Source organism: Thamnophis sirtalis, unplaced genomic scaffold (assembly GCF_051295495.1).
Source record: "Thamnophis sirtalis isolate CommonGarterSnake01/CBP01778 unplaced genomic scaffold, rThaSir2_p1.2 scaffold_6, whole genome shotgun sequence".
NCBI lineage: Eukaryota > Metazoa > Chordata > Lepidosauria > Squamata > Natricidae > Thamnophis > Thamnophis sirtalis.
The window spans coordinates 130,803,375-130,947,553 of NW_028261386.1; the positions used below are offsets into that span (position 1 = coordinate 130,803,375).

Genomic DNA, 144,179 nt, shown 5'->3' on the forward strand with positions numbered 1-144,179 from the left:
GAAGTGGCCTGCAGTACTGCACCCTAACCACTGCGCCACCTCAGCTCTTAAATAAATAAGTATAAGTATCTCTTGTAAGCACCTATACAGGTCCACTACTGTCTACTGACCAAATGTTTGTTTTGCTCTAGCTGGTGACGGGAGTATGGGAAGGAGGATACAATTTCTTCTGTCAGGATACGCACAGTGGAGGTGAAGCCGATATGAAGGTAACGTTCTAAGCTGATCCTCCTCCTTTACTTTACCTCTTGAAGAAGACAGTGTTCCTACAGGTCTGAGCATGCTTCTTTTGGAAGGACCCTCTTCCCAACCTGGCGTTTTCCAAATCTGCGGAGAATCCACTCCTCCTCCAACTCCAGACTAGGCCTCCTTCGAATTCCATTTGCCGGCCAATATCGGCTGGCGACTCCTCGGGGGAGGGCCTTCTCGGTGGCTGCTCCGGCCCTCTGGAACGATCTCCCTGTGGAGATCCGGACCCTTACTACCCTTCCAGCCTTCCGCACACCAACTAAAACCTGGCTGTTCTGGCAGGCCTGGGGCTGTTGAACTATCCAGCCCCATTCGAGGTTACGACTGTTGTTGAATTTTAAATTGCTTTTTTTATTATTTTATTTTTGTATCCCCTCCCCTTTTTATTGTTAGCCGCCCTGAGTCTCTCGGGAATAGGGCGGCATACAAACCAAATAAAATCTAAATCTAAGTAAGTCTGCAATTAAACAAATAATCCTTTTTAAAAATGTGATGCCCCTTTTTAAAATTTTCCTTGGCTCATAATATACTGCCTGAACATAATACCATCCATGAAAACCTGCAGGAGTGCATTAGAAAGTCAGGTGTTACTCCTTCGTTTTCATCCTTTGTGTTTCATAATGCACTTCTGATAAAACACAGGTATTTGCATGTCACACTTCAAATGGAACAATACTTGGAACTAGTGGCAGGGAGTTAAATATCTCATATTCACCTTAAGGAAATGGTGCAGAAAATCTCTAGTGTACTGCTCATTACCTAATCAGATAAAATTAGGTGAAAGAGAAGAGAAACAATCCAATCTCTTCCCCTCCCCCAAATTGGGGAGTTCATAACAGTTGGGCTGCATTGCAGAAATGGGGAATAAATTCTAATTAAGATCTCCAAGTATTGTTGACATAATTTGAAAAATCCTTTTAACCCTCATTTGGCTCTCCTTTGGAATATGCACTTCTGATTTCCGCTTTTGTAGATTAATAGCTTAAGTTCAACTATGGAGAATGGGCATTGGTCTTACCTGATATGCCTGTTCTCAGGGAGGGGGAGGTAGCATCCAGCCCACCCTGTTAATAGTCCGGGCCTGGGGGGGGGGGTGAGGTGAGAGGAGGAGATATTTTTGGTCGTACATGTCAGTCTACAGTACCACCTTTGTCAAAAGCTGGGAGGAGTCACTAGAGGAGGTGTGACATCACAGATTGTAGACTCAGTCTGATTGGATACTAGATGGAGTTAACCCGTTCCTGGATGCTATCTCCACCGCCCTGAGAACGGGCGTCTTAGGTAAGACCAACGCCCAATTTCCGCTTTTGTAGATTAGTAGCTTGAAAGAAGACAGTCTTCCGTATATTTAAGGTTTTTTTTAAGGATGAAGAGATAGGTTAGAATAAGGTGACCAGACGTCCCGCTTTTGGCGGGACAGTCCCACTTTTGAACAATTTGTCCTGCGTCCCGCAGTGTATAAAAAAAGTCTCAATTTTTTTAACACCCACCCCCCCCAACCCGGTCAATGGTGTCCCTCTTTACCAATGTTAAAATCTGGTCACCTGAGGTTAGAAAGTTTGAGCAACCCTCATTGAGTTTTCCTTCAGGTCTGATGAACTTCCATCGGGAGGTCACGCATTCCATCCAGTTCTCACCCCTGAATCCATTCCGTTCTAAAGTTCAAACTTGGTTTTTTTGCTTTTCCATTATTGATTTCATGTTAAATTATATTCTGAGGCTGCTGTCTTGCTTGTAATTGCTATCATTAGTATTATCATTTTCTCTATGTGTCTCCTTGACAGGGCTCTATCCTAAAAGTCAGACTAAAAATAATTGTAATAAAATACATTTTTAGACTTTCAATTGTAATAGCAATTCCAGGAATCAATAGACCAAGCTCATCTATTTGAAATGTTTAGCTTTTATTTTTGTGAGGTTTTAAAGCCTCCTTTAATCTGATATGGCATTTAGAAGAATCATTGATATGCTCTTAATGGTTCTTACGAGGCTGCAGATAATCACTGAGGACTGCTATTTCTTTTTAACCTCATTTGAAAACGAGCACATCAAAACGAGCTAAGTTGGAACTTGAATATAAGCCATTAATTGTGCAATATTCAAATATGAGCTTCCCCAGTTGTAGGAAGCTCCCCACAGTCCGGGTCCTCATTTCACCCACCTCGGAAGGATGGAAGGCTGAGTCAACCTTGAGCCGGTGAGATTTGAACCGCTGAACTGCAGATCACAGTCAGCTAAAGTGGCCTGCAGTACTGCACCCTAACCACTGCGCCACCTCGGCTCTATTCTGAAACATTAAAATGAAGAGAGCTAATGGTTAATTTTCTACTTTTAAGTCATATGTGCTTCTTACGTAGTGATAGATTTGATAACCGACATAATATATTTATCTTAATTTTGTAATATTAGCAAGAAATGAGCCAGTAATACACATCACAACTTTACTGAAAGTTAATAACAATAATAAAGCAGATATCCCTTAAAATGCTAAAATGGCAAAATTCCCTGAACAATTGAGCCTAAAGCGTCCATAAGTCTGGATAACGCCAAGGAAAAGAAATCAGTCTTGAGGCTTTTCCTAAAAGCTGGTACTACATTTTTTTATTTTGGGGTTTCAGCCAAAAAGACCCCCTTCCCCTCAGATACCCATCATATTGTTGGAAAGGGGTCAATCTTCTCGCCTAATTCAGATTTGCATCTGTTTGCAAATTATTCAGCCTAATGATGCTTTGTCCTATAACTCAGTTTTAATTGAGTCAGATTTCAACATGGGCTACCCAAAACAGCTTGCTATTTCTTGCTATTTCATAAATATGCTTGCCTGTAGCTCGCTTAAAAACTAGTTCTCTCCCTTCATAATCAACCTTCCTCTGGATCTCAGCCTGGCGAAAGCTTAGGGAATATACAATAGCCTTAACTCCTGTTTGCTCAGATTGTTCAGGGATCTCTGCAGCAATGTGAGGATTAAAGCATTTCCCTTGTGAGTTTTGATGCACCTGAGCTGCAGTTTAATCGGCATAAAATTACAGTGTCTTTTGCGTTAGTCACAGCTCCGGCTTTATACCTATAATCAGGTAGCTACTTCAGACATGCCCAAAGTGTTTGGACTACACCTCTCTCCTTTCAGTGTAAGATTGAACACCTGGCTGTGAAGTAGTGCTGGGTTTGGAAGCCCAGAACACTATTGAATGAGGCCGCGTGGCACACAGTGTTTCTAACCTTGGCAACTTGAAGATTGGTGGACGTCAACCCCCAGAATTCTAGGGATTGAAGCAATAGCAATAGCAGTTAGACTTATATACCGCTTCATAGGGCTTTCAGCCCTCTCTAAGCGGTTTACAGAGTCAGCATATCGCCCCCAACAATCAGATAGATAGATAGATAGATAGATAGATAGATAGATAGATAGATAGATAGATAGATAGATAGATAGCAATAGCAGTTAGACTTATATACCGCTTCATAGGGCTTTCAGCCCTCTCTAAGCGGTTCACAGAGTCAGCATATTGCCCCCAACAACAATCCGGGTCCTCATTTTACCCACCTCGGAAGGATGGAAGGCTGAGTCAACCCTGAGCCGGTGAGATTAGAACCGCTGAACTGCTAATCTAGCAGTCAGCTGAAGTAGCCTGCAGTGCTGCATTTAACCACCACGCCACCTCGGCTCCCATTGAAGTCCACCGATCTTCTAGTTACCAAGGTTGAGAAACACTGATGTAACAGACAGTGGATCCAGAAGGAGCACTGATCCACTAGGATCTTGTCCAACTAGCATCTGCCTTTGAGGCAGAGAATATGACCCGGTTTTATTTTACATGTATTGTGGATCAAACATCTGAACTGTTTCTCCTCTTCCCAGATTATACGAGTCCTCTGGTGGTATTACTTCTCAAAGTTCATTGAATTTATGGATACTTTCTTCTTTATATTACGGAAAAATAACCACCAAATCACCGTTCTTCATGTCTTCCACCATACAACGATGTTGAATATTTGGTGGTTTGTTATGAACTGGGTGCCTTGTGGCCACTGTAAGTATTCTTGTGACTCAGGATGAGAGAGTGATTGTGTGTGTGTGTGTGTGTGTGTGTGATACTGTATATACCTGGGATGGCGAACCTATGGCACGCGTGCCAGAAGTAGCACACAGAGCCCTCTATCCGTGCACACCAGCCGCCACCCATTGCTCTTCTGGGTTCCAGCACACATACGCGCACCGGTTTTCATGCAGCACCGGAAACTGGAAGAGCGACTATCTGGCGCGCATCTATGCACCGGGCAAATTAGCTTCCGGTTTCCGGCATATATGGTCTGCATGCACACCAGAAACCAGTGCCGAAAAGATTCGCCAACACTGGTATATATCGATACACATGTATGATTCTAGAAGAGTTTCATTTTTTTTAAAAAGATTATATGTGCATACAGGTAGTCCTTGACCTATGACAAGAATTGAGGCCAAAATTTCCTTTGCTAAGCAAAGCAGCTATTGAGTTTTGCCCCATTTTACTTCTTTTTTCTTGCCAGAGTTGTTCAGTGAATCACGGCAATTGTTAAGTTAGTACAGTGGTGGGATTCAGCCAGTTCGCACCTATTCGGGAGAACCGGTTGGTAACTTTCTAAGCAGTTCGGAGAACCGGTTGTTGGAGGAAATCTCATTTTGTTTTTTTTCCCACTTTACAGGGCTGATCCTAATCTAGCCTAATCTTTATTGCCCTGCTTACAGAAGATGCCTCTCCGGTTAACCCTTATTCCATTGTAACAGCTAAGGCGAAGCGCCCATCGACTTGAGGAAGGTTGAGTTGGCCACGCCCACCCAGTCACATGACCACCGAACCCCCCATCTACCCAGCTGGTCATTAGGGCAGAGAACCGGTTGTTAAATTATTTGAATCCCACCACTGAGTTAGTAATACGGTTACGGGAATCTGGCTTCTCCATTGACTTTGCTTGTCAGAAGGTCAGAAAAGGTGATCACATGATCCCGGGACACTGCAACCATCATAAATACATGCCAGTTGTCCAGCGCCCACATTTTGTTCACATGACCACGGGGATGCTGCAAACAGTCATAAGTGTAAAAAAAACCGGTCATAAGTTACTTTTTTTAGTGCCCTTGTCATTTCAAACGGTCCCTATATGAATGGTTGAAGCTCAAGGTCTCCCTGTATATGTATTCTGTTCACTCACTCAATTGAAACGCTTTTACTTCTAATTTATTTATTTTGTTTGTCAACAAGTGCAAGGAAACAAGTATGAAAACACATGGAAAAAATGGCACAAATAAATGGATATAAATGAGGAAAACTTAGCCATAAACACATAAAAAGAGGAGATATAAATGGGACAGTAGGACAGGGATGTTAGGCACGCTGGTGCGCTTATGTACGCCCCCTTAGGGACCCCTTAAGAATTGCGTAAGTTCCACGGTAGACAGCTTAAGGTAAAAGATTTGTGGGTTAGAGGAACTAACAACAGGATCAGGTAGAGTGTTCCACACATTTACTACTCTACTGCTGGAATCGTTTTTCCTGCAATCAAGATCAGAACGGATTACATTTAGTTTGTATCTATTGATAGCCCTTGTGGGTTCACTGACAAATGCGCGATAGACATATGTGCGCCGACAAAACCGCGACGTCAAAATCGCTAATTGGTTTTCGACAAATGCGCGGCGACAAAACCGCACATACGTACGTTCTAACCCTTAACCCTGTGCTTGTCGTCGCGGTTTTGTCGGCACGATTTTGACGTCACGAATTTGTGGGCGTGATTTTGATGGCACGGTTTTGTCGGCGCGCATATGTCTATCGTGCAATTGTCGGGTCACGCCCTTGTGTTATTGCAGTTGAAGTAAAAGTAGTCACTAACAGGTAGCATGTTATGGCAGGTTATCTAAGCTCAGATTGGAGTGTAGACGGAGTAGTTCAAGGTTATTCCTAAAATTTCAATCCTGGTGGTGTACGGAATTTCATTACGAGCAGAGGAGTTGGGTACTCTTCTTGTAAAATGCCTCTGGACCTTCTCTAATGTTTTCATGTCCGAAATGCAGGGTGGGTTCCAGGCAGGTGAGCAGTATTTCAAGTCTGGCAAAAGGTTTTGTAGGTCCCAGTTATCACAGTGTTACCAGAAAGAAAACCACGTAAAGTAAGGTTGACAACTCTGAATGCCTTTTTGGCAATGTTGTTAACAGTGAGCAGTTGTAACTATAAACAATTACAATTGTTTATAAGGCTGATTGTGATTATCATCAAAGCAACGGTTAATTTGGTAAAACTGTTTTTATTCTCAGCCATCAAAGGTGAGGCCGACTGATAAAAGGTTAAACTCCTTCACAGTAGCTTTTTCCTTGTTTGCTACTACTTTGTCTTACTTGGTTTAGCTTCGCACTTTACCAGATGTTGATCCCCTGCCAACCTGCACTGTGCTTAAATGTTCTGAGTTACAACTGGAAGTAGGTATCCAGACTTATCAAAAACAATGCCAGGGAGAAGCTAGCAAAAAGCTTTTCCACGCGGTAGCATGTATACCTCGATGTCACACTTAGATGACACCGTGCTGCCTATAATTTAGATGTTCATGCAGTGTGGAGGCTTCCATGCTGCTAGCATCAGATGCATGCAGCGCTCGCATGAAATAACTGCATCTGTTTGCGCTAGGAAATGAGCGAGATGAGGAAAGAATCACTGTGTATTCGAAGTTCGCCTCTGGTAGATGCTTAGATGCAATGTATGATGTAAATAGATGTGTCTTCTATCTCCATTGTTATGTAGATTGAGTACTGGTTGTAATAAATGTTGATTATATGGCTGAATTATGGCTTGTAAACAAAGTCAGTGTTCTATTAAAATTTGTAGCCATTCCCTAGAAACTACAGACTTAAGTACCGTATATACTCAAGTATAAGCCGAGTTTTTCAGCCCACTTTTTGGGCTGAAAAAAGCCGCCTCGGCTTATACTCGAGTCAGTGAAAAATTTGCCCGAAATGGAGGAGAAAAAGGGGCGGGGCCATGCCGCTGGGTGACGCTCGTGAATGGCCCGGCGCCCCTGTGAGTTTCCCCTCCCTCTGTGTCAGTTTGCCGCGCAGCGCGCACCGCACCATCCCCCCTCCTCACGTTCTAATGTAATGCAGGGCTGTCTTACGATTCCCCTTCCTCCCCCTCCTGCCGCTCTGCAACGATGTCCCACCTCCTCCTTGTTATGGCAAGCAGCCACATAGCGATGTCCCACCTCCTCTGGTACAGTGATCCAATGATAGGAATCACTGTGCCGTGTGTCATAGGAGGCGGGACATCGCTCCCGCGGCTGCACGGGACATCATTACCGGTAGCTGCTGCATTTCCCACCCTAGGCTTATACTCGAGTCAATAACTTTTCCAGTTTTTTTGTGGTAAAATTAGGTGCCTCGGCTTATATTCGGGTCGGCCTATACTCGAGTATATACGGTAGCTTTGGGAGAAACTTATAATTAGCAAGTTATAATTACAGCCAGTTCAGATCCAAAGATGCATTAAATGGCTTTTCTTTATAGTGTTTCCAGGATTTAATTTTGTTCTCATCTTGGATTGAATTTTAGAGGGTTGTAAAATATTAATTTTATAATGGATGTAGAGCGACTTTTAAAATGATCGTTGCAATTTTCCTCTCTCTCTCTCTCCTTAAAACCTGTAGCATATTTTGGGGCCACTCTCAACAGCTTTATTCATATCCTCATGTATTCCTACTATGGGCTATCTGCTATCCCATCTATGCGTCCATATCTCTGGTGGAAGAAATACATCACTCAAGGGCAGTTGGTGAGTTGTGACTGAGGTTGCTTTTTTTTGAACGAATACGAGTTAAGTTTGTTTTGAGATGAGCCAGTTTGTATGACATTTTAACCCACGGATCTTATATGCTAATTAAAATTCCTGGTTTCTGATTGCAGCTAAAGCTGTTTGCCTTCACCTCAATCTTACCTGCAGACTGTATTTGCACATTGTATTACAGTAAATGTACAACGCACCCAAATTCATTGACCTGATAGTAACCTGCAGAGCTCCAGAAATGCTTGCCCAAGAGAGGAAAATAGCAATAGCAGTTAGACTTATATACCGCTTCATAGGGCTTTCAGCCCTCTCTAAGCGGTTTACAGAGTCAGCATATCGCCCCCAACAACAATCCGGGTCCTCATTTTACCCACCTCGGAAGGATGGAAGGCTGAGTCAACCTTGAGCCGGTGAGATTAGAACCGCTGAACTGCAAATAACAGTCAGCGGTTCTAATCTCACCGGCTCAAGGTTGACTCAGCCTTCCATCCTTCCGAGGTGGGTGAAATGAGGACCCAGACTGTGGGGGCGATAGGCTGACTCTGTAAACCGCTTAGAGAGGGCTGAAAGCCCTATGAAGCGGTATATAAGTCTAACTGCTATTGCTATTGCATAGGTTCACTCTTCAGTTTGACCAAATGTCAGAAGTATCTCTCTCCCAGTTAGCCTGAACTCTTTGTGGAATGAATGGAGTCCCATTTTCCTTACGGAATGACTGGAAGTTGTGGTGTGGATTTTAACAAGCGCACAGGAAGTCATCGATTGCGATTGTGGTTGATTCCTGCTCTGCTTGGCTGCCACAACGTTATTCTTTCCTTAAATATCCATTTTCTCCTCTTGCCCAACAGGTTCAATTTGTCCTGACAATCATCCAGACAAGCTGTGGGGTCGTTTGGCCCTGTCGGTTCCCTATGGGATGGTTATACTTCCAAATCGGTTACATGCTGATCTTGATTATCCTCTTCACAAATTTCTATGTCCAGGTAAGTTAAGTCGGGTATTTTCCAGAAGAATGGGAGCAGAATGGTCATTACCAATCTGTTTCTTCAGTGTGTGGACAGTTGGATTCTAATATGAGAGAGTCTTTCATTCTACCAGTACTGCATTTAACTATAGATCTTTAAGCCAAATATGTCCGTGACCCGTCAAAAGCGCGTTCCACAAAAGCGCGGTCGATGAAATCGCGTATGTGACGTCATCACAACGCGACGAAAAAGATCGAAAAATTGAAATAAAAATTAAATTACAGCAAGCCGATTCACATAAAGGTAAGGGTTAGGTTAAGGGTTAGGGTTAGGTTAAGGGTTAGGGTTAGAGCGTTAGCGTTACGTTTAGCGTTAGGTTAAGGGTTAGCGTTAGGTTTTTCGTTACGTTAAGGGTTAGGTTTAGGGTTAGGTTTAGGGTTACGTTAAGGGTTAGGGTTAGGTTTAGAGTTAGGTTTGGGGGGGTTAGGGGAAGGTTTTAGCTTTATTTTTACATTTTTCGATCTTTTTCGTCGCGCTGTGATGACATCACATATGCGCTTTCGTTGACCGCGATTTTGTCGTCCACGATTTTGTGGTAGAACCAATATGTCTTCTCCCAGTATCCCAGAATATATGTCTTCTCCCAGTATCCCAGAATATATGTCTTCTCCCAGTATCCCAGAATTTATAGGCAGGGCTACGTTTATGCCCCCATAGACTCAAAGCCCTTGTTGGCCTTCAAAACTGAAACATTGCGGCCCTCGTAGGCATCTGAAAAGGTAATATAGAACAGAGTTTCCCCAACCTTTCCAGCTCTGTGAACTGGTGAGGAGTGTGTGCGTGTGTGAAAGAAGGCATGGTTTCGCACGAGCAGTGGGCAAGCACATGTGAGCATAGCTCCGTTTACACAAGGGGGTGGGCACCACACAAATGGAGCGCTTGTGCACTTGTCAGCTGCTCGCACAAGTAGGAGTGCACTTGGGTGTTCACCCCGCTCCTTCTCGCCACCCGCTTCCAAACGCCTCACCTCCCAGGAGTTGGTGACCCCTGCCATAGAATGCACTGAATATTGTTCTAAAAGATTGTACAGCAATCTAATTAAATGGTGGTTTTTTTAAAGTAAATATTGCATGGTTTGTCTCTTCTCTCCTCCCCGCCCCTCCATTCGTTAGTTTTTTTTTGGGGGGGGGGGTCTTAAGTTGTTTTCAACTCGATCTGGTTCTGTGTCCCAAATCTAGGAGGATGAAATAATGTTCTTGAATATAGCGAGGAGCACCTTTGGATCTCCCTGAAATTAGGAGTATTTTAATAAATTTATTTAAGTATTTAATAAATTTATAGGCCGCCCAATCCCGAAGGACTCCGGGCGGCTTACGGAAAATACATTTAAAAAGAATTTAAAAAATTAAAAAGCAGAGAAAACAGATTAAAAACCACAACATGCCCTCAATCTGGTGGGGGCTGGACCGCAGTCATAAGGTCAACAGCCCCAGGCCTGCTGGAATAGCCAGGTTTTGGTAGCCTTTCGGAAGGCCATGAGAGTGGGAAGGGTCCGGATCTCTGCGGGTAGATCGTTCCATAGAGTCGGAGCGGCTACAGAGAAAGCCCTCCCCCAGGGACCGGCCAGCCGACATTGTCTGGTTGAGGAGAATTACATGAGCATCCCCCCCCCTACTCATAGGCTGTGTGAAGAAACAAGTTCTGTTCATGTTTTACAATAAACTGTAGTCTGTTTTTCATTGCTGCAAGGGAGAACCTGTAGTTTGAGCAAACTTTAATTCTGATCACAAATCAGACTCTGCCCCTTAACTTGTGTAATTTTTTTAAAAAATCCTGATCCCCCCCCTTTTCTTTTGTGGCAAAAGCTATTACTGACCTGTCTCTCTTTTTGTGTGTCTGTGTGTTTGTTTGTTTTTAAGACTTACAACAAAAAAGCAGCATCCAGAAGGAAAGAATATCAGAATGGGTCTGCAGCTGCTATGAATGGGCACACAAATAGCTTTTCTTCTTTTGGGAACAATGTGAAGCAAATAAAACAAAGGAAGGATTGAAGACCAAGCTGAGAGAAAAAAAACTATTCTGATATCCCAGGCAACAAACAACAACAACAACAAAATCTGATTGTAAGCACAATGCGTGTTGTGCACTGATAACTCTTTGACAGCTACCGTAACTATTCCTGCCTAGAATAGTGTTGATTTATGTAGGATTTAACCAGTGCAAAACATCCTAGAAACTATCCATAAGCTAAAAGTTGATTACGTTGATAATCCTGAATGATCATAGACTGAAGCATAAAATGCGGAAGGAAGTATTATTGTAGTATGACAGTCACTGCTGTTGCCTTACTTAGTTGATATAATAGGTGCTGAATTAGGATTCACAATTCCAAAAACGGTAATTCAGACTCATATTTTTAACTGTAGATCGTGCATGTTACTGTAATTTGTATGACAAAAATTCAGTTTCCCCCCAAATAGTTTAAAACACACATGCCTTAAATCAAAAATAAAAGCAGGGCCTAAAATCTTAATTTACCAGTTTGAAAAATGTATGGGACTGTTTCATTCTAAGAGGGCAGCTTCTCAAATGGCATTTTTATTGCCCTGGTACGGATACCAAATCTTGGAGAAACACAGGGTCGTCGATGAAAAATTCACGTACATGGGATACATGTGGGTCCCCCCCCCACGTGTTCAAGCGGACAGCCTCATTTCCTGTGGAGGGATTATATATTTCCAAATCGGTGATAGCATCCCCTTAATTGACGCTTTTCACAAATGACTATCTTCAGGTCTAGAATATCAAAATGTCTATTTACTATACGAGTGGTACCCCCGGAAAGGTAGGGTTAAACCCTTCACACATGCAGTATGCTGCACGTCTCCTTCAGCCCAGGTGGAACATTTAATTCCTTTAATTCACAAATTTTTAAAAAAATGCAGTGGGCTGTCTTATAATGTGCGATAACGGGCACGCTCAAAGGCACGCACGCTTTCTGTTGGAAATGACACCAGTGCTTTAAAAAAGATATATATATATAGCCCTTTAATTTTGTCAGGACTTGTTCTTTCTCTGCAGCAGTTTACCTTTTAAAAGTAATTGCCCCCCCCTTTCCATTAACTTTTAATAAGTCATGGAAATTGCGTCTTTGCTTTCACAGTGTCTAGAATGGGATGCTGACTCTAAAAATTGCAAGATGCTTGGGGGGGGGGGGCTAGCCTACTATCATTCACCCACCAAAACGTTTCCAGTGTTGCATCCCGAAAATGGTTGCTGGGGGAGGTAGCCTACTATCTTTCTCCCACCAAAACGTTTCCAGTGTTGCATCCCGAAAACGGTTGCTGTTTCCTTTCCAAACATCTGGCGACATCTGAGATGTCTCTTCCCCTTGAAGAAGGCGCATCTCCTCCTTCTTTTCCCGTGTCTTTCCCCTCCCTCGAAAAACCCTAGAATGAGTCTTCAGGTGAGGCCAAAGAAAAGGGATCGTGATTAAATCGCGAAGCAGATCTCTGAAAATGACAGGTGTTGAGCAGCATATTCTCATGACTGACAGCATTGTTTCAACCACACTTGAAAGCTATTTCTGGGCAAATTTGCCTTGCTTTTCCTAGATTTTTTTTGGCCAATTGGTTGTAATTGCAATTTTAAGAAAACTTTAGGATGAACCCTGGCTCTCTCCCTCCCTTCCTCTGCAGTATTGAAGCCGGAGTTTACTTGAGAATGAGTAGTGTAGAGAAGGGAAGGCTGCATCTGTTAAGGGAAACTTTTCTGCAAAGTAGGGGATCTGCCCCAACACAAATAGGAATCCTTCCATTCATGCAATCCAACTCATTGACTTTAGAAAATGTGCCTCTAGCAAAATGTTCTCCAGTTTTGGCCTTTTCAGAGTGTTGCGTTAGCTCATGTCAGGTTATATAGTTATATGACAAATTCTTGGAACAAAATGAGGTTTGTTTCCTTTTGTCCATTTCTTCTCCGGTTGCTTGTGTCATTGGACATATATTTGGGACATGCTTGTTGAAATCTCCATTGTAACTTGTTCCCTCCCACACACACAAACCACCCAGAGATCTAGAACAGTGTTGGTTGTTAAGCAGGTCGTCTGTAAAGAAATATACCGTGTAGAAATGGTGGCGTTTTAATCTGTTAACATGCTAATCTGTACTTTGCATCAAGCCATTCCCTCCCTCCTCGTCTCTCTCAAGTTTATATATTAAAGAGTTTTATGATTTTATATTTATACAGATATGAGTTTACCATGTTCTCGCTCAGCTAATGTTTGAGACTAATTATTTCTCTTTATTAGCTTTGCAGATTTGATTTGTTTCTTCGGTCAATCCCTCCCTCCCTGTTTCTGAATGAGACAGCACTGGTTTACTTTGTGTGTGTGTGTGTGTGTGTGCGCCCCTAAGTGTGTATGTGTGTGCGTGTTTAATGTTCTCAAAACTTATATGTACATGTCTTGGTTTCTAAGTATTGATTCGCAAAGTTTTCACATATTTCGTACAGCAGCTTTACCATCCAAACAAGTTACGCTGCCTAAATATGTGTGTGCTAAAAATTAAAAAAAAAAAACTTAGCTTGTCAGAAATACCTGCATTGTTATGTTTTGTGTTTAATCATTAAATCATTCTTGATACTTGTGCTTGTGTTTTAATATATTGACACTTTTGTAGACCCAATGCAGCTGTTGTTTAGTAACTCATCTGTTGTTTAGTAACTTGTATTTTTACATGAGATATGGTTTTATGGTTTGGTTTTATGGTTTTATTTGCATTTGTAGGCCGCCCTTTTCCCTGAGGGGACTCAGGGCGGCTCACAGAAAACCAGGGAAGGGGGAAATACAACATTGAGACAACGACACATAATAAAATAATGAACAACATGCATACAACATTCGGGCGGGGTAACAGTCCTTATCCCCAGGCCTGACGGGCGAGCCAGTTCTTCAAGGCTGTGCGGAAGGCTTGGACGGTGGAGAGGGTACGAATCTCTACGGGGAGCTCGTTCCAAAGGGTCGGGGCCACTGCTGAGAAGGCCCTCCTCCTTGTGGTTGCCAGCCGACACTGGCTGGCCGATGGAATGCGGAGGAGGCCTAATCTATGGGATCTTATAGGTCGTAGGGAGGTAATTGGCAGAAGGCGGTCTCTCAAGTATCCAGATCCACTGCCATGTAGGGCTTTATGGGTGATCAATAGCACCTTGAAGCGCATCCGGAGATCGACAGGTAGCCAGCGCAGCTCGCGGAGGATAGGTGTAATGCGGGTGAATCGGGGTGCACCCGCAATCACTCGCGCGGCTGCGTTCTGTACTAGCTGAAGTCGCCGGATGCTCCTCAAGGGCAGCCCCATGTAGAGCACGTTGCAGTATTCCAGCCTAGAGGTCACAAGGGCCCGAGTGACTGTTGTGAGGGCCTCCCGATTCAGGTAGGGTCGCAACTGGCGCACCAGGCGTACCTGGGCGAATGCCCCCCTGGTCACAGCCGCTATATGATGGTCGAATGACAGCTGTGGATCCAGGAGGACTCCCAAGTTGCGGACCCTCTCTGAGGGGTGTAAAATTTGACCCCCCAGCCTGAGTGTTGGATTATTGGCCAAATCTTTGGGAGGAAAACACAACAGCCACTCGGTCTTTTCTGGGTTGAGCACAAGCTATTCCTTGTGCTCAACCCAGAAAAGATATTCCTTTCCTTTTTTTTTTTCCCCCCCCTTACACACCACCAATTACCGACGAACATTTTTTTCTCTCCCTTTTTGGTAATCCCAGGAATAAAGAAGCCACAACTTAACTTTTGAAAGGAAAAATTAAGTAGCACTCGGCAGAATGTTCTTTAAATTGTCTCGATTTTAATTTTTCTCATGTGTTTTTCCCATGCTCCCCTGTTGCTTGCACAGAGAAGAAAGTTCCCACTGGCATTCATAAAAACATTACAATTATGACAAATGCAGGCAGACGGAAAGCTTTGGCAAGGCCCTTGTGCCGCCTTGCCCTGGTTTGAAGTAGTGATTCTGCACTGGGAGTTGTTCAGTATCAACAAGGAATGTCATCTGAGTCCGTGACCCGTCAAAACCGCGCTCGACTAAGCCGCGCCCGATTAAACCGCATCGCTGACGTCATCAACAGGGCGACAACAGCCAGCGCGGAGAAAGAAGGGCGCTTTAAATAGCGCTTTGAAAGCAAGCCGATTCAACTTAAGGTTAGGGTTAGCTTTAGGGTTAGGTTAAGGGTTAGGGTTAGGTTAAGGTTTAGGGTTAGGTTAAGGGTTAGGTTTAGGGGGGTTAGGTTTAGGTTTAGGGGTTAATTTTAGGTTTAGTTTTACAGCGTGCTTCTGTCTCCGCGCTGTTGTCGCCCTGTTGATGACGTCAGCGGCGCGGTTAAGTCGAGCGCAGTTTTGTGGTGGAACCATCTGAATCATCTGGGTCAAGTTCAAAGCCAAAAAGATTTGTAAACTGCAGCTCACAGAGGGACCTTTATTGATATCCAGACCTGAAACAAAAGTTAGGAGTCTTGTTTAGGCCTGTTTAGACTTCCCTTTCCACCCTCTCTCCCTCCCTCTCTCTCTTTCTCCTTCCCTCTCTTCCTCTCTCCCTCTCTCCTGATTCACATTTGAAAGACAAGCTATTTTATAACACCAAAAAACCTCACTGAACAGTTTTTAACCATCGGTACAGTGACAGATCATTGCCTACACTATATTTAACTGAAGTTTTACTAAAGTATTTTAATAAAAATATTTTTTTAAAAACCCTCATGTTGTTTTGTACCCTTTAAGCTGCAATTCCATATTTCCACTTAACTTGGAGAAGGTCCCACAGGTTTACACCTGAGTAGGCACTGGGAGAGGCTGCGTTCCTGGGCAGAGGGAGATCTTGCTCAGTGGAGATGCATACTTTAAAATAATTATCGTTTCCTTCCATTCAATTTGTTTCTAAACTGATAAATGGGGATATTTGTAGCTCAAGAGTCGAACTGGAGGATCCTTTGTTCTCTCTGAACTTGGTTGTTTTCTTGTAGATGTCTCATTACCAAATAAAGTAACATCATCAGTACTAGAGGTGGCAAGGCAAGCTACTGTACAGGTGAAACTCGAAAAATTAGAATATCATGCAAAAGTTCATTTATTTCAATAATGCAATTTAAAAGGTGAAACTAATATATGAGATAGACTTATTGCATGCAAAGCAAGATAGTTCAAGCCGTGATTTGTCATAATTGTGATCATTATGGCTTAACAGCTCATGAAAACCCCAAATCCACCACCTCAGAAAATTAGAATATTGTGAAAAGGTGCAATATCCTAGGCTCAAAGTGTCCCACTCTAATCAGCTAATTAATAACACCTGCAAAGGGTTCCTGGACCTTTAAATGGTCTCTCAGTCTGGTTCAGTAGGAATCACAATCATGGGGAAGACTGCTGACCTGACAGTTGTGCAGAAAACCATCATTGACACCCTCCATAAGGAGGGAAAGCCTCAAAAGGTAATTGCAAAAGAAGTTGGATGTTCCCAAAGTGCTGTATCAAAGCACATTAATGTGGAAGGGAAAAGTGTGGAAGAAAAAGGTGCACAAGCAGCAGGGATGACCGCAGCCTGGAGAGGATTGTCAGGAAAAGGCCATTCCAAAGTGTTGGGGACTTTCACAAGGAGTGGACTGAGGCTGGAGTCAGTGCATCAAGAGCCACCACCCACAGACAGATCCTGGACATGGGCTTCAAATGTCGTATTCCTCTTGTCGAGCCGCTCCTGAACAACAAACAACGTCAGAAGCGTCTTACCTGGGCTAAAGAAAAACAGACCTGGTCTGTTGCTCAGTGGTCCAAAATCCTCTTTTCTGATGAGAGCAACTTTTGCATCTCATTTGGAAACCAAGGACCCAGAGTATGGAGGAAGAATGGAGAGGCACACACTGCAAGATGCTTGAAGTCCAGTGTGAAGTTTCCACAGTCTGTGTTGATTTGGGGAGCCATGTCATCTGATGGTGTTGGTCCACTGTGCTTCACGAAGTCAAGGATCAACGCAGCCGTCTACCAGGAGATTATGGAGCACTTCAGGCTTCCTACCGCAGACGAGCTTTATGGGGATGCTGACTTCATTTTCCAGCAGGACTTGGCACCTGCCCACACTGCCAATAGCACCAAAACCTGATTCAATGACCGTGGGATTGCTGTGCTTGATTGGCCAGCAAACTCGCCTGACCTGAACCCCATAGAGAATCTATGGGGCATTGCCAAGAGAAAGATGAGAGACATGAGACCGAACAATGCAGAAGAGCTGAAGGCCACTATTGAAGCATCCTGGTCTTCCATAACACCTCAGCAGTGCCACAGGCTAATAGCTTCCATGCCACGCCGCATTGAGGCAGTAATTGCTGCAAAAGGGGCCCAAACCAAGTACTGAGTACAAATGCACGCTTATACTTTTCAGAGGTCCGATATTGTTCTATGTACAATCCTTGTTTTATTGATTGCATGTAATATTCTAATTTTCTGAGATTGTGGATTTGGGGTTTTCATGAGCTGTTAAGCCATAATCATCACAATTATGACAAATCACGGCTTGAACTATCTTCGTTTTGCATGTAATGAGTCTTATCTCATATATTAGTTTCACCATTTAAGTTGCATTACTGAAATAAATGAACTTTTGCACGATGTTCTAATTTCTTTCGAGTTTCACCTGTATATAATAGCAATATAGCAATAGCAGTAGACTTATATACCGCTTCATAGGGCTTTCAGCCCTCTCTAAGCGGTTTACAGAGAGTCAGCATATTGCCCCCAACAATCTGGGTCCTCATTTTACCCACCTCGGAAGGATGGAAGGCTGAGTCAACCCTGAGCCGGTGAGATTTGAACCGCTGACCTGCTGATCTAGCAGTAGCCTGCAGTGCTGCATTTAACCACTGCGCCACCTCGGCTCGCCACCTATAAACAGGCAGTAAACCCACACTCACTGATACTGATGATGTTACCCTAGTTTGGTAGTGAAACATCTGCAGGAAAAGCACCAAACAAGAGAATACCAAAGACACCCCCCCCCCTTTTTTCCCCCCTAAACTGCTCAGGAATTCCATTTACAGATGTGGAGAGGCTCTTAATTTTATAGTCTTAAAAGAAATCAAAAGTCCTTCTTTTGACCTCATCCCCAGGTGACACCTTCCCTAGGGGAAGAAACCCCCCCCCCCTTAGTTTAGCTAGCGATGGCAGAAGAATCCTTTCCCCCTTTAGAGCATACTCTCCCCCTCCCAGATATTCCTTTGCTTTGCCTGGCCCATTGAGAGAAAATACCAGTGTTCCTGTTCACTTCCTTGTCAGATTGCAAATAAATCACTGCCAGTTACTTTTCAGTTTATTCTATGGCAATTGGATAGAATGAAACTGCATTTATATCATGTAAAGTCTATTTGTGAAAACCTGCTGGGGCATTACTCATATCATTCATTTATTCATTCATTCATTTATTTCATTTGTATGCCGCCCTTTTCCCCGAAGGGGACTCAGGGCGGCTCACAAGTTGAGCAAGGGAAGGGGGATACAAACAGTTTGACAAACAACACAAAACAATACATAATTTAAAAGCACAACAATCATACCATTCGAGGTAGGGGCAACGGTTGTTTAGCCCCAGGCCTGTCGGAACAGCCAGGTTTTAAGGGCTTTGCGGAAGGCCTGGAGGGTGGTGAGGGTGCGAATCTCCACGGGGAGTTCGTTCCAGAGGGTCGGAGCAGCCACAGAGAAGGCCCTCCTCTGGGTAGTCGCCAGTCGACACTGGCCGGCGGATGGAATTCGGAGGAGGCCTACTCTGTGGGATCTAATCGGTCTGGTGGAGGTAATTGGCAGCAGGCGATCTCTCAAGTACCCAGGTCCAATACCATATCATGGATAAAGTATCCAATTACTGTTCCTGCACAATACCACAATGGGTGGATTAATTTATGATGAGGCATCTAAACAATATTGGGAAGGTGGCAGGACTGTTTCTAACAAAGTCGGCACGATAGCAGATAATTGCCACCTGACCAGCTGATGTTTTGCTGAAATAAATTATATATATATGGCTCTTGTGTGTATGTTCCAGTATAACTCTGGAACACCTCGAGCAATTTCAACTATTGGTACACAGATGCCTTACTCTCTGGAAACAAATACTGTGGGGGTAAGAGTTCTGTTAAGATACATCCTGTTGTGCCTTAAAATGGCTTCTTCCGCACTGCCATAAAATGGCTTCTACTGTACAGCGAAGTGAAGTTGCTGAAGTCACAGTACTCCACAGGTGTGCTCCCTCTAGTAAGGGGGAAAACGTAACATTAGAAAATTATGTTTGGTCCGGGATTATTTTTGGGGACAAATGTATGGATTAGGATAAATAAATACCCAGGCAATGCTAGGTTATTAGCTAGTGTTCAGTAAAATTTTAAAACTTTCCTGTTGATGCAATGGATGAGAAATTAGTAACGCTGGTGTGATCAACCCTGACTTCAGAACTCCAGGATTAGATGGCAGCAAAGATTTTTGAGAGGCTTTTAGTGTCCTTTGGAGATCTGGAATGTGGCAAAATCTCCTTTTTCCGTGTTCCCTTAGTGCAGTGTTTCTCAACCTTGGCAACTTGAAGATGTCCGGACTTCAACTCCCAGAATTCCCCAGCCAGCATAATGCTGGCTGGGGAATTCTGGGAGTTGAAGTCCGGACATCTTCAAGTTGCCAAGGTTGAGAAACACTGCCTTAGCGTACTTGTGGATGAATCAACAGACATCATGTGTGATTACAGGATGGATGCTTTGGATGGCTGGATGGATGCTTTGCATATCTTTCGGAGATTAAATACATTTTCACAAAGGAAAACACCAATTTGCATTTGATTTGCATACACTACATTTGATGTTAGTGCTCATTAGCCATCTCTCGCCAGTTTTCTCTAATCCGTTCTGTGATCTGCCGCTTACTGTTGAAGGACAGTGTCAAGGTCCCTGTTCCAGCTAAGGGTCTTTAATCGAATTTCAGTGGGGGGTTTAAAGATCTGGCATCCTTTCAAAGAAGACTCCTTCAAACAGGGCTGGCATCTCTATAGAATAGCAGGCACACCAGAGGTGACACTTGCATGTTTCCAATAGATAACTGGGTTTTCTTGGCTCCTACATTACATTAAAAACACATTTAGAAGGTTAAATGGATGAATTTGAGCTGATCATTGTGGCAATGACAATAAGTTTCTGTTCTTAGGAGGTCCCTCTTAATTTCACCTCCTGGACAGGTTTCATTTCTGAAGAGGAAATGAAGTCATGAAAATAGGCCCACTAAGATGACGCTGTTCAAGACAAGAGTATACTTGGTGGAGAACCATAATTGATAGCTTTAAATCCATGGCCATTTTCCTGCTGGGCACATTTCCATCAGCATAGCCCAAGTGCACAGCCGTTATTTATTGATACAAGAAGCATTAGTCTATTGCTAAAGCTTTCAAGAGAGTTTCAGTGGGCCGGAGGAGGTCACTGTGGTATTCAATACTATAGTATTCCATCAAACGGATTCATGATCAATCGTGATTGATTTTTTTTTTTAAAGTGTGCCCATTAGAAATGACTCTGGACAGAAAACAGTGGAGTTCATGAGTTCTGGCCCCTCCTTAGCTATGAAAGCCAGCCAGGGGTCCTTGGGCTAATCACTTTCTCTTAGCCCAACTCACCTCACACCAGAGGTGGGTTCCTACAGGGTCGCACCAGTTCGGTAGAACCGGTTCGTCAAATCTACCGAACCGGTTAGAAGAGGTTCCACCAGTGGACCCGGAAAGCAGGCCACACCTACAGAAGAGGTTCCAAAATTTTTTGAAACCCACCGCTGCTACACACAGACAGACAGACAGACAGACAGACAGACTGACTGACTGACACAGAGAGAGAGAAAAAGAGAAAAGAAGAAATAAATAAAAGAAAAAAGAAAGAAAAAGAGTGAGAGAGAGATGAAAGAAAAAAAGAAAAAAGGGACAGAGAGACAAAAGGAAGGAAAGAGAGAAAGAGAGAAAGAAAGAAAGAAAGAAAGAAAGAAAGAAAGAAAGAAAGAAAGAAAGAAAGAAAACACATGGCTGGCAAGCCACTCCCACAAAGGAGACCACACCCACAGAGTAGCTTCCAAAAAATTTTGAAATCCACCCCTGCCTCACAGGGTTGTTGTGGGAAAAATAGGGAGAGGAAGAAATATTAAATGTATTTGCTGCCTTGAATTATTTGTAAAAATAATAATAAAATGTAAAGGTTCCCCTCGCACATATGCCTTAGTCATTCCCGACTCTAGGGGGCGGCGTTCATCTCCATTTCAAAGCCGAAGAGCCAGCGCTGTCCGAAGACGTCTCCGTGGTCATGTGGCTGGCATGACTAAACGCCGAAGGTGCACGGAATGCCGTTAGCGTCCCACCAAAAGGAGGTTCCTATTTTGATACTTGCATTTTTACTGCTAGGTTGGCAGAAGCTGGGACGAGCAACAGGAGTTCACTCTGTTACGCGGCGCTAGGGATTTGAACCACCGAACTGCCGACCTTTCTGACCGAAAAGCTCAGCGTCTTAGCCACTGAGCCACCAAAATAATAACAGAATGCCAATATTTTTTTTAAAAAAAAGTAATTAAAAATCATAACCTGCCTGATAAGGACTGGGTTTCTATTGCCCTTGGACCAACCTAGTGAAGGGCTTCCTTGTCAGGCTTCAAAAACCAAGAAAGACACACAGTGATTCTTCCAAGCAGGTGTCTTTATTGTTCTCCACCTTTAGACAGAATCTTGCCAAAGTGAAACAAACATAGTATCTAGGGAAGCTATTCCTTGGGAACTATTAGGGAGGGGCTGTCTCCACCCACTTTCTGTCACACAAATTATCTAGACTGCATTGTTTCTTGCTCCTCTGGAATTCCCCCTCCCTCCTGGGAATCCAATCTGATGAAATGCCCCCTTGGAGCAAATCCCAAATCTCAAAACAGCTCCTTGCAAGAGTTCCTAATGCCTGCTGTTGCTTTCTTGTCTCTGATAAGCACAGGAGGCCAGGAGAGCAGAGCCTTGTGTGTCCTTCAGCCCCGTAACTACGTGCTTTATTTCATGTTGCTCGAGATATCCTGGTGTGATTGCTCCTCACAGTTGGCTGACTCCAAAACTAATGGAGTATCCACCTCAGTTGAGAAGGGACGTGTTCTTTCGTCTCGTGCTGGGAACAAAATTCATCTTTTTCCCAGCTCAGGGACACTCATGTTCTTCCAAAGCAATCAGCGTCACCGGAAATGGTCATTAAAAGGCTATTAGGCTAAAAAAAAAAATCCCTCTTTGCTAATTTTATGTTGTGGAAGGGCCTTTGATCTTGCAGAAAAAAACCCCACATGCTTAAAAGAGTTTTATTCTAAGGAAGGGAAGAAGGAAGGAAAGGAGGGGAGGAAGGAAGTAGAGAATAGAGGGACGGAGGAATGGAAAGGAGTGGAGGGTAGAAGAGAGAGGAAGAGAAGGAGAGATAGTAGGAGAGGAAGAAAAAGTGTGGAGGAGAGGTAAGGGAAGAAGAAAGAGGTAAGGAAAGGTGGGTGGAAGGGAGAGAAAAAGAAGAAGAGGAGGGAGGAAGAGAAAGAAAGAGAAGGAGAGAAGGTAGGAAGGAGAAGAAAAAGGGTAGGAGTAGGGATGAGGTAAGAGAAGGAAGAAGGGGACGGAGACGAGGAAGGAAGGAAGTAGAGAAGGAAGGGAGGGAGAAAAGAAAAGAAAGAGAAAATAAGATGGTGTCAGAACAGGTGTGAAGGATGGTAAACAAAGTATTTCAAACTATACCTTATAACCTTCCAAATGGGATAATAATAATATAAGAATGGCAAAGAAAAAGAATAACTATGTGAATGTATATCTATAATCTGTATGTAAGAGAATAAATGACAGTAAAAATATACAAAGCACAATATAGGTAAATAATATTTGGTCATAAGTAGCTAAGTATAAATAAATAAAGAAATGTACATAAAAATGGATAACAAACAAGGAGATTATGAATGCAAGATAGAAACGTATAGAAGGGAAAACACTAACTGCAAAGAAACCGATTCGGAACTGCGGTATGAGATACAATGGAACTTATTGTTCCTATGTTGTTTTTAAGTTATGTGTTTGTTTCTGTTGATGTGCTTATGTGTTTAAAATTAAAATATATTATAAAAAAAATAAAATAAAATATCTTTATTTTATATATATATATATATATATATATATATATATATATATATATATATATATATATATATATATATATATATATATATATATATATATATATATATATATCAAAAAAAGAGTTTTATTCTAAGTGTCAAGCTTTACAGATCGTCTGCTTTTGTGCTCTCCATGCTTCAGTAACCCAACTCTCCGTTATTTCTAGGTTTGCAATGCCATCTTTTTAAGGTACCTCAAAAGTAAGGAGATGAATTTTGTCACTCTAGTACGATCAGGTCTGGATTGCAAAGTCCCACTCGTTCCCATAACTAGTCAGGATTGGAAAGAGCCCCAGCGCCATCTCATGGCTACAAGGATTTGTGCAAAATATGAAAAACAACACCTACGCTTCCCCAGTTCATTAGTTTACCATACCTGAAATGTAAAAGCCAGGATGATCACTTACACCTATCCTCCGCGAGCTGCACTGGCTTCCCATCGGTCTCCGAATGCGCTTCAAGGTGCTGGTCGTTACCTTTAAAGCCCTACATGGCTTGGGACCTGGATACCTACGGGACCGCCTCCTGCCACATACCTCCCAACGACCCATAAGATCCCACAGGCTGGGCCTCCTCCGGGTACCATCGACCGGGCAATGCCGGTTGGCGACTACTCGGGGGAGGTCTTTCTCTGTAGCTGCCCCGGCCCTGTGGAATGATCTACCCGTGGAGATCCGGACCCTTCCCACTCTCTCGGCCTTCTGTAAGGCCACTAAAACCTGGCTGTTCCCACTTAGAGTTAGGATTAGGTCCCCATGGGAGCAAAATGGATGTTGCCAATGAATTCGCAGCGCATTGGTATGCTTAGGAGGGGTCTGAATTTTTCTATCTGTCCATGTTAAAGGCATGAAAAAATCCCACTGGAGGATAAACAGAATTAGAATTAGAATAACAGAGTTGGAAGGGACCTTGGAGGTCTTCTAATCCAGCCCCCTACTCCTGCTTAGGCAGGAAACCCTATACCACTTCAGACAAATGGCTATCCAACATCTTCTTAAAGACTTCCAGTGTTGGAGCATTCACAACTTCTGGAGGCAACTTCTGTTCCACTGATTAATTGTTCTAAGTGTCAGGAAATTCCTCCTGAGTTCTAGGTTGCTTCTCTCCTTGATTAGTTTCCACCCTTTGCTTCTTGTTCTTCCCTCAGGTGCCTCAGAGAATAGCTTGACTCCCTCTTCTTTGTGGCAGCCTCTATACTAGAACACTGCTGTCATGTCTCCCCTAGTCCTTCTTTTCATTAAACTAGACGTGCCCAGTTTCTGATGCCGTTCTTCATATGTTTTAGTCTCCAGTCCCCTAATCATCTTTGTTGCTCTTCTCTGCACTCTTTCTAGAGTCTCAACATCTTTTTTTACATTGTGGCAACCAAAACTGGGTGCAGTATTCCAAGTGTGGCCTTACCAAGGCATTATAAAGTGGTATTAACCCTTCACGTGATTTTGATTCTCTCCCTCTGTTTATGCAGCCTAGAACTGTGTTGGCTTTTTTGGCAGCTGCTGCACACGGCTGGCTCCTATTTCAATGCTTGTCCACTAGGACTCCAAGATCCCTCTCACAGTTACTACTGTTGAGCAAGGTACCACCTATACTGTACCTGTGCATTTCGTTTTTCTTGCCTAAATGTAGAACCTTGCTTTTTTCACCATTGAATTGATTGACATATGTGCTAGTCGTTCCTGACTCTAGGGGGCAGTGCTCATCTCCGTTTCAAAGCCGAAGAGCCAGCGCTGTCCGAAGGCATCTCCGGGGTCATGTGGCCGGCATGACTAAATGCCGAAGGTGCACGGAACACTGTTATCTTCCCACCAAAGGTGGTTCCTCTTTTTCTACTTGCATTTTTACGTGCTTTCGAACCGCTAGGTTGGCAGAAGCTGGGACAAGTAACGGGAGCTCACTCCGTTACGCGGCGCTAGGGATTCAAACTGCCGAACTGCAAGCTCAGCGCCTTAGCCACTGAGCCACGGCATCCCTTCTCTATCTCTACCCCATCCTTTTTTTAAAAAATTTAAATACATTGTTCTGGTTTTCACAGGTTTCTGCCTGTAAAAATCAATGCACCGTGCTCCTGTGTGGACTTTTTAAAGTGTACTCAGAATGAAGCAAAGATTAATTTTGAAAGCAACGATGAAGAAAGGTTGATAAGTGGAGCTGCAAATCTGTTTGAATTCATTCTTTTGGACGATGGAAGAACGCATTTATTAAGGCAGAATCCGAATATTATGCTTTGTTGTTGTTGTTTTTTCCAGACAAAGGAATCAACCCAGAAAACAAGAAGCGTTTGGCTGAAGGAAAGGAAATGTTAGACCTCACTTGATCCAGAAATAGAGATTCGTCCCTTGTTTTATTTGTCGATTCTTTATTTAGCTAGGAGAGAGAAAAAATGTTGTCCGTCTGTGCTTTAGAAACCTTGCAACAACAACAACAGCAGCCTATTGAAGAAAGCCTGAAACGGAAACCTCCCACCGGATCAGACTAAAGGCTCCTCTGTTTGAGCATCAGTTTCCCACAGAGACCGGCTGATGGCTGTGGGAAATCCACCAGCAGGAGATGAAGGCTGCAGAATTCTCCCCCTGAAGTTGCCCATCTCTCACCTTTTCTTTCTTTTTTCTTCATTTCTTTATTTCTTTCTTCCTTTCTTTCTCTTTCTCTTTCTCTCTCTGTGTGAGTAATCTGTGTGTGTGTGTGTTTGTGTGTGTGTGTCAGTGGTGGGTTTCAAAAAATGTTTGGAACCTCTTCTGTAGGTGTGGCCTGCTTTCTGGTGGAACCTCTTCTAACCAGTTCGGTAGATTTGACGAACCGGTTCTACCGAACTGGTGCAAACTGGTAGGAAGCTAACTCTGATTCAAACCCCACAAAACCTCATTTGAAACACAATCAAAAACAGCTTGCTTTATGCTACCTAATAATATGGAAATGCTTTTGAGAATGAGAAAATAAAATATAGGGATTTGCTGCCATCTATTGCTGTAAAAATACACTGCGGCAAAGTACAGTTAAAAGAACACCAAAGCTGTGTTTTTAGCACCAGAAACAACTTGCAATGAGATGTTGTAATCACAAAGAGCTCCTGGGATTATTGGTGCTCTGGGCAATGCAATAGCCAGTGGGTAGACTATGAAGGGGCTATTTATTTTTCAGTTTATTCACAAGGACTCCCTGATTGTTATTTCACTTAAGGAATGAATATACTAACACGGAAGTTATCAGAGAAGGAAAATCATTTCTATGTAACTTCTAAATTATCCTTAAAAGCCCTGTATGTGTCTGGCCCAGTGGTGGGTTTCAAAAATTGTTTGAACCTACTCTGTGGGTGTGGCCTCCTTTGTGGGAGTGGCTTGCCACCCATGTGACCGGATATGAAGATGCCAACGACACTTGTCAGAACCACTTTAAATTACCTCTCACACAGCACTGGCATGCATAGGAATAGGATGTAAGCTTGTTTCGTAAAAGGCATTATTAGTTTGCGTTAAAACAACTTCAACACACGCAACGTTCTGATTGCACCACAAACGCAGTAGTCATCCTTACCTTTCACAGAGGCACTGAGTTTTATAAATATGAGCATGATAGTGTAGAATAATCATATCCAAGGACCAGTGGTGGGTTTCAAAAAAGTTTGGAAGCTCTTCTGTAGGTGTGGCCTGCTTTCCGGGTCCACTGGTGGAACCTCTTCTAACCGGTTCGGTAGATTTGATGAACCGGTTCTACCGAATAGGTGCGAACTGGTAGGAACCCACCTCTGGTCTGGCCAGATATATCCCTCCTTCTTATTTTACGTAAGGAGTCCTGATGCAGCTAAAAAGAACATTGTTTTATTAGTTGTGTTAGAAGTTGTGTCCGACTCATCGCGACCCCTTGGACAACGTTCCTCCAGGCCTTCCTGTCCTCTAACATCCTCTGGAGTCCATTGAAGCTCACACCAATTGCTTCAGTGACTCCATCCAGCCATCTCATTCTCTGTTGTCCCCTTCTTCTTTTGCCCTCTATCTTTCCCAGCATCAGGCTCTTCTCCAGTGAGTCAGAGGTGGCATTCAGCAGGTTCTGACCAGTTCTGGAGAACCGGTAGCAGAAATTTTGAGTAGTTGGGAGAACCGGTAAATACCACCTCTGGCTGGCCCTGCCCCATCTATTCTCTGCCTCCCGAGTCCCAGCTGATCCGGAGGAAATTGAGATTTTGCGGTAACCTTCCCCAGGAGTGGGGAGGGAATGGAGATTTTAGAGTATCCTTCCTCTGCCACATTCACAAAGCCACATTCACAAAGCCACACCCACAAAGCCATGCCCACAAACCCATGCCCACAGAGCCGGTAGTAATTTTTTTAAAAAAATTTAAAAACAATTTCTAATTGTTTGAGCTTTTGACCTTAAAGATCAAATGCTCAAAGAAAAAAACAACAGTATTTCCAAGCCTCTAGGTGGCAGTGTTACTTCTTTTTCTCTAAGTCATAAATTACAGTCACATGAACGAGGAATGATGTCAATATCTGTAAATTTGGGCAGTATTATATCACTTCGCCGAGGTGGCGCAGTGGTTAAATGCAGCACTGCAGGCTACTTCAGCTGACTGCAGTTCTGCAGTTCGGCTGTTCAAATCTCACCGGCTCAAAGGTTGACTCAGCCTTCCATCCTTCCGAGGTGGGTAAAATGAGGACCCGGATTGTTGTTGGGGGCAATATGCTGACTCTCTAAACCGCTGAAAGCCCTATGAAGCGGTATATAAGTCTAACTGCTATTGCTATTGCTACTTTTGATATAATAATTTTGAGAGCCAGCTTTTTAAAAACAAGTTCTGACATGTCCATGAAAAAAAAAATGTTGGCTTAATTTCATTTTAAGATCATAAAAAAGACACTTAACATTCTTTAAAATCCATCAGTCTTGATGGGTTACCACGGGGTGGGGCATTGCAACTCTTTGTTGCAAAACTTTGCAAGTAAGTTTGAAAAATGCCTACATTTGTAAGCATGTTGCCTCGAAGGTCTTTTACATTCCAAAAGACAATTGAAGGCCTCATACTTTTCTAAAACCCTGTAAACTGCACACACAGATATGGGGGGGGGGCTGAAGGGAGGGAGGGAGAGAAGGAAGGAAGGGAGGGAGGGAGGGAGGGAGGGAGGGAGGAAAGAAGGAAAGGAAAGAAGGAAGGAAAGGAAGGAAGAGAGGAAGGAAGAAAGGAAGGAAGGGATGAAAGGAGGGAGGAAGGAAGGAAGGAAGGAAAGGAAAGGAGGGAGGGAGGGAGGAAAGAAGGAAAGGAAAGAAGGAAGGAAAGGAAGGAAGAGAGGAAGGAAGGAATGAAAGGAGGGAGGAAGGAAGGAAAGGAAAGGAGGGAGGGAGGAAAGGAAAGGAAAGAAAAGGAGGGAGGGAGGAAAGGAAGAGAGGAAGGAAGGAAAGGAAGGAAAGAAGGAAGGCAGGAAGGAAAGGAAAGGAGGGAGCGAGGAAAGGAAAGGGAAGAGAGGAAGGAAGGAAAGGAAGGAAGAGAGGAAGGAAGGAAGGAAGGAAAGAAGGAAGGAAGGCAGGAAGGAAAGGAAAGGAAAGGAAAGGAAAGGAGGGAGGGGGGAAGGAAAGGAAGGAAGAGAGGAAGGAAGGAGCAGGTTCCATCTCGCACTGCTACAACCTCAAGCCAATTAAGGAGTATCCATGACAAATGAAGTCAAATATACATGTTGCCGGATCCAATCTGGGTTCATCACTTTCGGATTCGTGCTGGAGCCCATCCTCAGGGAACTTCATTCTCTCTACCAGTATGTAGAGAGAACTATCTCTTATCCCACCTATCACTTTTACTTGTTTTACTCTTGGCTAAGATAGGTATGGGGTCCAAGAGAGGGAACAAGAGCTGCCATAATCCTTGTCATCGTTTTTTGTGTAACCAACAGTACAGCTACGTCTTAAGGCACATTAGCTGAGAGCGAATTGAAGGTAAAATAAGAGAGAGTTCTGATTCCTTAAATCCTAGAACCATGGAAAGGACTTCTGCGACAGACTAATGCCACCTCCCAAACACCCCACTCTTGTCTGGAAGCTACAGTTTCCAATGTCTCGGCTGCTTGCAAAACTTTAAATGGAACGGGTTTTTCTAGCAAAAAGAACACTGATTTTATCTTTAATGAGCAACCTATGATTTAGCTTCGGGAAATTGCTTCCTGGCCCTAAACTGCTTGCTGGCTGGGACTGCCGTACCACTTCAAAAACTGACGGTGGAGACCGTTCTTGTTACATCCAGGGGGACAAATCCTGACATGTTGAGGGTTGCTGCTGATTTTAGCATGGGAGAAAACCGGCCTTCTAAAAACGAGGACGTTCTCAGCTGGGATATTAATGACGTCAAACTTCCCAAGGTTGGTGGCTCTAACATAATGGCTTATTTTGCACAAACATAAATTATTATTTTCCCATATTAAGTTTCGCAGGAACCATGGTCTGTCTTTAGTCACGATTATTAAGTGCAGCATTTATTGGTATTAAGAGCCGAGGTGGCGCAGTGGTTAGAGTGCAGTACTGCAGCCACTTCAGCTGACTGTTAGCTGCAGTTCGGCGGTTCAAATCTCACCGGCTCAAGGTTGACTCAGCCTTCCATCCTTCCGAGGTGGGTAAAATGAGGACCCAGACTGTGGGGCAATATGCTGACTCTGTAAACCGCTTAGAGAGGGCTGAAAGCCCTATGAAGCAGTATATAAGTCTAACTGCTATTGCTATTATTCCATATACTACTTCACGCATCAGCAGGTGGCAGCATCAGGCTGACCTTACCTTACCTTGGAAGTTAAGAGGAGTTGGACTTACAGTATTTAGACAGGAGACTACCTGGTAGGTTAAAAGTTGAAAACTTCTTCAGAGAAAGGAATAGCAAACAGTTTCCATTCTCTTTTCAAGAAAATTACATGGACATTGTCCAGTAAATCACTAATTTGATTCAGAACACGCTGGAATGGAAAGGAAAGGGATGGGATGGGACTGAACTGAGGAAGATGGCTGTAAACTATTGAAACTAACATTGAGCCGAGGTGCAGTGGTTAAATGCAGCACTGCAGGCTACTTCAGCTGACTGCAGTTCTGCAGTTCGGCTGTTCGAATCTCACCGGCTCAAGGTTGACTCAGCTTTCCATCCTTCCCGAGGTGGGATAATGAGGACCCGGATTGTTGGGGGCAATATGCTAACTCTGTAAACCGCTTAGAGAGGGCTGAAAGCCCTATGAAGCGGTATATAAGTCTAACTGCTATTGCTATTGCTAACATTGTTGCTATGGATTCACATTATAGCAGTAGACTTATATACCACTTCATAGGCCTTTCAGGCCTCTCTAAGCGGTTTTACAGAGAGTCAGCATATTGCCCCCAACAATCTGGGTCCTCATTTTACCCACCTCGGAAGGATGGAAGGCTGAGTCAACCCTGAGCCGGTGAGATTTGAACCGCTGACCTGCTGATCTAGCAGTAGCCTGCAGTGCTGCATTTAACCACTGCGCCACCTTGGCTCTTGCATTAGACAAGGTTAAGGAAACCATGATATAATCTTATGCGTGATCCATTCAATATACTTTTTCTTGAACTAAGTGGAAAGATCTGTGGGTAGGGATGTAATATTTTATTTCAATCTGGATTGATCTATTTCAGTGTTTCCCAATGCCAGCAACATTAAAATATCTGGACTTCAACTCCCAGAATTCCCCAGCCAGCATGCACATCTCAAAGTTGCCAGTGTTGGGAAACACTAAACCAGTGTTTCTCAACCTTGGCAACTTGAAGATGTCTGGACTTCAACTCCCAGAATTCCCCAGCCAGCGAATGCTGGCTGGGGAATTCTAGGAGTTGAAGTCCGGACATCTTCAAGTTGCCAAGGTTGAGAAACACTGCACTAATCAATGAGATGAGTCAACAATCTATTCTATGGCCATCATTGTCATCCAAAGCTAACACGTAATTCAAACCTCCATTGAAACCTCTGAAATTCGCTGTTTGACCCTGATGTTACGGAGAGGTATAGAGATTTCACCAAATATTGGTGAGACCCTATTAAATTGGTCAAAATGGGCAGCTTTTATTCTCGTTCCAGCAATTGTTGCTGTATTATTGCAACATATTTTTTTTCTATCCTTTGACCAAACTAAATAGTCACAAATTAAGATGTCATTTTTCTGAGGAAAAATGCCGCATCGATTTGCATGTCCCCTGCGCACACATGAATTAAAACCACATCGTGCAAGAAGACAAGATGTATTTGGAATTCTTGAAGATGAGCATAATTAACATTTCCCCTCTTGGGGAATGTAATTAACCTACTTCTGTCATTCTTAGAAATCCTCATATTTAATGGCCTGAGGTCAGTAAGTAATAATGCATGAATTAAATATAGAAGTCAATAATGTATTTTAAAGAAGATAGCTGAAACCTGCTTTTGACCTTGTACCTCCATCTCTTGATATTAAAACAAGACAGATATTGTGGCTTGAACACAATTAATCAGTCTTGAAACAGAGTCACTGAAAACTGAAGAGATATTTGCTCAACACGCTTAACTAAATTTCCATTGGTTTCAGTGACATATCCAATCTTATTACTGTCTATATGACTGAAGGTTAAGGGCCATGGATGGGAAGTTAATGCCTAAATATGTTCTCTTCCACCTTTTGGGTGGGTTCCACCACAAAACCGCGGAGGACAAAATCGCGCTCGATGAAAGCGCGCATTTGACGTCATCACAGCGCGACGAAAACATCGCGCTGTGATTGAAAAATGTAAAAATAAAGCAAAAACCTTACCCTAACCCCCCCAAACCTAAACCTAAACCTAACCCTAAACCTAACCCTTAACCTAACCCTAAATCTAACCCTAAAGCTAACCGTTAACATAACGCTAAACCTAACGCTAACCCTTAACCTAACGCTAAACGTAACCCTAATGCTCTAAACCTAACCCTAACCCTTAACCTAACCCTAACCCTAACCCTAACCCTTACCTTTATGTGAATCGGCTTGCTTTAATTTTAATTTTATTTCAATTTTTAATTTTTTTCATCGCGCTGTGATGACGTCACATGCGCGCTTTCGTCGAGCGCGATTTTGTCCTCCGCGGTTTTGACGGGTCACGTTTGGGTGTTTTTCAGCAAGTCCTATTTCTGGCTGTATAGTCTAAACTTTTCAAAATCATCTCAGCCTGCATCGCCAACTCAGAAATCTGCAGATTGAAAAACAGCTGTATTACTTTTTTTGCTCTCTCTCTTTCCTTCATTTCAAATGTAAAAAATCTTCGGCTTCCTCACAGGATGTGAAACGGGTAGACTGGTTTCAGGCATGGCCTGATTCCTACGTAAAATACATCTACAGCGCAGAGGATAAAAACGCCCAGCGGCACCTGAGTAGCTGGGCCATGAGGAACACCAACAATCACAACGCGCGCATATTGAAAAAATCCTGCCTTGGCGTCGTGGTCTGTGACAGCAGTTGCTCCACTCCGGATGGAGGGAAGTTGTACCTGAGACCAGCCATATGTGACAAAGCCAGGCAGAAACAGCAAAGTAAGTAGGGACAAGATTCTTCATCAATAGCCTTGTTTGTTTGTTTATTTGTTTATTTGTTTATTTGTTTATTGGTTTATTGGTTTATTGGTTTATTGGTTTATTAGTTTATTGGTTTATTGGTTTATTGGTTTATTGGTTTATTGGTTTATTGGTTTATTCATTTATTCATTTATTCATTTATTCATTTGTTCATTTGTTCATTTGTTCATTTGTTCATTCGTTCATTCGTTCATTCGTTCATTCGTTTATTCATTTATTCATTTATTCATTTATTCATTTATTCATTTATTTGTTTTTGTTCATTCGTACATTCGTACATTCGTTTATTCGTTTATTCGTTTATTCGTTTATTCGTTTATTCGTTTATTCGTTTATTCGTTTATTCGTTTATTCGTTTATTCATTTTTATTCGTTTATTCATTTATTTAAAGCTTTTATATGCCGCCCAATCGCAAAGGACTCCGGGCGGCTTACAAGAAAATATAAAAAACATAACAACAATACAATTTAAAACAACAGTCATCCCTCATAAATTCATTCTAGTCGGGGCCGGACCTCAACAGTGAGGTCAACAGCCCCAGGCCTGCCGGAACAGCCAAGTTTTTACGGCTTTCCTGAAGGCCGTCAGAGTGGGTATGGTCTGGATTTCCGGGGGGAAGCTGGCTCCAAAGAGTCGGAGCAGCCACCGAGAAGGCTCTCCTCCAAGAGCCCGCCAGCCGACATTGTTTGGCCGACAGCACCCGAAGGATGCCCAATCTATGGGATCTTACTGGTCGCTGGGAGGTATATGTCAGCAGGTGGTCTCGAAGGTATCCTGGCCCTAAGCCATGTAGGGCTTTAAAGGTGATAACCAACACCTTGAATTGAGTCCGGAGACCAATAGGTAGCCAGTGCAGCTCACGGAGGATAGGTGTAACGTGGGTGTACCTCCTTGAGGTGGCTTCTTCTCAGGGATGGGCTGCTATAGCAATAGCAATAATAGCAATAGCAGTTAGACTTATGTACCGCTTCATAGGGCTTTCAGCCCTCTCTAAGCGGTTTACAGAGTCAGCATATCACCCCCACAGTCTGGGTTCTCATTTTACCCACCTCGGAAGGATGGAAGGCTGAGTCAACCTTGAGCCGGTGAGATTAGAACCGCTGAACTGCAGATAACAGTCAGCTGAAGTGGCCTGACTATGCTATGAGAACCTGTAGCTAACGTCATGACTGGTTCAGAGAACCTCCAAATCCCACCCCTGGCTGCCCCCCTCCCGCCTCCCAGGAGTTTCCACGCAGCCCATTTTGGATGTGAGCTAAGTGCAGGGAGGCTCAGGGAGGGGGAAAGTGGACCACCCAGAAGTTCTGGAAGGCCAGAGTTTTTGCCCTCGCAGAGGCTTGAGGAAAGTCTCCAAAGCCTGGGGAAGGCAAAAATTCCCCTCCCCCCATGGTGCAAGAGGCTGACTAGGCCAAGCCTTGGCTGCCCATGCCAACCAAGCAACCGAGCAGAGAACCTATTGCTGAATTTTTTTTCCTCAAATATGTTTTATTTTCATTTCATACGGTCACATATATACTATGCATAACCGGGGCCATATAACATTGAGCAATAAACACAGCCATCCTTGTCAAAAATACTCCCCAAAATACAAACCCAATATACCACTTCAACCCTCCATACACCCTTTCTTTCACCCCCCTCCAACTTTCCTTTCTCCCCTCCAACATTCCCCTCTACCCTACTTCCCCTCCCCCTCTATCACTCCTCTCTCCCAATACACTCCCTCCCTTCCATCTCACCCTCCCTCCGATCCTCTCTCCCACCCTCTCTACCCCTCTTTCTTCTTTCCTTCTGCTCCTCCCTTCGGTGTATTTCTACTATCTATCAATATATTCAGCTTCCTATTTTTACACTAGAATTAAAAAAGCAACAGTATACAAGTGCAATCATGTTACTTTAAAATCTGGCACATACTATATTTCCCTCCTCCCCCCTATGACCCCACCTCCCTTCCCCCCCCCCCGACTTCCCAGAGCCCGTACACGGTATAGCTTTTTATCAAACACAGTCTAAAATATATTAAAACCAAGGAAATTTAAAAAAAGAAAAAAGAAAAAAAAGTCAGTAAAATCTCTGCGTTGAACTCAGCTTCTTGCCGTTACACAAACTTTAAGCAGTTTACATTATTCCTAATCTTAGTTGTTTGATTACCTGCAGGATTTCCCCAGAGGTTATTTGTTGGTTCAACTTTTACCTATTGCTGAAATTTTTGAAGCCCACCTCTCCTTCTTCTTCATAGAAAATATTCTCAAGAATCATCTCTATGAGATCCTTTCTACTTGCAGTCCAGCTAACTTTAATCACAAAAACCAATCTAATCCCCCCCACTTTTTTTAAAAAAAAAATCTGCAGTCTAATGTGAAGCTCCTTCAAAAGTTCAATGGAGATTCCACTGAAATAAATTAATGCAAAATCTTCAAGATGATGCGCCAAGCAGAGGTGGGTTCCTACCAGTTTGCACCTTTTCGGTAGAACCGGTTCGTCAAATCTAACGAAGCAGTTAGAAGAGGTTCCACCAGTGGACCCGGAAAGCAGGCCACACCTACAGAAGAGGTTCCAAAAATTTTGGAAACCCACCACTGACACACACACGGACACACAGACAGACACAGAGAGAGAGTAAAAGAGAAAGAAAGAAAGAAAGGAAGGAAGGGAGGAAGGAAGAAATAAACAAAGAAAGAAAGAAAAAAGAAAGAAAAAGAGTGAGAGAAAGATGAAAGAAAAAAGAAAAAATGGACAGAGAGACAAAAGAAAGGAGAGAGAGAGAGAGAGAGAAAGAGAGAGAGAGAGAGAGAGAGAGAGAGAACACATGGCCGGCAAGCCACTCCCACCAGGTCACATGGCCAGCAAGCCACTCCCACCAGGTCACATGGCCGGCAAGCCACTCCCACAAAGGAGGCCACACCCACAGAGTAGGTTCAAAAAATTTTTGAAACCCACCACTGGCGCCAAGTAACAGTAAATCATTGTGCTGGTATGTGTGTGTGTGTGTGTGTGTGTTTGTGTGTCCGTGCGTGCGTGTGTTTGTGTGTTCAACCTCAACTGATTTCGGCAGTGGAAAATGAAGTATCCAAAATGTAGGTACAACCCATCACATCAAGAGACACCAAAGATTTTTGAGGAGTTTTATAAAGTTTCCTGATACGTACTGGAGGCAGGACTACATGAAGATATTCAAATATATGTCAGCGGTGAAAGATTTTTCCCTTTTTTTAAAAAAAATAGTTTTTATTAAACATTATTACCTTTAAAAACAGAAAGGAAAACACAACAACGTAAGAAAAGGCAAAACATACATAACAATATAAAGCAAATATACAGCCTTTTGTATCGGCATTCATTAGTTATACATTTTTTTTAAGCGTAAAACATACAGACACAAATACAATTTTAAACATACAACCCCCCCTCCCCTCCCCCACCGCAGTGACAGTCATTCACAGCCCAACTTTTTTCTTTCCTTCCTCATTGTTAGGTCTCTAAGCCACATCTTCTCATTGCAAAGTTCAGGGATCTATTACAATACCCATGTTCACTTTTAACTTTCCCCGTTTTAAGTCCCTGCTGTTCTCCTTGTCGCCCACATATACCATAAGTTCCAGCTAAGATAATGTTCTGTTTCTCCTTTGTCCCTCAGCCAACCCGTCATTCTGTCCATTTCTGCACATTCACAGATCTTTTTAATTATAGCATCTTCCGACGGTATGGTAGTGGATTTCCAAAATTGTGCACAAGTTATTCTTGCGGCCACAATTATATGTAGGCTCAAATGCCATATTGAGCTGCTTATGTTTTCTGGTTTAATGCTTAGTAGAAGGTTCTCAGGTCTCCATTCCATGTTTGCCCCGGTAACCTCTTTTAGCCATTTTTTAATCCTTTTCCAGTATTTCGTGGCCTCAGTACAGGACCACCAAATATGGTAGAATGTGCCATCCTTTCTTCCACATTTCCAACATAATGGAGATAACCCAGGGAACATCTTGGCTAACCTCGTTGGGGGGAAGTGCCACCTATAAACCATCTTGTATATATTTTCTTTGAATGCTGCAGATATTGTAAGTTTAATGGTCTTACTCCATAGATCCCACCATTTGCCCATTTCAATTTCATAGCCAAAGTTTCTCTCCCATGCTATTAGAAGGCTTTTGTCCATCTCTTCATTAGCATCATGGCAGGTCAAAAATTGGTAAATCTTCGATAACATTTTCTTGTCTCCCCCAAACAAAATCTTATCTAGCCCCTGAGGGTTTGGGTAGATCCCAAAACGTGCCTTATCACTTTTAAACCTGTTTCTAACCTGTAAATATTCCCACCATTCCAGATTCCTGCCCTGATGCTCTAATTGCATCTTTGTTTTCATGTTGCCCTCTTCTGTCATGATGTCTTTATAACTTATGTTTCTTGCCCAATTAAATACACTCGGATGCGTTAAGGCCTCTCATGGTGCCAACCAGCACGGAACCCTAAGATAGTATTTTTTCCTCATCTTTTCCCAGACCCCCATCAAAATCTTCCGAATATAATGTCCCATGAAGTACCTATGGGGGGGTGTCTCTTTCTTGCCAGAGGGAGGCATGCCATCCGATTTTTCCCTTATTGACATATTCCTCCCCAATTAACACATTCTATTAATATTATGGAATAGGACTAAGAGACTTTGTGAGTCATTTTTGTCTTCAAAGCCCCTTTGGGGAGCTATTGTTATACTTTCGATATTGGCTTTGATCTACCATGCGAAATGAGAAATATTTCCAAACTGTTGTGCTGATGATTCCATCAGATATCAACTGCCCAAGAGCTATTATCCAATGGAATGGAAACCTCCTTCTATTTAAACAATTAGCCCAAGGATAGGGAACTTTGGGGGATAAGTGTACTTAGTGGAAATTTAAGAGTTTGTTGGACCTGTTTTCACAGAGCAGCTGTCATGAGAGAAGCTTATACATATACAGAGTGATTGCATGTAATGTATACACACCAGAGGTGGGTTCCTACCAGTCCGCACGTATTCGGTAGAACCGGTTCGTCAAATCTACCGAACCGGTTAGAAGAGGTTCCACCAGTGGACCCGGAAAGGAGGCCACACCTACAGAAGAGGTTCCAAATTTTTTTGAAACCCACCACTGATACACACTGACCAAAAGATACACTGCCAAGATTCCTCCTGTTCCTCCTCTTGTTCTCCATCCCTCTCTTCTTCCTTCACCTTCATGTTTAGATCAGATGGACACACTTTCAAACAAAAAGACTGCCATTTTGTGTAGTTGCAGCCTCTCGTTTTATTTTATTTTTAAGGATCTCTGTCGGATAAACCTCGGTTCGAAAGGCATTTTTGTTAAGTAACAGGAGTTGCCATCCATATTCCATCTACTTATATTCCATATACCTGTTTTAAATATAAGAATCCTCATGGAGCAATGGAGGAGAACACGAATATTACTATAAAATTTACTAGCAAAACTTTAGAAAACTTTAGAAAATTAAATAGGATAGACCAGTGGTGGGTTTCAAAAATTGTTTGAACCTACTCTGTGGGTGTGGCCTCCTTTGGGGGAGTGGCTTTCTGCCCATGTGACCGGATGAGAGTGGCTTGCCGCCCATGTGACGGGATATGAAGATGCCGACGACACTTGTCAGAACCACCTTAAATTACCTCCCACACAGCACTGGCAAGCATAAGAATATGATGTAAACTTGTTTTTTAAAAGGCATTTTTGGTTTGCGTTAAAACAACTTCAACAAACGCAATGTTCTGATTGCACCACAAACGCAGTAGTCATCCTTACCTTCCACAGAGGCACTGAGTTTTATAAATAGGAGCATGATAGTGTAGAATAATCATATCCAAGGACCAGTGGTGGGTTTCAAAAAATTTTGGAACATCTTCTGTAGGTGTGGCCTGCTTTCCGGGTCCACTGGTGGAACCTCTTCTAACCGGTTCGGTAGATTTGATGAACCACTTCTACCGAATAGGTGCAAACTGGTAGGAACCCACCTCTGGGATAGACGGTGTTAGCAACATTTGCACTGAAGGACCAGAGGTGGTATTCAGCAGGTTTCATTTCATTTATTAAATTCTGACCAGTTCTGGAGAACCGGTAGCGGAAATTTTGAGTAGTCTGACTGGCCCCGCCCCCATTTATTCTCTGCCTCCCAAGTCCCAGCTGATCGGGAGGGAATGGAGATTTTACAGTATCCTTCTCCTGCCACTCCCACCAAGCCACGCCCACAGACCCGGCAGTAACAAAATTTGAATCCCACCACTATGAAGGGCCTACAGGTAGAATAGGAAATGCAGGTGAACCCATTCACCATTCTTAGCTTCTGCAAAAGAGAAGCTGAAAGAGGAAAAGATCCTATGAAAAACAATGCAGAACAATATCTCAAGGAGGAAAGGAGCAAAATGATTGTCAAAAGAAGTTATCATGACAGACAAGATGGAGGATGGAAGCCTTGGGCTGCAAGAGAGATGCTGATTGCAGACTCTCAATGTCAAGCAATCAAAGTCAAGAAAAAGATACCTCAACAAAGAGAATCAATAAATGAGAAAGGAATAACAGGGAAAAGAGTAATGAAAGCGATTTTTAAGATCACCCCAAAACCAGGGAAAAGTTTACAGTTAAGGTAGGGATACTTAAGAAAAATCTCAGTAGAGGTATAATCCAAGAAAATGAAGTTCCAGGAAATTGGAAAGATTATACTGAAACCCTTCACAAATTGGACTATAGAATGAATAAATATATAAAACTGGACAATTCATGACTGCTGTGCTTAAAAAGCAGCAGCCAATCACTTTCTTTCCATGTGGGTATTCCTACATGTATTAAAATAAATATGGTTTTATATGGGTATGCATATGAGGTGTATCAGAGGTGGTATTCAGCAGGTTCTGACCAGTTCTGGAGAACCAATAGCGGAAAGTTTGAGTAGTTCAGAGAATCGGCAAATACCACCACTGGCTGGCCATGCCCCCATCTATTCTCTGCCTCCCGAGTCCCAGCTGATCGGGAGGGAATGGGGATTTTACAGTATCCTTCCCCTCCCATGCCCACCAAGCCACATCTACAGAACCGATGTGTGTGTATGCACACCCTCATGCGTGTATATGTACATGTATGTATTATTGTATGTTTACAGTATATTTATTTTCAGTGTAACTGTATATTGCGACAGCGCAACACAGCCATTCGCCCATGATGCTGTGCCCGGCTCTTTGGCAGCCCGCTCGCAAGAGAGCAGCCACTCGGCAACCCCCCTCTTCAGCTGGGCACACCAACCGCTCACCAACCTAGCGGTATCCTGAAGGCGCTAAGCAACGTGATCACCTTTGCCTCCCCCTAGTTCCCGCGGCTTGGCACCTTCAGGATACCGCTAGGTTGGTGAGCAGTGCTCTACCTAGCTGGAGGTGGAAGTCCAGGGGGCTTATTTGCGGGAGGAGGGCTTATATTTTTGCGTGGCACGACAAAACCGCGGTCCACTAAAGCACGCCCGATTAAAGCGCGTACCTGACGTCATCAGCAGCGCGACAAATATGACTGCGGAGAAAAAAGGGCGCTTTAAAAAGTGCTTTTAAAGCAAGCCGATTCACGTAAAGGTAAGGGTTAGGTTTAGGGTTAGGGTTAGGGTTAGGTTAAGGGTTAGCGTTAGGTTAAGGGTTAGGTTTAGCGTTAGGTTTAGCGTTAGGTTTAGGGTTAGGTTTGAGGGGGTTAGGTTTAGGGTTAGGTTTGAGGGGGTTAGGGTAAGGTTTTCACGTTAATTTTAACTTTACCGCTCACAGCGTGATGTTTTCGTCGCGCTGTGATGACGTCAGGTACGCGCTTTCGTCGAGCGCGTTTTAGTCTACCGCGGTTTTGTGGTGGAACCATATTTTTGCCCACCAGAAAAATGTGGCATGGCTTTATTATCAGGACATGTCGTAATTTCGGGGAAACACGGCATATATGTCTACTATACTAATCCAGTTAAACTGAAAGTATATACAAAATAAAAGCATCAAGGTACAGCAACGGGTTTCAAAATAAAAAATTCGTTGTCACTGCTTTGCTGGTCTTTCATAGCTTCTATGAATGCTACGGCATATCACAATGGTTGCAGCACTTTCTTTGGAAGTTAGAAGATTCCTGGATGAAAACCTGGGGAAATTGTTTATACTTCTTCTTTTTTATTCCTTAAACTTTGTACGTTTCCCTTGGCTAACTCTGCAAACCACTTACAGAGGGCTGTAAAGCATGGTGAAGCCGTGTGTAAGTCTAAGTGCTATTTTATTGCTACTATGGACTGCAAGAAGAACCGATGAGTCCTGGACACGCTAAAACTAACTGACTGCTTCCTGGAGACTATGATCAGCAAACAGGAAATCAAACCTCTCGGGTATCTGACGCTAACAGATGAATGGCCCATGCTGGGCACGATTGAAGAACATAGAAGGCAGAAATTTCAACAGATGAAACAGATTTAAAGCCCTACATGGCTTAGGACCAGCATACCTGCGAGACCGCCTACTGCCACACTCCTCCCAATGGCCGGTAAGATCCCACAGATTGGGCCTCCTCCAGATGCCATCAGCCAGACAATGTTGGTTGGCAGCTCCCTGGAGGAGGAGAGCCTTCTCTGTGGCTGCCCCGATCCTTTGGAACAAACTACCCCCAGAAATCCGGACCTCACCCACTCTCATGGCCTTCAGAAAAGCTGTCAAGACCTGGCAGGCCTGGGGCTGTTGACTTCATTGTCGAAGTCCAGCCCCGACTGAAATGAATGTATCTGTGTTTTTAACTTGTTTATTTTCTTTTTATTTTATTTTATTTTATTTTATTTCCCCTCTCTGTAAGCCGCCCGGAGTCCTCCGGGATTGGGCGGCCTATAAATAAAATTAAACTTGAAACTGGAAACTTGAAACTTGAAGTGGATGGATGGGATAGAACCGATTATCAAAATCTTCTTGGAGGTGCACAGATTGCTGCTGGATCTACCTTTGTTCCTCCTCTCCAAGTCTCCAAGATTTGAGCCTGACTCAATGGCACCTACAGGTGATCCTTGACTTACAACCATTCCTTTAGTGAACACTCAAAATTACAACGGCACTGAAAAAGAATGACATGACCGTTTTTCACTTTTGGGACCATTGGAGCCATCCCCATGGTCATGTGATCAAAATGTGACTATTGGCAATTGGCATGTAGTTATGACATGTGATCACCATTCACAAACTTCCCGCCTGGATTCCCACAGGCAAAGTCAATGGGCAAAGCTAGGTTCCCTTAATGACCACCTGATTCACCTAACAATTGCAGGGATTTACTTAATTGTGACAAAACGGTCATAAAATGGAACAAAACTCACTTAACAGCTGCCCTGCCTAACAACATAAATTTTGGGCTCAACGGTGGCCATAGGTCAAGGACTACCTATAATTAAATAATCTCCTTCTCTCTCCCCACTTGCTTTATAGATGTGGCATATGCTTTGCTATTATATTTGAAAACTATTGTAAAAATGTTAAGTAATGTAAAGCATACTTTTACAAGCTGATGCTTATCGTTAATAGGGTTGTAAAAATACTGCAACGGTAGAGAAAGTCAGATAAAGTATAACTTCCAGCTACTATGTTCTTTTACAAAACAACTTGAGGCAATTTTGGAATGCTGTAAATAGATACTTGTTAAATATTATTGCTTGGAAAAATATGAACAGTGATATTTATTGAGGTTGTAATCATATGTCCATTTATTTCAAAGAGTTTTATTTCTGGGTAAACATAATTGGGTTTATGTTAGGAAATCATGGATCAATAGAGCAGAGTGGAGTGGAGCAGAATGAAACGGAATGGAACAGAACGGAGCGAAATGGAGCAAAGTGGTACAGAACAGAACAGAACACTTTATTTGGCTCAGTCTGATTATACACACAAGGATTTTGTCTCCAGTGCAGAACCTCACTGTGTACACGCAGAGCAGCAGAATAACAACAACAACAACAACAACAACAACAACAACAACAACAACAACAAGTATAGGCCAATCACCTGTTTGCCAACAACATACAAGATCCTTACTGGTATCATTGCAAACCAAATTTATGCATACTTGGAAAGAAATAACTTGCTTCCTGTAGAACAGAAAGGATGCTGCAAAAATTCAAGAGGAACAAAGGACCAACTGCTGATTGACAAACTAATCCTAAAGAATTCAAAGAAAAGACGAACCAACCTGTTCATGGCTTGGCTAGACTATAAGAAAGCATTTGATTCAGTTCCCCATAACTGGATCAAGAAATGCCTGAAAATCTTTGGCATCAGCAGCAACATACAAAAATTCATGGAAGCTTCAACGAACCTTTGGAAAAGGAAGCTTATAGGTAATGAAGAAGTACTGGGTGAAGTTGAAATGAAACGAGGCATTTTCCAAGGCGATTCCCTTTCACCCCTACTTTTTATACTCTCAAGGCTACCACTGACAATCGTTTTGAAGAAGATGAACTATGGATACGAACTTGGAACGAAAGGACTGAAAATTTCGCACTTGATGTACATGGATGATTTGAAGCTGTTTGGTAAAACAAAAGGTGAACTGAATTTATTAATTGAAAGCACAAAAGAATTTAGCCAAGACATTGGTATGCAGTTTGGAATTGACAAATGTGCAAAAATGGCCGCCAAAGCAGGCAAGGTCATAGAAGATGATGGAATAGAATTTGAGAATGAAGAAATGATAAAGGCAGTAAAACCAGAAGAAGGCTACAAGTACTTGGGGATTTTAGAGGCCTCTGACTTAATGCATAATAAAGTCAAGGAATTAACTTCAGCCAAGTACATTCGATGAATTCGCAAGATATTAAAGTCCAAATTGAGTGGAGGAAACATCATAAAAGCCATAAATACCTGGGCTATACATGTGATTCGATACTCTGCAGGAATAATTGACATGACCCAAATGGAGTTGGACAATTTGGACAGAAAAACAAGGAAGCTTATGACAATGAATCATGCTTTGCACCCTAAAAGTGATGTTGACCAATTATATCTACCAAGAGCAGAGGGTGATCGAGGACTCCTACAAGTAAAACAGACTGTGGAAGAAGAAAAACATAGCTTGAATGATTACATCCAGAAAAGCGAAGAACCAATGATTAAGGAAGTAAATAAAGGAGGCCTTTTAAAGACAACTAAATCAAAAGCTGAATATAAGAAAGAAGTAATTGAGAAGCGAGCTGAAAATTTGAAAAACAAAGCTATGTATAGCCAATACTTGAAAAGTACTGAAGGCAAAGCTGACCAAAAGCTAACTTGGGACTGGTTAAGATCAGGAGCACTGAAAAAAGAAACAGAAGGCTTTATTTTGGCAGCTCAAGAACAAGCCTTAGCCACAAACTGCATGAAGGCAAAAATTCAACATCTTACCACCAACAGCAAATGTCGCCTCTGTAATGAGAAAGACGAGACAGTTGACCACTTGATCAGTGGGTGCAGCAAAATTTCACAAACTGACTACGTACAACGCCATGACCGCGTTGCTAAAATCATTCACTGGAAATTGTGCCAAAAGTTTGGATTTGAGTACAGCAAAAACCACTGGGACCATCAGGTTCAGAAGGTTTTAGGGAATGAGAAAGTCAAGATCTTGTGGGACTTCAGAATTCAGACTGACAGGCACTTGGCCCACAACACACCTGACATAACAATAGTTGAAAAGAAAAAAGTATGGTTCATTGACATTGCAATACCTGGTGATGCACGAATTGAAGATAAACAGCAAGAAAAAAATCACAAAATACTGGGGCTTGCAAATTGAGGTTGAGCGACTGTGGAAAAAGAAACCAATTGTTGTCCTGATTGTAATTGGAGCCCTTGGAGCAATACCTAAAGAGCTACTTCATTATTTGAAAATTCTAAATTTACCTGACTTGAACATTCTGATTCTACAAAAAAACACCCTACTTGGAACATCTTATATCCTCCGACGTTACCTTAACAGTTTCTAGGTCCTTGATTAGGACTCGAGCTGTTGAGCTACTAACCAGCCCCAAAGGCTGTGAATCTCATCAAAGATTATCACCACCATCATCATCATCATCCAAATAAGTAGGGGAAATAAAGAAAATAAGAATAAGAATAAATGATAACCTACAGTCATATTACATGGGTAAACATACATAGACATTAGACACTGTAAGAATTAGGTGTTCAGCAGACTGATGGCATGAGGGGAAAAATTGTCCCTAGAGCTAGTTGTTTTGGCATGCAATGCCCAGTAGCGCCATCCTGAGGAGAGCAATAGCAATATAGCAATAGCAGTAGACTTATATACCGCTTCATAGGCCTTTCAGGCCTCTCTAAGCGGTTTACAGAGAGTCAGCATATTGCCCCCAACAATCTGGGTCCTCATTTTACCCACCTCGGAAGGATGGAAGGCTGAGTCAACCCTGAGCCGGTGAGATTTGAACCGCTGACCTGCTGATCTAGCAGTAGCCTGCAGTGCTGCATTTAACCACTGCGCCACCTTGAGAGGAGTTGAAATAGTTTATCCCCAGAAAGTGAGGAATCTGCCGATGTCTTTTCAGCCCTCCTTCTCACCTGCACAATATACAGGATTATTTTAAAAATGAATATCTATAATAGTGGCATAGCGAAAGTTGCAGTTTTATAGACTAGGGATGCTTTTTCAAAGGAACATCCTTCTCTAGTTAGGTAGGATATTCCCTGCTAAATGGGCGTGGTATTGAATTCTGGAAAACAAATTCTATAATTTGTATGACTGGAACATTATTTCTAGAATGAATGAAGTACCCGTGGTTCGCTCATGAGGCCAATGTTGAGAAAAGACACGGACACGAGCCTTCTCGGGATGAGGCGACCCAGATTGGACGTCTGGGAGCCCCTTTTATTGAGATAGGACAAAGGCAGGAGGAGCAATCAGCATGTGATTTAAGGCAGCCTGTCAAACTACAATTGCTAATCTACTGCTCAGGGAGGTTCTGTCTAAATATGGTCAAATCCTGGGCGTCGTTGGGTAAGGCACATCTAGAGTGAACTATCAGGATGTTATGTTTTTTAGGAGTTTGTTTTTTCCTGTGTGGTTCAGCGTGGCTCTGCATGCCCTGTTATGCACTGGGCCATGGATGACCACCACGCCTACACAAGGAGTTATATGACAACAAATGAATTTTTTGGATTTATAAGCAAGTAAAAGTGAACAGGTTTCAACACTATTTAGTGGACAGAACATTTGTTTCAGTGGGCTCTACACATTGTTAAAAATCCAAGGTCCACTTGTAGACTTATTTTAATCCAGTCCCTTGTATAAATGAAAAACTGCCATGGAGTTTAGGAGATGTTTTGAAATGTATCTTGTGCTATATGAAAATCAGTAAGCCCCCTGTCTATGTGAAAGCACTTTTATGCGTACAAGTCAAATATCATTGAAAAAGAATGTCATGGAAATAAATAGCACATACGAGGGCATTCCATTGGTCTATCGGTTAAGACACTGGGCAGTTGGTTGGAAGTTTGAGACCTGAGTGCTGTGACAGGGTGAGCCCCCATTGCTTGCCCCAGCTCCTGTTCAAAAGCATGCAAATCAGAGGTGGTATTGAGCAGGTTCTGACCAGTTCTGGAGAACAGGTAACAGAAATGTTGAGTAGTTTGGAGAACCGGTAAATGCCACCTCTGACTGGCCCTGTCCCCATCTATTCTCTGCCTCCCGGATCCCAGCTGATCGGGAGGAAATGGGGATTTTGCAGTCTCCTTCTCCTGGAGTGGAATGGAGATTTTACAGTATCCTTCTCCTGCCAGGCCCACCAAGCTATGCCACAGAACTGGTAGTAACATTTTTTGAATCCCACCACTGATGCAAATGTGAGTAAATACATAGGTACCAATTCAGTGGGAAGATAACATTGTACTATCAAGGTAACAACGTTCTGTGCTCCTTGGCATACATGACCATGGAAGCATCTTTAAAAGTGGAGGCTCCCTTGGCTAACCATGTTCTAGAGTCAGACACAACTGGACAGAGGAAACCTTTATCTTTTTTAAAAAAAAACAAATAAATATGATTCCATTCTGGATCATGAAAGCTTAAACTTTTGCACTGAATAATGACCATTTCTAACTATATCCACTTTTCTTCTTATAAAAACCATTTCCAGATTTGCAAGTTTCAATGGTCTGACTTTCTCATTTCGGGTGCAGCCACTGCTGAAATTTCTGGTACTGTAGTCCATATATCTGGTTTGGGAATTCAATATTAAACTATGATTGAGAGGCTCATAATGATTATTATTGCTATATGACAGAGGTGGGTTCCTACCAGTTCGCACCAGTTCGTCAAATCTACCGAACCGGTTAGAAGAGGTTCCTCCAGTGGACCCAGAAAGCAGGCCACACCTACAGAAGAGGTTCTAATTTTTTTTGAAACCCACCATTGCTATATGACCTGAAGACCAGATTAATCTTACATTATTTTTTGAATACCATTAAAGAATGGTCTATCTATCCTACAGGGAAACCATGTCCTAATTGTAATGGACCTTTGAAAGTGATTCCATGTCGAGGCCATGGTGGATATCCTGTAACAAATTTCTGGAGACATGAAGGACGGTTCATATTTTTTCAGGTAAGCAAGAGCAAAACAAATATTGAATTCATGTAGAGCAAGTGAACTTGTTTTATTTTGATGATGAGCAATGCATGATATTGAAAGGGTAGGAACAAAAACCTGGTAGGAATAATGATGGAATAGGACTACACCCTTTGTGTTCTCCTTGGAAGCTTCCAATATCCATCTCATTGGCCATAACGGAACCCAGGATGTAAAACTAATCAGGCTTTCCTCCATCAGAATGTTCTTAAACCAGGAGATGTTTGGTCTTATGCTCTGCTAGGGGGGTTCTGGGAAGTCTTTCTAACTTGGGGCCAATCTTATACAAGTTGGGTCATGCCAGTATTTTTTTTTTTGAAAGAAATGACACAAAACTCGGCCCAACACCCTCAACTAAATCCAGAAAAGCGTCTAAATTTTGGTCTTTGTTCCCTGATCTAGAGAGACATGACCATAGTGTGTCCCATTAAATCATTAGAGCCCAACCATGTCCTTAATTATTAAAGATTAAACCCCATTGGGTTATATGGTAGCCACAGAAAATTCCTTGGGTCAACATTTCCACCCAAACCTATGTTAAAATTTAACAGCACCAAACACCCTATGCCACTTAGCACTCTTTATTGAGTTTATCTCGATTTGCAGCCAATTCATGAAATCAGATTTCTTCCATAACATTTTCCCCATACTTTGAGACAGCAAGTCCTAGGAGGAACAAAATGATTGGGATTTTTAGGAATTGTGGTTCTAGAAAGTAGAAGGTGCTAAATTGGAACAGGTTGCTCGTAATCTAAACCTGATTCGATGTTTAAGCATATTTAATAGGAGACATCTTTCCAATTATGATCCCTGAATCTGAAATCATATAAACATATATATAGGCATATACTGGTACATACACATACATATACATTTTAGATGTACTGTTGGACTAAGCAGTAATAATTTCTAATTATTACTATTTTTATTATATTTCTAATTTCTAATTTTATTAATTAATTGCCAACAAATTGTAGCCTGGTCTAGATGAAAGCCATCAAGATATCTAATCATGTCTTTAAAAAATAATTCACAGTCTCTCTCAAATTTTAAAAACTCCATGCATTTTAATAGTCTTTTTTTTAAAAAAAAAACACCCATATAAACAAAAAAGCTAATAGAAGAATTTCTTCTTCCCCACATATGGTGAAGCTGATCCACATCAGGAAAAAAAAATACTTTCAATTAGGTAAATAAAATCAAGAATTGAAACAGGTTGACAAACAACTTGATGGGCATTTAGTTTAGGGGCCTCTAGGCCAGAGGTGGGTTCCTGCCAGTTCGCACCAGTTCGGTAGAACTGGTTCGTCAAATCTACCGAACTGGTTAGAAGAAGTTCCACCAATGGACCTGGAAAGCAGGCCACACCTACAGAAGAGGTTCCAAAAATGTTTGAAACCCACCACTGACACACACACACACAGACTCACCCAGAGAGTGAAAGAGAAATAATGGAAGAAAGAAAGAAAAAAGAAAGAAATGAAATGAAAGAAAAAAATGAAAAAGGGACAGAGAAACAAAAGGAAGGAGAGAGAGAGAGAGAGAGAGAGAGAGAGAGAGAGAGAGAGAGAGAGAGAGAGAGAGAGAGAACACATGGCCGGCAAGCCACTCCCACGAAGGAGGCCACACCCACAGAGTAGGTTCGAAAAAATTTTGAAACCCACCACTGCTCTAGGCCATTCTGGAGTTTACACCTCTTTCACTGATCTCAAATGATGCTATAAGTTGTTTCTTGTCTTTATATCATTAAGCCTCTCTTTGTTTATTTGTTAAGTCAAAGGGAGCCCATGATCACCCACGACCAGAAACCAAACTGGAAGCAGAAGCAAGGAGGTCAATACAAAAAGCGTATATTTCAATTTCTCCAAGACTGAAGAGGAACAGAGATATGGAGGTAAATTTTCATGGAATCCTGTTTTGACCCCCCCTCGTCCCACACCAACACACATTCTGAGCCAAAGATAAGTTACGGCATTCAATTAACAGACAGACAGGTCCTTGGCAGCAAACCGGCATAGACAAGCTTGGGCAGAAATCCAGCACAGATAAGGCTTGGCAGCAATCCAGCCTGCCAAGCTCACAATAATGTTCTCCGACATTAGTTCCTGCGTTGACTTCTGAAAAAGGGGTGTGTGCACAAGCAGTCCTTTTATAGTCTGGAGAGGAGCCTAATGACCACCAGCTGAGTGCAATTACCTCCTGTAATTGCGTAATTGTTCCTTACTCCTATTAGCTCTCCGGTGCCGGGCATCTAGGAACAACTCCCTTGGCTCCTCCCCACTGCTGACCTCCGGATCACTCTCCCTTGTCTCCTCCCCACTGGTCCAAGGCTCAGGCGCCTCCTGGTGGCCAACCAGCCTCTCTGCGCCCTGCTCGGAGTCGGAACCCTGTCCAGGGTCCTCCACATCCTCCAGAGCCAGCTCATAGGGGCCCTCGCTGTCGGAGTCTGGTGGCAGCTCCAACAGCTCCTGCTGGGCCACAACAGAATCCAATACCCAAATGGCCACGTTCTGTGGTCACAGATGGAGCTCCTGAAGCTGAGCATCCAGCGAGGACTCAACATGTAAGGAGAATTGATTGAAGGTTTGGTATTAGTATAGCCTGAGTACAATTTGCCCTTCCTGGAGTTACGTTCTTCAGTTGGGTAGGTTCCTTTGGTGGCAATGAAATGACAAGAAGTGGCAACCCATTTCTTTATAAGGTAATAATCCAAAGAGAAGTCAAGCTAAGAGGCAGCACTTAGTCAAATTGGACTGATCTAAAAATAAAAGCCTACAAAGTCACACTAGTTTACACTTGTATTGGAGACCACAAAAAAAAAAAAAACCCATCCAAACTGTCACCTGGGAACAGTGGTGGGTTTCAAAAATTTTTGGAACCTACTCTGTAGGTGTGGCCTCCTTTGTGGGAGTGGCTTGCCGGCCATGTGACCTGGTGGGAGTGGCTTGTTGGCCATGTGTTTTCTCTCTCTCTCTCTCCTTCCTTTTGTCTCTCTGTCCCTTTTTTCTTTCATCTCTCTCTCACTCTTTTTCTTTCTTTTTTCTTTCTTTCTTTCTTTCTTCCTTTCTTTCTCTTTCTCTCTCTCTGTGTCAGTCAGTCAGTCAGTCTGCCTGCCTGTCTGTCTGTGTGGCAGTGGTGGGTTTCAAAAAATTGTTGGAACCTCTTCTGTAGGTGTGGCCTGCTTTCCGGGTCCACTGGTGGAATTTCTTCTAACCGGTTCGGTAGATTTGACGAACCGGTTCTACCGAACTGGTGCGAACTGGTAGGAACCCACCTCTGCCTGGGAAGTCAACAAGTCAAATTCTGGGAGGAGGCAATGGCCAACCAATTCCATATTATTATGTTTGACTGATTTATATCTTTGTGGTACGCTGCCCGGAATCTCTTTTTTGGTGAGATGGGCGGCTGAATAAATTTGATGTGTAACTAAATAAATATTATTTCCAAGACACCCAAAAAGGATATTTACATGGAATCCCCAAGATTCAAGCTCAACGGAAAGGACACTTTCCCTGTAAATTTATTATTTTTAAATGTAAATGTATTATCTTGGTAATGTTATTTTTTTTTCCTTAAGTCCCTGACAGGAGAGATGCAAAGTGATGATACTTTATTGTTAATTGTTCCTAAACATGAAGAGCGAATATCACACGGTAGCTTCAGTGGATACTTCAGGGAGAACCCATCTCAAGAGCTGAATAATTGCTTGACTTTCAACAAAGGCTTCGGTTCCGGAAAGTTGCCCTATGTGTTGGAGAACACCCAAGACATGGGCTACAGCAAATACATGGACAAATACAAACCAGTTGGAAACAGTGACTACGATGGTGGAGACCCAGCGGAACTGTTAGCATACGATTGTTCTGAATACGGGGAACCGGAAATCTGGAATCAAAACTTTGACTTAGGAAGGCAACTTCCATCAATGAAATATGTCGGTGGCTCCTCTACAGTTCTGCCAGGTCTACCCAGCGAGGCACTATCTTCCTTTAACACAGTAGATTTAAGTCCCCAACATGTTCCTAGTAGGTGGGAATCCCCAATGAAGGTTGGTTACCACTCCTTCAGATCTCCTGGGAATATGCTTGGGGAAGATATATCTGAGATCAAAAGCCCCCTGTTTTGTAACAATAACCATTCCTTTTGCCAGCTGTCTCCAGAGGACCCTTACCTCGTTGGAAACACTGCCCATCACTATTACCAGAATCCCTTGCCCCTCAAAAGAAATGAGTGGGCCAGCGAGGAAGACCCAAAGTACACCAATCTTGACCACTGCAACAATGAAAAGTTTTCCAACTTCTTTCCTTTGCGGTGAAAGCTCTTTTAGCAGCTCCCCCCAAGTTGTGAAATAGGTTCTCAACAGAGGTGGGTTCCTACCAGTTCGCACCTATTCGGTAGAACCGGTTCGTCAAATCTACCGAACCGGTTAGAAGAGGTTCCACCAGTGGACCCGGAAAGCAGGCCACACCTACAGAAGAGGTTCCAAAAATTTTTGAAACCCACCACTGGTGCTTGGATATGATTATTCTACACTATTATGCTCCTATTTATAAAACTCAGTGCCTCTGTGAAAGGCAAGGATGACTACTGCGTTTGTGGTGCAATCAGAACATTGCGTGTGTTGAAGTTGTTTTAACGCAAACCAAAGATGCCTTTTAAAAAACAAGTTTACATCCTATTCTTACGCATACCAATGCTGTGTGTGAGGTAATTTAAGGTGGTTCTGACAAGTGTCGTCGGCATCTTCATATCCGGTCACATGGGAGGCAAGCCACTCCCATCCGGTCACATGGGTGGCAAGCCACTCCCCCAAAGGAGGCCACACCCACAGAGTAGGTTCGAACAATTTTTGAAACCCACCACTGGTTCTCAACTATTGTGTTGCCACTCGATTCTGAGTGTCAGTTAAGTTATATCCGATATGGCTATTTTACATTTTGTGGTTGAATTTCTTGATTTTTCTTTTTTTTTAAAAAAAAGTGGGCAGCAATTTGGGTGAAATATTTCACAGCGAAGAAGTTGGCTATATTATGCCTGCACTAGTAGATAAATCCTGAAAGTGGAAGACTGAGAGTTTCACTGGTTGGATGCATTCCTCTACACGCAGTGAGCTCGGGTGATTCACCTAGTTGTGTATCCATCACGTTTTAAAGCTATTTTTTTCTTTTTTTTTTCTCAGAGTGAGAAATAATTTTTAATAAAAAAATATAGAACTAATTTTATTCAGAATGATCATTTACAAGTAGACTCTCCTTAGTATGTATCAATCTGCCATGAGAAACGAGACCTACATGTATTGCGTTCAAACTACCTATGGTACAGGAATCTCCCCAGATCAGTGGTGGGTTTCAAAAATTGTTTGAACCTACTCTGTGGGTGTGGCCTCCTTTGTGGGAGTGGCTTGCCGCCCATGTGACCGGATGGGAGTGGCTTGCTCCCCTATTGACTGGATGGGAGTGGCTTGCCGCCCGTGACCGGATATGAAGATGCCGACCACACTTGTCAGAACCACCTTAAATTACCTCCCACACAGCACTGGCATGCATAAGAATAGGATGCAAACTTGTTTTTTAAAAGGCATCTTTGGTTTGCGTTAAAACAACTTCAACACCCGCAATGTTCTGATTGCACCACAAACGCAGTAGTCATCCTTACCTTTCACAGAGGCACTGAGTTTTATAAATAGGAGCATGATAGTGTAGAATAATCACATCCAAGGACCAGTGGTGGGTTTCAAAAAATTTTTGGAACCTCTTCTGTAGGTGTGGCCTGCTTTCCGGGTCCACTGGTGGAACCTCTTCTAACCGGTTCGGTAGATTTGACGAACCGGTTCTACCGAATAGGTGCGAACTGGTAGGAACCCACCTCTGCCCCAGATTGGCAGCTTTCATTTGATAAAGACCAGACCAGGCTCAGAGGCATTGGGGGGGGGGGGGGGTGTTGGTTGTCAGTCTTTGTCCTCTTGTATTTCTGTAGGGAAATTTCTTGCTTCAGCCCTCCTCCCACCCAGGATAGTTGCTCTCCAACAATACAACTAACTTGTCATATTTTCACCTTTTGCTTTGAGTAGCAAGATGTAATCTAATTTCACAAAGGTATTTTTATATTCTAGATATTCCAAACACTGGTATTCATTGCTGTTTTGGGGGGGGGGGTTGATTATGATTAAAAGGATATTTTTACACCTTAATTTATTGATTGTCCATGAAATTGTCATAATGACCTCTGAATATCTCACATTAAAAACCGTCTGAATGGCAACCCATAGCCATTTCCTGGTGAATAGAGAAGGTTATACAATCTTTTAAGAAAGACCACATTTAAAAAAATCTTATTTTAGAGAATTCTGAATCTAGAATTCCTATTTGGAAAGAAGAAAGGAGAGGGGAGAGAAATGGGAGAGAAGGGGAGGTGAGGGAGGGAGGGAAGGAAGGAAGGAAGGGATTCCAGACCTACCAATATCTCTTCTTTCTTTCTTTCTTTCTTTCTTTCTTTCTTTCTTTCTTTCTTTCTTTCTTTCTTTCTTTCTTTCTTCTTTCTTTCTTCTTTGTTTCTTCTTTCTTTCTTTCTTTCTTTTCAGCTCTTAGATATTGGTAGGGCTGGAGTCCCTTCCTTCCTACCCTCCCTCCCTCTTTCTTCTTTCTTTCTTTCTTTCTTTCTTTCTTTCTTTCTTTCTTTCCTCTCTTTAGTGGGAAGAAACCTGATCCAAGGTGGCTCTGATCACAAGAAAAAAATGTGTTTCCTGAGATTCAGGAAAAGTCGATTTAGAATTTTGAAAAGAAAAAAAAATCCCACACTGAATCTGTCTCCGAAACAAACTACAAGCCAATAAAACTGTTTTGGAATAGCAAAATACAACTGCGCCAGTTGATATTTTTCCAAACTTGACTGTTTAGCCAAATTCTCGAATTGTTTTCAAGCACACCTCTACATAGAGCCCATGAATGTAATAAGAGCTGGCCTGGATGTGAAAGGGGATAACTAGGGGTTACATTTTACATGACCATTTTGGCCAAGAAGACAGACAGTCCCTCAGTTTCAACTCATCTTTTGGAGATCACCAGGACATACATTAATGGGCAAATGGTTTATCTCTCTGTTTCCTGGAACATTTTGTGACGTTCCTTAACTGCCTGGGGTCTTAGCAGTTGAGTGGCCTTCCTTTCAAGTACTCATCAAAGCCCGCCATGCTTAGCTTTCCTGAGATCAGCCACAGTCAGATAGATCAGAGCCCATGGTGATATTCAGGTCGTAGAGGGCCATGAGCTATAGATCATTATCTCTTCATGTCAAGAGAGCAACAGATACGAAGAAAAGAAGAGTCTTAAGTGCCCTGTCCTATCAGGTTGGCCAAGGTGATGGAGAAATAGTGACAGGTTTGTTGGTTGTTTTTTAGAGGAGCATTCTAGTACGTTGTCATATTAACATGGCTGGAAATGCCACTCAAGGACAAAAGGTCCTCGTTGCAATGTCCTTCAAATATTGCCATGCCCCTGCAGAGTGGCCTTAAGCAAGGACTTCAGCTGCTGTATGCTTTCTTCAGTACTCTGGAGATAATCCTATTGACCCAACTTATAACCCTAGGAAGAATCTTTTGAAACGTCACTAGATAATTAGAGTCTCACCTCTTAAGGCTCCAGGACATCATGCAAACCCCCACCAGCCTTGGGTGCCCCTCTCTGAAAGGGTAACCAAAAGTTGCCGCTAATTATGCACAATATTCTTTTTTTTTTACATGACCTTTGATAAGAGAAATACAATTATTTAATATATGTAACCTAAATTTCAAACTTTTTATCAAATTCAGTTGGCCTGACTGCGCCACCTTGCTCAGGCATTGTTTCCCCAATTCTATGAAGCAGCAAGCAAACTGACAGAGAGAAATAATGGAAATTAAAGTAGGCTGACCACCACGAAGCATTTGGAGTATGGTTACCCTTTTCTTGACCAATCCAAAGTTTTGCATCAACCTAGTTCTGAAATATTAAAGAATATTTCAAGTTTAGCAGTCCTTGAGACTGAACAGGGAAGAAGGAAAATACGTTTTGGACCTGATGCTGCTCAAGGAAAGCATCCTTAAGTACAGTCTCAGGTGAGCAAGGTTATTTAACACTGAACTCTTCTACAAAAGAATCAGGAGAATGTTGTATTGGACGCCAATTTTTAGCCTGAAGTGTTAAAATGACAATTTTTCATAACTTAGAGATCGTAATCTGTTACCATTTAAAAAAAAAATCTGCCTCTAGGGAGAAATTTTACCTTCAAAAATATGATAATCATACGCACTTATATTTACTATCCCATAATTATTACATCATAAAAAAGCCTTTTAATTAGAACTCCAAACAAAGAAGAAAAACCAGATTGAAATCATCTCTGTTTGGTCACATACCCAGACAAACGTTCATCTCTTCTCTTCCCATTTTCTTTAGCTTTGCAGGTTTAACTACATTTTTCGAACCATTGTCTTTAATAAGCAAATTTACAGATTAGAAGAAACCAGTCAAAAGTACCATATGTTATTTGTACATACATGTGTAGGTATATACATACACGCCAGGGCGTTGCTGATGGTTCACTTCGTGCGTGCTTTACTTATATTGTGGTGCGTCTTATAGTCCGAAAAATACGGTAACTACTGCAATGACTTACTATCATAATTCTGGGCTCAATTACAGTAAAGTCAACACAGCATACTGCGTAAATCTAATCTATGCCAAGAGTTAACTTGCTTATTGTTTTCGTGATAAGGGTACAACTGGAGTTATCAAATAGCAATAACAATAGCTGTTAGACTTATATACCGCTTCATAGGGCTTTCAGCGCTCTAAGAGTCAGCATATCGCCCCCCACAGTCTGGATCCTCATTTCACCCACCTCGGAAGGATGGAAGGCTGAGTCAACCTTTGAGCCGGTGAGATTTGAACCGCCGAACTGCAGCTTAGCAGTCAGCTGAAATGGCTGCAGTACTGCACTCTAACCACTGCACCATCTCGGCTCTTCAACACATATAGCCCAGATGTGTTGGACTGCAGCTTCTTTAATCAACAATCTGGATTCTCAAGAATTATTGTATTTGGAAGGTGCTGGGTTGGATAATTCAATAACTATGAAGTGTTGCTTGTGCATGTCCAGTTGCCTGTAATATGTTCTGCGCATACGCAGATCCTTATAAAATGAGTAAAAAACATGCCAGCAATAGCATGGGCAACTGGGGATCCGGTTCAGGGGCGTGGCCAACTGGCTGTCCATACCAGTTCGGTGACTCAGTCCCAATGTCCACAACCAGTTCACCTGAACCGGTGCCAACCAGTAGCAACCAACCTCTGATACACGCCTACACAAGTGAGTCTATACTTGGAGTCACAAAATCAATAGTATATTCCGTAACTTTCTCATTGTGACTCCAGCTGTCTGTTCTTGATGAAATGAAATTCAAGTATCTAGTGAAACTTGGCCTACAATTTTAGCCTAGGATTGATGAATCTTCCGCCTGGCTAGAGACAAGATATATTGCAAAAGAGTTGTCCAGGAATTTTCGAGGTCAGTGATGACTAACCTTTTGAGAAGAGCCGAGGTGGCGCAGTGGTTAGGGTGCAGTACTGCAGGCCACTTCAGCTGACTGCTATCTGCAGTTCAGCGGTTCTAATCTCACCGGCTCAGGGTTGACTCAGCCTTCCATCCTTCCGTGGTGGGTGAAATGAGGACCTGGATTGTTGTTGGGGGCAATATGCTGACTCTGTAAACCGCTTAGAGAGGGCTGAAAGCCCTATGAAGCGGTATATAAGTCTAACTGCTATTGCTATTGCTATTGTCACTGTGCGCTGAAAGCACATGTGCACGCACAACAGCATGCCCATGTTCCCGCACCCATAATGCAATACGCACATGACCCATCACATGACCCCCCCATGCTCCCAGGCCACTTCCTTGCATCCCCCCCCCCATTTGTTGCTTCCAGGTTGGTGCAGGCGGATTTCCAGTCCCAAAACGGGGCATGGGAAGGCCTTGTGTGGTGAACCCACACCCCGTTTTGGCTTTTAGGTTGGTGCAGGAGGACTTCCAGGTCCAAAACGGGGCGTGGGAGTTCTGCACGAGGCCCCAATATGCAATGTGAGTGCCCCCTGTTCATGACCCCTGTCTCCTGTGCATGCATTGAGGGTCCTCCGCAAGCACTCCATCCTCCGGTGAATCCATGACAGAGATCCAAAGACCAGCATATGCGCAGTGGAGCCGGGCTGGGGTGACAGCTGGTGTGCCCGCAGAATGCCATCACGGTCCTAGGTGCTAAGAGCCGAGGTGGCGCAGTGGTTAAAGGCAGCACTGCAGGCTACTTCAGCTGACTGCAGTTCTGCAGTTCGGCTGTTCAAATCTCACCGGCTCAGGGTTGACTCAGCCTTCCATCCTTCCGAGGTGGGTAAAATGAGGACCCGGATTGTTGGGGGCAATATGCTGACTCTGTAAACCGCTTAGAGAGGGCTGAAAGCCCTATGAAGCGGTATATAAGTCTAACTGCTATTGCTATTGCTATTTTTTAACCAAAGACGAAAGGTACTTTGCTGGGAAAGAGAGCATCTTGCGTACATAATTCGGAGAAAAGACAAGAAAAAAAAAACGATTGCACGCTCTCTTTTCTCTAACCCACTCCCCACTTTCCAATGCAATCTCTGAGGGGTTATTTTTAAATCAGGTGTTTAAGTATCTCTAGTTTCTGCGTCATCCTTTCATGTTCTCACGCTTTCCACAATTTACTCTGAAGGAAAATGAAAGTCTGCATTTGATTGAATTGATCTTTTATTCATCAAGTTAAATCATCTCAAATTAACCTGACTTGTTCCTATGTTTAGGAAGAGAGAGAGAGAGAACAGCGAAAGTAGATAAACTTTAGATTCTACCTTTTAATTGTATACAACGAGGGAGCAGTAGAGCTAACTTCCTTGGGATTTCAAGAGAGTACCAAAAGAACTGCTTTAGGGTTTAAATTCTCAGGAGATCATGGCCTGAACAATGAAGAATAATTAACGCCTTTCTCATGGCTTTCTTAGAACCTGGCAAAGTGAATAGTAGTTTACCAAGTATTGCAAGCACAGAATATCTGCACAATCTTTGCTTGGAATCTTCAGTGGTCTCTGGGCCTGGTTGCTTGATTGCAAACGTTTCATTACCTGACTGAGTAACATCATCAGTGTTTTCTTGCCTGTTTATATAACAGTAGCTTTCCCTAACAATGTTGGTGGAGATGTGGTTTTCTCCTTAGGAGGGATTAAACAGGGATTGACACCAGACAAACGATCAAACAGAAAATAATACCCCAATGAAGGAATTACTAAGAAGGAAACCATACTTCCACCAACATTGGCAGGACAGGCGAAGGGCATTCCTAATCCGTGGCACGACAAAACCGCGCTCCACTAAAGCGCGCCCGATTAAACCGCGTCGCTGACGTCATCAGCAGGGCGACAACAGCGACCGCGGGGGAAAAGGGCACTTTAAATAGCACTTTGAAAGCAAGCCGATTCAAGTTAAGGTAAGGGTTAGGTTTAGGGTTAGGTTTAGGGTTAGGGTTAGGTTAAGGGTTAGGATTAGGTTTAGGGTTAGGGTTAGGTTAAGGGTTAGGATTAGGTTTAGCGTTAGATTAAGGGTTAGGTTTAGGGTTAGGTTAAGGGTTAGGTTTAGGGGGGTTAGGTTTAGGTTTAGGGGTTAATTTTAGCTTTAGCGTTTACAGTGTGCTTTTTTCGTCGCGCTGTGATGACGTCAGCTACGCGGTTTCGTCGAGCGCGCTTTAGTCGAACGCGGTTTTGTGGTGGAACCCTCCTAATCAACTCTGATTTGAAAATACGGTTCGCTCATAACAACAACAATGCATCCTTATTAGATGTGTGCATCTTTGTGGGGTACGAAGATGATATAGGATCTCCTGCCTGAGCAGTGGATTAGACCTCCAAGGTCCCCTCCAACCAGATTATTCTGTATTTTGTTAGAAGCCATCAAATCTGCCAAGGAATGATGCTGAGCAGTTCTATTAGAGGTCTTTAAATCATAGACTGCCATCTACTGACTGTTTATAGTCATATTTATTACACATCAGCTCTTATTTTATTGACATCCAGCCGCATCCTTATTTTTATTGGGCTAGGTGACTGATGAGAGAGTGGGTTCTTCCCCGAACTTGTGGGTAGGTTCCAAACGTTTCATTACCAGGCTAGGTAACATCTTCAGTGGAGTTTAGGAGATCCTTCATCCTACACTCAAGGTACAGATATTCACTACTATTGCATAGGTGATTGATGTTTAGATCTCTCTCAGTCTAAACTCATTTGCTTTTGTTCTCAGTTCTCCAGTTTGGTTATTTTTTACATTTTGTATATATTCTAGTCTTGCTACTTGCATTTCTTGGTTTTCTTAAAAGTTGAGCTCCTAATTCCCTCCATATTTGCGGGCAGGTTAATATCTCCAAATACTATTTGTAAATATTGTTTCTTAACACATAGGCCAGTGTTTCTCAACCTTGGCAACTTGAAGATGTCCGGATTTCAACTCCCAGAATTCCCCAGCCAGCATTCGCTGGGGAATTCGCTGGCTGGGGAATTCTGGGAGTTGAAGTCCGGACATCTTCAAGTTACCAAGGTTGAGAAACACTGACATAGGCTGTCTAGTAATTCAGCTGGTTTTCTTGTTACTTCAAATAAATTGGGAGGGAGGGAGGAAGAGAGAGGGGGGGCTCAAAGCCACTTAATCTCATGCCCTTCCTGTGATCTGGGAGTCTTTTGCTCAAGGCTTAACGCTCTTTCAGAAGGTTCCACCACAAAACCGCGTTAGACTAAAGCGCGTTCGACGAAACCGCGTAGCTGACGTCATCAACAGGGCGACAACAGCGCGGAGACAGAAGCACGCTGTAAACGCTAAACCTAAAATTAACCCCTAAACCTAAACCTAACCCCCCTAAATCTAATCCTAAACCTAACCCTAAACCTAACCCTTAACCTAACCCTAAACCTAACCCATAACCTAATCCTAACCCTAAACCTAACCCTAAACCTAACCCTAACCCTTAACCTAACCCTAAACCTAACCCTAACCCTTAACCTAACCCTAAACCTAACCCTAACCCTTAACCTAACCCTAAACCGAACCCTAAACCGAACCCTAACCCTTAAACCTAACCCTAAACCTAACCCTTACCTTAAGTTGAATCGGCTTGCTTTCAAAGCGCTATTTAAAGCACCCTTCTTTCTCCGCGCTCGCTGTTGTCGCCCTGTTGATGATGTCAGCGACGCGGTTTAATCGGGCGCGGCTTAGTCGAGCACGGTTTTGTCGTGCCACGCTTTCAGAAGGAGCCTGCCAGAGCCTTGTTTATAAATAGTCCAGCTAACAAGTAACAGGAGCCAAGCAGCTGTGAGATAGCAACCTGCTATTCTGGCAACTGCACAAGGCACTGAACAACTGCTGTATACCCCTCATCTCCCTTACCCTAACACTAGAGAGAACAATTGAGTGTGTTTTCCTACCAGCAAAGCCTTTCCTTAACATGTCCCACGTTTAAGCAGCGAGGGTGGCACTCCTACTAGGCCTCATTGCCCATATGCCCAATGTAGTAGCACAAGTAGGCCAATGTTCTGTCCTAGCCACTGGTGGTCTTGAGGAAAGCATTTGTGATCGGCCATGCTTTCTTGCTACACCACAGATATTTGGATTTGGCAATCTTAGTAAGTGAACTAATCTGGGGTGTTTTTTTTCCCCCTTTTGGAAAAAAAGGGTTTGCTTTGGAAAAAATTACATTTAGCCTTCTTAAGGTTATTCAAAACTTTTATTCCACTGCTCGAGCATTTTCAGTCCTGTTATTAAAGGCTTTAAGTGAACATGTTTATAAAAGGGGTGTAGCAGAGTTGGCAGCTGTAACCAGATCAGATGCTGACAAAGGGGGGAAGGGTGATGGGCTACATTAAAGTGGCAGTTTCCCTGCAAGGAAGGAACACATCCGGGGAAGGGGACGAGACAAAAGACAACCCAGCTGAAAGCTGGCTAGCAGAGGAAGAAGAAAATGAAGATATCTACGCCCTCGAATCTCCCGGGGTTTGTCCGTTAGGATGAGAGCAGTAAGGATTTAGTCGGGCAAAATTCTGCCTATTCATGTGAGCAAATAAAGAGCCAAAATTTTGGCAGGACTGTCCCATGTCTTCTTTGGACTCGGTCTAATGTCATTAAAGCCCTGCTCCGTTTTAGCATGTGTCATAAGTATTGTGCGCACATAAAAAGGTGGAGATCAGATTGATTAGTCATACTTTAATCCAATGACTTTTAAAGCCCTACATGGCTTGGGACCTGGATATCTGCGGGACCGCCTCCTGCCACATACCTCCCAACGACCCATAATATCCCACAGGCTGGGCCTCCTCCGGGTACCGTCGACCGGACAATGCCGGTTGGCGACTATTCGGGGGAGGTCTTTCTCTGTAGCTGCCCCGGCCCTGTGGAATGATCTACCCGTAGAGATCCGGACCCTTCCCACTCTCCCGGCCTTCCGGAAAGCCGTTAAAACCTTGTTGTTCCGGCAGACCTGGGGCTGTTGACCCTAAAATACGGTCCAGCCCCATTCAGAATAGAGTGCATGATGTGTTGTATTTTATATCTATTTTCTTCCTTGTATCTCATTTTTATTTTTTGATTATTGTTGTATTGTAAGCCGCCCGGAGTCCTTCGGGATCGGGCGGCATATAAACGTTAGACATAGTTGAATAATAATTGATAATGATAGTAATGTATATAATGTGGAGTTGATATGATAAATAATAATTGGATATGAGAAGGGAAGGTTGGAAATATTTTTGGACCATATACAAAGGTTATTAATCACAATAATTATCACTATTAAAAAATAAAACTATATACAGTTAAATGTTAACTAATATGGGAAAATGTTACAATATACGATATAATTACATAAAGAAAGGAGAATGATAATAAACTATATGCATGGAAGATGGAATTTTTGGTATTAAATATTATGGATGTTTAGCTAAAACAGGATATGAGGATTTGATGTTAATAGAGGATTTTACAAACAAGTAAATGAAATGTCAGCATGTGGTTATGGATTAAATCTTTGGCATAGTTAAGGATGAAAGATGTTTAAATAACTGTAGTCAACTAAAAGTGGAGGTATAATGATGTCAATATGGTAAACATTTGAGTTAAGATATTTGAATTAATATGAATTAATGGAAGAGAGGCACCAAAACATGTTGTAACCAGCTGATATACTTTTTTATAATATATACCTGTGTTTTTGTTTTGTTTTTCCTTTTTTCCCCCTGCCTTGTTTTTTGTTTTTTGTCTTTTTTGTGTTTTGATTTTTTCTTTTCCCACTGGTGTGGGCATGTGTTGTTTATGTAACAAAATAAAAAAAAATTAATTAAAAAAAATGTTATTAAAACTAAAGTAAACTAAAACTAAACAAAGGCTCCTTCAAGCAACTGTCATTCCCCAAACTTGGCCAGCGCTAAGTCATGTTAGTACGTACCTGACGTCATCACAGCGCGACGAAAACATCACGCTGTGAGCGGTAGTTAAAATTAACACGAAAACCTTACCTTAACCCCCGCAAACCTAACCCTAAACCTAACCCTAACCCTAACCCTTAACCTAACGCTAAACCTAACGCTAACCCTTAGCCTAACCCTAACGCTTAACATAACCCTAAACCTAACCCTAACCCTTAACCTAACCCTAACCCTAACCCTTACCTTTACGTGAATCGGCTTGCTTTAAAAGCACCCTTTTTTCTCAGCGGTCGTATTTGTTGCGCTGCTGATGACGTCAGGTACGCGCTTTAATCGGGCGTGCTTTAGTGGACCGCGGTTTTGTCGTGCCACGGAGATATCTCTAAGGATTGAATTTAGCAGAAGGATCACTTGAGGGATCATGGAGCCTGAAACTCTTCTTCATGAGTTAAATAAAATCCCACCTTGGGCCACAAACAAGGCTTGTTTTAATTACACTTATTTAAAAAGAAAGAAAAAGAACTGGAGCTATATAGCAATAAAAACTGTCCTGAATTTTCCGTAACAAAACATTTAATAAAAACTTATTCAGAGTGCTTGCTCAGAGCCCCTATGGCTCCATTCTCCAGAACACATTCCAATAGGGCATTATTTTTCCCCTCCCCAGATATTTTATCTCACAACACATTATCTTGTTATCAGTGAGACAGAGATACACAAGCACCTGATTTTAAGGAGAAATACTTCACATTAATAAATATTTCTGGTAAGATGGGATTTGTAGCAGTGAAGCATGAAAAAAACACCATTATTTTCACTTCTGAAAAAAGTCGTTTTGGTAAAGAGTTTTGTTGTTGAATAATTTTTCGTGATTATTCTGCACTTCTATTTAGCAATACAAATGTACAAAACTTACCAGCTTAACTGTTTTTTTTTTTTATTATTATCCTGCAGGGTCATCTGATAGCAGTGTCAAAAAATGAGGGCTGCTTCATCCCAGACCTTTTAAGAGTCAGCGCCACTCCCCTCATTTCGGAGCAGGCATTTCCAGCCCTACCACACTTTTCGGTCTTTGCCCTTTGCCCTTCCAATTGGACCATTGGGTCAACCGTTGATCTTGGAACAGGAGCAGGAGATTCAGAAGATAGGTGAAGGCAAACACACGGAGCCGAAACCATCAGTGGGGCACAGGATCACGTACCTTCCACTCTGAATACAAAGTGGAAGCGTGCCTCGTGGCTCAACGTATTGTGTCTTAATCAGGAGTCACTGAAGAGGACTAAACCTTTTGCAATATACATTTAGGTCTTACTGAAGGTGATCTGTGTTAGGTGGGTGCACGTTGGCTGTGTTCCACCCCAAAATGGTACGCATGTTTAGCAGGCTACCCATTTTGCCTTTAGGTATTTTTTCATCAAAGACGGGAGTGCCAAACTCAAGGCCCGCAGGCTGCATCTGGCCTGGGAGGGGGGGGCACCCTGGAAACAGCAGCCAGCAAAAACGGAGCTCGGGAAAGCTGCATGTGGTCCAGAGGTGGGTTCCTACCAGTTCGCACCTATTCGGTAGAACCGTTTTGTCAAATCTACCGAACCGGTTAGAAGAGGTTCCACCAGTGGACCCGGAAAGCAGGCCACACCTACAGAAGAGGCTTCAAGATTTTTTGAAACCCACCACTGGTCCTTGGATATGATTATTCTATACTATCATGCTCTTATTTATAAAACTCAGTGCCTCTGTGAAAGGTAAGGATGACTACTGCGTTTGTGGTGCAATCAGAACATTGCGTGTGTTGAAGTTGTTTTAACGCAAACCAAAGATGCCTTTTAAAAAACAGGTTTACATCCTATTCTTATGCATGCCAGTGCTGTGTGTGAGGTCATTTAAGGCGGTTCTGACAAGTGTCGTCGGCATCTTCATATCCGGTCACATGGGAGGCAAGCCACTCCGATCCGGTCACATGGGTGGCAAGCCACTCCCACAAAGGAGGCCACACCCACAGAGTAGGTTCAAACAATTTTTGAAACCCACCACTGGTGTGGCCGTCCCAGGGTGTTTCTTTTTGGCCACAACTGTCTTCTGCAACCTGTTGCCAGTGAAAATGGAGCTTGGCTCTATTTTCACTTGCAGAGGGCTAGCAAAACAAACTAAAAACAACAAAAGGAGAAATGTTTCCCCTTTTTCATTTGACCATGCAAGAAGGGAACGGAGGAAGGGAAAGAGGAAAGACAAAGGAAAAGATGGGAAGATAGCAAAAAAGGGAAAATAAGGAAAGAGGGGAAGAGCAAAGCCTTGGATGACATGATCGGCCCCAAAGGCCTCGAGCAGCTCCCGAGTTTTCATGTACCTCTCCCAGCCTGAGCTCCCTGCCCTTCAGATCTTAATGGGGCCAGTGCCCGCCAGTGGCAGCACTCCAGACAGGCAGATGTCCAGGGGCTGCACGCATGCACCACAGCGATCTCGGCCCCAGTGTGGCATCTCCCCCAAAGGGAAGGCAAGGGAACAGATCGTGAAATGCCTCAATCCATTTCCCTTGCCCTCCCCTCCACTTCAAGTCCTGCATCCAGCCCAGCCCAGCCAGTGGGTGGGCAGGCAGCCCTTGGGGGAAGACGCCACACAAGGCCAGCCACGCCCACCTAGTTACAACGATCCCATTGCAACCACCCAGCCACACCTACCCAGCCACGCCCACACGCCTGCGGTGAGTTCCCATAGTCTTACATGCAACTGGCCCTTTGAGGGCAACCATAATGATGATGTGGCCCTCAATGACATTGAGTTTGACGTCCCTGCATTAGGACAGTAACTCAGCTGAATCAAAAGATGCCATGCGTTTGTTCTGGATTTCAGCCAAGACAAAATTTGGAGAAATCTTACAAACTGAGGCAGCCATGGCTAGGGGCCTTGCCCTCTTCCTCTACACTGCATGTGTACCTGCTAATTTTCTCAGCGTCTAATTCCCCTTAGCCCCATATCTCTTCAACAGGTTACTTCCCTTGGGGACTTAATGGCATACAGTTGAAATGGCTGATGGGTCCTGCGGTCTTTATTACTTTCCCTATGCCTGTTGGCTGATTTTTCCCCGCAGGCTGGCTAGTCACTGGCACTCAGCATGGCAGACAACCCAGATCATGGAACTTCAAACAAAGTGATCTTTATTTCATCCATATTCTCCCCCCCAAAATGAAAAAAATAAAATAAAAAATGACACAACTTGGTAAAAGGAAAACATTTAGAAGGGCGAGTTACATGAGTAAATACATATTTATGACAGGTGGAATACGGCAGTCGCATCCAAATTCCCAAATTACATACGCAGGAGAAGCAGCACACGGTACCTGAACATCTGCAGGAGTCCCAAAGGAAAAGGTTTAAGGGTTACAAAACGCCCAAGAGGCGTAAAGTATTTTTAGCGGTTAGGAGAAGAGCTAAAACACAAAAAAACAAAGCAAAACGCAGCCCTGTTTGTTTGCATAAGAGAATTCAGATGATGCACTTTAGTGTTCCGGAAGACAAAGGCAAGCAATCCAGCAATGTGGCTGTCTTGTCATCATCTACTTAAAAGCAGTGTTTCTCAACCTTGGCAACTTGAAGATGTCCGGACTTCAACTCCCAGAATTCCCCAGCCAGCATTCGCTGGCTGGGGAATTCTAGGAGTTGAAGTCCGGACATCTTCAAGTTGCCAAGGTTGAGAAACACTGACTTAAAGCCTCATAACATCTGAAGTGATTATGATTATTTAAAACCAGATAATTTAAAAAAAAAAAAAGACATCTGAAGCTGAACTTTCACCTTTTGCTTTTTCTTGTTTTTTTTTAAATAAAGCTGTAGTTTCTACTGAAATCAGCATCTCTTCCTGAACATGAATTCCTATTATACTATTATAGGCCACGCACAGATGCAGGACAAATTCTTCACATTTTGAGACTTCCCCAAGCACGCACACCATGTTTTATGTACAGCAGTATGTTTATAACAATTCCTGAACTTAAGGTGCATAGGCAGATGAAGCCTTACTTTGTAAAGAGAACAGCTTATAAATTTTGCTCATAAAATGAGATGGCAAAAAATGCCTTGTATCTTACAAAGTCTTTTCACAACATAAAACAAGTTTAAAATAAAGTGTAAATTTGACATCAAAACCAGAAAGATAACCCTGCCACCCTAAATCAAATGTATTTCCAGTATATATTCTTCCAAAAAGATCTCCCAATTTTAAAATAAAATTCATATATATATATATATATATATAATGTGTATGTGTGCACACGCATGTATATATATATATATATATACACACACACATCCATCCATCCATCCACGCACGCACACCTGCACACACACACATTTATAACTTAAATGTTGTTTGCTGTAATTTCTTTCATGCAAGAAATATAAGCTTCTTAGAGAGGCCTTTCTGAAATTGCAGTAAAGCTCTTCACGCGTGCAAAGAACAAAGGGGTGTACATCTTGTCAATGTCAAAAGAAGAGACTACTATCTCACCAGTAGACCTAAAAAAGAGAAAAAAGTGATCAGCATGTCTGTCTTATTCCTTGCTTAAAAGGAAGAAAACTGTCCTGAATAATATAACTTGTACCTATTCTCTTTGCATCCTATGTAAGAAAATATTTTACTTGAAACCAGAGCATGTTTACATTTACGGCTGTTTTGCAAAATGGAATTGGACACCAAAGTTCTCCAGACCTTAAAGCTGGAGCATGGTTCCAAAATAATACATGAATGTATAAGTTAGACTGCAAAGAAATGGTTGTGTATGATTTTCATGGTTAGAAGAGACTTTGAGGCACAAATGCCATTTTCTGATGCTAATTAGACAATAACTCACAAATTATTAAAATACTGCAAAACAATTTAACAAGAATATCATATTAATTTGTTTAGTTTAGTATCTGTTTATCTGATCCGGCAGGATGGGCATGCTCCAGGTTCTTTGATTAAACAATGTCAACTGTCAAGACCTCAGAAGGCCATGTTCTCTGTAGCAGCTCCTGCTCGCTGGAATGGGTTTCCATGAGATCTGAATGGCTCCCATCTTAGTTGTTACAAAGGGCCCTGAAGAAGTGGTTCTGCATCCAGGCCTTTGCCAAGGGGAACCAAAGCCCCCTTCATGTATTGTTCCCATCCAGTTTTGTCATCTTTATTCTTTTCTGTTTTTCCCTTGTTTTAAACGTTTTAACAATTTGTAATCTACCCAGAGTCACTGAGAATTGGGCACAACATACACTTATTATTAGGGTTCGTCATACAGTCAGCAGATGTTTACACTGGATTTGGTATTTTTATCTATCAAATCCTTCTCAAGGAGCTGGGATAGTGGTCGTTGTTTGATAGTGTTAAAGATATTGTTGCAGGACATAAGCTGTTCCAAATAGAGTTGTCTTTTTGTAATATCGGAATTGCACCCAAGGCATCTATTACTATTGACATCTTTTCTTTTGGTAACAGCATCCAATATCCAGATTTTTTCAATTTTGTTACTGATAAGTGTTAAGTCTGGGGTTTTATGCAGCTGTCTGTTTGAAGGACTTTTAGCTTCTTCATCTTCTATTATTTTGTCTACTATACGGTCCCTCCAGTTCTTGCTTGCAGGCAAATTATCTTTTTGCAGCTATTCCAATGCATTATTGTTGCTATTTTGTCATGCTATTTATTTGTAATCAGTCTGTACAATGTTCTTGCAATCACAAGTAGGTACTCCACTATTTTTTCAGCTTTTTTTGCAGAGCTGGCATTTGCTTCCTTCTCAATTCAGATTTTGTATGCATTTGTTTTTAAGACTTGGTCTTGTGCAGCCAGCATTTTAATTTGGCTCTAGTGACTGGAATGGTCCATGTATTAGCTACCTTGATGGTTTCTCCTTCACTGAGTTTTTAGACTTTAAGAACTTCTTCACTCTCTTGATGTATTCACTTCTAACTTTCTTCTTGACTTCAGTGAACTTAATTTTACCAGCTTGAAGGATGCCAGGTATTTGCAATGATTCTCTTCATCCAGTGTTGAGCAGCGACTCTATTCTGAATGGTGTTTTTCAATAGAGTTTCAAATTATCCATGTAAAGAAGTGAGATAAGTCTGGCAAATATTTTTGATGTTTGATTGCCCTGGCTTGATTTGTTCAATATTATTGACCAAATTAGATTTATTTGCCTAGGAAATTAAAATCAGTATTCTGCTTCATCTATGAGAAAATGCCTAGCAAAGATTTCAAACTATGTAATTACAAAAGGATTTCAATTCACTCAATGGATTTTCCCCTTCTTCTCTTCTTCCTACTTATTGATGTACAACCAAATTCTTTCATCACTCTATTCTGCTGGCAATATTTGGCTAGTTGGATGGAAACAACTAGAAACAATGTGATATTATGGGCAATTCTCACCTTTCAGATAGTTGCATTTATTTTTATGTTAGAACATTAACTCTAATTATTAATCTTACAGGCTCCAGTTTAAAATGTAGTGATACAGACATTTCTTATAATATAAGTGGTATGATTATGTACTATAAATGTTCATATAATTCCTTCTGTTGCCAAGGTTTGTTACATGTTGTATGCAGGCATAAAAAAAGCTTGTAAAAAAGGAAGAAATAAAATATCTTCTATTAGTTAGGTTTCAAGGACTTTTAAAGTTTTTTTATAGCATTTAAAAAAAAAACCTTACTTGTAAGTTATGTGGCAAGAATGATGAATCCAAATGAGTTTATTAAATTTCTGACGGCCACTGGAATTCAGCTGTAACCCTACATGAAAACTGTGATCAGTTTCTTGCACAGGGACACGACAGAAATATCTGAACTTGTGATAGTCAATTGGTTTCTACATAACAAACAAGAAAGGAATGGGCTGTCAAGGATATGCAGCAAAAAATAGCTACTAAAACTATATCTTAATTAAAAGATAAAATGTTACATTTCAAAGACATTTTCCTTTCTACAAAATATTCTGGTACTAATCAACCATAGTCAGCAATATCCTATGCTAATGTATAAAAATACAATGATCCTATTGTGAGAAGTGATAAACACAGAACATGTTTATTGTCTGAATGCAAATCAGCATTCATACAATAGTAAAAGATATATTTTTCTACATCAGTTTCTTCTGGAGTCTATGAATGCTGATTTTCATTCAGACAAAAACATTTCTACATTTATAATGAAGTGTATTTTTCTACAGTGTTAATAATATAAAATACAACATAATACTTAAAAATATTACGTTTCCTACTTCTAAAACTAGACTTTTAAATGTTGATAGTGAAAATATTAAGCATCTATAAAATTACTATGTGGTAGAAAACAGGAAAAGGCTTATTAATTTCTAATATTCCTAAGCCTTCAATTTCCCCCTTAGCTTTCAACACTTTTTACATTTTTTTCTTGTTCACTTTCTAGCCCTTAATTCCAATCTTCTATGCCTCTAGAAGGTAGGAAAAAGAAAATCCATATATAGATTGCCAAATAATCAGTCTTCTCTTTAAATCTACAGCTTGCCTTCACCAGTTCAAGGCAGCAGGAAGCAGAGCAATTAAAATTATTAAACAATGTCCTTATATCCTTATATTTCACTACCTTCCATTTTAAAAAGAAAAAAATATGCCGAAAGATAGTTTTCTTTACATTCAGAATTTAAGAATATTTGGAGAGAGTATTTTGCAGAAAGAACTACTCTAAAGTTGTATTTTTACTTAACAAATTATCCTAAAGTGCAATACTTATTTACTGTTTTCTTATTCTATTAATCAGTTGATTACTGTTGACCATTAATATTTTCTTACATAAATACCTCTTCCTTCTTCTTTGTCATTACAGAAAATACTTTGGTTTGATTGTCTGTATCCTGGGAAAGGCGATAATGTCCAAGCAGGATTGCATCAGTTCTGAGATTTAGAAGGAAAACATTTCATGAAAATATATTCATTCAAGTGCTAATACAAAGACTACTATTATTAAATTAGGTCTGAGAATTAATAGGATTTAAATTAATAATGACCAACTTAAATCCCTATGATTCAGAGCTTACTGAAATTATAATTAACTTTAGATTGTAACATGGTTTTCTTTCATTAAAGATAACTTTAAGTGTAGTTTTCAAATCTCTTGATTAATGCATTCTTTAGTCTAATCATCTAAGCAATGAAAAATAATAGTAGCTTTACTATGTACCTAATTATCTTTCATTAAAAATATCAGGATCCCATGGACAATATAATTCTTTAATACAGATGTGGAAGATACCTTGTGTTTTTAGTCCGTAATCGAGGAACAATAGACTGAGGTTCTTCTGGAGTTGTTAACATCATTACCTGGCCATCTGGGAAAAATCTCAGGTACCTAAAGGAATTGTTCAACATTTTCCCAATTTAGGTTTGTTCACAAAAATGTATTAAAAATAACAATAAAATGAAGAAACATCTTTCCAAACGTATATATTTTGGTTAAAAACAAATATTAATGTACAAATGATAAATGTAAGGATCCAAAGGGCCTTGTGCTAACTTCCAAATCAAATCTTGCTCAGTTTCATACAGAAATCAGGTTAGTTGTATGTCAGCCTATGTCTGAATTTAGGAGCAACATGCATCAATCTTAGTAGGACACACAAATATGGGACTCAGGCTTTGTCCACCAAAAAAAGACAGATAATATATGAAGTATTAATCAATCAGGAGTCTTCTGTGTTTTCTGGGTACAAAGGAATGTGGCTTTTCCCGAAGTCTCCAATTATAAAGAAATTAAAGTGAATGATATGGATATGCAATTAGAAAAAAGCTCTGAAACTTCACTGCATACAAAGAACCTTATAGCAATAGCAGTTTGATTTATATACCGCTTCATAGGGCTTTCAGCCCTCTCTAAGCGGTTTACAGAGTCAGCACATTGCCCCCAACAATCCGGGTCCTCATTTTACCCACCTCGGAAGGATGGAAGGCTGAGTCAACCCTGAGCCGGTGAGATTTGAACAGCCGAACTGCAGAACTGCAGTCAGCTGAAGTAGCCTGCAGTACTGCACCCTAACCACTGCGCCACCTCGGCCCTTATCACAGAATGCACCAAAAGAACATGTCAACAGAACCTCATTAACTATGATGATTCAGTTTTGTTACTGGAACTATTTCAGTAGTGAGATATTAGCATGAAGATTAAATACTAGAGTATCAAATAATGATTCAAAAGCAGCTCATTTCAGGATTTAATTTACATACTTTAAGCTAGCTCTGTATATTCATAGCCTGGGAATCATGGAAAATTCAGAATACCCACACAATTTTCTCCTAGTAATTTTTAAATACTTTAGGAATGTCTAAAAGCAGAATTATTAAAAAATTTAGTCACAAAATGCTTGGCGCCAATTATCTAAACCATCATTATCTTTTACACACAAGTAATCATTTGAATTCACTGTATATCTTGGTTTGCAGTATTATGTGTGAACTGCATTGAAAGGAAGACAAGAGAGATCATTAACTTTATATTTTAAAATGGCTGTACCTGTAGTAGTCCACTTGGTGCCATGCCCGATAGAAACCATCAAGAGATTGTTCTCCTTGACGAATGTATGTTGTCTTGCTGATATACACCCCTATAAAATACAGTTGCCTGCTTATTATACTTTAAATATTCAATTATGTATATTTTAGGATTCTGAAACAGAGAGCATATTACAATTTTCAATCTTCTTTGCACACATTGAATTTACCAATTCTAATCTCATCTATTGCAACTTCTATATAAAGGTAAAGGCTCCCCTCGCATATATTTGCTAGTTGTTCCTGACTCTAGGGGACGGTGTTCATCTCCGTTTCAAAGCTGAAGAGCCAGCACTGTCCGAAGACGTCTCCGTGGTCATGTGGCTGGCATGACTAAATGGCGAAGGCACACAGAACGCTGTTACCTTCCCACCAAGGTGGTCCCTATTTTTCTACTTGCATTTTTACATGCTTTTGAACTGTTGGTTGGTTGAAAAGCATGACAGGTTTTTTTTTCTTCAAATTATTATCTTTGAATTGGAAAGTCTTGTTATATTTTTTAAATAAAGACTGTTGTGCAAACAAGGATGGTAGAAAAGAGATCATACAAGAAACTGAATTCAACAGAGGCAGGAGAAAGAAGGATCCCTGGTGTTTACACACAGATTAGTTCTTATTCTTAGTGAGACAAGAGTTACATAAGTACAGGGCGGGGCATAACCTTTTCCTAGGGGGTCACAGCAACACTTGTAATAACAACACAAATAATTCATACACCATTCGAAAGCCCATCAAAAACTGAGTTTATTGACACGATTTAATAGTCAGTATGACCACCATTAGCCCTTCGAACAGCATTCAAACGAGGTGGATAAGAACACAACAAATCTTCAAACAGTTCCGTTCGATTTTCCAGATTTTCCAGAGGGCGGGGCATAACCTTTTCCTAGGGGGTCACAGCAAGATCGACAGCAGTTTGCAACTTCCGCGACACCTCATTTTAAAGCCCATAAAAAACTGAATTGAATGAGCTATTAAATGTTAAATTTGTTTCGGTTGAAACTTTGAGAATTTGGAAACTGTGTTGAAAAATCTGGAAAATCGAACGGAACTGTTTGAAGATTTGTTGTGTTCTTATCCACCTCGTTTGAATGCTGTTCGAAGGGCTAATGGTGGTCATACTGACTATTAAATCGTGTCAATAAACTTAGTTTTTGATGGGCTTTCGAATGGTGTATGAATTATTTGTGTTGTTATTACAAGTGTTGCTGTGACCCCCTAGGAAAAGGTTATGCCCCACCCTGTAGTTCCTTCTCCTCTCATTCTCCACTGCAGGCTCACCTCAACATGTGAAGGGCAAGAATGGGGTAGGTGGGACTAGTACAGTTTTGCACTATTCTCCTTTAAGTGTGAGGAAATGGTCACATATAGAGTAGGCATAATGTCTAAACAGGGCAAATGCTAGGCAGACTTTGTTGGGAATAAAGCATGCCTAAAGGCTTCTGTTGAGCTTTTTACAATCTTTCTCTTGTCTTTTCTTCCTTGTACTCTAATCTCTGTATTAGTTTGTTTCCCTCCTTCTCTCATTTCACTTTTCTTCATTTCTTGTTGTAAATGTTTCTTTCCTTCCTGACATTTCCTCTACAGTACTATTCCTTTTTTGTTTCTGTCCAACAGAAAAATACTTAAGTGTTTGCATACATAGAAAAAAGTGAAGGCGAAAGGGGCTCATGCCGTGATGGCACGACATGCGATCTTGGTGTTCCGAGATCGCAGTCGATATTTCTGCCGCTGGATGGTCCATTCGGACCTAAACCGTCCTGCAGAGACGGTGATTGAGAAAGGCACCTCCTGCTCATCTCCGAGACAGCACAAAGTCCCTGAAAGATCCAGGAACAGCCTTTTTTTCCGGCAACAGAAATGCAGCTAATTGGGACAGCTCCAGAACGGGAATAAAGCGAAAAGAGAAAGTGTGTTGAATTGGTGAGGAAATTTTATTATTAGAAAAAGAGACTCCCCTCCCCCTCAAAAAAAATTAAGTTAAATTAAAATTGTAGATAGACTATAAGCAATGAATATAGCAATAGCAATAGCAGTAGACTTATATACCGCTTCATAGGCCTTTCAGGCCTCTCTAAGCGGTTTACAGAGAGTCAGCATATTGCCCCCAACAATCTGGGTCCTCATTTTACCCACCTCGGAAGGATGGAAGGCTGAGTCAACCCTGAGCCGGTGAGATTTGAACCGCTGACCTGCTGATCTAGCAGTAGCCTGCAGTGCTGCAGTTAACCACTGCGCCACCTTGGCTCTTATGAATTAATGAAATTAATCTACATTAAACTTAGTGTGTTATCCTGTTTCTTTTTTCACTTTTGCTTACACCTATGGATTAAATAACATTTTCCTTCTTTTTTATAATGCTTGATTGGATTGTTTTTGATCTCCATTTAAGGGGTTTTTTTCTTTCTTAAGCTTGGAATATAAAGAAGATAATAAAAAGGATTATAAAGAGGGTTGTAACAACAGGAGGAAAAGCAGTTACACTGCCACTTAGAGGCTGGAATTGGAAGAATGGCGCAGCAGGAAAAAGAAACTGTAACATTGCAAATGATTATGTTTGAAATTCAAAATCTATTAGTTGTGACAGAGAATTGAAAAGACATTGGAGAATATAGAATACAAAACAGAAACATTTGATGGAAAAACTGAGGATGTTTATCAAATGAAGAATGTGGAGAACAGAGTTCAAAAAATGGAAGGAAAAAATGAGCAAAGAGATAAGAAAAATGTGGATACTGACAACAAAGTGAGCGTGGTTGGTAATGGCAAGAGCGGAATATGGAAAGGGGAGATAAATGGATTGGAACTCTACCCCAGCACAGAAGAAGAAAAGAGAGAAAAATTGACGGAAATGAGAGAAATCTTGACAGAAGCACTAGCAATAACCAAAGATAAGCTGACGGAAAGAGCAGATGCTGAGTTTTGAGCTTTTATGAGATTCGAAAGGAACAATATGTTGTGGAAGGTAACTAGAATATTAATACTACAAATGGCAAGAGATATAAGACTGCACTATTACTGGAAAGATACAGGTTGATGCAATGAAAATGTATAATAAAAGCTAAGCTAAATTTAGTTTACTAGTAGTATGTATAAAATGAAGTGACAATAGCTATAGTTAAATAATGATTAATAATGATAACAATACATATACATATATTAGTTTGATAATATGAAATTTTATATAAACAACACATGGAGAATATGAGGAGGTTTAAAAGCTTTATCTAGAATATGTTATAAAATGTATTGTAATTGGATGATTTAATAGAATGTTATCATATAATCCTATTCTAGATGTTGACTATTATATATAAAATGATGTAAAAACAATTATAGTCTAATTAAGGTTGAGAAATAATAATTGTGATATACATGAATATGTGAATTTAAAATAAGCGATTTGATATGAAAAGCGGGTGATGACTATGGAAGAGATGCATGGAAATACTGTAACCAACTGACACACTTTCTACAATTTGTAATGGAAGATGGGTTTTTTTTCTTTTTAGTTTGTCTTTGTTCAAAAATAAATAAAAAATTGTTTTAAAAAAAGAAAGAAAAAAGTGAATTAATTTTGTAAATGGGGCACTTTATTTATAAGCAATTATTTTAATGATTAATTCATTTAACTTTTTTTCATGATCCTTGTCTTTTATTGCAATGCAGCTTCTGGATACACACACAAAAATTGGAACATCCTTATTTAATTAAAATTTTCCTTGCCATTTTGTTTTTGGGAGGGTTTCATTAGCAATTTCTGGAAAGGTCCTTCCCAGAGAATAGCTCATCAAATGCAAATATCATATTATTCAATTATTCTATTCAATGAGAGGTTATTAAAAAGGTGACTATGTGTTTTTAAGTGGGACTATGTTATAAGGCCAAAGTATATATTTAGAATGCCAATAATTGTTAGTAATCCCAAGTATACTCCAGTCACATTTCCAACTAATCTATTTATAATCAGAAACTATTGTTGCAATTATATGGTCCTGGCCTTTCCTGATTATCATTACAATATTGCTGTTTCTTACCATCAAATCGAACTCTAGGTCTTTTCACAAACATTTCTCTCCACGAGGTATAAGGAACCATTTTATTACATGTCCTGCCCCAAACCTTCAAACAAGCCTGACGCCAGATTTCAGGGTCCCTGGAAAAAAAGACGGTGTGATCTGATTATAAAAATGTTAACACAAACAAGAGTTTCAGAAATATTGTGTGTTATTGGTTATCAAACACTGCAAATGATGGTTGTATAGTGTCTTTAAATGAGACTATTATTCAGTTTTGAATAAATTCTGGAAAATTGCACTTTGATAAGATTTAATTCACCCTGTTCCCTCCTTTATCAGTTTTGTATTCTGTGTGTGCATGGGCATATGCTTTTAACTTAATTAGACTAGAATCAGATATCACAAGCTAGAATTATCTTTAAAACTTCCCTCTTTCTGTATATATGACTGCATAATACATGCCAAATCAGAATAACAGAGCTTCTCATGCAAAAAAAACTTTATGGAATACAGTAATAGGCTCAGCAGTTTTATTCAGAGGTTTAATTCAAAGTCACTTTTATCAAATCTTTGAACTGAATCAAACTGCATAGGAAAGTCAAAACAACTTTTTCCCCAAATTGATTTGAATAGTCAAATTCAATTAGCTTAACAGATGGAATGAAATTAGCTATTTGAAATGGAACCAACCTGCAGGCCTTCAATAAATTTTTCAGAGGAGAATCTAAAGGCTACTTAGAGAACCAGAGAGAAATTGCCTCAATACTGTTCCATTAATGGAAACATACAACTACTTTCCATCACTAATCTTCACACTTACATAAGTTTCTGGAGTTTTTTTAATACTTGCTGTTTATTTCATAATTTTTTACTCTCATGATTTTAAAACCATAATCTAAGGTGGCCTTAGTTTTTCAGAACAAAATTAAAAGAATTATTCACTGAATAATTTACATTAATAAAAGCATTACTTAACTGGAGTAATAGTAATTCATTTAAACATTTTTAAGGAATACATTTATTATTTTATACTAATAGGTTTATTTCGTAACTGGCTGGGAATAATGCCTGATAAATAAGTTTTTAGTTGCTTTAGTGAAGCTTCTTCTTTAAAATACTTTGTATTATTAGTTAACTGACCACATCTTTTATCTAAAACTTCCAAAAATTCAGTAACTTTTAGTAAAGACCTTATTTTTATAACCACAAAAAATTGGTTGTCACCACTTATTTCAAAAATCCTAAAATTACTCACTTTTATCCGGATAAATGAAATTTTTATTGCATTATAGTTTCAATTTTACCTGGCACAAATGTAAAAACCTCTGCAGACCAGTGATAACTGTTCTAAAGATCTCAGGTCCAGATCACTGGAAACTACCCATCGAAAAATATACATTAACAGCTCCATAGGCAACACTATGGAAAAAAATGTAAAAATTAGAATAATTCCAGTAGTCTTGATTTGGATCCACGCTAAAAAATAAACCGAATGCGGGGGAGGCTGTTGGCATCCAAATTACTGGCTTGGGATGTAATGTAATGCTGCTATTAGTTCTCCTCCCTCTTATAGCCCTTGGCACCAAAAGCAAGCAAGCAGCAAAAAGCAACTGGAGAATCACTGAACTTTCCAGAGTAAATTTGCGGGTGATATGAGAGGTTTTAGGGTAAGGGCCCTTCTGCTTACAAGGATGAACAAAGGATTCCACTCTTAATGTGGTACTATATTATACTAAACATTAATGCATCTTCAAATATAGTATGTTTTTAAAAATTACATTAAGCATGACTATTTTTGCAGGTTGCTGAATCTTTCATAAATCATTCATTTCACAAAAATAATTACTCTACATGTCAACATGTTTAAATGTATTCTAATAACAATGGATATGAATATCTAAAAATGAAATTTTCTTCTTTCATTTTCAGATAACAAAATATATGGTAACAGCACATATTTTATTTTTTTAATTGTTAGATTTAGAATTTTAGAACAAGCAATTGCAGCAACTGTCACAATTAACAGATTCTTTTTATAAATCAGCATTTAGTTAGGAACCCAGTGAAATTCAGTACAAAACGTGTTATAATTTATAACATATTTCTACAGATCCCTACATTTAGAATATATTTCTTATGCTAAATGTATTTACTACCAGAAAGCATTATGTTAAGCCTGGAACATATATGAATTGTAACAATGAAGAAGGAACTATTTTATTGCTAAAATCTATACAGTTCCTATTAAACATCTCAAACTATTTTCTCCTGTTTAGCATGGTTTCTGAACATCCCTTTCATGATCTTCTATACTAAAATATGCCACTAATTCCTACAGAAAATGTTCTTTTACCTGAGATGTGAGTCTGACTCAGATTAAGCTCAGGCTGACATAGTTTGATGGATGATTCCTGAAGAGTGAGTTGTTGAAAGTAAGAGAGAAGGTCAGCCATTTTGCTATCATCTTCATTATCTTCAATGCTACAAAACACAGGCATAATATGAGACCAGAAAATCATAATACAGGTCATCCCCGGGTTACGAGCGTTCCCTTAGCGAACGTTCAAAGTTATGCAATGTGTCCCTTAGCGATTACGAACAAGTCCCGAAACTACCGTGTTTTCCCCAAAAATAAGACATGTCCTGAAAATAAGGCCATGCCAGATTTTCGAGGTGGGCAAAAATATAAGCCACCCCCCAAAATAAGCCCTAGTGAAGGGTGGGTTTAGCAGCCCTTCCCGCGGTCGCCTCAGGACTTCTTGGACCTTTAATCGGATCAGTTGAGCTGCTCCATTCACAAAACAGCTGATTCGTGGGTGCCGCTCAGGGCTCTGCCTCCAGCAAACGCCAGTCATATCAAAAGAAGCTGGAGGTCAAACAACACAACCCAAATGCCCCAGGCCCTCCTTACCTAATGGCAACAGTCACAGCAGGCAATTCCGTCCGCGGAACAGGAAAGGGAGGCATGGAAATCAATACACCTGGGACATCGGAAGAAGCCCTGCAAGGAGAAGCTGCTGCTGATGTGCAAGAAATCCCCCCCACACACACCTACAGATCGTCCTTTCAAAGAGGAGTTTCACCCGGATGAAGGCGACACAAACGCCACCCTCAGCCACCTCTTCGTCTGGTGAAACTCCTCTTTGAAAGGGTGATCTGGGGGGGGGGGTATTTCCTGCACTTCGGCAGCAGCGTCTCCTCGCAAAGCTTCCTCCGATGTCCCAAGTGTATGGATTTTCACGCCTAAAGGAGGTCGCTTCTCACCTGCATATTCACACTGAAGGCTCGAAATGGGGCGTTTTTGCAAACGGCATGAAAGTGGGGAGGGGGAGATTTCCCTTCCTCTTACCCTGTTCTGAAGCTCGGCACAGACTCAGAACAGGATAAGAGGCAAAAAACTCCACCCTTTTCCTGGCAATTGTTCTTTCCTTGGGATCTCAGTGCAGACGCACATCCCCTAAATGCTCTAACCGAAGCCTTCTCTGCATCCGTGCAGAGTTCCCAAGGAAAGGATGGTGTGTGGGTGTGTAAGAGAGAGATCCCTACCCCCCCCCCACTCCCAAGGCAGCCACATCCTTCCTCTAACCTGATCTCCTGCTCCATTCTCCACTGTCACGTGCAGGGCAAGAAAAGTAGTTTGAGGGGCCACTTCCAACTTCGCAAGGTCTCCCCCCCCCTCCCCGAGAACTTGGAAGGCATTTTCTGGTATTTGTTTTTACCATAGGCATACAGTCTACTTTTCTTGTCCTGTATGTGGAGCAGAGAATGGAGCTGGAAAGCAAGTTAGTGAAGGGATGTGGCTGCCTTGGAGGGAGGGGAAGGGGGGAGGGGGGGGGAGAGAGAGAGATTGTTCTGCAGGAAGACACCCCCCCCCCGCAAAGCCAGAGCTTCCATACTGCTTTTGTCAGAAAGTTGCAAAGGGTGATTATATGATCCCAGGACACTGCAACTATTTAAATATATGCTAGTTGCCAAGCATCTGAATTTTGAACATGTAATCGTAGGGATGCTGCAACGGTTGTGTGAGAAATGGTCATAAATCACTTTCGATGTTGTAATTTTGAATGGTCACTAAACAAATGGTTGTAAGTCGAGGGCTACCTGTATTTCCTAACTGTGAGAGGAGAGTTGGCTCCTTCAGTTCATATTGGATTTCCAATATTGGAATAACTGTGTATGTATCACATTGTTTTTGCCTTGTTTGAGGCCTTTTTGCTTCTTCTAGTTTCTTTACCAATAGTATAGGACAAAGTAAATTATGTTTAAAAAGTGGCAATTTGAGACCTAGAACATCCTTAAAAATTCTGATGATTCAATAGATTTTTAGTTTAAAAAATCAATCAGACCAAAATATATACTGTATATGTAACAGTAAACTTTTGGAAACTACCTTAATTATGCAGCAGGATAGTTTTTACTATGTAAATTCAGAAGAATATCTTATATACTTGAGCTATTTATGAATGTACTCTCTAGTAATCGTCTAATTAACTAAGATGGTTTCTGGGTCATGTCCATCTAACACCACCAATAACTATATAAATATGAAATCCAGTATATACTAAGTACAACTTTTTCAAATAATACATACATATATACATACATATATACTTACTAGCTTTTCCCAATACTGTCGCCTTCTGGAGATCTGGTGTAAGTAATTTTAAACTCAATATCTGGGACCAATTGCATAGCCAGACGATAAAATTTAATAGCTAAAAATAAAAGCAATGTTTACTTAAATTGATTGTTCATACACTTTGGAATATTAAAAATGGAGTTTTAAAAATCAGTGCATTAGCAGAGTTCTTAAGCAACTGTTCATTCTTTTGTTATTATACTATTAATTCAAAACACATTCTGCAAAAATGATGGTAAGAGAGTACAATCACTGTGATTAATTAAAGGCCATTTTAATAATAATACTATTTAACTATTTCCATACTTTTTTTTACAGGTATTGATAAAATGTGGTGACCAGCTGGGAGGAGTGGAGCAATGGATTGAATCAGCAACAAGGATCAGAGTAATTAATAGACAGGGCAAGGTAAGTACTCCGAGGTTAAAATTGGCAGAGTTGCTTGAGCCAGTTAGCACATTTGAAATGTTGAGAACATATTTTGGCAACTGTCTTCATTAATATGAGCAATCACAAAGCACCCATTCACTGTAAGATAAGCTGGTAAGATTGTGGCCTTATCATCCATCTAATATCCCAAGACGCTTGCTTGAATACATGAGGACCAGAAACATTCTTGGAATAAAGACTGTGAGGTTGCTTTGCAACATACTTCCCCTCCTCCCATTAAAAAAATTAGGAAGAAAAAAAGATAAATCAGAAGGGACAGGAGAGGGGATTTTACGCACATTAACCATATTGCTATCTTTATTAAAAATGTTTAAGTCCATTTATTACAATACTTACTTCAAAATTACTGTGGTAGCATGGTTGATGATTCTTGTATTGCTTCAATCAAATTGGTGCTGTTCAGTGTCCGTATGGGTAGCTATTAGGGATTTTGGATCATAGTGATTGTCTGCCAGTTCATGTTAATAGATTCTGTGATGTTTTTCTCCATGTAGAATTGTGTACAGAAGTATACAGATATTTGCCACTATTGCAAACTCACATGGAAATGCAATGCTCAGACTTGCCCACCTCTAAGAGACTTTTGCCACCAGATGATCATCGACCTGCAAACAGCTACACTTTCTTCACAAATGCCTCCGCAAACAAAGAAAAAAGTATATGCTACCAATCACCAATGCCCACAACCGCCGTGAAAAATACCAACGCATCACCGAAGAGCAAAAAACCCGCCTGCCTCAACTGTTTTGGACAGGACCCGACAGACATCTTAGAACACACGATCCATAGGAATGCCAACAAAATACAAACCCAAAAATGCAACTCACTGCAGGAGAAACTCAATACCATCACCTCAAAACCACCAGACAACTCAGAATTAGGGATCAGAAATCTATCTAAGCAGACCTCTACCAGATGATGAAAAGACTGTCCTCACACACAGCAACCTCAACCACAAAGACACTGACCCCACTGAATTCTCAGCCAACCTCAAATACATTTTAAAATCGAACTACCTGGACTAAGAAATACAATAAGACATCAGGCAAAGAATCATCCTAACAAGCAATGCAACAGATAAAACAAACACACAGGCAAAAGACGAAGAGAACACTGAAGAAACTGAAGCAAGATGAAAATACTGTCATCCCACAGGCAGACAAAGGTAGACCGACTGTGGTTATGGACAAAACTGATTATATCAGCAAAGCTGAAAACCATTCAAATCATGACACCTGCCACATAATCCACAATGATCCAACAAAACAGCTAGAGAAAAAAATAAAAGACACCCTAAGGAAAATGGAAAAAGAAAAACAGCTAACACCACTAGAGAGAAAGAACATGCAACCACAAGACTCCTAAAGAGTTTTTGCCCCCCTTCTCGAATGGTATGGTTGTTGTGTGTTTTTAAATTTTGTATTGTTATGTCTCGTCTTTTTTATCTCCCTGTCTGTACCTCCTTCCCTGATTGAGTTGTGAGCCGCCCTGAGTCCCCTTCAGGGAAAAGGGCGGCATATAAATGTAATAAATCAAATCAAATCAATCAAATCAATCCTCCACATCCAAGTTCTATGGACTCCCAAAAATATACAAGAATGGGATCCCTTTACACCCAACTATGTCTCTACCCAGAACACCGATGTATAAACTAGCAAAAACCCTGCAGGAGAAACTCTTAGACACCTGACTCAACCCACTCAATAAATTCCCCAGAACAATATATCCAACTTATCAAGCACATCAAAATCAACAAGGAAGGAATCATGGTCTCCTTCAATATCACCGTACTCGTCACCGTGATACCAACCTGGCTAAACACCACCTACTCACTAAACACCATACTTACAAAGATGACTCTGCCATAGAACACTCCATGTCTATAGCAACCATCATGAAACTTCTGGATCTATACCTCAACACATATTTCAATTTTAATGGGAATATCTATTTGCAAGTACTCAGATTCCTCAGGATCAACTTCACACATGAAGAGAAAACAGACAAGACCCCCATTCTTTGATATTAACATAAGGAAAGTAAGCAACAGAGAACAGGAAACCCGTGTCTACCGCAAACCCACTCACATGGACCAGATCCTCCGCTTCGCAAGCAACCACCCCACCACACACAAAAGAAGCTGCGTTCATTCCCTTTTCAGAAGGGCCAGGACACATTGCAACACCACAGCACTAAAGAGAGTGGAAGAGAAATGACTGCTTGATGTCTTTCAAATGCACTTGTTTTTGGAATGAGGGATGATGGGAAGATGGATGCTTTAAAAGGTCAGATCAGTTTCCAAACAATAATGGATTTGTCTCCGGCTACTAGATGGGGCTCAACACCTCCCAGAGAACAGCAGTATATAAACAAATTATATGTTGGGGGCTTGACAACCATGTTGCCTGTTAATAATGAATCTTTACATTGTATTTTTCACTATAACAGTAAATGGTTTTAGCTCATAAGGAACATGGTCCAAGAAATTAATATATGACATTAAATCGGAATGTTGAATTACCTTCATAAAGAGCTCCATTTTGCTCTTGTTCCACTGCCTTCAGAAACAGTTCTCTTGCCTGCACAAAAATTAGTCATTTGTTTTTGGAATTCCTTACATGTAAGCAAAGAAAATTGACTTAAGTAATGAAATGCAGCCTTCTATTAGTATTTTTTTTAATATTATTTTTAAAAAAAATCAAAAGCAGTTTTTCCATGGCTAATTAAATTTTAATAAACAACCTAATTATTGACCAAAACTGATTACTTCAATGTTAATCATGTTAATTGCACTACAATCCTGTATTTTTTTTCCAATATCTGATCGTGTTTTTAATCATATTTTGCCTTTACTTCGTTGAACATAAATCCAAATGTACAGGAAATTGAGGACAAGGTTTTTTTCCTCATAATACTGACAGCATTATTTCAATAAGATACAGCTCAATTGTAAGAATAGAAATAAAAAAAATAGGTTATACTTTATACATACTGAAACACTAAAAGATGAATGCTAACAATGTAGAAATAGCAAAAGCAACAGCAATAACAATAGCCCTTAAAGTTATACACCGCTTCATAGTGCTTTTACAGCCCTCTCTAAGCGGTTGAGTCAGTATATTGCCCCCAACAATCTGGGTCTTCATTTTACTGACTTCAGAAGGATGGAAGGCTGAGTCAATCTTGAGCCAGTGGGAACCGAACTGCTGGCAGTCAACAGAATTAGCCTGCAATACTGCATTCTAACCACTGCACCACCATGGCTCTTAGCAGGTTTAAATTGTTTACCTTTTCCTCTTTTGCAAGTTCGAGTTTCCCTTTGGTATCTATGGTCTTTAATAAAGACCCTCTTGTTCTGCAGGATCGAGTTTCCAGACCTGTAGGGCTCCCCCCTGGGGTAAGTTCAAACATCCACTGGGCTCTGAACATCTGAAGCTCTGCCTAAAAATCCATTTTTGAAGAATGATCAATAAACATTATAAGAAGCAGCAGCTGAAGTTCTACAGATAGAAAGAAAAGGAATACTGAATTTCTAGGGATGTATGTTCCTATCAAGAATATAAAGTATTTCTGTCACATGGATAGAAATATTTTTCTACTAAGTTGATTTTTCATAATCTTAATAAACAATTATTCTTATGAAAAATTTTAAGGATCATTGCAACTGCATCCCCCAAAATAAAACTGTTTTCCATTTAAAGCTAATATACAGAAAAGTTTTATGTTGAGACAAAAGTACAAAGGCACATGGAATAAAGAATAAAATTGTATATATTACTACACGAGTGAGGATAAAACAGCACACCTCAAGATTTGCTTCACCAGAAATATCATTGTCATCCTCCTTTACTATGTCAGAGCAAGAATCTTCTTCTCCTTCTGCCTAATAAAGAAACATCAAGTTAGTATTCCAAGTCATTATATATTAATATCATAAAATCACAGATACTAACAAAAAAATTGTTAGAAATGGTCCATTTTAATCAGTTGCTCAGACATTTGCAATGTTAATGAAAAGCCCTAAACAACTTGTGTTACCTAAGTAATTGCTTCAATATAGGCCTAATCAATCCTTATATTCATGATAGGATGTCTTCCTGACTCTTTGGCTGACTGAAATTCCTTTAATGATGTTATAGGGGCAGATGTTTCCTGTGGTGTATCCACTCTGGGAATAAATTGATTTTGAAGATTAGGAAATCTTCCATAGTGCAAAGGTTTTGCCATGACCTGACAATTTATCTATTCCCCTCTTGATTTTACTTGTCAGGGTAATTGTTTATTTCATTAGTTTTAAGGTTTTTTTTCAATTGCTTTACTTAAAATTTCAGAACTGTTTCAGATGGTTGACGTTTGCATTATCACAAGGTAGGAAATTCAACAAATATTTCTGATGTTCAGTGTGTATGCATTCAAAATTCCAGTATACAACTGGAAAACTGATTCCTTCTAGGAGAAAAATTTAATAACTCGAAGCCAACTCTATAATCCTGCTGACAAAATAGTATCCACTAGTGGCATGGATGGGAGATTGCAAACCAAACATATTTTTGAGCTATTGCTTTGATGCCCTACAAGAAGTACCACAGAGTAATCTTCCAAAAGGTCTCCTTAGCAGATTCCCAATAACAAAGGCAGTATCTCAAATAATCAACCCAATACAAATCTTTCACTACAAGCATTGTTTGATCTTTGTACCTTGTATCACATAGCAACCTATCTATTGCATTTTTGCACCAATTACTAATTTCAAGTACTCTTCAAGGACAGCCATAAGATAAACATATTGCAGAACTCAAGACAGGTTATAACCAAAGAATGGATATGTTATATAATAGCCTTCACCTGCAGATTCAAGACTGCTGTTAAATGTCAAATCTGCTCCTCTTCAGGGAGGGCAATCTCATCTAAAACAGGTTTTACCACTCTCTCCAAGTCCAGAGTTCTGTTTTTCAAAAGCACCTTTGTTTTGTCTGGATTTAACTTCAACTTGTTCTCCCTCATCTCTGTTATCAAGTTTAATGTTGAAGAATCCAACTGCTTCCTTGAAACTAGATAAGTACCGGTAATAATAGAAATGTGCATCATCCCTGGTTTTAAAAACTGTTCAGTTAAAAGGCCCATGCCGACTGATGTTCCACCCCACTCCCATGCTTTTCACTCTCTATATAGAGAATATTGTGTTGCAATTATTTTATTTCTTTAATCAATTTGTAAATGTCCCACTTCTCAGGGCTTTCTATGAACTATTAATGTCCTTGAATTTAAATTGTAAGACCTCTCAAGAAGCAGGAGAAGAGGGACAATCAAATGCATACACTGACCATAACCAGAGTTTTTAAGAGTTTAGATTTTATTTACTGCAGTATGTAAATTGTAATTTGTAAACTATTGCTTCAAGGTGGATGCCTGAGGCGGCTACATGCAAATTAGATCCTTACTGTTCAATGTGAACTTCTAACAAGAATGGAGCACATGGTTTCAGCTGATCAATCAACCACTGCTAAAGGAAGAGGAGGCAATACCTTCAGCCATTAAAGAAACTGGTCTCTCTTCTTAAAAATACTTCCCTGGATCTACTTATCCAACCTATTACTGTTTGAAAAAGCTGCAGAAAAGGTAGCTAGGCTTCAACTACAAAAGGGTCCTGGATGAGACAGATTATTTGGATCCTTTCTAAACAAGACATGAAACAGAACATGTTTTTGTAGACGCAACTTGAAACAGCTGTGATGCATTCTCCTTTCCTGTAGACCTCTCTGCAAGTTTCGGTATAACAACATGGTATCTTTTTGAGCTGCTTGCAAGAGAGGGGGACTGGAGACAGTTTTGTAGTTCCACTCTCTTCTGAGAGGGTGATATCAATTTGATGCTGTTGCAGAAGAGATGTCAAGTCCTTGGATATATTTCTGCTTGGGCCTTTGTAACAGTCTCCTTCACGTAAAATCTGCACTACCTTCATGATCTATTAGAGAATGGACACCCCAGATGAGAAAAAAAAGAGATGAGAACTCAGAGGCTTGATTTTCTCAACAACAGATCCTTCCCACTGGAACACCTTGTCCAAAACAGGTGTGCCTCTTTCCATGTTGCAGAAGATGACAAAAACAGACCTTTTAAAGACTTCTATATTTATTGGTTTTACTAACGCATTTCATTAAAATTGGATTTCGTAATATTGTAAACCACATTAGAACAGGCAAGTGGGTGGCAAAAAATCTCAGTAACTACACATTCACTACAACCTGTCCAACAAATCGCAGTTAAACTGCATGTGCCCACCTACTTTTCTCTTGTATGATTCTGTCTGATTGTTAAAAAACAAAAAACAAATTACCTTTGCCAAAGTCATTAAGCTGATATTCTTTCCCCCCCCCTTGGGAACGAACCACCACGTGAAAGAGAGCAGGCAGAGCAGATGTCACGTTAGTCTCTTTGCTAGCACTTTCCAGGGACTTGCTAGAAACAAGTGCCTAGTTCTAATTCTGCCACCCCGAACCGCATTCATCCCAATATCGTATTCCAACTGTTTCTGGCATCAGCGGAAACCACTTATTTAAACTAAAGGCTTCAGCACCTTCTGGTGACGGACGGCTGGCTATGTTTGGTCTTTTCGACGGAATCTACTTAAAATAAGAGTTGCTGCAAAGCTTCTTGGCCTTGTAAATCTTTGTTGCGCTTTTAAACTGGGTGGCGCGCTCATTTGTGCACTTTTCACGTTTTTTAAAAAAATATAATAAATATAATATAATAAATAAATAAAAAATAAATATAATATAATAATATTATATATTTAGGATCTACTTAGAGAGTTGCTGCACAGCTCAGCTTTGTAAATCTTTGTTGCGCTTTTAAAATGGATGGCGCACTCATTTGTGCACTTTTCACGTTTTTTAAAAAATATAATATAATTTAATAAATAAATAATATAATAAATAAATATAATATAATATTATATATTTAGGATCTACTTAAAAAGAGTTGCTGCATAGCTCGGCCTTGTAAATCTTTGTTGCGCTTTTAAACTGGATGGCGCACTCATTTGTGCACTTTTCACGGTTTTTTAAAATATAATATATATAATAAATAATATAATATAATAAATATATTTATTATATAATAAATATATATATGAGGCAGCCAGGCCGTTGAGTTGTGAGCCGCCCTGAGTCCCTTTCAGGGAAAAGGGCGGCATACAAATAAAATTAAAATCAAATCAAATATATTACATTATATTTTAATATTTATATTTATATACACATACATACATACATATATATATATATATTTACATATATATATACATATATATATATATATATATATATACATATATATATATATATATATATATATATACATATACACATACATATATATATTTACATATATATATTTACATATATATATATACATATACACATACATATATATATTTACATATATATATTTACATATATATATATACATACATATATATATTTACATATATATATATACATACATACATACATACATATATATATATATATATATATATATATATATATATATATATATACATACATACATACATACATACATACATACATACATACATACATACATACATACATACATACATACATACATACATATATATATATATATATATATATATATATATATATATATATATATATATATATATATATATAAAACCTTCCACAAACGTTCGGCGAAGAGGCCGAACCGAGGCGCGATTTGAGCGCGTCTCGCGATATCAACCGCCTCGCCTCCTCCACCCCCTCCCTCCGCGTCGCCCCTTCTGGAGGGGCGGGGCCGCCTAGTCCCCTTCGGCGACTGCGCGTTTTAGAGCGCGAGACCCCCCTCACCCCCCCCTCCTCGCGCTCTCGTCACGCGCACCCGCCCCGCAGCCCCTCCCCTCACCATGCTGAGGCCGTGGCTGAGGCAGCCAGGCCGTCCGTCCAACCGTCGCCAAACGGCAGCGCTGTGGCCGTTTTCGAACTCGGGGGCGGCCTTGTCCCGGTTGGTTGAAGGTTGTTGTTGCCGCCGCCGCCTCTCAACGGCCCGTCGGGTCTCTCTTTTTCCCGGACTCTTTATTCACCTCCCTCTCGAGCGGGTTACCAAGGCAGGGATAGAAAAAAAATTAGTAGAGTTCTCGGTCAGAGAAGCGGACTACGCAGCGGGAGTCACTGCGAGCGCGGCGTACGGCAGCCATTTTCTCAAAAAAAGACAAGCGAGGAGCGATTGCGAGCGAGAGAGCGAGCGCGCGCGAGGGGAACGTCAGCGACCGAACGAGATGGAGCAAGGGGGGGGTGAAAGCGGCGGAGCGCGCATGCGCCTAGACCAATATAAACAAACGGAGCGGACAAGCTTCACGTGGACTGCGCTTCCCAGAGGGCCGCGCGCGTCCGCGCGCTGTCCCCGTGACTCGCCCCCTTTTTCGTATTTTGCGCTAGGAAACGTAAGCGTCGCAAGGGACTCTGGGAGCTGGCCCAAGCAGTCGGCCCTGTGATTGGCTGGTTTAGGGTTTTCGAATTTAGAAAGTAGGGAAATGGAAAAATACGTCTGGTATTTTGCCTCCTAAATTCCCAGATGAGAAAAGAAGAAAATAGGGGAAGACTCCCTCAAATACCACGCTTCAGTTTGTAGGTTGCACTAGCAGAGCCTCCACATCAGGGGTGTCCCCCACCTTGGCCACTTTTAAGACTTGTGGACTTCAATTCCCAGAATCCCCTGTGCTGGCTGGGGAATTCTGGGAATTGAAGTCCACAGGTCTTAAAAGCCTGGCCAAGGTGAGACAGAGTATTTTTGCAGACAAAAGCAGAATAGCATAATGCAATGCATTTACTAGACACGCTTCCAAATGAGGATGTACATACTGAAATTTTATTCTCCCCATTCTTTACTAAAGCTACACCGACCTTTAGTATGCGGACGGAGATTTTATCCCATCATTATTTTTGATAGCAATAGCAGTTAGATTTATATACCGCTTCATGGGGCTTTCATCCCTCTCTAAGCGGTTTACAGAGTCAGCATATCACCCCCAACAACAATCCGGGTCCTCATTTTACCCACCTCGGAAGGATGGAAGGCTGAGTCAACCCTGAGCCTGGTGAGATTTGAACAGCCGAACTGCAGTCAGCTGAAGTAGCCTGCAGTGCTGCACTCTAACCACTGCGCCACCTCGGCTCTTTAGATGCTAATCATCTTGTTTGGTGTCTTCGGCTAGATTTCAGTTCCTACCCTGTTTGAGGTAGTAATTTACCCCATATTCCTAAACTTATAAAAAAGTTCTGTAAATTGCTGATGACGTCGATGTTCGTAGTGCAGAATACAGTTTATTCTTGGTCTGTGCGATGGTGAAATGCATATGGGTAAAGAAGGGGTTGTTTGTTGTTAGTTGCGAAGTCGTGTCCAACCCAATCAGTGGTGGGATTCAAATAATTTAACAACCGGTTCTCTGCCCTAATGACCATCTGTGTAGGTGGGGCTCGGTGGTCATGTGACTGGGTGGGCTTGGCCAACTCAAGGTCACTCAGGTTGATGGGCGCTTCGCCTTAGCTGTTACAATGGTAATAAGGGTTAACCGGAGAGGCAGTTTCTGTTAGCAGGGCAATAAAGATTAGGCTAGAAACAACACCAGAATGTTTCCCTCCTGCCTTCCTTACAGGATTAGCCCTGTAAAACCCCTGGAAAAAACAAAAGGAGATTTCTTCCAACAACTGGTTCTCCCAACTGCTTAGAAAGTTACCAACCAGTTCTCCCGAATAGGTGTGAACTGGCTGAATCTCGCCACTGAACCCATCATGACCCCATGGACAACGTTCCTCCAGGCCTTCCTGCCCTCTACCATCCTCTGTAGTCCATTTAAGCTCACGCCTACTGCTTCAGTGACTCCATCTAGCCACCTCATTCTCTGTAAAGAATGCCCATAAAGAACCTTAAATCTGTATTTAAAAACTGGGTTGAGCTCAAATCTGCATTAACCCACTGATAAATATACACTACTCTGTATGTGTGCCGAGGCCTTTTTGTCATACTTACATACTGGAGATTAAACCCCTTGTTTGGAGAATTTTCACAGACCTTACTTTTTTTTTTTTCCGTAATAAATTTTTATTTTAAACACATAAGCACATCAACAGAAACAAACACATAACTTAAAAACAACATAGGAACAATAAGTTCCATCGTATATCATACCGCAGTTCCGAATCGGTTTCTTTGCAGTTAGTGTTTTCCCTTCTATACATTTCTATCTTGCGTTCATAATCTCCTTGTTCGTTATCCATTTTTATGTACATTTCTTTGTTTATTTATACTTAGCTACTTATGACCAGATATTATTTACCTATATTATGCTTTATATTTTTACTGTCATTTATTCTCTTACATACAGTTATAAGTATACATTCACATAGTTATTCTTTTTCTTTGCCATTCTTATATTATTATTATTCCATTTAAAAGATTATAAAGTATAGTTTGAAATGCTTTGTTTACCATCCTTCGCACCTGCTAAGACACCACCTCATTTTCTCTTTCTTTTCTTTTCTCCCTCCCTTCCTTCTCCTTCCTTCCTTCCTCGTCTCCGTCCCCTTCTTCCTTCCCTTACTTCTCCCCTACTCCTACCCTCTGTCTTCTCCTTCCTGCCCTCTCTCCTTCTCTTTTTCTCTCTTCCTCCCTCCTCTCCGTCCCCTTCTTCCTTCCCTTACCTCTTCCCTACTCCTACCCTTTTCCTTTGAACAGCAGGTTCAAATCTCACCGGCTCAGGGTTGACTCAGCCTTCCATCCTTCCGAGGTGGGTAAAATGAGGACCCAGATTGTTGGGGGCAATATGCTGACTCTGTAAACCACTTAGAGAGGCCTGAAAGCCCTATGAAGCGGTATATAAGTCTACTGCTATTGCTATTGCTATTGCCTTCTCCTTCCTACCTTCTCTCCTTCTCTTTCTCTTCCTCCCCCCTCTTCTTCTTCTTCTCTCCCTTCCACCCACCTCTCCGTACCTCTTTCTTCTTCCCTTACCTCTCCTCCACAGACCTTACTTTTAGATCCTACTTCAATTGGGTTCGCTGCTTCTCCAGCGAATTACACCAACCTCCAGGCAGACTTAGCAAAAGTCCATATGGGGGAGCTGATGAGTTGCTTTCACCAGAGAAAGCTCCTGGTGGTTCTCCAATGTGGCTGTATTTTCCTTTTGTGTGTGCATTTTTCTCTTGGGCGGAAATATTGTGTCGTTACCCATCTGAATGCACTGAATCCTTCTCAGCATTGTTTTCCCTCTGATGGAAGAACCCACGGCTTCTCTTAGCCCGGTTTGTATAACCTTTTTGAGATTCTAGTTCCTGATGCTCACGTTGTCTTTCTTTCTTGATGATGAATTCCTTAATTGTAGCCGTTTCACAACCTTCTAAATGCGGAGGCTTGCATGTGCTGGAGAATTAATAGACTTCATCCGGAGCACTGATGTAAGCTTGTTTACATCATCCTTCAGATATGATAGAATCTGGGGCTTCGGAAGCTCAAGTTAATCCTCCAGCCTTTGTTTATGCTCAAAATTATTGAGATTTGAGTTATGTCTCTGGGCCCGACTAATAAATTGGAAATGGAAACTTTGTGGAATGTGTGTGTGCGTGTATAAATAGTTAAAAGAGGATTTATTTACTCAATTGAAGATTTTCATGTACGAAATTTGGCTAACTAGGATCAGATTTTCTATTATTAGAAAGATTCTAAAGCTAATGCTTTTAAACAATTGCAATCTTTAAATATATTAATTTGCTACTGATATGTTTATACAAATGCTTCTTTTGTTACCAGAGTAGATATATCACTGGATGAACTTTCAAAATATAAATCTTTATATATATATATATTTTTTAAAAAAAGATAAATGTAGTATTCCAAAAAATATTGAGATAATGGTTATTAAGCATTTTGATCTGCCACATTTTCTATTCTTTTAACAAATGTTATTTAAAAACAATTATAGGTGGTATTACCTCCTATACTTTGAATATTAAACAATCCTTGGGTCACATTTCTTCAACAACTAGAGTTGTGGCCCAAATTTGTGACTTCATAATCCTAGTAGGATAGCTTTTGAAAGTCATCCATTTCTTCTTCCAGGGATTGAGAAAGAACTCCAACTACTATCAGCCACTGATAGTAGTGGTTAGTCCCAGTGTCAGGGAAGGCTGATGTCATCAGAAGGGTCAAAAAAGGAAATGATGATTCTGTAGAACAGTGTTTCTCAACCTTGGCTACTTGAAGATGTCTGGACTTCAACTCCCAGAATTCCCCAGCCAGCGAATGCTGGCTGGGGAATTCTGGGAGTTGAAGTCCTGACATCTTCAAGTAGCCAAGGTTGAGAAACACTGCTGTAGAAGATGGATTAAGAGGGTTTGCATTTGCCAAATTTCTAAGAGACCCCAGATTCTTTGCTGATTCCCAACTGGAGGTTTGGATATATATATATATAAACATATCCCTTTTCGTTGGATTTCAGCCCTTTCGTAAGTGGAAATCAGTAAAAGAATGCAGAAGAAATTAGATGCAGGCAACGCCTTACCACCTTCGTTTCTGTCAAATTTGATGTTCTTTTGATTTGGGCAGTTTAGTAAAACACCATCTCAGAATCTTGTTAGAATTATCACAATTTTCTGACTTATTAAGGATGTATGTGTTTTGCAGCTGCAGTGATCAAGATCATAGTCCAAAGTATTTTTGTAGTTTTATATATAAAAAAACTTACCAGAATTGACAAATACCAGAATGCGTGCGTATGTTGTATTTGTGCTGATGTGTCTAGCTATCTATCTGTCTGTCTGTCTGTCTCTCTGTCTGTCTGTGTGTGTGTGTATGTGTATGTGTATGTATATGTATATATTTATATTTATATTTATCAGCACAAATACAACACACACACACATATATGTGTGGCGCAGTGGTTAAATGCAGCACCGCAGGCTACTTCAGCTGACTGCAGTTCTGCAGTTCGGCTGTTCAAATCTCACCGGCTCAGGGTTGACTCAGCCTTCCATCCTTCCGAGGTGGGTAAAATGAGGACCCAGATTGTTGTTGGGGGCAATATGCTGACTCTGTAAACCGCTTAGAGAGGGCTGAAAGCCCTATGAAGCGGTATATAAGTCTAACTGCTATTGCGAATATATATATATATATATATATATATATATATATATATATATATATATATATATATATATATATATACATACATACATACATACATACATACATACCATACATACATACCATACATACATACCATACATACATACCATACATATATACCATACATACATACATACATACATACATACCATACATACATACATACATACATACATACCATACATATATACCATACATACATACATACATACATACATACATACATACATACATACATACATACATATATTTTTCTCCTTGGGGAAAAATGTCTTTTTGTCTTTATGTCTGTACAGTTTATTTATCTATACAGGTAGTTCTCAACTTACTACCACAATTGAGCCCAAAATTTCCATTGCCAAGCAAGATATTTCTTAAGTGCCTTTTGCCCCCATTTTATGATTTTTCTTGCCACAGTTGTTGAGTGAATCACTGTAATTGTTAAGTTAGTGATATGGTTATTAAGTGAACCTAGTTTCCCCATTCACTTTGCTTGTCAGAAGGGTTCAAAAAGTGACCACCTGATCATGGAGATGCTAAAACTGTCATAAGTGCAAACAGTCATAAGTGAAAACAGTCATAAGTCTCTCTTTTTTTTCAGTGCAGTGCCGTTGTAACTTTGAATGGTCACTGAACAACTGGTTGTAAGTCTAGGCTGTGTGAGCCTTTTACCCTACGCTCTTATTCAAGGGTTGGCTATAGCTTGATTCTATTTAGCAGACTCAAAAAAATTCAAATAGTGACCATCACAAAAAATACCGTATGCGCCTCCTTCATACTGTAAGGCAGTGTTTTTCAACCTTGGCAACTTGGCATTCGCTGGCTGGGGAATTCTGGGAGTTGAAGTCCAGACATCTTCAAGTTGCCAAGGTTGAAAAACACTGCTGTAAGGCATGCAATGACGATTTCTCTGTATTTTCACAGACCAAAAGACAATCCCTGAAAATATGAACTTGGCAACCTTCACAAAATCCTGGATACTTTGGGGTTGTGCTGCCATTAGAAAAACTGGCTTCACTCTGAGGGGAAATGCTTCGTCCACTGCAAAGAGAATGCCAAGGGCTGAAATGAGATTGCCCTCTGGAGGATCCCTATCATGAATCGATACACAACGATCAAACAGCTGGGAGATGGGACATATGGCTCCGTCCTCCTAGGAAGAAGTATTGAATCAGGAGAGCTGATTGCCATTAAGAGGTAAGGGACCTTTCTGAATTGCTGTCCTTTTTAACCCGACGTATCACGTTTCAGCATCACACGATGTCACGTGTTCATGTTTTTGAAGGCTGTGGTTCAAACTTTTTCTAACACAAGGATATAGCTTCAACTTGTCAGGTCAAAATTGACCCCTTAGTTGGGAAAAATCAGTACTTCCATTTATTTTGAAACCACCAAATAAAAACTCAGATTTTCAATTGTGCTAACCTTGAGGCTGGTTTTCAACCACTTGGGAATACAAAACAGCTTTTGACTGTTTCCCCTCTTACATTATTAGATTTTCATAGTGCACGAAAATCTGCTTTTGGAAATTCTTTTCATGTTCGAAAATGAAAAGAAATGTTTGAGAAACAGCCCCCCTCCCCCAAAAGCATAGAGGTAGAGAATGAGTTTGTAGATCTTCGTTTGTTGTGGCTTTGAATTTATTTCTCCAGTCTTATGTCACAATGGAACTGGAATACAGATTGTGCCCAATAATAGATTTCTTATTCCTTTTGCAGGATGAAGAGGAAATTTTATTCCTGGGAGGAATGCATGAACCTTCGTGAAGTCAAGGTACTTGACACTTCCTTCTGATTCTAAACTGAAGGAGTTTCAGTTTTAAATCAGCTGTGTAGTGTTGAAACCTGAACTTTATTTTTCTAAAACCTTTGTTTCCCGAAATCAAGACCTATGTTGTTTGTGTTTATAAACGATGCAAGAAAGTTAAACAGGCTTTCTTGAGACTACTTCAAAGGTAAAAGTTTAGGGCTACATTTAAATTGTAGGTGGTGACTGTTATAAGCAGATATTTGATTTGGGCAAGTAGACAGGAAAGGCAAGAGAAAATTAGTGCCAACACACACACACACACCGCCCCCCCATCCCCAAACAGATGCATGCATCATGAATTAATAGGAATTTGGGATTCGGTCTATAGGATATTGCAAAACAGCTATAAGGTTTTTCAGCTCCAATGTGGCCATATCCATGTTTATTAAATGTGTGCTTATATTGGGTTTTAGATATCTTTTCCTACTGGTACTTTGAAGTTATTTTGCTCTTCAGATCAGAGCTGTTTTACGAACTAGCTGAGCTAGGTTTGGTAAGATGCTTGGTCCTCTAGCTATGAAAAGGGAGATCTAGTGACAGGCTGTTAATTAGGGCATCGGTCAGAACCCTGATACAGGCCTTCTAAGACTATTGTGAAGCTGACCGGCCTATCCATTGCCCAGCAGCTGGCATGTAAGCATCTAAATAACAAAACGATTGTGAAAAATTAACATTAATTGGTGTCTCTATTGTGGAAGCATAATGGAAAGATATGTAAGAAAGCACCTGAGGCTGCAATGTTCATTCTGCCTGGAAGGAGTGTTGATCAAAAGCTTATGGTTAGATGTTGCGTTTCGCTGCATTAAGATCTCTGCAAAGAAATTGGCTTCCTTGGTGCTGAAAAGTGAATTGTGCTAAATGCCATCAGCACACAACATGAAAGACGGGGATACTGTACACACCCAGTTCTAGAGATCTGAGTTTGTTTGTTGAAGGGGGCCATATATAAATTTAACAGCACCTTAAATTACATTTCTGGAACAAAGATTCATTGTCTTCACTTATCTTGGAAGTCCGCTGTGTCACAATGCCTGTAATTGTTTTCTGTCGTTTTTTCCAGTCCTTGAAGAAACTTAACCATGCCAACATAGTGAAACTAAAAGAAGTTATCAGAGAAAATGATAATCTGTACTTTGTATTTGAGTATATGAAAGAAAACCTTTATCAGCTAATGAAAGAAAGGTACGTTGTTTTTCCTCCCAGACACACTTCAATGGCCTAAGAAAAGAGGGAGAGATCACTTGCCTTCCCAGATGTTATTAAACTAAAACTCCTCATACTCTCTGCACTTAGGCAAAGGATGATAAGAATGATAATTTGTAGCTCTCAGAAGGCGACCCTACCCCCGCACGCACCCCCCCCCAATGTGCGGCTGAGACCTGAAGGCTAGCTGGCCAGTAGGAGACGTGCACGGTGCACGGTGGAGCTGAACTCGCATGCCATCAGAGAGGGCGCTGTGTGCCACCTCTGGTACATATGCCATAGGTTTGCCATCACGGCAGTACACCATCTAATTAGCTGTTGCAAGATTGCACAGACCGATTACCAACAATAGCGATAGTGACAAAGAAGCAACAGTGGTGCATTGGAATATCTGCAAAAATGCCATTTGCCTGCAAGTAATAATTAGTTGGACTACAAAATAGGCAAAATAATAGAAAAATAAAGAGGCTGAAATGCTCTGGGACTTTATAATTCAGACAGAGAAATATCTGTCACACAACATCCCAGACTTAGCAATTCTTGATAAGAAAGGCCAAAGAGTCTGAATTGTAGGCGCTGCATTTCTTGGGAGACAGCAGAATAGAAGAGAAAGAACTGGAGCAAAATCACTGAACGCAAAGACCTGCAAACAGAAGTAGAATGACTGAGGCAAAAGAAAGCAAAGATATTACCAAAAGGCTGTTTTATTTGAAACAGCTGACATCTTGCAACGATACCTTTAATAATATTAAACAACAACATCTGCCTATCCCAGATCCTTGAAAAGGAGTCAATAGGTAGATTAAAAAAATGCCAAATCCAGTCTGAACATCTGGCTAACTGTGTGACCAACCATAATAGATCTGATACTTCATGTAGCCTAGGCACAATGGTATTCTCGGGGTTTACTTTAAGTTAGTATTTCTGAGAAATAACAACAGCTGGGTTGAACCACCATGTCAGTTTCCCATCATACTTGGAGTCCAGGATATTTATTTGTTTATTGGGCATACAACAACAATGGATTCTGCTTTAACTTCACCACGTGCCCAAGGATACCAAGAGCCAATGACGATGCTCAACCAGTAGGATGGCACTCTGAATACCCTGGCATTTCCATCCTTGTTCTGAAGCTGAGTGAGAACCTTTTTCTCAGTTGCTTATATGTCATCATTAACAGTAAAGCTACATCTGAGTGTCCTAAATACAGGTGGTCCTCAACTTACAACGTCAATTGGGCCCAAAATGTATGTTTCTCATTGAGAAATGTGTTAAGTCCCATTTAAGACTTTTATTGTCACCTTGGTTAAGTTGTTAAGTCAGTAATACAGCTGCTAAGCCAATCTGGCTTCCCCGTTGACTTTGCTTATCAGAAACTTTCAAAAGGTGATCACATGATCCCAGGACCCTGCAGCTGTCATAAATGTGAACCAGTTATCAAAGAACTGAATGTAAATTACACGATCATGGGGATGCTGCAACAGTTTATGTGTGAAAAGTGGTAATAAGTCACTTTTTTTCCAGTGCCGCCGTAACTTCAAATGGTCACTAAACAAACTGTTGTAAGCTGAGGGTTATCTGTAAATAAATAGAAGAGGACTTGCTCCAGAACTAAACCATTTCAGAATGTCTGAGCTAATTTGCTTGTGTTCTGATCCATTTATAGCTTCCCACTATATCTGCTCTTTGTGAACGACTTCAGCAGGGGTGGGTTCCCGCCAGTTATAACCTCTTCTACAAATCTACAGTGCCGTTTAGAACTGGTTTCAGCTCCCTCCCCCCACCCGTCCGCACATCATCACAATGAAGAGCGAGAGGAGGAATTCTGGGAGTTGAAGTCCACAAGTCTTAAAGCTCTCAAGTTTGAACACCCCTGGGGGTTTTTTCCCTAAAGAGTTAAAGGTGCAAGGGTCTTGTAACTTGACAGCTTTAAGACATGCACACTTCAATGCCAGAGTTCCTGAGCCAACATGACTGGAGGAGGAATTCTGGGAGTTGAAGTCCACAAGTCTTAAAGCTCTCAAGTTTGAACACCCCTGGGGGTTTTTTCCCTAAAGAGTTAGAGGTGCAAGGGTCTTGTAACTTGACAGCTTTAAGACATGCACACTTCAATGCCAGAGTTCCTGAGCCAACATGACTGGAGGAGGAATTCTGGGAGTTGAAGTCCACAAGTCTTAAAGCTGCCAAGTTTGAATACTCCTGGTTTTTTTTTGTAAAGGGTTAGGGGTGCAAGGGTCTTGTAATTTGACAGCTTTAAGACTTGCATGCTTCAAATGCCAGAGTTTCTGAGCCAACATTTTGGTTGCTAAGCAAGAGCGTTGTTAAGTGAGTTTCACCACATTTTACAAGTTGGCCACAGCCACCCAGTCACATGGTAGCAAGCCACTCCCACCTGGTCACATGGCCAGCTAGTCACTCCTACCCGGTCACATGGCCGGCAAGCCACTCCCACAAAGCAGGCCACACCTACAGAAGAGGTTCTAAAAAAAATTTGAAACCCACCACTGGACTCTGCAGATAAGAAACCTCATATGTGAATATTAACTTTGAGTTCTGTTTCTGCTTTACAGGAACAAATTGTTCCCAGAGTCCACTGTCAGGAATATTATGTATCAGATTCTTCAAGGCCTTGCATTCATACATAAACATGGTAAGGTTTAAATGACAAATTGGATGATTTTCTGCTTGTATCACAGAAGGGAGTATCTCAGATGTATTTGGACAGAAACGTCTTGTTTGGGTTCAGGGAACTAAACAATGTTATCATCAAGGTTTTCCGAACAGCCCTGTTGTTAAATAAATAGTTACTTCTTAGTGATAGTTCTGAATCCCATCACAATCCACAGAACTGATTTCATGTCAGCTGACATAGAGCTGCACTGTACAAAATGTATTATTTACATCCGTTCTTTTGTTAAACTGATCTATCCTATAAACAGATTTAAGAGTTGATAATCCCAACAGTGATCTCATTTTTAAGTCAGGAAGCTACAATGGGAAAATAAATAGCAAGCTGTGTTGCTGTTATTGTTTCAGGCTATAACAGTAACATGCTTGTATCGTTCCAAATTTTAAATATTTTATACATAAAACCCAGGAATCTTTTTGTTGTTGTTGTTGTTCAGTCATTACATTGTGTCCGACTCTTTGCAACCTCATGGACCATAGCACATCAGGGGCTCCTGTCTTCTGGAGTTTGCCTAATCTGATGCCCAATGTGTCAATGACACTATCTCATCCTCTGCCCTCCCCTTCTCCTTTTGCCTTCCACCTTCCCCAACATCAGGATTTTTTTCCAAGGAATCCTCTCATTGGGTGGCCAAATATTTTGCTCTTCAGCGTCAGTATCTGTCCTAAGTGAGGGTTGAGGTCCCTCAAGACGGATCGATTGGACCTCCTTGCAGTCCGAGGGACTCTCAAGCGTCTTCTCCAGCACCACAATTTGAAAGCATAGATTCTTCAGCTGTCCTTATGGAGTCTATATATATAGTCAGTGTAAACTATTTTTTGCTTTCTATTCAGAAATAACTCACGTTCATGCTTACTTTTGTTGAGTAAGGTATTTGTTCTGCTCTTTACCTCCAAACTTAAAGCATAACCAAATAACCTTTTTTTTTCTAATTTAAAAACCTCTCAGCCTAAAATGAAAGGAAGAGCAGCGATCCAGTATTACATAAGCGAAAATGTAGTTTGATGTTTTCTGCACTGTTCATTCTTGTAATTCTTTTAAAAAAAAAAAGGCCTATAAAGTGAAAACTTAAGCAGAAGGATGAGAGAAAAGCCTAACCAGAGTTTGTCTTTCCACACAGGTTTTTTCCATAGGGACTTAAAACCTGAGAATCTCCTTTGCATGGGACCAGAACTTGTGAAAATAGCAGATTTTGGCCTTGCCCGTGAAATTAGATCTAGACCTCCCTACACAGACTATGTTTCAACACGGTGGTAAATACTTAAGTTAAAGTCTTATTAATTGGATTATTAGTGATAATTATTGACACTTCTGTTTGAATTTTCTTTTTTGTGTCTGTTAGGTAAATAATGAAGTAGAATCCAGCTTTGAGCATATGCAATAGGACTGATTTAAAAAGGGGGAGGGTGTAACGTAACCATCCTCTGCTACCAAATGTGATGAGGCCAATGTGGAGAAAAGACAGGACACAATCTTTCTCGGGATGGAGCGACCCAGATTGGGGGTCTGGTAGCCCCTTTTATTGAGATAGGACAAAGGCAGGAGGAGCAATAGCTGGTTTATGAGTACTTTGTGTTATACAATTTCAGAGTCTGTGTTCATTCATTGTCTTAAGCTTTGTTCTGCGTAAGTGTGGTTTATGAATAAACCGCTGTTGTTTAACTTTACACCACCGACTGAATCATAAAACTGAGTCCAGTTGGGTAGATTGCACAACCGTCATCCAATCTGACCAGGTTGGGCTTAGCACAATGCATGAACCATATATAGTCTTTCCATAAATTCTGTTTAACAACTTGATAGATAAGAAGTGTGGGTGAATCCAGTGAATGGCTCAGCACACTATAAAAAGTCATCCAATGAGATAAGAAAACTCATGAGCCCTGATAGAACACTTAAGTTGCAGCTCAGTGGAATTACTATAGAGCAATGATTGTGAACCTTTTTGGCACCAAGTGCCCAAACAGGAGCACGTGCGCATGTGTGTGCACCGGAAACTTGAAGACCAGCTGGCTGGCATGCGTGTGCCTATTTTGGGGGGCGTTTTGAGTTTTTCAGGCCGTTTTTCAGCCATTTTCAGGTGCTCCCGCGTCTGCGATGACCAGCTGGAAACCATGCGCTCCAGAAACCAGGTGTAAGAGTTCCAAAAACCATGTAGAATCAAATCAGAATCGAAGGCAAAACGATGCTTAAAGTTCCAATTTAATAAAGCAGGCATGTTGGCACATAGCTATGGGATCCCCAACTCTGGAAGTTAACATCAGAATCCCACCCAGTTAAAAGTTCATGATCTTGTCCCCACACCCACAGTCCATCACATGGTCCAATCTTCTCCTTCCACGCTGGCGTCCATGCCCAGCTTCTTCCGGTCAGGTCTACTGGTGTGGAGAACAAAGGATGACTTTGACTTCTAGCAAAGAATGAAAAACAATACATTCCAAAATCCTACTCCTTCTAATCCCCCCTCCCATTGACTATGCTTAAAGAAACAGCATAATGAAATAAGAGAAAGTGTGGCGGGCCAAAATTCTAAAAGGAATATAAATGCAGGCCCGACACCAGGAGAGCAGCTGGTGAGGGCGCGCATGCCCACACAGAGGGCTCTGTGTGCCACCTCTGGCACAAGTGCCATAGGTTCATCATCATGGCTTTAGAGTCTCACCCTGAGAAAGGAGTGGGTAGTGAGTGGGCAATGAGAACACTCACAATATCTGTGTCCTATATTAACAGCTGCTTTAATTACTACTGTTCATTTAAAAAAACCACCGTCGTTTTGCTTATTTTTGGCTTTTAGGTATAGGGCTCCTGAAGTGCTCTTGAGGTCCACTAACTACAGTTCTCCCATTGATATCTGGGCTGTTGGTTGCGTCATGGCAGAAGTGTATACCCTCCGGCCACTCTTTCCCGGGAGCAGTGAAATTGATACCATTTTCAAAATTTGCCAAGTGCTGGGAACGCCGAAAAAGGTAGCTAAATGAGATCCGGGCCCTTCTTGCGCACGGAATATTTCAGGCCTGAATAGCTTCTATGGACTTTTGTCTTTCCTCAGGTCACATTATGCTGTGTGGATATTAGATAGAAAAATCAAATGATTCCAGGTTTATATTATCAACAGCTAAACATTGGCGCACTGTATGAAGAATGCAAGATAGCCTACATTATATGCCTCGATCATGTGTGTATATTTCAATAGAAATTGTCACAAAGATTGTGTTGACTTGAAAACATAACCCAGTATAATTCTCTCTAACTGTTGTGACAATACAACAGCATAGTAAAGCTTTCAATTCCATAGTAAAGCTTTCAATTCCATAGTAAAGCTTTCAATTCCATAGTAAAGCTTTCAATTCCATAGTAAAGCTTTCAATTCCATAGTAAAGCTTTCAATTCCATAGTAAAGCTTTCAATTCCATAGTAAAGCTTTCAATTCCATAGTAAAGCTTTCAATTCCATAGTAAAGCTTTCAATTCCATAGTAAAGCTTTCAGTTCCATAGTAAAGCTTTCAATTCCATAGTAAAGCTTTCAATTCCATAGTAAAGCTTTCAATTCCATAGTAAAGCTTTCAATTCCATAGTAAAGCTTTCAATTCCAGCCAGGTTTTTATGAACTCTCCCCAGAGTTCCAACTATCCCAGCACTCCAACTGTCACGTGATCATTATCTGGACACTTAGCAACTTTTTTTTAACCCCATGATCATGTGATTGCCTTTTGCAACCTTCACTGGCAGAAATACCATGGGGAATCCAGCAGAGAACAATTGTCCTCTGTCTGCAAACAATCTCTCAGCCCCCGTATGTCCATGCCAAGGCAGCCACTGGTATGCCTTTTCGTACTCTCCTGAACCTGCCCATCTGACTGTACTGCTGCTCACTCTCTCCAACCCATACCATTCCTCTTGGGCATCCTCCCTAATCCATATGTGCCTCTGGTCCATTGCCGCACACTTTCCTGACCCATGCTGCACCCTCACGCACCATGCTGTAGCTCTCATGCGCACCTCAAACTCTTGTACACCCTCCCCACCTTTCACCACGCTTCCTGCGCACCTCCTCACTCCCTTCCCCACCCAAGGACAACAACTTACATGTCTCCCAGTCTGGGACTTGCGATTTCCTGCTGGCTTGCCAAGTGACTAGGTTGCCAGCAGCAGGAAGTTGCCTCGCTTACCAACAGTGAGATACGTTTAACAATATCTGCCAGGGATTGCCATCGCTGAAGTGATGCAGTCATGTTTTACAACTAAATCACTTAGCAATGAAGATTTCAGTCCCAATAAGTCCAGCTGTCACAAGTTGAGGATTACCTATAATATGCATGTAAGGCTGCAATAATATGCTACAGAAGTTCCCTTAACGTCACTCCTCCTTAATCCTTTTCAGAACGATTGGCCCGAAGGCTACCAGCTGGCAGGCACCATGCATTTCCGGTGGCCCCAGTGTGTTCCAAATAACCTAAAGACCCTCATCCCTAATGCCAGCAGCGAGGCCATCCAGCTCATGAGAGACATGCTGCAGTGGGACCCCAAAAAGCGGCCGACCGCCAGTCAGGTTTGATATTCTTTTATTAACAGCTCTTTATAGATAACGCTTGTTGATAGCATAGCTGTTCTGACCCCACCCTCATCCCACACCAAGACACTCCAAGCCAAAGATACTTTACGGAATTTATTCACAGACAGGCAGGTCCTTGGCAGCAATCCAGCACAGATAAGCCTTGGCAGCAATCCAGCCTGCCAAGCTCACCATAATGTTCTCCAACATTAGTTAATGCATTGACTTCTGCAGAAGGGGCTTGTGCACAAGCAGTCCTTTTATAGTCTGGAGAGGAGCCTAATTACCACCAGCTGTGTGCAATTACCTCCTGTAACTGCGCAATTGTTCCTGACGCCTATTAGCTCTTCGGTGCTGTGCATCCAGAAACAACTCACTGCTGGCGTCAGGATCACTCTCCCTTGTCTCCTCCCCACTGCTCCAACGGCTCCTGCTGGGCCACAACAATAGCACATTGTCTCTCTCAAAACTGAAGGAGCCACCAAAGAGGAGAATTTGCAGAACAGTTTTGCCTGTTACGGCTTCTAACCATTGTTGAGTTCCTGTTGCTCCAAGCCCTATATCAGTGTCCTTATTATACAGGGTAGGCACAATTCTCTCTCGAAGGGTCCCCAACCTGTGGGCAGGCCCTGAGGGGTTTGCAACCGGGCGGTGGAAAACGGCTGGCAAGCGTACGCATGGACGCATCCTCACCGGCACAAGCAGCAGGCAAGCATGTGCGCACTCCATTTAAGTGAGCGGCATTCATGCGTGCACGCTGCTTGTGCAAAAGGACCTGCGCACGAGCACCACTTGTTCTGAACCATTCCCCCTCCTCCTTCACCGATCGGCAAAGCCGGAAACGGTGAACTCTGCTCTATAATCTATGGGCTGATGTCGCTGCTTCTCCTACTACACATCCGTCGGTTCTTCTTGTAGTTGTTACATTAACACGGCATCTCAAACCCGTGATGACGTTTGTTACCTGACTGAGCATTTGGTTCCCTACAGAGGCTAGCCATCTGCCCACAGGCAGGACGAAGAGCCCCCCCACCTGCTAATTTCCCCCCAGCAACTGGCATTCTCAAGGGATGTGTCGCCCTTTAGAGCCAAAGCTGGAACCTTTTTCTTCTTCTTCTTCCCCAGAATAGTTGGGCAAACTGTACCTGTTTAGCAGTTAGCAATAGCAGTTAGACTTATATACTGCTTTCAGCCCTCTCTAAGCGGTTTACAGAGAGTCAGCATATCGCCCCCACAGTCTGGGTCCTCATTTCACCCACCTCGGAAGGATGCAAGGCTGAGTCAACCTTGAGCCGGTGAGATTAGAACCGCCGAACTGCAGATAGCAGTCAGCTGAAGTGGCCTGCAGTACTGCACCCTACCCACTGCGCCACCTCGGCTCTTTGAAAAGAGCCTTTCCCTAGGCTTACAAATTGGCTGCAGGATCACAGGAAAACGTCCGTTTGAGTTAAAGCAGGTCCCACAATTCCTTCATGCCTGTTCCCAAGCACCACCCTCTTCGGTCAACTCGGTTCAAAATGGGTGTCAAAAGTTCAAAAGAAACACGTAAAAATGAAACGCTTCTGGAAATTGAATCCTGCTTGTATTAGGATATCCTTGAGCTTTTCCTTTCCATTTTCAGAATCACAGGAAATCCCGTTCCGGCTATTGAGGCTGAAAATATCCCCCTATTCCTACCCTTGTTTGATTGCTTGGCCGTCTTCGCCGAATAACGAACGTTTCCCTTGGATTTCAGGCACTTCGGTATCCTTACTTCCAAGTTGGCCAAACCCTGGGGCCTTCTCAGTCTATCCGGGAGCTGGGAAAGCAACAGCGAGACCTTCCTGACAAAGGACAAAGTCACCTTAAACCCGTTCCGCCAGCGTCACTCCCGCCTAAAGCACAAAGTGGCCTCTCCTTGAGACCATGTCCACAGAGCCATTCCTCCCAATCCCTGACCTACCCACACAAAGCAGACTCGTCCGCGAGGGACCCCTTAAAGGAAGCCAAGCCAAGCCAGGTGGTCTTCCCAGCCATTCACGCCAAGCTTTCTCTCCAGGTAAGAAGCTTTGAACACTTTGCATTTTTACAACAGGCGCAATTGTTCTCTCACTCTGTTACTTTCCCTCAGACTAGCTCCCCTCATCAAATTGCTTTGAGGAAGTAGAGAGGGAAGAAGAGCTTGGTTACGTGGAGATTTAGCAATAGCAGTTAGACTTATATACCGCTTCATAGGGCTTTCAGCCCTCTCTAAGCGGTTTACAGAGTCAGCAACTTGCCCCCACAGTCTGGGTCCTCATTTCACCCACCTCGGAAGGATGGAAGGCTGAGTCAACCTTGAGCCGGTGAGATTTGAACCGCCAAACTGCAGATAGCAGTCAGCTGAAGTGGCCTGCAGTACTGCACCCTAACCACTGCGCCACCTCAGCTCTTAAGATTTCCATTCACGCCAGGAGTTTGCCTTTCTCCTTGGATGACAACTGCTCTCTCCACACTTAGCGCTCCATCAGGAAGTACGCAGTTACTCAGAGGCCATTCTAGAGCAGTCTTGGGAACCTGGTATCAAAAGATGAGTTGTAGCGCATTAGAGTTGAATTACTACAGATCAAGCGGAGTGAAGTCCGCTATGTTGCTTGGAATTGAGTGCATGGTGTGTTTTTAAATCTATCTTTTCTTTCTTCTATTCTTTTTGATTTATTGTATTGTTAGCCACCCGGAGTCCTTCGGGATTGGGCGGCATACAAATGCTATTAAACTTTGAAACAAACTTTGAAACTTTTCATCAGTATTTGCAAACCACTACAGAAATATTACTAGAAATAAGAACATACAAAAGAGAAATATGAAAGGACCTGTGAGATAGTTTTATTTAGTTTTTGTGGCAGTTGCTTTTGTACTCAGCTTTGTTTACTGTTTTTAGCCTTCTTTTATAAGTTTTGTTTTCACGCTGCTTCATTTCTGCTCCAATATTAACTATTGTTCCCATTTCAAATGATGTTCTATTCTTCGCAATGCACATCTGTGGGATACTTTATCTTGTAATAGACCTGTCTATCTAGCTAAGCTTTTTTCTGTTGGAGAAGCTTTCTGTAGTTGGAATAAATTATGCACATTTGTTCTGTGTATACATTGCATTGTCTGAATCACTGCTTTCCTATAAATGCAATATCTTCGTTTTTGAGAGGAAATTGACCATGGGATCAGATTCCAGCAGCTATAGGAGAATGAAAAATCACATCGGGAAGCCAATCACATGCTTACGTAGAGTGATCCCCAACTTCCTTTTATTTGCAAAGCAGTTTAAATTCTGGCCTATTTTTATTTTGACAGACAACTTCCATTGCCACAGAAGAAGCCAATGTTGACCTCAAACCAAAGAACCGACATAAATGGGGCCACATTATTGGAACTCTAAAAAGTTCTGAGGAGTGGGATACCGTGGAAGAGAGTGATAGGAAGTCTTCCCTCAGCAGAACGGACTTTAAAAACAAAGGGCAGATTGATGATGCTCTTTGTAGGTAAGCCTGGGAGCCCCCCTGTGTATGATCTATTTCTCAACCTTTAAGATGTTTGGACTTCAACTCCCAGAATTCCCCAGCCCGCAATTCCTATCCTAATGATATATTTTAAAAATAAGGAAGGGCAATATATGGCTTCTCCGATGATGGAGGACTATTAGCCACGTTGGCTAGAGCTGAGAGGAAGTTCAGACATCCTCATAGGGCTGCGTATAGCTCCTCCCTGATTTATAGGCTATATATTCCATTCCTGCTTAACGTAAGATCAATTAAAGTTGAACAGTAATAACCTTTTCTGAGGAAATATGAATGCACAAATTGTATTGGCGCCATGTGTGTAGCCAGTTTGTACTCCTACAGAGCGACAAAAGGCACAAAATCACATTTTCAGTATCTTGTGTAAATATGCATTTGTGTATCGTGGTGATTTTGCTCAGTTAACATATTGGATTGGATTTATTACATTTATATGCCGCCCTTTTCCCCGAAGGGGACTCAGGGCGGCTCACAATTCAGTCAGGGAAAGGGGTACAGACAAGGGATAAAAAAGACAAACATATAAAGATACCTTGATATTAAGGTAAAACTACCTCATCAATAGCTATTCAGCCTGTCCAATAGCTGTCTAGCTATTCATTCGCATATTTATTCAGAAGTATATCCCAATTAGTTTAATGGAGCTTACTCTCAGAGAAGGACAATGTATATTTATTAAGACTTGAGTCCTATTTCCTTCACTGGAGACTCCTTCTAAATAACCTTGCATAACAAGTACCCTATTTTTTGGAGTATAAGATGCACTTTCTCCCCCCCCCCCCTCCCAAAAATGGGTTGAAATGTCTGTGCGTCTTATACAGCGACTGTTGCCGAAGCCCCGCCAACCTGCTGGCCCCAACCTTTTGGCTGTTTTCGGCCTTCACGTGTCACGTTTTTGGCCTCCGCACACTTCGATTTACACCTGTTCCAGGCTGTGTGGATCGTCACAGCACATTGCCACCAATAAGTGCCTCCGCATGTCGCATTTTTGGCCTCTGCGCATCGCGTTTTCAGCTGGTTCTAGGTGGGGAGTGGCGGCAGTGGGAACCAATCAAAAACATGACGCGTGAAGGCCAAAAACACGACCCGCGGAGGTGGCGATGGGCTGTGGTGATCCCTGCAGCCTGGAACAGCTGATTGGGGGTATTCTGGCAGGTGGGTCTACGTGCCAATCAGCTGCTCATGCTGAATCAGGCTGTGATGAATGTGCTGAAGCTGACCATGCTGTTTGCTGCAAGGAAGCTAAGCCGAGTGAATACCAGTGGATGCTGGTAGGCAGAGACAGATTTTTTTTCTTGTTTTCCTTCCCAAAAACTAACGTGTGTCTTATACTCCTGAGCATCTTATACTCTGAATACTTATACTCGAGTTGTGAGCCGCCCTGAGTCCCCCTTCGGGGGAAAAGGGCAGCATATAAATACAATAAACTAAACTGAACTGAACTGAACTGAAAAATATGGTACGTGGTGGAGCAGAACAAACATCTGAACATTATGTGTCTTTTTCTATGTGACATGAATTAACCATTTTAGCATGTAGTTATTTTTGGTATTTGAGCATCAGAAAAACATGTGTTGGAATTTGCGCTGAACCTTCAGGTTTTTGTTTTAGATTTTTATCCCATCTTTTATTTTCTGTGCAACTCAGGGCGTCAAAGATATCAATACTCCTTCCTTCTGTTTTTCCCCACAATAGCAACCCTGGAATAGCAATAATAGCAATAGCAATTAGACTTATATACCGCTTCATAGGACTTTCAGCCCTCTCTAAGCGGTTTACAGAGTCAGCATATTGCCCCCAACAACAATCCGGGTCCTCATTTTACCCACCTCGGAAGGATGGAAGGCTGAGTCGACCCTGAGCCGGTGAGATTTGAACAGCCGAACTGCAGAACTGCAGTCAGCTGAAGTAGCCTGCAGTGCTGCATTTAACCACTGCGCCACCTCGACTCAGTTGCAGCTTCTTTTGGTCAGGAAAAAAAACCCCATGTGAATTGATACAGAGGGGTGTATCGTGAGTGTGTGAAGTGGGTTATTTTGTTTTTGGTTACAGATTTGAAAGTATTTTGGACCTGAAACCTTCAGCCTGCATAGGGACGGGGAACAGCGCACCTTCCTACCTGCAACAGGACATGCCAACACGCCAAGTTTCTGCAGCCAAACAACATTACTTGAAACATTCTAGGTATTTACCTGGTTAGTAAAACAAGCAAACCCAAACCATATTCTTTACTGTGATATTTCATTGGCATTTAGATTGGGGGGCCGGGGGGGGGGGGAGAAATACCATTTGATTTCATAGCCTCAAACTGCTTGTTGTTGTGTAAATTGTTGTTTTTGTTTCCTTTGCTCATGTGTCCAAATAGCAGCAGATGTTCTAAACAGCTGACTTTTCAAAATGTTATCAGTTTGCTCTGCCCTGCGCAAGCCGTATCTTCATTGTGCGCTTTGCAGAGAATATTTTCACAGATTAAATTCTATTCAGTTTATGATCCTCGTGCCACCCTTCCCTCCACGGAGCTCAGTCTGATTTTTTTGATCGTAGCTTGGTTTGCTTTCACAGAAATCCTGCAGATTATGCCAGATTTGAAAGGAACAAGTTGCTCAAACTGTTAAGTTTCACAGTTCAACGTAAATTGGACTTGTCTAAAACTTGAAATACATCGCAGATGATCCCCCCCCCCCCGGTTTGTAAATTGTCAAAATATAGCCTGCAAAAGAGACAGGCAACATTAGCCTTCCTGTCATTCCCAGAAAATATACCACCAAATTTTGCTGGCAAATAACAAACAGAAACTGAATTTCCCATCAGTTTTTGGTGGAGAGCATTTTAAAGGGATTTCAACTTTTGTTGCCTTTTAACACACCCAAAACCAAGCAAAATAATCCTCCCCTCTAATCAGGCAATGAACTCTTCCTCCATTGTGGCTCTTAACTGCATCTTTCAAAAATATAAAATAAAATAAATAAAGGCTGCAGGTAATTAGCTGCTGAAAGGTTGCTCACCTTTGTCCTTAGGGTCAGCAACTGCAATCAAACAGCTTTTCAGTCAAAACAATGGTGATTTCCTAGCTCAGTGGTTCCCAAACTTGGCAACTTTAAGACTTGTGGACTTCAACTCCCAGAATTCTCCAGCCAGCAGCGCTGGCTGGAGAATTCTGGGAGTTGAAGTCCACAAGTCTTAAAGTTGCCAAGTTTGGGAACCACTGTCCTAGCTAAATGGTATGTCTATCAAAACTAGACAGAATGCAAGCTTGTGATTTGGTGTTGAAGCTCAGGAGGACATTGGGAAGTCGTCCTCTGGCTGAAAACTAAGAAAGATCTTTTGTACTAATTAGTAGTCAGCTTTCACAGTAAATTTGCACCATTCAGCTGTTTAAATTAACTAGGTAAAGTGACACAATGTTGTCTCTGAGCTTTGCCATTTCTTCATTATTCCAGCACCTCCTGTTTCTTTTCTCTAAAGGCACATACTGATTAACTGTCCTAACCACTGGAATCTTTCTAAGAAGAAAGAATATTCTTCTAAAAAGAATAATCAGTGCCAATGAGCAGTAACATTTGCAAATAATTAAGTCGGTTGGGAATTACAATAGCACAGAAATAGAAGAGAAAAAAGATATATTCGTTTATAACATATCTGCGGCATTTTAACAGCTGTCTCGTTTTGACCTTAGGAATAAGCCCAAGAAATAATTTGGTATCTAGTTCAAGCAAAGATTCTGTCCTACCAAATCCATGGCCAAGTTCTAGTTTGCCTAGAAAGACGTCGGCAACAGCAGGCGGGATCACCAGGCTGAATACCAGTAAGAAGTCTTACTGAAATCTTCTGAAGGATTTACTAAATTAGTTTAGTTTAGTTTAGTTTAGTTTAGTTTAGTTTAGTTTAGTTTAGTTTAGTTTAGTTTAGTTTAGTTTAGTTTAGTTTAGTTTAGTTTAGTTTAATGAAATTTGTATGCCGCCCACTCCCATTGAGACTCTGGGCGGCTCACAGGCAAGATAAAAGCATTTTTAAAAATTTTAAAATAAGAAATACAATATTAAAATTAACACAACATCCATTCTGTCCAAGAGGGGCTGGATATTAATCAACAGCCCCAGGCCTGCCGGAACAGCCAGGTCTTGGTGGCTTTACGGAAGGCCGGGAAAGTGGTGAGGGTCCGGATCTCTATGGGTAGTTTGTTCCACAAGGCCGGCGCAGCTACAGAGAAGGCCCTGCCCCGAGGGGCCGCCAGCTGGCATTGTCCGGTCGACGGTACCCGAAGGAGGCCCAACCTGTGTGATCTTATTGGTCGTTGGGAGGAAAATGGTAGGAGGCGGTCTCTCAGGTAGCCAGGTCCTAAACCATGTAGGGCTTTAAAAGTAACGACTAGCACCTTGAAGCGGGTCCAGAGACCAATGGGAAGCCAGTGCAGCTCACGGAGGATAGGTGTAACATGGGTGTATCTAGATACACCCAATATTGCTCGCGCGGCTGCATTCTGGACCAACTGTAGTCTTCGAACACTCTTTAGGGGCATTCTGATCCCCCACTATTACCCCTTTTCTGAATGGGATACTTCTAAAAGATCCCTGAACCAAGATCTTAAAGGCATTCTTAATTTGACTGAGTTCTGTGGGTATTTTCTTCGTAATAATTCTGGATAGAATTACAGTCTTTGACTTCCTATGAATTGGGTTTTTAAGATTATTATCACAAAAAAACACTCCTTTTTTAAATTAACAATGTGCCTTTCACTGTCAGTTCAGAAAGTCTGCTGGCTATAGTACAATCTTGACCCATTGTTACTGTATTATATTTCATTCAGGTTGCTGCTTTATGTGACCTTGTCAGAGAAATGAAACTACCTCTATGGCATCCTTTCACATGGGCTGGGCTTTAATACAAGGAGAACGGCTCCCAACCAGCATCCTTTTTAATGAAAGTAATGCAGATAGTGTCTCTTTAGAGCAGGGGTATCAAACTCAAGGCCTGCAGGACGGATCCAGCCCACAGGGTGCTTAAATCTGGGGCACGGGGGCCACCCTGGAAATAGCAAAGGGCCAGCCCGCGGTGCCTCTAGCAGTCAAAATGGTGCACGGGGGGTTGCATATAGGTTCCCTTCCCCATTTATGGCCTCCTGCAGCACTCTGCCAGCCAAAACAGGGTTCAGAGGAGCTGCACACACACACATCTGTGCCCGTTTTGGCTCGCAGACTGATGCAGGTGGCTGTTCAGGCTGAAAACAGGGTGCGAGGGGCCGCTTACACCCACTCATGCCCCGTTTTGGCTACCAGGGTGCTGCAAGAAGTGTCCGGCCCGCAGAGGAGAAGTACAATGCTGATCTAGCCCTTGAAGAAATTCAGTTTGACACCAGTGCTTTAGAGATTTTTTCCACAGGGTATTAAAATGAGACCCTTAAATATATATACTAATATACATACCAGTGTTTCTCAACCTTGGCCACTTGAAGATGTCCGGACTTCAACTCCCAGAATTCCCCAGCCAGCGAATGCTGGCTGGGGAATTCTGGGAGTTGAAGTCCAGACATCTTCAAGTGGCCAAGGTTGAGAAACACTGGTATATACTATATATACTATATATATCCCTAATATGAGGAATGACACTAGGCCCACACTCACAATAGCCACACAGGATGTCACCACCAAACATCCACGCAGAAAGCAGACTAAAACCCACACTGATGAGGAGGCACGACCAAGGACCAGAAGCCAGACCGCAACTGCACCATTAGCCTCTTCAAACCCCTCCTATCCTTACATGAAACACAAACCCACAACCAATCAGAACATACCTCCACCCAATCAGAACACAGCCAAGCTCCCACCCAATCAGCTCAAACCCCCCACTGGCAGTTAAAAGGAAGAAACAGCCGAGATCTCACATTGCTCCTGGAAGCACGAAGCCTGAAGATGACGAATGAGACTTCGTCGAAACGTCACCAAGACTCTTCCAATTTTACGCGGGAGAAAACCCGAATAACTAAAGACCTACATACTAACACCCGCGAAAACCTCAGAAAACAAATACACACACACACATATATATACATGCATACATACATACATATATTGGGGCTTATTATGCTGATTGAAATAATTTGCATTTGAAGTTATGCTAATTAAACGCTAATGTTTAACATATTTCAACTAGGCATTAACTGATGTTCCTTTTAAAGAAACGATAGCAAGTGGTGTATGATGCCTAAGGAATGTTTATCTTGACCTCCTGCATTGATGCATCCCTGTTTCTTGCAATTTATTTCAGATTGCACAGGATCAAGTGGCCTAATGGGTGCTTATGTCCCTTCCTTTCTGAAAAAAGAAGTTGGCTCTGCTGGCCAGAGAGTGCAGTTGGCACCAATTCTTGATCCGCCTCCTGCAGATTCATCTTCTCGTAAGCTCTGTTTCCCTGTGGAAATGATTTATGCACTATAGTGGTGAAGCCACTGCTCTAGAAACTGTGGCATTTCATTTGGGAAATCCTCACAGTTCACAACTCCTCAGGTTTCAACTGGATGTTAATTGGGTTCACCGACAAAAGGGCGAACGACAAAAGCGCGCCCGACTAAAACGCGGTGATAAAACCGCGAGTTCTAAAGCACTCCGACGAATGAGCGCTGAATCGCGGCAGCAGAAGTGCGCTGTAAACCTAACCCTAAACGTAAATCTAACCCTAAACCTAACCCTTACCTTAACTTAAATCGATGTGCTGTTGTAAATCGCCCTTCTGTCGCTGCGCTGTTGTCGGCACGTTGATGACGTCGCGGTTTTAGCGACGCAGTTTTGTCAGCGCGCTTTTGACGGGTCACGGTTAATTGGGCAACCAGCCAGGCGAACCTCATGTTAATAAGTAGCTAATTTGAACGGATCTTTTCTTTTGGAAACTTCTGACTTTCTGTGTTAGACAGTCAATAACAACAAAAAATATAGATGCTTACATTGTATGCTCTATTGTGCCTTGCACTATTGTACATAATAATGTTCTCTTCCAGTAGAAGAGGATATCTGTAGTTCAGAGTTGAATAGTGGAGTGCTAACCGGTGTCTAGGGACACAGTGGCTCAATGGCTAAGACGGTCGGCAGTTCAGCAGTTCGAATCCCTAGCGCCACGTAACGGGGCTCCTGTTACTTGTCCCAGCTTCTGCCAACCTAGCAGTTCGAAAGCATGTAAAAATGCAAGTAGAAAAAGAGGAACCACCTTTGGTGGCAAGGGAACAGCATTCCGTGTGCCTTTGGTGTTGAGTCATGCTGGCCACATGACCACGGAGACGTCTTCGGACAGCGGTGGCTCTTCAGCTTTGAAATGGAGATGAGCACCGCCTCCTAGAGTCGGGAACAACTAGCACAACAACTAGGCTCTCCCCCTGGGGGCCGCTAGTTGACACTGTCTAGCCGACGGCACCCTGAGGAGGCCAACTCTGTGGGATCGCACTGGACGGTGGGAGGCTACCGGTGGCAGTAGGTGGTCTCGCAGGTACCCTGGGCCTAAGCCATGGAGCACTTTAAAGGTCATAATTAGTACCTTGAATCGCACCCGGAAGACAACCGGCAACCAGTGCAGGCTGCCTAAAAGGGGTGTAACATGGGAGCACCTAGGTGCCCCCATGATAACCCGCGCAGCCGCATTCTGGACCAGTTGAAGCTTCTGGGTGCTCTTCAAGGGCAGCCCCATGTAGAGAGCGTTACAGTAGTCCTTTAATTTGAAATAGGATGCTTTAATCTGACTTCCTCTCTCCTTTTCCTGTTCTTCTTCATTTGTAGAATACAGTTCCTTGAAGACTATCCGACCTCATATTGTGAGGCCATCGTTTAACCTGGCTATGAAAAGCACACCAGGGTTTCTGCCAGCCCCACCGCCTGTTCAACCTGCGCATGGAAGGATTGACTGGTCTTCAAAATATGCTGCTCACCGCTGAATTATGGGATTGGGCCATGCGCTCCATGACACTGGCTAAACATCCAGGCTCCTGTAACATTTCTCCCGTCCGTATTTTCTACAACCGAGACATTTCAGGATCTTTTAAGAAAGTTTACTTTTTAGTTGTATGTATTTGAATGCAAAGTTGTGTAATTTTTGTATTGTTCTTATTTTACGACCGAGGCATTTATTTTCATAGGACCAATGCACATTTGTATATCAGCATAGAATTGTGGGGGGAAAAAAATTTTTTTTTTGTTCTGTGGGCTTTTTTAAATAACTTTTGAAATTCATTTTTTTTTTAAGAAAGAAAAGGATTTTTTTTTCCTTTTCTTTTTTGACCACATTTTATATAAAACAAATAAATGTAGCAATAAGGAGGTATTTAATATAATTAAGGTATGGTTCATACTGTAATGACATTTACCAAATATTCCATAAGTTAAGTTTTTGGATATGGTATGCTGGGCAATTAACTCGCTGAGTAGCTACTTCTCTAACTCCATAACGGAATAGCCACAGTGATGGTACTAAGCTTCACTTTTCTGTAGTAAAATATGAGATATTGGGCATTTTGTTTTTTACATGACTGGGAATTATTATAGCCAGTGTATAAAATCAGCAGAGTACAATCTTGACCCCAGTTGTATAATTTTAGAATGTAGGCGGTAAAATGTACTTTTGGCAGGGAAAGAGGCATTTTCTTTAATTATATTTTGAACAGTATTTTGGTCAGAGTATCAAACCGCCATGGAATTCTAAACTTACTGGTTGGTATAATTCACCATAAGCATTACAACGGTTCCACCACAAATGCGCGAACGACAAAAGCGTGCCTGACTAAACCGCAGTGACAAAACCGCGGTGACAAAACCGCATGACGAAGGAGCGACGAATGAGCCCTGAAGCGCGCCGACAGAAGCGCGCTGTAACCTAACCCTAACCCTAAACCTAAACCTAAACCTAACCCTAAACCTTACCTTAACTTAAATCGGCTTCTGTCGGTGCGCTGTTGTCGGCGCGCTGTTGTCGGCGCGCTTTTGACATCGCAGTTTTGTCGGTGCACTTATGACGTTCGCGCTTATGACGTTCGCGCTTTTGTCAGGTCACGATTACAACATGGTTCTGCCCATTGTTAATGGCAGTGGGATATTAGCGTAGTCGTGTACTAGCCCCCCCCCCCCCGCGTGCCATTTCATACTTAACACTAGCTTCGTTTCACAGTGAAAACTAAATTTATTATAGGGGATCCTGCTTCAGTTGTGAGCAATATGTTTTGTAGGGTAGTAAGTCTTGGAAACTATTTAAAGCAATATTAAATGTGACAAAGCTGGGTTTGTAGAGTAATATAATGAAGTATAAAGTATTAAAATAACTACCAGCAGCAGCATCAGAGTTGAAGATTTTTATATATTCATAGCCTACATTTTATTTTTAATTCCTTAGCTTTTCTTTTGCCCAAATGCAGTTCTGTTGCTTCAGCATAAAAGTGGGTAGAAAAATTTTTCTTTCATATAATGAAACGCTTTCTTTTCAGGAACAAGTTGACATTGATTTATTTTTAGAGTATTTAAAAGTAAATTTCATCCCTTCTAGAAATCAACATAGGGTTGTTGTTGTTGTTATTGTTGTTGTTGTTGTTGTTTTGATAGACAGAATTGGAAAGCTTGGAGCTTTGGAGTGGAAAAAGGTAATAAAAGTTACAGTGCATTATTTTAAAGGAAAAAAAAGTGCAGGTGTTGAAGTTCAGTGGCTCTATCTCTTCTTATGCTGGGGGAAAAAATGGAAGAATTAAAATCTATGCATGTCAATTCACAGAGAAGGCTGGAGGCTGCATCTTCTCAGGGAGAAATAATAATCCCAAATAAGCATTCCAGTTAAATCTTGGATGTAGCATCCATATCTTTTCGGTAGTGCTGTTTTCTAGACCCCCCTCTCAATCTGTTGCATGCTATTTGTTTCTTCTATTTTTCATAAAACAGATGCCGTAGATAGAAAAGCTACAATTTGTACATGTTAAGTTCTCCCTATTAAGACAATTAGTTCAATAGCTGATCAAGTATCTTGTCTTTTGTGCTGGATCTAAAAACTCCAGATTACAGTTGCAAAAAAACAACAAGACTCCTTTGGATACCGTGCTGCCTACCTTCTAACCCTAACCCTAACCCTAACCCTTCTTCCTCCCTAGTTGCAGCAAGTTTTCCTCCCTGGTGCGGCTCAACTTGTGAGAAGCGACAATGTAGCAGAACTGTCAATATAAATAATAATTGTTCGATCACATTTGATTACTGAAGACAACAATCAATGTCAAAGACCGTGCCTTGGAAAATAACATTTTCAACAAGGCTGATCCAATATTATCCTAAGAGAGCAGGACCCCCCACCCCACCCCAGAAACGGATGCGCTAAATAAATCGATCAGCATTTATGCTGAAGACAAAAATATGCAAACTCCTCTAGCCATCTTCACTGGTATTGAATTTTATGCTTGTTCTAGGTTGTAAAAAAAAATCTGCAGTGTCTAGAAATATCTCATTGTCTAAATTGAAATTATATACCAGCTGCATTTGGCTATTAGTTCTTTAGAGAGAATGCTGGCTGGGGAATTCTGGGAGTTGAAGTCCAGACATCTTCAAGTTGACAAGGTTGAGAAACACTGCTTTAGAGAAACCACAAAATAATATAATCATATAGTGGAATATGCACAGTCTATTCCACTATAATCCTCCATAGCTCTTCTTTCTGTCTGGAAGGAAGTAAACTTGAAAGGGTGGGGGGCAATCTGAGCCCTTTTAAAAAATTCTATCAAAAATGTGAGATGATTCAAGAAGTAATGCAAATTAGTGGTAAAACTAACTTGTACCAGATAAAAATTGCAAACGCATTCATATACTCATGCAGCAGATCAGAACTTGAAAGATAAATACCCCCTCTATCCTATTTTAAAGTAACGCAAACCTATCTATTTTTCATTTATTTAAACCATCCTTAGTATAATTACTCATTGTAATACATTCCTGGGAAGTTACTTATGAGTCAGCAAAGTTTCATTCATCCTATTGAGCAATACTTATTCATAACATTTGTTGGGGATAGAAAAATAATCCTGTTAATACTTTTGTCAGTACAAATTTATCAGTGTTGAATGAGGTTACTGTATTGCCACCACAAATCTATGGCTTGCAGATCACTGCAGTCATAGAAAGCTTTAGGTATTTTTTAAAATAAAAGTATTGTGTCCTGTGGTTGAGAACAGTAGGTATAGAAAGTATTAAAATTTAATTTGAATAAGCAGGTGTATCTGACAAAGGAAAATTGTCCATTTTCTCCTCCTTTGCGTGGCTGTGTTTCCTTTTCTACTAAAAAGTCCTTTCCAAATAAAATTATTTAAACATTGTTTGATTACTGTTTCATAATTTCTGCATTAACAAGTATGGTTATTATTTCCTAAATACGCCTTGAAATGAAATACTCTTTGAAGTTGTCTGCTTGCTGTATAATTGAAAATATTTACATCACATTTTTCCAGGGTATTTATTTGACCTGAGGAAATAAATGATGTAAATATTTATAATTGAAACAAGTGAATAAGTGAGATAGCTCTCAAAATTAACTGGCGAAGAGCCAGTTGTACGTTTTTATGATCGTGAGAAATGCTGGATTGAATGAGATGGATAATGGATGGGATGGCTATTGAAATTAAAATCTGCAAAGCAAGAAGACTTAAAAGTTTTTTGTTGCAGGCAAAAAAAAGCTCATAAAATTATGGCAAAATGCCAACTGAATGCAAATTGAGATATTCAAGTAGTAATAGACTGCCATTTTCCTAAGTTCAAAAATCCATAGATGTAGTGTGTGTAACCATGTAAAAGAGACATCTGCTACTTGAGAGAAAGAGAATTATGGCCTTTACAAAGTGTTGAAGTTCAGAAACATCACACTGACAACAAAGATACTTCGAGTCAATGCCACAGTTTTCCAAGCCGCATCATACCTATGGAAACCTACCTCTTCTGTAGGTGTGGCCTGCTTTCCGGGTCCACTGGTGGAACCTCTTCTAACCGGTTAGAAGGTGGCGCAGTGGTTAAAAGCAGCACTGCAGGCTACTGCTAGATCAGCAGGTCAGCGGTTCAAATCTCACCGGCTCAGGGTTGACTCAGCCTTCCATCCTTCCGAGGTGGGTAAAATGAGGACCCAGATTGTTGGGGGCAATATGCTGACTCTCTGTAAACCGCTTAGAGAGGCCTGAAAGGCCTATGAAGCGGTATATAAGTCTACTGCTATTGCTATTGCTATTGCGGTTCGGTAGATTTGATGAACCGGTTCTACCGAATAGGTGCGAACTGGTAGGAGCCCACCTCTGATTCCTGCCTTGCAAACAACTGCTAATTCGGAATTATTTATGCTTTTAATCCATGCTTGGCCATGACAATAGTGATAGTTGAGTCTTGTGTCTGGATGTGAAAAAAGTATTTGCAGCCACCTGTACCTCTGCGTAGTCCTTTACAGATGACGGCTATTCTCCCCAGCCATGGACATGGCCAAAGGATACTCATCAACTTGGCCTGATCTGTTTTGGGGAAAGTTGGAAAGAAGGAATGCAGCCTTAGAATCTAGAGAATAGCATATAGCCAAAGATAACCCAAGGTTTACAAAAAGTCTTATAAATTCTGCTTGAACCTGAAAAAAAGGCACTTAAAGCAATCCTGTATCTAGGGGTTAAAATAGAATGGAAACCTGAAGTTTTTAAATTAGGAATTATGTCTGTGAAATACAAAAAAGAAATCCAGTATTTAATACTGCATATACTTACAGCGGCAAGGATTGCCTTTGCCCAGAAATGGAAAAACAAATTAATTCCAAGCGAAGATAAAATAATAAGAAAGGTTATGGACTGTGCCGAAATGGATAAACTAACTAAAGAAATCCAGGGAAAGGAAGAATCAGAATTCTACCAGATATGGGATAAATGGTATAGGTGGATGGAGGAAAGAAACAAAAATCAATGAAAGAATATAACAAAACTAAAAAAAAAATAGTTATGAGTAAAATAAGAGGATTAAGAATGGTGAAATCCAAATGAAATACAATAGAAGGGGAAATAATTTAAGGTGAGCGGTATCGATTGATGATTGCTATTAGAAAGAACAGGAAGCTCCTGTTCGTATTGTATTGTATAAATGTGGTGTACGTCTAATTTGTGTGTGTGTGTGTGTGTGTGTGTGTGTGTGTATTTTACATGTTTATTTTATTTTATTTTAAAAATATAAATAATATATTATATTTATATATAATTATATATAATAATAAAATATATAAACAATAAAATATAATATAAATATAATATAAAAATAAATATTGTGTGTGTGTGTGTGTGTGTGTGTTTTATTTGTGCTGATAAATAAATAATAATAAATATAATATAATAAAGTCACAACCCCTGGTATGCCCAAATATGGGAAGAAGATCACTACTTCCATTCTCTGTCCTTCGGCTCGTCACAAGAGACCATCCAGACAGAAACCCAATATTTTTTATTGTTGCCTTTTTGTTACATTTGTTATATTTGTGCTGATAAATAAATAAAGGGAGACTAGTATAGATCTATTTCAAGCTATTTAGCTCTCATCAGCTAGCCATACCCTTGCTGGGAATCGAACCTGTATATAACAAATTTTATGTATATATGTTGTATTTGTGCTGATAAATAAATAAAGGAGATAAATAAACAAAGATAAATAAATATAGATAAATAAATAAAGCACAAATACAACACAAATGTAACAAAGGCAACAGTAAAAATATTGGGTTTCTGTCTGGATGGTCTCTTGTCACGAGCCATAGACAGAGAATGGAAGTAGTGAACTTCCTCCCATATTTGGGCATACCAGGGGTTGTGACTTTCAATACATTCATACATACATATATACATACGTAATATAATATAATATAATATAATATAATATAATATAATATAATATAATATAATATAATATAATATAATATAATATAATATAATATAATTAATATAATATAATATAATATAATATAATATAATAAATATAATATAATATAATATAATATAATATAATATAATATAATATAATATAATATAATATAATATAATATAATATAATATAATATAATATAATATAATATAATATAATATAATATAATATAATATAATATAATATAATATAATATAATATAATATAATATAATATAATAAATATAATATAATAAATATAATATAATATAATATAATATAAAATATATAAATAATAAAATATATAATTATATATAATAATAAAATGAAATGAAATGAAGCAATCCTGTATGTAGTTCCTGGCTGTTTAGCTAGGAGCAACTGCTCTTGGTTTATATAATGCTATATAATGCTGTATAATGCTATATAATGCAACAACGAGGCAATGGTAGCTGTGAAAGCTGCAAAAAAGAATGGCAAACTGCCACGTGCAGCGCCTCACTTGGATGTGTCTGGAGTCTTGGAAGCTTGACTACCCTACGTTCTCCTACAAATGGACCTTGAGCTTGTTTGGAGGTTCTAGCAGGGGAGCGCAGCTATCGTATACCCTTGACCGAAGATCGGTACACTCCTTCTATCTGGGATGGTCGTCACTTCCACCGAGCGCGCAGCTTCGGGAGGGACGCACATGGAGCGGTGAGGGAGGAAGGGGACACCCGCCTAGCCAGCCAGATCAGCCGAATCAACCCTGGCGATCAATGGGGTGACAGATGTCGCAGCCAGATCGCCCTCACATCCGAAAGAGAAAGGAGACCTCATACGTATATGAAGAAGAAAACAAGGTTACCTTCGAGGTTACGGTGGCACTAATTTTGCGCATTTAAAAAGAAAATATGTAGTTATCCTCGCATTGGTAGACAGAGATGGGACGGACGGCGATGTTTGTACCCTGCAGAATCCGTCTCCGCCGTCCTTAAACGCGTCCCCATGAAGCTTTGAGAAAAATGCAAAATAGCCGTCTTAAGCAACTCCTCCTGGCGGCTCGTCCCCGCCCCTCCTCCCAATCTGCTGGGGCGGGGGAGGAAGCCGCGCTCGGGATAAATCGGAGCTGCGGCGGCGACTCCCGAACGTTGCGCAGAAACGAGCAGGGGACGCGGATCGCGCTTCTCCCGTTCTACGCTCGGTCGGGAGCAGAAGGCTTGCGAAGGGGACCGCGAGGGGCTCGCCTGCTTCGAGAGGTACCTGACCCTGCACCGAGCACTAGGAGGAGAAGGGTGGCTGGACGGTGGCTTGCTTGCTTACAGAGTTGCTTGATTTGACCGTGGGAAAAGTTTTGTTTGAGTGAAGGCAATTCTTTTTTTGTGGGGGGCGGTGAGATGGAGCTGCAAATACGGAGCTTAAGCCGGGGGGGGGGGCTTCATCCCCTTTGGGCGTCCCAACAGGGCGGAGGGTTTCTGAATTTAGGCTTTGCAACCTGAAGTGGTCATGGGACAGATTGCAGGGTGGGTTAAAAGAGAAGGGGGTACAGACACTAGAACGGGGTCTCTAACCTTGGCAGCTTTAAGCCTGGCTGACTTCAACTCCCAGCTGGCTGGGGGATTCTGGGAGTTGAAGTCCTCCAGGATTAAAGTTGCCAAGGTTGGAGACCCCCTGTACTATAGAATGCCTTCACAAACAGGAGTTTTTAAAAACTTTTTTCTTAAGAGTCCTTCCTTCCATTTTCCTCCTGTCCTCCTTCCTTCCTCCTTTCCTGCCTTTTCCTTCCTTTCCTTCCTCCCTCCCTTTCCTTCCTTCCTTCCTTCCATTTTCCTCCTGTCCTCCTTCCTTCCTCCTTTCCTGCCTTTTCCTTCCTTTCATTCCTCCCTCCCTTTCCTTCCTTCCTTCCTTCCTTCCATTTTCCTCCTGTCCTCCTTCCTTCTTCCTTTCCTGCTTTTTCCTTCCTTTCCTTCCTCCCTCCCTTTCCTTCCTTCCTTCCTTCCTTCCTTCCATTTTCCTCCTGTCCTCCTTCCTTCTTCCTTTCCTGCTTTTTCCTTCCTTTCATTCCTCCCTCCCTTTCCTTCCTTCCTTCCTTCCTTCCTTCCATTTTCCTCCTGTCCTCCTTCCTTCCTCCTTTCCTGCCTTTTCCTTCCTTTCATTCCTCCCTCCCTTTCCTTCCTTCCTTCCTTCCTTCCATTTTCCTCCTGTCCTCCTTCCTTCCTCCTTTCCTGCCTTTTCCTTCCTTTCCTTCCTCCCTCCCTTTCCTTCCTTCCTTCCTTCCTTCCTTCCTTCCATTTTCCTGCTGATTTCTCCCAATCCTTCCCACGTCTTTCTTAAGAAATTCCCTGGGCACCGAATCGAGTCAAACTTGGAAGTGACATTTCGTTTCTGAAAGAGAAGAGCACTAACCAGGCTGGTTTTTTTAAAATGAAAACCCAGCATTGTGCAATGGTTTTATCAAGCCAGCACCGCCTGTGCATCGGTTTTATCAAGCAGACACCGCCTATGTTTTATCTTTTTTTCAAAAAATAAATAAATGAAGTGAGCGATGTCCTTTCTTTGCAAGGCTCCGCTTAAGCATTCCATTTAGAATGGAATTTGCCCTTTTATTTCTCTCTGAGTGCCCTCATCGTTTCAGATGAAGTTCATAAAAGCCTCTGAGATGCGTCAAGACTTTTTGTGCGCGCATTTTTTGCTCCTGGCTCCTCTCTTCCCGTAAAGAATACAGTAGTTAAGATCTTATCTGGAGCGTGGTAGATATCGCACTGACTATGCTCAGCCCCTGCAGTCAAATGACTGATAGATGCCACACACCCAAAGTCATCTTCGGTTATTCCCCACGAAACAGCTAATAGAGCTTCAAACAAGGCAATACGTTGGCTTTTCTACCTATCTGCATATTTCTACAGCAGGACAGCCAATCCTAAAAATAAATGCTACATGGTGAGTTCGTTCTCTCCGTTGCCGTCCATGAAGATGATAGAGAAAAGCAAATATTAGCAGGCCAAGCGAGTGACTTCCAGATCTCCTTTTCAAATCTTCCTTTCTGCTTATGAATCTTCGGGCATCTGATCTTTATCTATTTTTTAAAAACAGCTTCAGTAGCCACCCCTTCCACTCGTGTGGGAATGGAAGTAGTTTCTCAAAGAGCCCTGGCACTAACCCTAACCTTAAAATAACCACTTCCCTCTCAAGAGAAAATTGTACTTTCAAAAACAAGACATTTTATTTTTTCAGCGACCAGATCTTGTAAATGTGTTTTATTTTCATTTTCGTACAGTCACACATATACTGTACAGAACTGGGGCCATATAACATTAAACAATAAACACAGCCATTCTCTTGTCAATAATACCCCCCAAAATAGAAACCCAATGTACCTCTTCGACCTTCCATACACCCTTTCTTTCGCCCCCCTCCAACTTCCCTTCTTCCCTCCATCATTCCCCTCTACCCTACTTCCCCTCCCCCTCTACCACTCCTCTCTCCCGATACACTCCCTCCCTTCCTTCTTACCCTCCCTCCAATCCTCTCTCCCACCCTCTCTACCCCTCTTTCTTCTATCCCTCTACTCCTCCCTTCGGTGTATTTCTACTATCTATTAATATATTCAGCTTGTCCTATTTTTACACTGGAATTAAAGAGCAACAGTATACAAGTGCAATCGTGTTGCTTTAAAATCTAGCACATACTATATATCCCCCCTCTCCCCCTCCCCCCCAAGACCCCACCTCCCTTCCCCCCCCCCCCCCGACTTCCCAGAGCCCGTACACGGTGTAGCTTTTTAACAAACACAGTCTAAAATATATTAAGACAAAGGACATTTAAAAAAAAGAAAGTCAATAACATCTCTGCGTTGGACTCAGCTTCTTCCTGTTGCACAAACTTTGAGCAGTTTAAATTATTCCTAATCTTAAGCATAGGCTATCTGGAATTTCTTAGTCCCGTATTTGTTTCGTGTATAGTCAATCCATTTTTTCCAGTCTCGTTTATATCTCTCATTTGAGTGATCTTTAAGATATGCCGATATTTTAGCCATCTCGGCTAAGTTTGTGACTTTCAATGTCCATTCTTGAGTTGTAGGCAAGTCTTCCTTCTTCCAGTATTGCGCCACCAACAGTCTTGCTGCCGTTATTAAATGCGACCAGATCTTCTGTGGCTCCCCTGGAACTTAAGTGGTGGCAGACCAGTGATTACTATCCTAAAGCTTCTGCTGCTTTGCCACCTCATTGGCACAAGTATCGCAATTGTAATACTCGGTCACTGTTCTACCACTCTTACTATATTGCTCGATCGATTCAAAGCCTCTCATCTTACATAGGTAACTCTGGCCAGCTGATACAATTGAAAACCAAAAAGGAATAAAGAGTTATAACTCAATAATTAAAAAACAACATTGGGGGCGGAGGGGGGGGAGTTAAAGCAATTCAAAATGTAATTTGCCATAGGGGGATAATCTGTACAATATCTAACAATACAACTAGCTAACGGGTGCCATAAAAACACTGGACTCCCCTCCCTCCCCACCAGAACCTGTTCTGCTGCGGGCCTCCACCTTATTGGCCTTTTGAAAGACCCTTAAGGCATGGTTTTGAAGACAAAAACATGCCTTAAGGGTCTTTCAAAAGGCCAATAAGGTGGAGGCCCGCAGCAGAACAGGTTCTCCTCCTGGATCCGATCAGATGACATTCCTTAGTAAATGGGAGCTGTACTATGCCTTTCCTTCGGACCCCGATAGGAAAGGTAGATATAGTTGAGAAGAGATGGTTTCTCAGATAACCTGGCCCTTATGCTAGGGGAATTACCGGCTTCTTGAATTGAGTCTGGAGGGAAACTGGAAACCAGTGCAACTCGTAGGTCAAAGGTGTTATCTGGCACCGATCAAGGAGTACACACAACTATTCCCTTCTACTGCATTTTGCACCAGATTGTCGGGGAGAGATTGGGCGAGCCAGGGGCAAGAGTCAAGCGGGTAATGAGTCTGAGAAGATGAATGTTAGATGTGGACAACAAGATCCGCACGTGAAGAGCTCGATTAGCTATTTTATTGTTCGTGCCTTTTAACACAGGAATCTTCCCAGACTGGTCATTTGCGTCTGGGCCAGATTAGATATGGTGCACTCAAGAGGGGGAAAGAGGGGGAGGGGTCAGACTTTGCCCTCTTGTACCTACATAAAGGATTCCAGGCTAATTCCCTGCTTGACTTCTCCCCTGGCTTGCTAGTCTCTCTCTGACACAGTTGTAGCTTGGATTTCCCACAGCCATCAGCCGGTCTCTGAAGTCCTCTGCTCTACGGGAATGAAGTTGCTTTCCAGTCTAGATGGGGCTTTAGAAAATGTCTGTTGAGTCATCTTTTTTGTGACATTGATGCAGACGTGGGTTCCTACCAGTTCGCACCTATTCGGTAGAACCGGTTCGTCAAATCTACCGAACCGGTTAGAAGAGGTTCCACCAGTGGACCCGGAAAGCAGGCCACACCTACAGAAGAGGTTCCAAAAAATGTTGAAACCCACCACTGGTCCTTGGATATGATTATTCTACACTATCATGCTCATATTTACAAAACTCAGTGCCTCTGTGAAAGCTAAGGATGACTACTGCCATTTGGGGAAAAAAACTATCCTTGTGTTTAGTTGTTCTGGTGTGCAGTGCCCTATAGCATTTTTTTAAGGGTAGAAGTTGGAAAAATTTATCTGAACTGCCCTGTATGCTGTCAAGTCACCGATTTTCCTGTACTGGGGGCCATTGCTGGGAGCATAAACACACAAAAAAAGATTATATTAAATAGTATCAGTATATCTGTTCGTTCCACCACAAATGCGCGCACAACAAAAGCGCGCCTGACTATACCGCGGTGTCTAAAGCGCGGTGACAAAACCGTGCGACGAATGAGCGACTAATTAGCCCTAAAGCGCGCCGACAAAAGCGCGCTGTAATGTAACCCTAAACCTAACCCTAAACCTAACCCTGAACCTAACCCTAAACCTAACCCTGAACCTAACACTAAACTTAACCCTAAACCTAACACTAAACCAGAGGTGGGTTCCTACCAGTTCGCACCAGTTCGGTAGAACCGGTTCGTCAAATCTACCGAATCGCTTAGAAGAGGTTCCACCAGTGGACCCGGAAAGCAGGCCACACCTACAGAAGAGGTTCCAAAAATTTTTTAAACCCACCACTGCCCTAAACCTAACCCTAAACCTAACTGTAAATCTTACCTTAAATTAAATCGCGCTTCTGTTGGCGCGCTGTTGTCGGCGCGCTTTTGACATCGCGGTTTTAGCGCCGCGGTGTTGTCGGCACGCTTATGACGTTCGCGCTTTTGTCGGGTCACGTATCTGCTAATAAAACTGTATTTAACTGTGTCTTCTGAAATATCTTGATCTGCTCAATTAGTTTTACTCTGCCATGCCTTTCCTGTGTTCATGCAACAGAATGATCCCATCATTAATTTTTGTTCTTTGTTTTTCTCCCCCCTCAGGCCCCCACCCCAGGAGATTCGGAAACGATGGCTGATAAACCTAAATTGTATTATTTTAATGGACGAGGCCGAATGGAACAGATTCGCTGGTTGTTAGCAGCTGCTGGCGTAGAGGTCTGTGCTTCCTTATTTATAGACCCAGAAGGCTGTCAGAATATTTTTTTCCATTTTTTTTCTCTCTCCAAAAGGATCATCTTTTGGAATTTGAAAAATCAAACTTATTTTCAAGGAAGGATCTACAGGTAGTCCTCAACTTAACAACCATAATTTTGGTTGCTAAGTGATACAACAGTTCACATGACGAAGTGGAGTCATCATGTGACCGGACCTAATTTTGTGACCCATTTATGACCATTTTTACCCCGGTCATCCTTAAGTGAACCCTGCTTAATGATATATTGTTAAGTGAATCTGGCTTCTCCAATTGATGTGGTTTGGCAGAAACTGCCTGGAAAGCACACGAATTCCAAGCACACAACTCCAAGACACTGCAACGTTTGTCAATGTGGGGTAGTTGCCAAGGGCCTGAATTGTGATAGCAATAGCAATAGCAGTTAGACTTATATACCGCTTCATAGGGCTTTCAGCCCTCTCTAAGCGGTTTACAGAATCAGCATATTGCCCCCAACAACAATCCGGGTCCTCATTTTACCCACCTCGGAAGGATGGAAGGCTGAGTCAACCCTGAGCCGGTGAGATTTGAACAGCCGAACTGCAGAACTGCAGTCAGCTGAAGTAGCCTGCAGTGCTGCACTCTAACCACTGCGCCACCTCGGATCATGTGATGATGAGAGTGTAGCGCAACAGGCGTAATTTTGAGGATGGCCCCTTTTTCTGAGGCCATCATCATTTTAAATTGTCATTAAATTAGCAGTGGTAGAGCCAAGGGCTGCCTGTATATTATGCATTGTGAATGTTTTTTCTGGCCCTATAATATCCTGTTCTTTTCTTCAGGAAGCTTAAACACAATAGAACTGACTCCTAATAACCCTGCAAGTGTTTTTTTTCCCCCTCTTTGCAGTGGGAATGGCTTGGATTTTGGAAAATATAACGCTTGTTAAGAATCCAAACAGTCATGTTGTAGATTTCCGACATAACCAGCTCTTGCTTCCTCAGAATCCTCAATTCCAAGTTAGAGATGGGTGATTTACAGAACACCCTGAAGTGAGGACAGGCAACATTGAGAAGCAAAGTGCAATGCTTAAAGCAGGGGTCCACAACCTCCGGGCTGCGGCCCACTCCTGGGTCTTGAGCTGTTCAGAATTGGGCCACAGAAGTGACGGGCGAGCACACACACATCCTCACTTGCGGGAGCAGCATACTTGTACGTACCCCCTTTGTGCGCAAATGAAACTGCGCACACACACGCATTTTCCTGCTGCTTGCAGGGAATCATCCCCTCTTTCCCTCCTTCCCGCCGGTTCCACCACAAAACCGCAGTAGACAGCGCGTGTGACTAAAGCGCGGTGACAAAACCGCACCGTCAAAACCGTGCGACAACAGTGCGCCGACAGAAGCGCGCTGTAACATAACCCTAAACCTAACCCTAAACCTAACCCTAAACCTAACCCTAAACCTAACCCTAAACCTAACCCTAACCCTAACCCTAACCCTAAACCTTACCTTAAGTTAAATCGCGCTTCTGTCGGCGCGCTGTTGTCGGCGCGGTGTTGTCGGCGCGCTTTTGACGTTCGCGGTTATGTCGTGCCACGCTTCCCGCCTACCCGCCTAGTCATTTCAAGAGTGCATTGTTTCCTGCAAAAGCCCCCTCCCCATTCGCTCCTCTTTTGTTTCGTATGAGAGGGGCCGATCACCTCCAAGGTGTGGCTTTGCCCCCAAGTTGACCCTGGTTTCTTAGTTGTTCTTGTCCTCTGGAAATTCTGCGCATGCGCACACTGGGAACAGGCTCCAGGTGTTCCTCTGCCTCACTGCTGTCTAACTCCTTCTCTGCCTCCGACGCAGGGCACTTGTCTGAGCTTTCCTCAGCCCCCAGGAGTGGCCCGTGTTCCTCCCCAACCTTCTCACTGTCCGACTCTGCTGCCAGTTCTGCTGGCCGTTGGCGGGCCACTACAAGTAGAGATCAATGTAGAACACAACTGAGCCCCAAATTTTTGTAGTTAAGCAAGACAGTTGTTCATTGAGTTTTGCCCCATTTTATGACCTTTCTTAACACAGTTGTTAAGGGAACCACTGGAGTGATTAAGTTAGGTTCACCGACAAATGCACGCTCGACAAAAGCACGCCAACAAAATCGCGGCGAGAAAAACGTGAGGTCAAAATCGCGCCCACAGAAGCGTGCCGACAAATGCGGGCCGACGAAAGCGCACCATCAAAAAACAACGTAATAACCCTAAACCTAACCCTAACCCTAACCTTTACCTTAACCCCAATCGCACTTTTGTGGGCGCGGTTTTGTCGCCGCTCTTTTGTGGGAGCGCTTTCGACGTCACGGGTTTCTCGCTGCGGTTTTGTCGGCGCGCTTTTGTCGGGCGCGCATTTGACGGGTCACGATTAAGTTAGTAACATGATTGTTAAGTGAGTCTGGGTTCTTCAATAAATATATTGCTTGTCAGAAGGTTGCAAAAGATGATCACATGACTCAATACCCTGCAAATATCATAAACATTAGTCAGTTGCCAGGCGTCTGAATTTTAATCACATGACCATGGGAACGCTGCAATGGTCGTTAAGTGTAAAAAAACAGTCATAGGTCACTTTTTAAAATGCTGTTGTAACTTCAAATGGTCACTGAGTGAATTGTTGTAAGTCGAGGACTACCTGTACATCAGGATTTTCCTTTATGAGCTCTGCAGAAGACTTGAGGGCGGAGTGAAATGCGCCATGAGGTGTGCAGTCTTTTTTCTGTCGTTCAGTAATGCGTTTAATAGGGGCAATTTTGAGGGATCATGTCAGAGGCTGAAAAGTAGGATAAGCATTTTGAACCCCACAGTACGTGATTTACAAGATTAATAACGCACAATTGCATCGTTTTGTCTTGTAATGCACGCACTTTACTACTGTAGCTTTTTTTAAGAGCCAAGGTGGCGCAGTGGTTAAATGCAGCACTGCAGGCTACTGCTAGATCAGCAGGTCAGCGGTTCAAATCTCACCGGCTCAGGGTTGACTCAGCCTTCCATCCTTCCGAGGTGGGTAAAATGAGGACCCAGATTGTTGGGGGCAATATGCTGACTCTCTGTAAACCGCTTAGAGAGGCCTGAAAGGCCTATGAAGCGGTATATAAGTCTACTGCTATTGCTATTGCTATTTTTTCTAGCTATTTGTGTGGATCTGACTTGCATAACCCAAAAAACTGCATATCAAAACTCTTGGTTGTATTGCAGAGGAAAGAGCCAAATTTCAAGGCACTTGAATGACTCTGAAGTTTTGCCTTTTTTTAATTCTATCAGCTGGCAAGTATAATTCAGATAACAGTTGGCTTGCAAAAACCTGGCTTACTAAAAGTTACTTTTTTCAAATGCACAATATTCAGTATCTCCCTAAAAGATAATTCAGTTCTGTTCTGAGGTACTCGATGTTCAGTTGTGGTTATTTATACAGGCAAAAGTTTGGCAATTCTTCTCAGTGGATTGCCCTCAATTATGAACAGAGTGCTGGAATTCTGAAAACAATTCCCTCTGCATCTTTTCTTTCTGTCTTTTCAGTTTGAAGAGGAATTTTTAGAGACCCGAGAACAATATGAGAAGCTCCTTCAAGGTTATTTGTGATGAAACTTGCAAATATTTGGCTGTACCGATAGCACTGAATCTCTACTTGCATGGAAACAAACGGATTCTTGTAATTCTTGAGTGATGGAGAAGAGCTTGTTCCTGAAGAACAATGCATAATAAAAATGGTTACATTTTTACTTAGACATAATCCATCATGACCCAATGCAAAGTTGGGAAGCCAAAGCCTTCTAAGCCAGGAATTGTCCAACTTTTTTAGACCACAAAACCTGTTAGTTAAAAATCCCCACCAATGTCCCCTATTAAGGGGACCTTCCAGATGTTGAATTACAGCTCCCAGCCAGACCAGTGGTGAAGAGTGCTGGGAGCTGTAACTCAACATCTGGAAGGGCATAGGATCTCTGCCCTTGAACATGTAAATTATCCTTCATTTGTTGGATCAGTTTCACCGTGGCACGACAAAACCGCGAAGCCCTTATCCACGGAGACATAAGCGCGTTGCTAAAGCCGCGACGTCGTCATCGCGCGCCATCGCCGCCGCGACAACAGCGCGGCAACAGAAGGGCGCTTTAAAACGGCGCCGCGGCAGAAAGACGATTTCAATTAAGGTAAGGGTTAGGATTAGGTTTAGGGGTTTGTTTTAGGGTTAGGTTTAGGGTTAGGTTTAGGGTACTGAGTGCTTGGGAATGCGCGGATTTGCCCTCTGCGATTATGTCATCGCGGTATGGTCGCGTTTTTCCTTAGCGCTTCGAACGGCGCGAATTAGTCTTCGCGCTTATGTCTCCGCGGATAAGGGCTTCGCGGATTTGTGGTGGAGCCCAGTTTCACAATATCAAATCTATGTTTCTTAGATTTATGAAGGTACCATCTGAAGCCCCCATCAACAGATGTTAAGAACCTGCAAGATTTTATATTTAGAATAACTACAACTCTTATTTGCTGATCTATGTTCTTGCAGGAACTGAATGTGCTATTTGCCCTGGCTTTGGAATGCAATTCTGGTTCAATGGCTTGGCTTGACTTATTCATTTAAAAAAAAAATATTTATAACCATTTATAATAGAATTAAGTCTTCGTTTTAATTGTCTTTCGTGCCTGTGTGTCTATATATTGTGTATTTCTTTGTCTCTTAAATATCTCTGGTTTTAATTCTGGTTTTATGTTTTATTGAATTGAATTGAATAATAAAATTCAATTCAATTCAATAATTCAATATTGTAATCCAGGGAGACAATTGTAATACAGATGGAACATTATGCTGTATTCTTCCTAGCCTTGAATGCTACACTCACGGCCTTATTTGGGCAGCTGTAACTGAATATGACTATGTGTTTATTTTTCAAAACAACTGTTCGTACTTCTGGTTGGATGACCAGTACGGCACAGAACACATCTGTTTGTATTATTGAGCTAAGGTTATTCTAATAACAAAATTGAATGAGGCTCTAAGAGAACATTTCCACATTTTTACATTGCGAACAGAATATAGAGGTGCATTTTTGCGTGACCCATCAAAAGCGCGTTCCACAAAAGCGCGGTCGACGAAATCGCGTATGTGACATCATCACAACGCGACGAAAAAGATCGAAAAATTGAAATAAAAATTAAATTACAGCAAGCCGATTCACATAAAGGTAAGGGTTAGGTTAAGGGTTAGGGTTAGGGTTAGAGCATTAGCGTTACATTTAGCGTTAGGTTAAGGGTTAGCGTTAGGTTTTTCGTTACATTAAGGGTTAGGGTTAGGGTTAGGTTTAGGGTTAGGTTAAGGGTTAGGTTTAGGGTTAGGTTTGGGGGGGTTAGGGAAGGTTTTAGCTTTATTTTTACATTTTTCGATCTTTTTCGATCTTTTTCGTCGCACTGTGATGACGTCACATACGCGCTTTCGTCGACCGCGATTTTGTCGTCCGCGGTTTTGTGGTAGAACCGCATTTTTGTCCTGTAACTTTTTAAATAGGGCTCTTGTTTCTCTTGGCACATTCCTCAAATCAGCTGTGTTAAAATCCCTAATATAACAGCTGTAAGGTAGCAAAAGCACTTAGACTTATATACCATTTCACAGTGCTTTTACAGTCCTCTCTAAGTGGTTTACAGAGTCAGCATATTGCTGACACTCTGATGATACTCTCTTTTTGTCTAAACAGAAATACTCTCTAAACAGAAATCTGGGAACTGGAGGGAGGGATTCATGCAGTGCGTTAAATAATGATATTCTGTTGTGGTCTTGTAAATCATGTTTTATGTCTTAGCATATTGGGATGAAACTATCCTTATTGCTTCATTGAGCATAACGAGGTCTTGATATATTGTGCAGATCTAATAACAGAATAGCAAAACCCGAGATCAGTTGAATGAACAATTTCTTTATATCAGTGTTCTAGCAATAGTCCGGAACAAACACAAAATGTCCTTGGCTTCTCCTGGCTTCTGTTGTAAAGTAAACATGTGCTTTGCAGGCAGAGTATTTGACATTTGCTGTGTTTTCCTTCTTTCCAAAGATGGCTTCTTCATGTTTCAGCAAACACCCATGGTGGAAATTGACGGGATGAAGCTGGTACAGACACGGGCCATCCTCCGTTACATTGCCACGAAATACAACCTGTATGGGACGAACCTGAAGGACAGAGCATTGTAAGGTCCCCACTGTATTTTTAGCTAACTGGAAATCCCAGTCGGAGCCCTGTCTATTATCCTTGCCTTTGATTCAGTCACATAAGAGCATCCCTCTCGCTGAGATAAATTGTGGCCTACTCCTCAAAATACTACATGGGCTAGTCCACCATATTAAACCATAAGGCTTGTTCAGCAGCACATGCTAGTTTTGCTTGCAAGCCCATCAGTGGTGGGTTTCAAAAATTGTTCGAACCTACTCTGTGGGTGTGGCCTCCTTTGTGGGAGTGGCTTGCCACCCATGTGACCGGATGGGAGTGGCTTGCCGCCCATGTGACCGGATATGAAGATGCCGACGACACTTGTCAGAACCACCTTAAATTACCTCACACACAGCACTGGCATGCATAAGAATATGATGTAAACTTGGTTTTTTGAAAGGCATCTTTGGTTTGCGTTAAAACAACTTCAACACACGCAATGTTCTGATTGCACCACAAACGCAGTAGTCATCCTTGCCTTTCACAGAGGCACTGAGTTTTATAAATAGGAGCATGATAGTGTAGAATAATCATATCCAAGGACCAGTGGTGGGTTTCAAAATTTTTTGGAACCTCTTCTGTAGGTGTGGCCTGCTTTCCGGGTCCACTGGTGGAACCTCTTCTAACCGGTTTGGTAGATTTAATGAACCGGTTCTACCGAATAGGTGCGAACTGGTAGGAACCCACCTCTGAAGCCCATGCAGCTAATAAATCACCTGTGGTTTTGCCAGATAGGCTCCATTATGTTTGCTTATGTGGTCCCCCCCCCCCTCCCGCAATTTCTTCTGGGAAGCTGAAGTGGAAGCACAGCTTGTAGGACAGTTGTTGGTGGATCCACTGGGCAGAGCCATGCATGCAGAGCTATTGCTGTTACTAAACAAACTTTGTGGCTTAACGCAAGGTACAGGTGCAGCTTCTCATGTTGGCCTGCAAGCTGGGAGTAACTCAACCACTGGGCTAGGATTATGCTTCAGAATACTTCTTTGCTTACGCCAAAGGAAAATTTACCAAGCCTGGTCCTTGAAAGGCAACTTTCCTTGTGTGTGTCTTTAGTTATTTGAATGAGAGAAACTGAAGTGGTATGAATTTCTTCCAGGGCTATGCATAGCTACTATAGCCATCTATAGTATTACTATTGCTGGCTCACCGACAAAAGGGTGACTGACAAAAGCGCGCCCGATGAAACCGCGGTGACAAAACCATGAGTTCTAAACTGCGCTGATGAATGAGCACTGAAGCGCGTCGACAACAGCGCGCCAACAGAAGCACGCTCTAAATCTAACCCTAAACCTAACCCTAAACTTGACCCTGACCCTGACCCTAACCCTTACCTTAACTTAAATCGCGCTTCTGTCGGCGCGCTTCTGTTGGCGCGCTGTTGTCGGTGCGTTGATGATGTTGCGGTTTTAGCGCCGCGGTTTTGTCGGTGCGCTTTTCTCGTGCGCGCATTTGTTGGGTCACGCTATTAAGGTGGGCTAAAAGGCCCAATTATGAGCCATGGCCTATAGATCATGTTTAATATCAAATACTCTGATTAAAGCTGAGGTTTTGCACCATTAAGCAGAAAACAATTGCTGACAGTTGCTGAAGGAGCAATAAATATTTTTACACATCTGGGAACAAGTCGACCCAGACGGGGAGTTTCCTGTTATCTTGCAAGATGTGCCTTGTTTATGTCACACATGATCTATAAGGTGCTGACCATGTATATTTTAGGAATAGTAACTGTTGGCCATCTGGCATAGACAGTTTTTGGTTCCTCTCATTACCTTATATGCTTAAACACTGCCTCTATAGATGATGACGTAATTTGCACTATAAATGTATGGCTTTAAGAACCCTTCGGGGTTCAAACTCTTGATGCTTATTTGGCATGTTTGAACCTGCGCATTCAATAAACTTTTCCTATATTGCATCGCTTGGCTTCATTGTCTCTTAATTCTACTACACTATTGCCACTGGTCACCTGGAATGCAAGGAAGGATAAACTTCTAGCAGCTGCAAACCAAGTTTTTAACTCTGGTTAAAATTACATTTCCTGGAAGATTTGCTCATGTGTAGCTAACATTTGGGGACATTCAAATTTTAGAATTTTACTGCAGTTATTGCGTGTTCTTTTTTTTCCAGCGTGATGCCCAATTGGTGGTCTTGCTTAGAGGGCATTCTGGAAAAAAAAAGGACTCAAGAATTGGGAAGTCATCCACACTTGATAGAGTTGTAAGACAAGCGCTAAAACTGATGCCGGATATTCTGTCTTCCTAGGATTGACATGTACGTGGAAGGAACGACGGACCTGAGTCTCTTTATTTTGTCCTTCCCTTTCTTGACACCGCAGGATCAAGAGCGCCAACTGGTTACCATTAAGGATAAAGCAACAAAAAGATATTTTCCAGTTTATGAAAAGGTAAGTGTTACTAAAGAAATGTGTTTAGTTCAATGATCACCCACCGTAGCTTCCAGGTGTTTTACAGTTGCACTGCAACTCCAACAATCTCTTGCCTGGGTGGAAGTGTTGGAAGGAATGAAAACATCTGGAAAGCAATAGCAGTTAGACTTATATACCGCTTCATAGGGCTTTCAGCCCTCTCTAAGCGGTTTTACAGAGTCAGTATATTGCCCCCACAATTTGGGTCCTCATTTTACCCACCTCGGAAGGATGGAAGGCTGAGTCAACCTTGAGCTGGTGAGATTTGAACCGCCGAACTTCAGCTAGCAGTCAGCTGAAGTGGCCTGCAGTACTGCACCCTAACCACTGCGCCACCTCGGCTCCACCTCGGTCAGGTCCCTCACCTCTGTTTTACAGCAGGGATGTGTAGTGGTGGATATTTTTTTTTCTGTCTGAAGCCTAGATGTCTTGAGAGATGTGCTGAGTCCTACATTCAGAAAATATGTATATCCCAGAATAGAATAGAAGAGAATAGGAGAGAATAGAATAGAATAGAATAGAGTAGAGTAGTTGGAAGGGACCTTGGAGGTCTTTTAGCCCAACCCCCTACTTAGGCAAGAAACTCTATACAATTTCAGAAAAAAGGTTATCCAATCTCTTCTTAAAAACTTCCAGTGTTGGAGCATTCAAAACTTCCGTAGGCAAGTTGTTCCGCCGATTAATTGTTCTGTCATGAAATTTCTCCTTAGTTCTAGGTTGCTTCTCTCCTTGATTAATTTCCACCCATTGCTTCTTGTCCTATCCTCAGGTACTTGGGGGAATAGCTTGACTTCCTCTTCTTTGTGGCAGCCCCTGAGATATTAGAATACTGCTATCATGTCACTCCTAGTCCTTCTTTTCATTAAACTAGACATTCCAGCAACTGTTCTTTATATGTTTTTGCCTCCAGTCCCATAATCATTTTGTTGCTCTTCTCTGCACTCTTTCTAGAGTCTCAACATCTTTTTTATACTGTGGTGACCAAAACTGGTTGTGGTATTTCAAGTGTGGCCTTACCAAGGCAGTATAAAGTGTTATTAACACTTCACGTGATCTTGATTCTATCCCTCTGTTGATGCAGCCTAGAACTGTGTTGGCTTTTTTGGCAGCTGCTGCACACGGCTGGCTCATATTTAAATGGTTGTCCACTAGGACTCCAAGATCCCTCTCACAGTTACTACTGTTGAGCAAGGTACCACCTATATTGTACCTGTGCATTTCGTTTTTGTTGCCTAAATATAGAACCTTACTCTTTTCACTTTTGAATCTCATTTTGTTAGATAGGGCCCAATGTTCAAGTCTGTCAATATCCTTCTGTATCTTAAGCCCATCCTCTGGAATGTTCGCTATTTCTGCTAGCTTGGTATTGTCTGCAAATTTGATGAGTTCCCCATCTATCCCCTTGCCCAAATCATTGATGAAGATGTTGAAGAGTACTGGGCCTAAAACAGAGCCTTGGGGTACCCCACTGCATACTTCCCTCCATGTAGATGCAGTTCCATTGAGGACTACAGTTACAACTCCATCTGTCTAAGCCACAGGTAGTAGGTTATGGTCTACTTTATCAAATGCCTTACTGAAATCCAAGTAAATTATATCCACAGCATTCCTCTGGTCCACTAATTTTGTCACTTTGTCAAAGGATGCAATAAGATTTGTCTGGCATGATCTGTTTTTGACAAACCCATGTTGGCTTTTGGTTATAACTTTGTTTACTTCTAGGTGTTCGCTGCTTCATTAAACTGTGGAAGGATATATACTGTAATTCTTAAGTGCTGTTGCTATAATGGCAAGGGAAGCCGAGGTGGCGCAGTGGTTAGAGTGCAGTACTGCAGGCCACTTCAGCTGACTGCAGTTCTGCAGTTTGGCTGTTCAAATCTCACCGGCTCAAGGTTGACTCAGCCTTCCACCCTCACCTCATTTCTGGGTGAAATGAGGACCCAGACTGTGGGGGCAATATGCTGATTCTGTAAACTGCTTAGAGAGGGCTGAAAGCCCTATGAAGCGGTATATAAGTCTAACTGCTATTGCTAGATAGATAGATGGATGGATGGATGGATGGATGGATGGATGGATGGATGGATGGATGGATGGATAGATAGATAGATGATAGATAGATAGATGATAGATAGATAGATAGATAGATAGATAGATAGATAGATAGATAGATAGAGCCGAGGTGGCGCAGTGGTTAAATGCAGCACTGCAGGCTACTTCAGCTGACTGCAGTTCTGCAGTTTGGCTGTTCAAATCTCACCGGCTCAAGGTTGACTCAGCCTTCCATCCTTCCATCCTTCCCAGGTGGGTAAAATGAGGACCCGGATTGTTGGGGGCAATATGCTGACTCTGTAAACCGCTTAGAGAGGGCTGAAAGCCCTATGAAGCGGTATATAAGTCTAACTCCTATTGCTATTGCTGTAAATATGGCTATAGTGCTCCTTCTGAGTAATATATGGCAGTGAAACCATCATTTCAACACTTGTTTTGCACACTAAACAAGGGTCATTCATTTTTTACTTTACTCATAGAAGATCTCTCCACCAGGACCTTAGAGACCACTGAATGGCTGCTGTTAGATTTGGTCTAATCCTCTTGTCCTTACAGGTGCTGAAGGATCATGGACAAGATTTCCTTGTTGGCAATCAGTTTAGCTTGGCAGACATTCACCTCTTTGAAACTATTTTAATGGTAGAGGAAAAAGTCCCCACTATCCTGAATGAATTTCCTCAATTGCAGGTATGGGAAAATAACTGAAGTATTTATTTACTATATCTTAGTATTTCTTTAAATTTAAAGCCTATGTCATGAGCTTGGAGAAGGATTTTATCGAATGGATTAAACGTGGTCAGTTTTACGTGTGTCTATTGTGACTTGTGTCATAATTGTAGCATTTTGATTGTTTAATGCCCAGTTGATGAAAGTGTTTTCATTCTCTCCACTAGGCTTTTAAAACAAGGATTAGTCACATTCCCACAATTAAGAAGTTTCTGGAACCAGGAAGCCAGAGGAAACCTATCCCTGGTGATAAATACGTGGAGACAGTGAGAAATGTCCTCCAGATGTATCACCAGCTGAAGCCCAATCCTTGAGATTCCATCAAGTTGTTCTGATGATTTCAGTTACAGAATTCTGTAATATGCCCAAGACAAAAGCCACATTGGAGACACAAAGTTTGCAAGAGTATCGCACAACCCTTGCAAGATGGATTATAGACTGTGAAAATAGCTTCTTTTGTAGATGATAGTTGTAGTAAAGAAAGACGATCAAGATTGTAAAGGGATTTTGATATAAGCATTTTGACTGATCAAGATCAACGTTCACTAAGAGAATCATATTTTTAAGAAGGGGTGTTTTAATTCTAGATTATATGTAATCTCTGTTTGGGGTGTGTGTGTGTGTAACTCAATAGCCTTCCTGAAATTATACGATTGAGATTTAGTGAACAATCTCCAAAATAGGAACTCAGAAGTTTTGTTAGAAAACGAAATGTGGGTGCGTCATTTTCCTATCAAGTAAACCAAGGATGAAAGCCTTTTGAAGAAACTCTGTCCCACCATTCAGCATAATGTTAAAACATAGTTACCCAGGCAACTGCAGCCTTCATCACCACCACCAAGATTTTTATGTTTTTTTGTTAAATGTGATCTATCAAAAGTTGCCTGCTTTTAAAGGGTATTGTGAATCATTGCATTGTATGAAGAACCATAATATTCTTACTAGTCCAATAAAATAAAGCTTAACAAGAAACAGGAAAAATAAACCATTTTCTATCTAACATTGTATTTTATTATCAAAGGTTTCGATAATGGTCGTTCAAACTTTCTTCTTTTTCCTTTCTCCTGCCTTTTTGTTGTCCCAAACTATAGCGTGTTCCTTGATTCTGATTCAAAGTGGTTTGCAAATTTAGCCATTGTGGCATATGCAACGAACCATGATTTAGCGCAGTGTTAAATATACCATGGCATAAAAAGTGCTTGAATACATTTAGGATTGAAACATATATGTCCAGATTTCCATAGTATTTTATCAATGTCTTAAAAGGTATACATGTCAATATTTTAACACATTTACATTTAAATTGTGGTATTCATTATCATGATAATAGTCATGGTGACTATTATCATATTGGCTTGTTGCGGCCGTGCTTTGGAATTTTATTCTATTCCTAAACAGCTGTTTTTCTTGTACAGAAAAATATTTTTTGCCTGATTGCTCGTTTCTGATTTTATCATAGTCTCTTGATCTTGTAATCTTTTTATGAGTGACAATTATAGATAAAACATAGTGTACTGTAGTTTTTAGGACCATTTATTCATTAAACTCCCTGAATGCAATTTACAGTTTTATAATTCAAGAATACCTACATCAGGTGACTATTTTAGAATCTTAAGCATAATGCATAGGATTTCCAAGAGTATCATGATTCATAGGTTAAAATGTAGGATTCCTTTCACACAATTAACTAATGTAACAAATGAAGAAAATAGCTTTCAGTTAAAAAAAAAAAAGGAAGGGTAAATTTAAGGAAGCAGTATAACCCTTCATCTAAAGCAAATACGGGCCTCTTAAGAGAGCCAGCATATCCAGTCTTCTAAGGCCTTTAGCATTTTTCTTCTGGACTCTGCCAGCTCTCTTACTGATTAATATTCGGGTTAAAAAATATGTCTATCATAACTAGTGACACATCTAACATAACTCTCATACACATCTGTGTCAGTGGTGGGTTTCAAAAATTGTTGGAACCTACTCTGTGGGTGTGGTCTCCTTTGTGGGAGTGGCTTGCCACCCATGTGACTGAATGGGAGTGGCTTGCCGCCCATGTGACCAGATATGAAATTAGGAATTAGTACTTAGGTCGGTCCAAGTAGCTATTCAGAAACTCTGGCATGGAAGCATGCAAGTCTTAAAGCTGTCAAGTTAACAAGATCCTTGCCAATGGTGGGTTTCAAAAAAATTTTGGAACCTCTTCTGTAGGTGTGGCCTGCTTTCCGGGTCCACTGGTGGAACCTCTTCTAACCGGTTTGGTAGATTTGACGAACCGGTTCTACCGAACTGGTGCGAACTGGTAGGAACCCACCTCTGATCTGTGTGCATACACTCCCACTACATTTCTTTAAAAAATCTTGTCTTTTTTAAAAAAAATAAAGTCATGTCTTGTGAAGTTACATGCCAATAATACACTTTGGCACTTAGGAAAGGAATAAAATGCTTAATAAAACTTAAGGTCTCCTTTTTGGGGGTGCGGTGGGGGTGTGTGCCTTTCGGCGAGTGTCAACGCCTGCTGACTGAATTAATCCCTGCAGTTTTTGTGCCAAAATTATGGAAGTTAGCCTTCAGAGGGCTAAGACTAAGAGGGAGTGGCTGGCCCAAGGTCACCTAGTTGGCTTCATACCTAAGGCAGCATTTGAACTCTTGTGATTTCTAGACTGGCGCCTTAAAACACCGCACTATAATATTCTGTTGCCATCTAATGGTTAAAAGATGACATTTCATGATTGAATTAGCAATAGCAATAGCAGTTAAGACTTGTATACCGCTTCATAGGTCTTTCAGCCCTCTCTAAGCGGTTTACAGAGTCAGCATATCGCCCCCACAGTCTGGGTCCTCATTTTACCCACCTCGGAAGGATGGAAAGCTGAGTCAACCTTGAGCCGGTGAGATTTGAACAGCCGAACTGCAGAACTGCAGTCAGCTGAAGTAGCCTGCAGTGCTGCATTTAACCACTGCGCCACCTCGGCTCTCTTAAGCACACTAACATCGAATATTTTCAGCAAAGGTATTCATACAGTGCAGTCATGTGATGTGGTGCTTTATAACCGTGTTAACTTAAGTCGCGGTAGTTCTAGTCCCAGCTGCTGTTAACCAAGGATTACCTGTTAAAAAAAAGCCAAGCAAATTTATTTATTTATTTATTAGACTTATATACTGCTTCATAGGGCTTTCAGCCTTCTCTAAGCGGTTTACAGATTTTTAGCAAATTGAGTCAGCAAATTGCCCCCACAGTCTGGGTCCTCATTTCACCCACCTCGGAAGGATGGAAGGCTGAGTCGACCCTGAGCCAGTGAGATTAGAACCGCCGAACTGCAGATAGCAGTCAGCTGAAGTGGCCTGCAGTACTGCACCCTAACCACTGCGCCACCTCGGCTCCAAATACACTGGAATAGCCTTGCTTATAATACCTTCAATACTGACTGGCTCCCATTTCCATTCAGAAACATTACAGCCAATTGTCCAGAGAATTTGCAGTAGAAAAAACGATCCGAGCCACGAACAAGGTCATTTGCCAATCACCTCCCTGCGACCAATTAGATCACACAGATTGGGCCTCCTCCGTATTCCATCGGCCAGCCAGTGTCGGCTGGCAACTACAAGGAGGAGGGCCTTCTCAGTAGTAGCCCCGACCCTTTGGAACGAACTCCCCGTGGAGATTCGTACCCTCACCACCGTCCAGGCCTTCCGCACAGCCTTGAAGAACT

The 144,179-nt window shown here is 41.6% G+C and overlaps 5 protein-coding genes across 10 annotated transcripts in view; 4 read left to right on the plus strand and 1 right to left on the minus strand.

Annotated features, from left to right (window-relative positions):
- The window catches only part of ELOVL5 (ELOVL fatty acid elongase 5), a 58,311-nt gene extending 46,756 nt beyond the window's left edge, over positions 1-11,555 (plus strand). For both annotated transcript variants that reach the window (XM_087718966.1, XM_087718965.1), the window contains exons 4-8: positions 132-209; positions 4,109-4,280; positions 7,921-8,045; positions 8,906-9,040; positions 10,942-11,555. In XM_087718966.1, the coding sequence (XP_087575092.1) occupies positions 132-209; positions 4,109-4,280; positions 7,921-8,045; positions 8,906-9,040; positions 10,942-11,073 (642 nt within the window). In that variant the 3' untranslated portion in view covers positions 11,074-11,555. The remainder of the gene's footprint in view (positions 1-131; positions 210-4,108; positions 4,281-7,920; positions 8,046-8,905; positions 9,041-10,941) is intronic.
- Positions 11,556-29,485: 17,930 nt separating this feature from the next.
- GCM1 (GCM transcription factor 1) lies at positions 29,486-51,751 on the plus strand. The gene is made up of 5 exons (XM_087719054.1): positions 29,486-29,584; positions 32,508-32,760; positions 47,300-47,412; positions 49,211-49,330; positions 51,014-51,751. Exons 1-5 carry the CDS (start codon positions 29,486-29,488, stop codon positions 51,749-51,751), a joined length of 1,323 nt encoding a protein of 440 aa, XP_087575180.1.
- A 14,396-nt stretch (positions 51,752-66,147) lies between these two features.
- Positions 66,148-89,907, minus strand: FBXO9 (F-box protein 9). 2 transcript variants are annotated; one of them, XM_014061660.2, is made up of 13 exons: positions 89,522-89,905; positions 85,398-85,475; positions 84,881-85,033; positions 84,114-84,171; positions 81,119-81,218; positions 78,857-78,984; positions 77,808-77,922; positions 76,522-76,640; positions 72,447-72,537; positions 71,193-71,288; positions 70,741-70,834; positions 69,617-69,771; positions 66,148-67,445 (listed from the first exon to the last, which is right to left on the minus strand). In XM_014061660.2, exons 1-13 carry the CDS (start codon positions 89,522-89,524, stop codon positions 67,337-67,339), a joined length of 1,299 nt encoding a protein of 432 aa, XP_013917135.1. In that variant the 5' UTR covers positions 89,525-89,905; the 3' UTR covers positions 66,148-67,336. The 2 variants fall into 2 exon arrangements, with proteins under 2 accessions (XP_013917135.1, XP_013917136.1); XM_014061661.2 differs by lacking the exon at positions 84,881-85,033 and having other exon boundaries at positions 89,522-89,907.
- Positions 89,908-92,789: 2,882 nt separating this feature from the next.
- On the plus strand, positions 92,790-117,670 carry CILK1 (ciliogenesis associated kinase 1). Of its 3 annotated transcripts, XM_087718967.1 has the most exons (14): positions 92,790-92,916; positions 95,720-95,992; positions 96,514-96,568; positions 97,665-97,786; positions 100,378-100,457; positions 101,617-101,749; positions 103,291-103,462; positions 104,878-105,045; positions 106,784-107,086; positions 108,358-108,545; positions 110,634-110,776; positions 112,258-112,386; positions 114,849-114,977; positions 116,345-117,670. In XM_087718967.1, exons 2-14 carry the CDS (start codon positions 95,892-95,894, stop codon positions 116,497-116,499), a joined length of 1,878 nt encoding a protein of 625 aa, XP_087575093.1. In that variant the 5' UTR covers positions 92,790-92,916; positions 95,720-95,891; the 3' UTR covers positions 116,500-117,670. The 3 variants fall into 3 exon arrangements, with proteins under 3 accessions (XP_087575093.1, XP_087575095.1, XP_087575096.1); XM_087718969.1 differs by lacking the exon at positions 112,258-112,386; XM_087718970.1 differs by lacking the exon at positions 112,258-112,386 and having other exon boundaries at positions 110,634-110,765; positions 116,345-116,482.
- A 5,912-nt stretch (positions 117,671-123,582) lies between these two features.
- Positions 123,583-141,478, plus strand: LOC106550387 (glutathione S-transferase 3). Of its 2 annotated transcripts, none has more exons than XM_087718971.1 (7): positions 123,583-123,725; positions 128,945-129,058; positions 132,607-132,658; positions 135,126-135,258; positions 137,541-137,682; positions 140,308-140,439; positions 140,646-141,478. In XM_087718971.1, exons 2-7 carry the CDS (start codon positions 128,972-128,974, stop codon positions 140,790-140,792), a joined length of 693 nt encoding a protein of 230 aa, XP_087575097.1. In that variant the 5' UTR covers positions 123,583-123,725; positions 128,945-128,971; the 3' UTR covers positions 140,793-141,478. The 2 variants fall into 2 exon arrangements, with proteins under 2 accessions (XP_087575097.1, XP_087575098.1); XM_087718972.1 differs by having other exon boundaries at positions 123,609-123,725; positions 128,958-129,058.
- The last annotated feature ends 2,701 nt before the right edge of the window (positions 141,479-144,179 follow it).

Excerpts from the sequence above, each read along its gene's own strand:
- GCM1 (XM_087719054.1), top strand. The coding sequence starts at position 29,486 with ATGTTGAGGGTTGCTGCTGATTTTAGCATGGGAGAAAACCGGCCTTCT. Across the intron at positions 47,413-49,210 it reads GACGGTTCATATTTTTTCAG|TCAAAGGGAGCCCATGATCA; the intron begins GTAAGCAAGAGC and ends TTATTTGTTAAG. Across the intron at positions 49,331-51,013 it reads AGAGGAACAGAGATATGGAG|TCCCTGACAGGAGAGATGCA; the intron begins GTAAATTTTCAT and ends TTTTTCCTTAAG.
- FBXO9 (XM_014061660.2), bottom strand. Across the intron at positions 78,985-81,118 it reads GACAGTATTGGGAAAAGCTA|CATTGAAGATAATGAAGATG; the intron begins GTAAGTATATAT and ends TGTGTTTTGTAG. Across the intron at positions 69,772-70,740 it reads TGACAAAGAAGAAGGAAGAG|AAACCAATTGACTATCACAA; the intron begins GTATTTATGTAA and ends TTTGTTATGTAG.
- CILK1 (XM_087718967.1), top strand. The coding sequence starts at position 95,892 with ATGAATCGATACACAACGATCAAACAGCTGGGAGATGGGACATATGGC. Across the intron at positions 96,569-97,664 it reads TGAACCTTCGTGAAGTCAAG|TCCTTGAAGAAACTTAACCA; the intron begins GTACTTGACACT and ends CGTTTTTTCCAG. Across the intron at positions 101,750-103,290 it reads GACTATGTTTCAACACGGTG|GTATAGGGCTCCTGAAGTGC; the intron begins GTAAATACTTAA and ends TTTGGCTTTTAG.
- LOC106550387 (XM_087718971.1), top strand. The coding sequence starts at position 128,972 with ATGGCTGATAAACCTAAATTGTATTATTTTAATGGACGAGGCCGAATG. Across the intron at positions 129,059-132,606 it reads TAGCAGCTGCTGGCGTAGAG|TTTGAAGAGGAATTTTTAGA; the intron begins GTCTGTGCTTCC and ends CTGTCTTTTCAG. Across the intron at positions 135,259-137,540 it reads AACCTGAAGGACAGAGCATT|GATTGACATGTACGTGGAAG; the intron begins GTAAGGTCCCCA and ends CTGTCTTCCTAG.